This window comes from Centroberyx affinis, unplaced genomic scaffold (genome assembly GCF_046629955.1).
Source record: "Centroberyx affinis isolate AG114_WGS23_722 - 3 ecotype Tasmania unplaced genomic scaffold, CSIRO-AGI_Caff_v1 ptg003521l_1, whole genome shotgun sequence".
Taxonomy (NCBI): Eukaryota; Metazoa; Chordata; class Actinopteri; order Beryciformes; family Berycidae; genus Centroberyx; species Centroberyx affinis.
This window is the reverse complement of record NW_027281466.1, coordinates 174759-316864: the sequence shown is the minus strand read 5'-3', so window position 1 is coordinate 316864 and position 142106 is coordinate 174759. Positions and strand designations below refer to the sequence as shown.

Genomic DNA, 142106 nt, shown 5'->3' with positions numbered 1-142106 from the left:
ATGACAAATCGTTCAAATAAAATAAGGATTTCAACTCATTGGCCCAGGGATGACCATGCGAAATGTCCCAGTTAAATATCTTTTTAGTGAGTCTCTGGTCAGACATCTTCACAAGTGTATTCCAAAGCCGAAGCATTTGACCTATATGTCTGATGTTTGGAGATTCCCATCCCATATCTCCACTAATGGCCAAAACTGAAGTAAATTTATGGACTCCCAAAAAAGATCGAATAGCTCTGTGATGAAAAAACAAGACAATAAACACACAAAAACAAACAAAAAGTAAATTATAAGTGAGTGTGTGTGTGCGTGAGTATGTGTGATTAGGGAACACTTCCTACTCTAAATTCAACTGGACAATCAAAATGTCACTATGGCAACACCCTCATCGTTATTTCCCGCACTGCAAACCAGTGGTGTTTTGGTACAATCAGCCTGTTTGTTAGACATACTGACATTGTAACTCTATTATAACAGGTAACTGTGTTTGTCTAAGCCTCTTTTCTCCTTGAATTTCTGCTTGAAATGAACCGTCATTAATGCTCTGAACCAGTGGTTTCCAAAATGGGATCCGGGGACCTCCAAAGGTCCTTGAGGGGGTTGCAGGGGGTCCCCAGCATATGAAGAAGAGTTCACGATTATTTAACTTACAAGCAGAGGAAGTTCTCCTTGTAAGTTAAATAATCCAGAACTTAAACTCTTCTTCACTCTTAACTCTTAACTTAGACTCTTCTTCTTCCAGTCTTCCTTATACATATACGGAAAACTATTTTGATCATGGGTCTCTCTGCCCCTTCCCCACCTACATTGTAAACAGTTGCAATATTAAATCATAACTAACTACAAAAAAATCTTCTCAGATGGGGTTCCCTGGGATAAAATCTAATGAATTCTAATGAGGATCTATTTGTGAATCCTTGACATGAAGAAGTTTGGGAGCTTCCACTCCAGCCTCACTATGAGTGATCGCCATAATTTCACATTAAACACGTATACATGAGATGTGTTACACAATTAAATGTTGTAGGTAAGGGGGCCCCCTGCTGACTGTAGGCCCCCTGCTGACTGTATTAGCATACTAATGGTATGTGGGCTATTTCTGGCTCTAGTTATGAATACTGTGACCCAGCTCTGAGAACAGGCCTTCATTAGCTGTTCCAGAAGCCTCTATGGACCACAGAGGGCATTTAGGGAATATCAAGAATGCCCGTCGTAGTGAAGCGAGACGTGACTTGTTGACTTGAAGCCAGTCGATGGGTTTCTGTGTGTTTCTTCTAGTTTATAACTTATTCTGTGATGATGGACAGGAACCAGGAAGCTCCCACCACTCTGACACACCAGAGAAGCTGCTGAACGCTTTAAAGACCCTCCAGTCTGTCCCAGTCAGGGACAAGACACACACAGAGTGTTTATATCCTGGCTGAGCGGTATGAGAAGAGTCTTCTGGCTGGATCTGATTGGTCCAGAGAGTCTTATTAGATGAGTCCTCTGGCTGGATCTGATTGGCCCAGAGGGTCTGAAGGACAGAGTCAAATGATGACATGATATCCCAGCACCATCATCACTAATCAATGAGCCAGAAAGCTACTGGGCCTGCAAACATGTGTATGTGTGTGTTCGGTATATGTTAAATATCTAATAAATTAAGCATTAATTAAGAAGAATCTGCTATAGAGGGGAATAGGGGCAGAGGAACGGTGGCTCTCAGTCAGGATCTATAAATGCAGTAAAAGACATGACACAATAAGAGTACAGTAGATGGGCAGAAACAGATCAATCCTGGCTATGTACACACTGCCTCCCCTGTTGCTAATTAGCCACGTCTGGGAGGAACATGGAGCAGATGCTTCAGTGAGCCGAGAAAACAAATACCGTCCCTCTGACATCCCCTCTTCCACTCCTTCATCTCCGTTTCCATCGCTCTCTTATTTTCTCAGATATTTGGAATTCTACTGAGTGAATGATCACACTCTCAGTTCATGATTAAGAAGAAAAACACATTAATTGACGGGGATCCACACACTTACACACACTCAGATGATTAAGATTTAACAAAGCTAGTGTATAGTTTGCAGGCAGAGTGACAGCATAGCCATCTAATATTGCATACACACGTACACACGTACACACATACGTACACACACACACACACACACACATACACACAAATGCACACTAACACAGTGACAAAGGTCACCTAGATGAAAAACACGCAATCGCCAGCGTGTGGCAGGGAAAAACTCCCATCAACCTTCTTCTGTGGGTTGCGATAAACAGTTTGACTTGGCCATATTGCACAGGTGTCTACTGAAACCAATGTGGTGAGCTCAAAATGTTGTCTTAGTTAGTTTTCACTTTAATGGAGCTCTTCACTGAGAGGAGAATTAGACTCCCTGACTATGAAAATAGCCCAGTAAGTACTAATGTTTATTGTCTGTCTTTACCTTTCTTCTTCTCAGCAAAATGAAACTCTTAACATAAAAAATAATGTTTGTAAAAGTACAAAAAATTAAGTTTAGACTCCAGATTCTGGTTAATATGGTCAATGCTGCAGTGCAATGCAATGTACAGTGTGGTATTATTACTTGTTGCAGCAAAAACATGGAACATTAACACTTAATCTAATCTAATCAAAACTAATTTAATCAAATCTCTTTTGCAGGAGTTACAATGTCACAATTTCATTGTAACATGTCTAGGTCTCAAATTGAAAATGTGTTATTATAGTCAGATCACTATACATATCCTAAGCATTGGATTTTGACACAATTAGTAAAGAGCACTTTATGAATAAGAAAGAATTCTGAAGTCTGTGGTTCTCACATTCAACAAATTTATTGAAATAAATAAATGGAAAAGGAAACGCTTGTGTGGTTGAATGACTTAATTTGCTGCATTAAACAATTTCAGGTTTGACTGATATCAAACCTTGAAAAATGTTTTTACTCTAAAGGTAATCAACATATAGAGAACAGAAATTTACCATGTCTTTTCCATACTTATGAAACAGTCAAGTCACAAGGTTAGAAATGTAATCAGCTGTTTGTAACCATTCCTGTCATGAGCTGTGGACCTCCAATATGGCCACCTGAGGGCAGCATCTATCAGCTGAAAGCCCTCAATGGTAACCTGATCCTCACAGAAATGTCTTTCTTAAGAGGGACCCTTCAGCAGGGCAGATGCTTTCTCTCATGGAGGCTTGAACCCGAGTCTTCTGGTGGAAGGATGCTCTCTCTAACCACTGGACCACCTTGCTGCCTCAAATGTGACATTTAGGGTGAAGCTGGGTGACAGTTTGGGTGAAAATGAGTTTTATACTGTGGTTAAAAGAAAATGTATTTTGTGGCAGAAGAATGTTACTGGTAAAAGAATGTTACTCAATTAGGTAACAAAGCATTACCAGTTTACCTGCAGTAAGAGGCGGAGCAACACTGGAGAGACAGGAGTGTTTCAACGTCACATTCTGCTGCAGTCGAGAAAAGTGTGTCTCTTGCACTCGCAAGCAAAATAAAACTAGGTTCATCAGGCCTTTCTCAAAAATACAGCACAGTCTTAGAGTGACAAAGGTGAGTACAGCAGATAATACTTACTGTTTAAACAGAGAGCAGTGACACATAATTGAGCTGTATCCAGATAGGATGTTTCCCTGTTTTCATTTTACACTGATCCTTGTCAAATGAAGTTTTCAATGAACTGCAATTGAACTATATATCTCAAAATGACTTTTTCTAATATTCCAATAATCTAACTTTGATAATCTTTTACACAAATATTCAAGGATTATGTAATTACAATGCTGCCATTTCACACTTTCACTTTTGGTCTCAGTGTCTAGTTATGTCTGCTGCCAGCAGTCTCCTATCTGAAGAGCAGTTTCTGTGCTCCATCTGTCTGGATGTGTTCACTGATCCAGTCTCCACACCATGTGGACACAACTTCTGCAAGAACTGTATCACACAGCACTGGGATATTAGTGTCCAGTGCCAGTGTCCCATGTGTAATAAGCTTTTTGACAGAAGACCTGAGCTGCATGTCAATACTTTCATATCTGAGATGGCTGCTCAGTTCAGAAAGTCAGCTCAGATGAAAGCCAGCAGCTGCCCAGACCAACGATGTGCCAAACCAGGAGAAGTTCCCTGTGACGTCTGCACTGGGACCAAACTGAAGGCCCTGAAGTCCTGCCTGGTGTGTCTGGCCTCCTACTGTGAGACTCACCTGGAGCCTCATCAGAGAATCACAGGCCTGAAAAAACACAAGCTGATCGATCCTGTGGAGAACCTGGAAGGCAGGATGTGTAAGAAGCATGACAGACCGCTGGAGCTGTTCTGCAAGACTGACCAGATGTGTGTGTGTCTGCTCTGCACTGTTTTAGACCACAAGTCACATGATATTGTTCCTCTGAAAGAAGAATGTAAAGGAAAGAAGGCTGAACTGGGGAAGACAGAGGCTGAAATTCAGCAGATGATCCAGGAGAGACAACGGAAGAGTCAGGAGATCAAACACTCAGTAGAGCTCAGCAAGGAAGATGCAGACAGAGAGATAGCAGACAGTGTGCGGGTCTTCACTGCTCTGATGCAGTCTGTGGAGAGAGGCCAGGCTGAGCTCATTGAGACGATCGAAGAGAAGCAGAAAACAACAGAGAAACAGGCTGAAGGCTTCATCACAGAGTTGGAACATGAAATCTCTGAGCTGATGAAGAGAACCACTGAGGTGGAGCAGCTCTCACGCACTGAAGACCACCTCCACCTCCTCCAAAGCTTCCCATCCCTGAACACTCCTCCACACACCAAGGACTGGACAGAGGTCAGTGTCCATCGCTCATCATATGAGGGGACTGTGAGGAGAGCTGTGGCTCAGCTGGAGGAGACACTCAGTAAAGAGATGGAGAAGCTGCTTGAGGCTGAGCTGAAGAGGGTCCAGCAGTATGCAGTGGATGTGACTCTGGATCCTGATACAGCACTTCCCTCTCTCATCCTGTCTGATGATGGGAAACAAGTAAATTATGATAATGTAAAGAAAAATCCCCCAGACAACCCAGAGAGATTTTCTTCTTGTACCTGTGTCTTAGGAAAGCAGAGCTTCTCCTCAGGAAGGTTTTACTATGAGGTTCAGGTTAAAGGGAAGACTGACTGGGATTTAGGAGTGGCCAGAGGGTCGATCAAAAGGAAGGGAAAAATTATAGCCAGTCCCGAGTATGGCATCTGGACTATATGTTTGAGGAATGGAAATGAGTACAAAGCTCTTGCTGGCCCTGGTGTCCTCTCTCTGAAAACGAAGCCTCAGAAGGTGGGGGTGTTTGTGGATTATGAGGAGGGTCTGGTCTCCTTTTATGACGTAGATGCTGCAGCTCTTATCTACTCCGATACTGGCTGCACCTTCACTGAGAAACTCTACCCATTCTTCAGTCCAGATAATAATCATGGTGGTAAAAACTCTGCCCCTCTGATCATCTCTCCTGTCAATCACACAGATTAGACTAATCATTCAATTTTCTCAGAGAGGATTCACTGTCATTTATGATAACAAACACATTCAATGATAATGTATATACTTTACTGTTATTGCCAGATTCTTGTTAATATGGTTAATGATTTATTCTCTATTATATCCCATTTTTCTTTTATGTATCCCATTACTACTTACTGCTGCAACACATCAATGTCTTCATGCTGAATCATTAAAGTTTCATCTAATCTAATAATTCTGCAATACTTGTCTGCAAGGCTGTCAAAACTGCACAAAGTAATATCATATCAGGAAGAAGAAGCATTTACCAAAATCATTGTCTAGGTGACAAATTGAAAAGGTGTTATTGTTATCAGAGCATTGTACATATACTGAGCATTGTATTTGGAAGAATTACTAAAGAGCTGTTTATGAGTAAGTGAGAATTCTGCAATCTCTGTTTCTCACATTAAAATAATTTATTTGAATAAATAAAAGCCAATGGGAAAAGCTTGTGGGGTTATATGACTTAAATTATTTAACATTTTATTGATATCGAAGATGGAATATTGTTTTCTGTTCTATAGGTAATCAACACTCACAGAACAAAAATTAACCATGTCTATTCCACACTGATGAGACGGTCAAGTCCTAAGATTAGAAATGCAATCAGCTGTTCTCAGTCATTGTTGCCATGAGCTGTGGACCTCCAATATGGCCGCCAGAGGGCAGCATCCATCAGCTGAAAGCCCTCTATAGAATATGATAACCTGATCCTCACAGAAATGTCCTCTGTCAGCAGTCTGCTGTTCAGAGAGCAGTTCCTCTGTTCTTTCTGTCTGGATGTGCTCAACAATTCACACAACTTGAGTATAACCTGAATCACACACACTGGGAGAGGAGGATCACACTCTGAATGTACAACAAATCAAAGAAGCAACAACACACGCATTCATGGACACACACACTCTTACACACACTGTAATGATTAAGATTTAATGAAGATAGAGTTGCTGTCTCTTTCTGTTTGCCCAGGTGTGTGTTGCTGTATGAACAGCTGCACAGGAAGAGTGACAACAAAACAGCAGACTGATACTGTGAAGACAACTGGGAAATTGAGGATGAAGTATCGAGTATTTTTCATTACATTTATTGAGGGGTGAAATATAATAACAATATGCTTTTTTTTCCTCACAACACGTTTTTGAATTGTGTGCTCACAGGCGCACACACACTCGGTCTCTCACTCTCTCTGTCTCTCTCTCTCACACACACACACACACACACATACAACTGATTGAAATTGTTTTATCTCACACAATGCTGTTCTGCACTATTTTTACAGTGCAAAAGTGATGTTTAAACACTGTTGAGTTGGAAATGTTTTAAATATAACATTAAAACTCTCTTTGGATCTTATGTGGTCATATTTTCCATTATTCATGAAAAGTACTTGGTATCATAATTGATACCACTGGATCCAACTACAATACTGGATCCAAAAGTACTTGCATTGAATTGAAAATAGCAGTATCTTCCATCCCCAGGCCGGATGCTTGCTGTCATGGAGGCTTGAATCAGAATCCTCTAGTGGAAGGATGCTCTCTCTAAACACTAGACAACCTGCTGCCCCACATGTGACATTTTGAGTGAAACTGGATGACAATTTGGGTGAAAATGACTATTATACTGTCATTAAAAGAAAAAAATATTAATTAAGTTTATCTTGTGGCAAAATATGTTACGATAATCATGTCCAAAACTGACTGAGGAAACAAAACATTAGCAGTTCACCTGCAGTAAGAGGCGGAGCAACACTGGAAAGACAGGATTGTTTCAGCGTCACATTCCTGAAGTCAAACTGAAAGTAACTCAGAGCGACAACACTGCTGCAGTCAAGAAAAGTCTCTAACTTTATCTGGAAAGAAAAATTAACCTAAGTTCATCGGGCCTTTCAACAGCTTAGACGTACACAGGTGAGTACAGCAGATATATTTACAGAGAGTTTAAACAGAGAGCAGTGACACATAATTGAGCTGTATCCAGATGGGATGTTTCCCTGTTTTCATTTTACACTGATACTTGTCAAATGAAGAAATGACTTTTTCTAATATCTCACTTTGATATTTTTTATACAAATATTCAAGAATCATGTAATTACAATGCTGCCATTTCACACTTTCACATTTTGGTCTCAGTGTCTATATGTCTGCTGCCAGCAGTCTCCTATCTGAAGAGCAGTTTCTGTGCTCCATCTGTCTGGATGTGTTCACTGATCCAGTCACCATACCATGTGGACACAACTTCTGCAAGAACTGTATCACACAGCACTGGGATATTAATGCCCCGTGCCAGTGTCCCATGTGTAAAAAGATTTTCTACAGAAGACATAAGCTGCATGTCAATACTTTCATATCTGAGATGGCTGCTCAGTTCAGAAAGTCAGCTCAGATGAAAGCCAGCAGCTGCCCAGACCAACGATGTGCCAAACCAGGAGAAGTTCCCTGTGACGTCTGCACTGGGACCAAACTAAAGGCCCTGAAGTCCTGCCTGGTGTGTCTGGCCTCCTACTGTGAGACTCACCTGGAGCCTCATCAGAGAATCACAGGCCTGAAAACACATACGCTGATCGATCCTGTGGAGAACCTGGAAGGCAGGATGTGTAAGAAGCATGACAGACCGCTGGAGCTGTTCTGCAAGACTGACCAGATGTGTGTGTGTCTGCTCTGCACTGTTTTAGACCACAAGCCACATCAAATTGTCCCTCTGAAAGAAGAATATGAAGGAAAGAAGGCTGAGCTGGGGAAGACAGAGGCTGAAATTCAGCAGAAGATCCAGGAGAGACAACTGAAGATTCAGGAGATCAAACACTCAGTAGAGCTCAGCAAGGAAGATGCAGACAGAGAGATAGCAGACAGTGTGCGGGTCTTCACTGCTCTGATGCAGTCTGTGGAGAGAGGCCAGGCTGAGCTTATTGAGACGATCGAAGAGAAGCAGAAAACAACAGAGAAACAGGCTAAAGGCTTCATCAAAGAGTTGGAACAGGAAATCTCTGAGCTGATGAAGAGAACCACTGAGGTGGAGCAGCTCTCACGCACTGAAGACCACCTCCACCTCCTCCAAAGCTTCCCATCCCTGAACACTCCTCCACACACCAAGAACTGGACAGAGGTCAATGTCCATCGCTCATCATATGAGGGGACTGTGAGGAGAGCTGTGGCTCAGCTGGAGGAGACACTCAGGAAAGAGATGGAGAAGCTGTCTGTTGAGGCTGAGCTGAAGAGGATCCAGCAGTATGCAGTGGATGTGACTCTGGATCCTGATACAGCAAATCCCTATCTCATCCTGTCTGATGATGGGAAACAAGTAAATTATGGTGCTGTAAAGAGAAATCCCCCAGACAACCCAGAGAGATTTTCCTCTTGTACCTGTGTCTTAGGAAAGCAGAGCTTCTCTTCAGGAAGATTTTACTATGAGGTTCAGGTTAAAGGGAAGACTAAGTGGGATTTAGGAGTGGCCAGAGGGTCGATCAACAGGAAGGGAGAAATCACACTGAGCCCAAAGAATGGCTACTGGACTATATGCCTGAGGAATGGAAATGAGTACGAAGCTCTTACTGACCCTGCAGTCCTCCTCTCTCTGAAAACGAAGCCTCAGAAGGTGGGGGTATTTGTGGATTATAAGGAGGGTCTGGTCTCCTTTTATGACGTAGATGCTGCAGCTCTTATCTACTCCTATACTGGCTGCACCTTCACTGAGAAACTCTACCCATTCTTCAGTCCTTGTAATAATAATGGTGGTAAAAACTCCGCCCCTCTGATCATCTCTCCTGTCAGTCACACAGATTAGACTAATCATTAGATTTTCTCAGAGAGAGTTCACTGTCAGTTAAGAAAACAAATTCACATATTCAATGATAATGTATATACTTTAAATTTTTTTTCCCAGATTCTGGTTAATATGGTTAATGATTTATTCTCTATTATCTATTTTTTCTTCGATGTATTATTACCATTACTATTTACTGCTGCAGCACACCAATTTCTTCATGCAGAATCATTAAAGTTTCATCTCATGTAATAATTCTGCAATACCTGCCTGCAAGAGTGTCAAAACTTCACAAAGTAATGTCATATTAGGAAAAAAAGCAGTTACCAAAATCATTGTCTAGGTGACAAGTCAAAAAAGTGTTCCTATTATCAGAGCATTGTACATATACTGAGCAACAGTTTATGAGTATGAAAGAATTTTGCGAACTGTGTTTCTCAAATTTAAAACAATAAATTAATAAATAATAAATAAATTAAATGGGAAAAGCTTGGTAAAGGTAATCAACAGCTAGAGAACACAAATTAACCATGTCTATTCCACACCGATAACACAGCCAAGTCATAAGATTAGAAATACAATCAGCTGTTGTCAGTCATTGTTGCCTTGAGCTGTAGACCTCCAATATGGCCGCCAGAGGGCAGCATCCATCAGCTGAAAGCCCTCTATAGAATATGATAACCTGATCCTCACAGAAATGTCCTCTGTCAGCAGTCTGCTGTTCAGAGAGCAGTTCCTCTGTTCTTTCTGTCTGGATGTGCTCAACAATTCACACAACTTGTGTAAAACCTGAACCACACACACTGGGAGAGGAGGATCACACTCTGAATGTACAACAAATCAAAGAAGCAACAACACATGCATTCATGGACACACACACTCTTACACACACTGTAACAATTAAGATTTGGTGAAGACAGAGTTCCTGTCTCTTTCTGTCTGGCCAGGTGTGTGTTGCTGTATGAACAGCTGCACAGGAAGAGTGACAACAACACAGCAGACTGATACTGTGATGACAACTGGGAAATTGAGGATGAAGTATCAAGTATTTTTCATTACATTTATTGAGGGGTGAAATATAATGACAATGCTTTTTTTTCCTCACAACACGTTTTTTAATTGTGTGCTCACAGCCGCACACACACACACATACTCGGTTGATCCCGCTCACATGCACACGCAAACACACACACACACACACAGACATACATACATAAACAACTGATTGAAATTGTTGGAACTTTTATCTCACACAATGCTATTCTCCATGTTGTTTACAGTACAAAAGTGATGTTTAAACAGTGCTGAGTTGGAAATATTTTAAATAAAACATTTAAACCATGCTGTTTGGTTCTTATGTGCTCATATTTGCTATTATTCCTGAAAAGTACTTGGTATCATAATCAATCCAACTACAATACTTGATCCAAAAGTACTTGGTTTCATATTGAATTGAAAATAGCAGTATCTTCCATCCCTAGGGCGGATGCTTACTGTCATGGAGGCTTGAACCAGAATCCTGGTGGAAGGATGCTCTCTCTAACCACTAGACAACCTGCTGCCCCTCATGTGACATTTTGGGTGAAAATGAGTTTTATACTGTAATTCAAATGAAAGATATTAATTAAATGTCTCTTGTGCCAAAGTTATGTCACTTCAATCATATCTAAAACTGAATTAGATAAGATAGGGTATAGGAGACCTGCAGAAAGTCTGAGGCAAATTCCTTTAATGGTATTTATTTAACCATGCTGGGTGATGCAAAAAAAAAAAGTGCATTAGTGCAAAAATGCAGAGACAAAGGTTTCCATACTAGGTCATCAGTGTCTTCTTTAAAACTGAATTAGGAAACAAAAAAGAATGTGACTTTTTTATATTAAACTGGATGACAATGTGGGTGACAATGAGTTTTAAACTATAATTCAAATTAAATATATCAATTAATTGTATCTCCTGCCAAACGTTTCATACTATAATCATATTTAGAACTGAATCTGGCAACAAAACATCACTAATCTAACTGCAGTAAGAGGCGGAGCAACACTGGAAACAGAGGAGAGTTTCAACGTCACGTTCCGGAATTGAAAGTGAAAGTAACTCAAAGCGTCAACATTGCTGCAGTCGAGAAAAGTCTCTCTGTTTCTCTCCAAAGAAAATAAATCTAGAGGTGAGTACAGCAGATCATGTTTACTGTGTTTAAACAGAGAGCAAGAACACAAACTTGAACTGTAGGCCGATCCAGATAGGATGTTCCCGTTTTCAGTTTGTACTCACAAGATTTCAATGAAGTGCAATACAACTATATCGACATGATTTTCGCTATTAGTAGAAAAAAGAAGTCAAAAAAGAGACTCCACTGGCGTTTCAGGCACTCTTGAAGTGAAAAAGAGGAGAGCTAAGGAGTGTCCAATAATTTCAAAAGCCTTTATCAGCATGGCTAAACTAACAGGAAAGTTAAAAAGCCAACATGTTTCGACCAGCATGGTCTTCATTAGGCCATCAGCTGAACACAGGCGACGCCTTACCTATACAGCCATTGTGACCAATAGGAAAATACAGGGTGGATCATATGGAAGAGAGAAAAAGACAGAAAATGTTTGTCAAAAGGCCAAAAGTACAGCAAAGCACATGATAGAAAACAATAAACATAATGGCACAGAGAAATATAGACATGCACATGAAATATAAAGGAATACAGTAGGCAATGTTAATGCGACAGCATGATTTATTCCTTGTGTTCTTCTACTGTCTTTTCTTGTGAATTAATTTCTAATGTGTACATGTCTGTTTTGCAATAAAAAAATACCCAAAAACAATAGACATACTGTGACCACAACAACCAGAAACGCACAAAGTACTATAGTATCTTCATAATTATCATTACTATCAGCATTAACACCATTATCATTGTAACTATTCATAGTATTCCCATGATGTCATATGCATTTCCGACCAATATGGTGCTTTACCATGTACACAGCTGATTGGCTGTGGCTGTCATTTGATTATAATCACCTGTTCATTTATTACAATCACCTTGTTTTCCTACCAAGATGGCTGTGTGGTGATGTAACAGAATACTATGAATAATAGATACCGATATCAGCACCACATCATTATTACTAATACTTATTGCAACAAAAATTGCATCAAAAACATAATTTTCATTGTAATCAATATTATCTCCATTATCTCCATAAATATGAACATAGTCAACTTGATAACAAAACCACCACACATATCATATAGTCATGATAAAATCCTTGTGGGAAAATTTACCAGAAACATGTAAATCACTTTCAATAAAACACCAGTTAGCACTGATGATATGTTTAATGTGTTCAACCGGAGTACTGTATGTAGTATTGTGAAAACGTATTGCGCTCATGTTTGACCCAGAGGTCAGCAGGAATAAGGGAATTCGCTCTGTAACACGCTCACACAATAACTGCAGGTTTATATTTCTACTCATAAATCTCTTGGTCTCCTTCCCTGTCACATATATGATGGAGCCTCTGAAACTGGCCAAAAGGCAAATTTCTCTTGAGATGAGGAGGATGAAAAGAATCAGCTGAAGGATTTTGCTGCGTGATAATTTCTTCTGAAGAAAGTTTGTGTGTGAGCGACCATTCTCATCTTTAGAGATAGCAAAGTCAAGAAAGTCTGGGAATACTCAGTTGACAATCTAATGTTCTCTTTTATAGAATTTAAATATTTAATACAGTCCAATAATTGAGTTTCATCACCACTGAATATCACAAAAATATCATCAATATACTGATCACAGAAAGTAATACAGTGATAAAAAGGATTAGTAAGAGGATTTAAAACAGATAAGCAGTCATAGTTGAGAGAAAAACATGAGCACATTGGAACACCAGACTTTTGTTAGTAAATATTGTCCCTAAAGATAAAGACATTATTGTGAATGATCCAGTCAGTTAAAGACAGCAAAAAACTAAATTTCCACCCTATCAGACAGGAAGTGTCCCAAAGCAGACATGCCTTCATGATGAGTGATATATTAGTATATAGGCTCTCCATGTCCATGAGAACCAGGAAGTGTGAATGGAGATTGTTGAGGCCAGCGATTTTGTTCAAGATATCAATTGTGTCCTCAATAAAGGAGGGGAGTTTTTGCACATGGTTTACAGTAATAAAGAAGTCAATATATTTAGATGCAGGTTTGGTGAATGTACCATTTCCAGATAAAATAGGGCGACCAGGTGGGTTGTCCCTAGGCTGTTTGTATATTTTAGTAAGTAAGTAGAAAGCGGCGATAGTGGGGTGTTCAACTTGTAAGAAACTGACTTCATTGTCATTAATCCAACAGTGTCTCTAGACATGCTAATGAAGGCTTTTTAAATTATTGAACACTTCTTAACCCTCCTTTTCACTGAAAAACAGTCAGACAGTCAGTCAGTCAAATCAGTTAAAAAGTGCCTAAAACGCCAGTGGAGTCCCTTGTTAGACTTCTTTTTTCTCCTTATACTACTAACTTTTTGCTATTGTTCCAATGATCCAACTTGAATTATTTTTTAAGATATTATTATTCAAGAATTATGTATTACAATGTTAACATTTCACATTTTGGTCTCAGTGTCTAGATATGTCTGCTGCCAGCAGTCTCCTATCTGAAGAGCAGTTTCTGTGCTCCATCTGTCTGGATGTGTTCACTGATCCAGTCGCCACACCATGTGGACACAACTTCTGCAAAAACTGTATCACACGGCACTGGGATATTAGTGTCCAGTGCCAGTGTCCCATGTGTAAAGAGGTTTTCAACACAAGACCTGAGCTGCGGGTGAATACTTTAATATCTGAGATGGCTGCTCAGTTCAGAAAGTCAGCTCAAAAGAAAGCCAGCAGCTGCCCAGACCAACGATGTGCCAAACCAGGAGAAGTTCCCTGTGACGTCTGCACTGGAACCAAACTGAAGGCCCTGAAGTCCTGCCTGGTGTGTCTGGCCTCCTACTGTGAGACTCACCTGGAGCCTCATCAGATAATCAAAAGCATGAAAAGACATAAGCTGATCGATCCTGTGGAGAACCTGGAAGGCAGGATGTGTAAAGAGCATGATGGACCGCTCCAGCTGTTCTGTAAGACTGACCAGATGTGTGTATGTCTGCTCTGCACTGAGTCAGACCACAAGTTACATCACGTTGTCCCTCTGACAGAAGAATATGAAGAAAAGAAGGCTGAGCTGGGGAAGACAGAGGCTGAAATTCAGCATAAGATCCAGGAGAGACAACTGAAGATTCAGGAGATCAAACACTCAGTAGAGCTCAGCAAGGAAGATGCAGACAGAGAGATAGCGGACAGTGTGCGGGTCTTCACTGCTCTGATGCAGTCTGTGGAGAGAGGCCAGGCTGAGCTCATTGAGACGATCGAAGAGAAGCAGAAAACAACAGAGAAACAGGCTGAAGGCTTCATCAAAGAGTTGGAACAGGAAATCTCTGAGCTGATGAAGAGAAGCGCTGAGGTGGAGCAGCTCTCACACACTGAAGACCACCTCCAACTCCTCCAAAGCTTCCCATCCCTGAACACTCCTCCACACACCAAGGACTGGACAGAGGTTAGTGTCCACTCATCATATGAGGGGACTGTGAGGAGAGCTGTGGCTCAGCTGGAGGAGACACTCAGTAAAGAGATGGAGAAGCTCCTAGAGGCTGAGCTGAAGAGGGTCCAGCAGTATGCAGTGGATGTGACTCTGGATCCTGATACAGCACACGCCGAGCTCATCCTGTCTTATGATGGGAAACGAGTAAATTGTGGTGATGTAGAGAAGAATCTTCCAGACAACACAGAGAGATTTTCTCCTTGTATCGGTGTCTTAGGAAAGCAGAGCTTCTCTTCAGGAAGGTTTTACTACGAGGTTCAGGTTAAAGGGAAGACTGCCTGGGATTTAGGAGTGGCCAGAGGGTCGATCAACAGGAAACAAAAAATAACACTCAGTCCCGAGTATGGCATCTGGACTATATGTTTGAGGAATGAAAATGAGTACAAAGCTAATGCTGGCCCTTCTGTCCTCCTCTCTCTGAAATTGCAGGCTCAGAAGGTGGGGGTGTTTGTGGATTATGAGGAGGGTCTGGTCTCCTTTTATGACGTAGATGCTGCAGCTCTTATGTACTCGTATACTGGCTGCACCTTCACTGAGAAACTCTACCCAATCTTTGGTCCCTGTCGTAATCATGGTGGTAAAAACTCTGCCCCTCTGATCATCTCTCCTGTCAATCACACAGATTAGACTAGTCATTAGATATGCTCAGAGACGATTCACTGCCATTTAAGAAAACAAATGTACATATTCAATGATAATGTATATACTATACTGTCACGGCCAGATTCTGGTAAATGTGATAAATAATTTATTCTTCATTATATCTATTTTTCTTTTTCTTCTATTTTCCTATTTTTCTGAGAGGAGAATTAGACTCCCTGACTATGAAAATAGCCCAGTAAGTACTAATGTTTTTTGTCTGTGTTTACCTTTCTTCTTCTTGGCAAAATGAAAGTCTTACCATAAAAAACAATGTTTGTTAAAGTACAAAAAAAAAGTTTAGACTCCAGATTCTGGTTAATATGGTCAATGCTCTATTCTTATTTCTATCCTGTTTTTCTTTTATGTACAGTGTGGTATTATTACTTGTCGCAGCAAACATCTATTCGAAACTAATTTAATCAAATCTCTTTTGCAGGAGTTACAATGTCACAATTTCGTTGTAACGAGTCTAGGTCTCAAATTGAAAATGTGTAATTATAGTCAGTGGTGGAAGAAGTACTCTGATCCTTTACTTAAGTAAAAGTACCAATACAGCAATGTAAAAATACTCCATTACAAGTAAAAGTCCTGCATGAAAAATCCTACTTAAGTAAAAGTACATAAGTATTAGCAGCAAAATGTAGTTAAAGTATTGGTTTGGTCCCTCTGACTGATATTTTATTATATGTGACATCAGTAGATTATTAATACTGAAGCATCAATGTGTAAGCAGCATGTTACTGTTGTAGCTGCTGGAGGTGGAGCTAGTTTGAACTACTTTATATACAGTTAGCTAGTTTAGTCCAGTGGTTCCCAACCTAGGGGTCGGGCCCCTCCAAAGGGTCCCCAGATAAATCTGAGGGGTCGTGAGATGACTAATGGGAGAGGAAAGAAGAAAAAGCAAAGTTCTGATACACAAATCTGTTTTCAGTTTTTGGACTTTTTCTCTAATCTTTGATTTTTGCTGAAATATTGGATCATTTGAACATTTATTGAAATGAAACCATGTGAGGTTTAGAGGGAAAAATCACTATTTGGTGGAGCTGTTAACAACTCATAGACATCTGAAATGTGACCCCGACTACACACTGCTTTTTGTAAGACGTCAAAAGCCAAAAAGGTTGGAAACCACTGGTTCAATCTTTAACAATGTGTTGTATATTAAAAGCTTGTTACATTATCCATTGTGTCAAATGTCCATCTGAAAAGTAACTAAAGCTGTCAAATAAATGTAGTGGAGTAGAAAGTACAATATTTCCCTCTGAAATGTAGTGGAGTGGAAGTATAAAGTAGCATCAAATGGAAATACTCAAGTAAAGTACAAGTATCTCAAAATTGTACTTAAGTACAGTACTTGAGTAAATGTACTTAGTTACTTTCCACAACTGATTATAGTCAGATCACGATACATATTCCTGAGCATTGGATTTTGACACAATTAGTAAAGAGCACTTTATGAATAAGAAAGAATTCTGAAATCTGTGGTTCTCACATTCAGCAAATTTATTAAAATACATAAATGCAAATGGAAATGCTTGTGTGGTTAAATTACTTTTATTTTGCTGCATGAAATTACTTCACGTTTGACTGATAAAAGCTTGAAAAATGATTTGCTCTAAAGGTAATCAACAGTTAGAGCACAGAACTTCACCATGTCTATTCCATACTTATGAAACAGCCAAGTCACAAGGTTAGAAATGCAATCAGCTGTTGTCAACCATTGCTGTCATGAGCTGTGGAACTCCAATATGGCCACCAGAGGGCAGGATACAACAACTCTAAAGAATATGATAACCTGACCAACAGTACTTACTGTAAGAAGGACACTTCAACAGGGCAGATGCTTGCTGTCATGGAGGCTTGAACCAGAATCCTCTGGTGGAAGGATGCTCTTTCTAGACAACCTGCTGCCCCACATGTCACATTTTGGGTGAAACTGGGTGACAGTTTGGGTGAAAATGAGTTTTATACTGTAGTTAAACTGATTAGGCAACAAAGCATTACCAGTTTACCAGTTTATAACTACATTTATTCGAAAAACTTTTCTTATATGTTACTGCGATCAGGCCAAAACTGAAGTATCCAACAGCACATTACCAGTTTACCTGCAGTAAGAGGCGGAGCAACACTGGAAAGACAGGAGTGTTTCAACGTCACATTCCTGAAGTGAAACTTGAAAGTAACTCAGAGCGACAGCACTGCTACAGATGAGAAAAGTCTCTCTCTTTTTCTTGAAAGAAAATATAACTAGGATCATCAGTCCTTTCTCAACAATACATCAGAGTCTTAGACATACGCAGGTGAGTACAGCAGATGATATTTACTGTGTTTAAACAGAGAGCAGTTACACATAATTGAGCTGGATTCAGATATGATGTTTCCCTGTTTTCATTTTGCACTGACACATATCAAATTACATTTTCAGTGAAGTTGAATTTAATTATGTAACTGAAAATTACTTTTGCTAATAGTCTAATAATATTATAGTCTAATTTTGTTTTTTTTATATAAATATTTAAGAATGATTTATTACAATGTTGACATTTCACACTTTCACTTCAGGTCTCAGTGTCTAGATATGTCTGCTGCCAGCTGTCTCCTATCTGAAGAGCAGTTTCTGTGTTCCATCTGTCTGGATGTGTTCACTGATCCAGTCTCCATACCATGTGGACACAACTTCTGCAAGAACTGTATCACACAGCACTGGGATATTAATGTCCAGTGCCAGTGTCCCATGTGTAATAAGCTTTTTGACAGAAGACCTGAGCTGCATGTCAATACTTTCATATCTGAGATGGCTGCTCAGCTCAGAAAGTCAGCTCAGATGAAAGCCAGCAGCTGCCCAGACCAACGATGTGCCAAACCAGTAGAAGTTCCCTGTGACGTCTGCACTGGGACCAAACTGAAGGCCCTGAAGTCATGCCTGGTGTGTCTGGCCTCCTACTGTGAGACTCACCTGGAGCCTCATCAGACCATGACAGGCCTGAAAAGACACAAGCTGATCGATCCTGTGAACCTGGAAGGCAGGATGTGTAAGAAGCATGACAGACCGCTGGAGCTCTTCTGCAAGACTGGCCAGATGTGTGTGTGTCTGCTCTGCACTGTTTTAGACCACAAGTTACACTACATTGTTCCTCTGAAAGAAGAATATGAAGGGAAGAAAGCTGAGCTGTGGAAGACAGAGGCTGAAATTCAGCAGATGATCCAGGAGAGACAAATGAAGATTCAGGAGATCAAACACTCAGTAGAGCTCAGCAAGGAAGATGCAGACAGAGAGATAGCAGACAGTGTGCGGGTCTTCACTGCTCTGATGCAGTCTGTGGAGAGAGGCCAGGCTGAGCTCATTGAGACGATTGAAGAGAAGCAGAAAACAACAGAGAAACAGGCTAAAGGCTTCATCAAAGAGTTGAAACAGGAAATCTCTGAGCTGATGGAGAGATCCACTGAGGTGGAGCAGCTCTCATGCACTGAAGACCACCTCCACCTCCTCCAAAGCTTCCCATCCCTGAACACTCCTCCACACACCAAGGACTGGACAGAGGTCAGTGTCCATCGCTCATCATATGAGGGGACTGTGAGGAGAGCTGTGGCTCAACTGGAGGAGACTCTCAGGAAAGAGATGGAGAAGCTGTGTGCTGATGTTGAGCTGAAGAGGGTCCAGCAGTATGCAGTGGATGTGACTCTGGATCCTGATACAGCACAAGCCTATCTCATCCTGTCTGATGATGGCAAACAAGTAAATCATGGTGATGTCAAGAAGAATCTTCCAGACAACCCAGAGAGATTTTCTTCTTGTCCCTGTGTCTTAGGAAAGCAGAGCTTCTATTCAGGAAGATTTTACTACGAGGTTCAGGTTAAAGGGAAGACTGACTGGGATTTAGGAGTGGCCAGAGGGTCGATCAACAGGAAGGGACTAATTACAGCAAGCCCAAAGAATGGCTACTGGACTATATGTTTGAGGAATGGAAATGAGTACAAAGCTCTTGCTGACCCTCGTGTCCTCCTCTCTCTGAAAACGAAGCCTCAGAAGGTGGGGGTGTTTGTGGATTATGAGGAGGGTCTGGTCTCCTTTTATGACGTAGATGCTGCAGCTCTTATCTACTCCTATACTGGCTGCACCTTCACTGAGAAACTCTACCCATATTTTGGTCCCTATTTTAATCATGCTGATAAAAACTCCACCCCTCTGATCATCTCTCCTGTCAATCACACAGATTAGACTAATTATTAATTTTTCTCAGAGAGGATTCTACAGCAGCGTATTGATGTCACAATGGGAAAAAAATACAGGCTCAATGAACGAGAAACTTTTCTCGTTATAACGAGATATCAACTTGTGTCTTGAGTCAGGATGAGTTGAGTGAGCCTGATTGTTGTTGTTGAGTTGTCTCATTCCATGAGTCTGAGTCCAACTTGATTAAATCGTGTAAACAAGCCATTCTCAATTTCTCCGATGTCCATAGGCTGTTTTCTTAGGCTATAGATCTTTTTCTCATTATAACAACATTTGAAAGTTTATTGCTATCTCGTTATAACGAGATATGTTGGTTTGTCAAATTTACATATTCAAGAGTAATCTATATGCTTTCCTATTTTCTAAATGTAACCATTAGTAATTCTAATGTATATACCGGTACTTCACAATTATTGCCAGATTATGGTTAATATGGTTAATGATTTATTATTTTTTATATCCCATTTTTCTTTGATGTATCCCATTACTACTTACTGCTGCAACACACCACTTTCCTCATAAAGTGTCACCTAATCTAATAATTCTGCAATACTTGTCTGCAAGAGTGTAAAAACTTCACAAAGCAATGTCATATCAGGAAGAAGAAGCATTTACTAAAATCATCAGAGCATTGTACATAATACTGTTGTATTTTGGCAGAATTACTGAAGAGCTGTTTATGAGTAAGTACGAATTTTACAATCTGTGTAGAATTTATTTGAATAAATAAAAGCCAATGGGAAAAGCTTGTGTGGTTATATGACTGTTATTTTTCTGTATGCTTAAATTATTTAACATTTAACTGATATCAAAGATGGAATATTGTTTTCTATTCTAAATGTAATCAACAGTTTGACCACAGAAATTAACCATGTCTATTCCACACTGATTAAACACACAAGTCATAAGATTAGAAATACAATCAGTTGTTCTCAGTCATTGTTGCCATGAGCTGTGGACCTCCAATATGGCCGCCAGAGGGCAGCATCCATCAGCTGAAAGCCCTCTATAGAAGATGATAACCTGATCCTCACAGAAATGTCCTCCGTCAGCAGTCTGCTGTTCAGAGAGCAGTTCCTCTGTTCTTTCTGTCTGGATGTGCTCAACAATTCACACAACTTGAGTATAACCTGAATCACACACACTGGGAGAGGAGGATCACACTCTGAATGTACAACAAATCAAAGAAGCAACAGCACACGCATTCATGGACACACACACTCTTACACATACTGTAATGATTAAGATTTAATTAAGATAGAGTTCCTGTCTCTGTCTGGCCAGGTGTGTGTTACTGTATGAACAGCTGCACAGGAAGAGTGACAACAATACAGCAGACTGATACTGTGATGACAACTGGGAAATTGAAGATGAAGTATTGAGCATTTTTCATTACAGTAATTGAGGGGTGAAATATAATATTAATATACCTTTTTTACTCACAACACATTTTTGCATTGTGTGCTCACAGGCACGCACACACACACACACACTTGGTTGATCCCACTCACATGCACATACACATACATGACTGATTGAAATTGTTGCAACTTTTATCTCACACAATGCTATTCTGCATGTGTTTTACAGTACAAAAGTGATGTTTAAACACTGTTTGACACTGAGTTGAAAATGTTTTAAATAAAACATTTAAACCATGCTCTTTGGTTCTTATGTGGTCATAATTGCCATTATTCATGAAAAGTACTTGGTATCATAATTGATACCACTGGATCCAACTACAATACTGGATTCAAAAGTACTTGCTTTTGTACTGAATTGAAAATAGCAGTATCTCCCATCCCTCGGGCGGATGCTTGTTGTCATGGAGGCTTGAACCAGAATCCTCTGGTGGAAGGATGCTCTCTCTAACCACTAGACAACCTGCTGCCCCTCAAAAAAGAATGTGACCTTTTATGTCAAACTGGGTGACAATGTGGGTGACAGTGAGTTTTAAAATTTAATTCAAATGAAATATATGCATCAAATGTATCTTCTGACAAACGTTTCTTACTATAATCATATTTAGAACTGAATCTGGCAACAAAACATCACTAATCTAACTGCAGTAAGAGGCGGAGCAACACTGGAAACAGGAGAGTTTCAACGTCACGTTCCGGAATTGAAAGTGAAAGTAACTCAAAGCGACAACATTGCTGCAGTCGAGAAAAGTCTCTCTGTTTCTCTCCAAAGAAAATAAAACTACAGGTGAGTACAGCAGATCATATTTACTGTGTTTAAACAGAGAGCTAGAACACAAACTTGAACTGTAGGCCGATCCAGATAGGATGTTCCCGTTTTCAGTTTGTACTGACAAGATTTCAATGAAGTGCAATATGTTAAAATGATTGTCGCTATTAGTAGAAAAAATAAGTCAAAAAAGAGACTCCAATGGCGTTTTAGGCACTGAAAGTGAAAAAGAGGAGAGCTAAGGAGTGTCCAATAATTTAAAAAGCCTTTATCAGCATGGCTAAGCCAACAGAAAAACACAGGTGAGGCCTTAATTATTAGAGCCATTGTGACCAATAGGAAAATACGAGGTGGATCATAGGTGAAGAGAAGACAGAAAATGTTTGTCAAAAAACTAAAAGCACATCAAAGCACATGATAGAAAACAATAAACATAATGGGACAGAGAAATATAGAGAAACACATAAAATGTAAAGAAATACAATAGGTAATGTTAATGAAATAACATGTTTAATTTCTTGTATTCTAGTCTTGAATTACCTTGTTAATTAATTTATAATGTCTATATGTCTGTTTTCCAGTAAAAGAAAAAAGAAAAGAAAAATACAACAGGCAAGGCAAGTTTATTTATATAGCACATTAGTACACAAAGGCAATTCAAAGTGCTTTACACAAGCCATATAGGACGTTAGATAAGAAATACAGGATAAGATAAATAAAACAAACAAATAAAAAGAGATAATAAAGTGTATAAGAAGAGAGAATAAATAAAGAATTAAAATGCATAAAAAGAGAACAAAGATCAAGTTGCATAGGCAGTGCAGAATAAAAAGGTTTTGAGCTTAGTTTTAAAAGTGGCCAAAGTTGGGGCGCTTCTGAGATCTTCTGGAAGTTTGTTCCAGCTCTGTGAAGCATAATAACTAACTAGCCTCACCATGCTTAGTTTCAACTCTGGGAATAGTTTTCAGATCGGTCCCAGATGACCTGAGTGGTCTAGAGGTTTTATATGGTAAGAGCAAGTCTGAGATTTATTTTGGTCCTAAACCATTGAGCAATTTGTAGACGACCAACATTATTTTAAAGTCAATTCTTTGACAAACTGGAAGCCAGTGCAGAGAACTGAGAACTGGTGTAATGTGTTCAGCTTTCTTAGTTTTAGTTAGAACTCCAGCAGCCGCGTTCTGAATCAGCTGTAGCTGTCTGAGAGCTGAAAAAAGACCATTACAGTAGTCTAACCTACTAGAGATAAAGCTGTAGATGAGCTTTTCTAAGTCTTGTTTGGGCATGAATTCTCTAATTCTTGCTATAATAGACTAATTTTGTTATTAATTTGATGTGGCTATTACAATTTAGATCTGAATCCATAATTACACCAAGGTTTCTGGCCTGGTTTTTAGTGCGCAAAGAAAGAGATTCAAGGTGAGTACTAACTTTCAGCCTGTCTTTATGGACTCCAAAGACAATTATCTTAGTTTTGTCTTAATTTAGTTGGAGGAAATTCAGGCACATCCAATCATTCATTTGTTTAATGCACTGAAGCAGCGAATCTATGGGACCATAGTCACTTGGTGAAAGCGCTATGAGTGGTTACAATAGATATATTATGGCCACAACATACTAGTTAGAACCATTATCTTCATAATTATTATTACTATCAGCATTAACACCATTATCATTGTAACTATAACAGATACCAATATCAGCACAATCATTATTATTACTTATAGTTATTGGCATCAAAATCATAATAATTGTCATTGTAATCAATATTATCTACATTATCTCCATAAATATGAATATAGTCAAGATCAAAGTAATCCAGCGCACGTGAAATATTGGGGCGAACCCCAATACGCCCCAATATTTTATATGAATTAAACTAAAAAGTCGATTTGAACACTCCTGGTGTGCGCTGGATTACTTTGATCTTGAATGTTGTATAGTTCCTGCTCTAGCTGCACCCTGGATGAGTAGCACGGCTGTGCACAGGGCACCCATAGATTCTCATACTATGAATATAGTCAACTTGATAACAAAACCACCACACTCATCATTATGGTTGTGATAAAATTTACAAGAAATGTGAAATCAAAGTCATCATTTAGACCAGGAAAACTGAGAGCATCAAAAGAAGGATTCAAAAAGTCTCCCTTTGATAAAGTTTTTGTCACCTATTGCCACCTCTAATAGAGGCTTTTATGTGTTTAATGCCTTCGATTGTCAAAAGTGAGTTGGTAAATTGTGAAGTATGCATGTTTTTTTTGTTGTTTTTTTTAAATGTGTGAAAGTTGTTGTTGTTACAGTTCATACATTTAAATGCCTGTAGGTCTCTTCAGCCAGAAGTCTTTCTTCTCAGCTGGAGAAAACTGTGAACTAGCCTGTTGCTTAGAGTGGGAGAGCATCTGAAAGAAATCAAAGGCACTTCAGGAAAAACTCTGCATAACATGGGGTCACTTTCAATAATACACCAGTTAAAATTGATGATACGTTTAATGTGCTCAGCGTGAGTACTGTATGAGGTGACTAAAAAAGGTTGATATTTTGAAACCGTATTGCGTTCATGTTTAACAAAGTGGTCAGCAGGAATCAGGGAATGTGCTCTGTAGCGTGTTCGCACAATAACTGCAGGTTTACACTTTCTACTCATAAATCTACTCTTGATCTTGTTCACTGTCACATATATGAAATTGGCTAAAAGGGATATTTCTCTTGAGATGAGGAGGATGAAAATAATCAGCCCAAAGGATTGTGCTGCGTGATGATTTCTTCCTAAAAATTTTGACATATCAGCGTCTCATCTTTAGAGCTAGCAAGGTCAAGAAAATCTGGGAATAGTCAATTGACAATCTAATGTTCTCATTTACAGAATTTAAATATTTATGCAAGTCCAATAATTGATTTCTTCCTAAAAAATGTTGACGTGTCAGCAACCATTCTCATCTTTAGAGATAGCAAGGTCAAGAAAATCTGGGAATAGTCAATTGACAATCCAATGTTCTCATTTACAGAATTTAAATATTTATGAAAGTCCAATAATTGAGTTTCATCACCACTGAATATCAAGAAAATATCATCAATGTACCGAACACTGAAAGTAATACAGTGATAAAAAGGATTAGTAAGAGGATTTAAAACAGATAAACAATCATGAGCATGAGCCCATTGGAACACCAGTCTTTTGTTAGTAAATTTTGTCCCTAAAGATAAAGACATTATTGTGAATGATCCAGTCAGTTAAAGACAGCAAAAAACTAAATTTCCACCCTATCAGACAGGAAGTGTCCCAAAGCAGACACGCCTTCATGATGAGTGATATATTAGTATATAGGCTCTCCATGTCCATGGGAACCAGGAAGTGTGAATGGAGATTGTTGAGGCCAGCGATTTTGTTCAAGACATCAGTTGTGTCCTCAATATAGGAGGGGAGTTTTTGCACATATGGTTTAATAAAGAAGTCAATATATTGAGATGCAGGTTTCGTGAGTGTACCATTGTCAGATAAAATAGGGCGACCAGGTGGGTTGTCCCTAGGGTTGCAAAATTCCGGGAATTTTCAAAGTTGGAAACTTTCCATGGGAATTAACGGGAATTTATGGGAATTAACGGGAATTTATGGGAATAAACGGGAATAAACCAGGAATTTACTAAATTGAAGGTATGCTCTTAATAGGGAACTTAAATATAGTTGGGGAAAATATATTTTAGCATAATCCTGACTAAAACAACCAGATATCATGCAAGTACAGTTGAATATCTATGCTATTCCTCAATCACATGCACACATAGCACACTGCTTACTGCAGGGCTATTGAGACCACGCCCCCTACATGCACTGTGCATTCCTCCATCACATGCATAGATGATTTCTAGAATCCTGGACCACACTTTTGAGCCCAGAGCACAAGACTATTGAAGCCACACATTTGAGCCTGTGGACTGCACAAAGTGAAATAAGTTTTGATGAAATTATGTGGTAATATATTTAACAAATGTGATGTATTACTAATGTTTAACTTACAAATATCACATATAAATGTATTCATACAGTAGATAGCTAGCTGATAAATTAGTATTAAATATTTATGCTTGGATATGATACCTTTCCATTAAATTACCCTCAATTCCCAGTTAATTCCCATAAATTCCCATTCATTCCCATAAATTCCCATGGAAAGTTTCCAATTTGGAATATTTCCAAAATTCCCCATCTTAACTTCCCATGGAAATTTACCAGAAACTTTCCAGAAATTTACCGGAAATTTTCCACCCCTTTGCAACCGTAGTTGTCCCTAGGCTCTTATATTCTATTTTAGAAAGTCAGTAGAAAGCAGCGATAATGGGGTGTTCAACTTGGAAGATGCTAAGTTCATTGTCATTAATCCATCCAGTGTCTCTAGACATGCTAATGAAGGTTTTTTAATTTATTGGACACTCCTTAGCCCTGCTAGTTGACACTTTAAAAGTACATAAAACGCCAGTGGAGTCCCTTTTTAATCCAACTTCAATATAATTTTTTAAGGTATTGTCATTCAAGAATTATGTAATTACATTGTTGTTATTTCACACTTTCCATTTAGGTCTCAGTGTCTAGATATGTCTGCTGCCAGCAGTCTCCTATCTGAAGAGCAGTTTCTGTGTCCCATCTGTCTGGATGTGTTCACTGATCCAGTCGCCATACCATGTGGACACAACTTCTGCAAGAACTGTATCACACAGCACTGGGATGTTAGTGGCCAGTGCCAGTGTCCCATGTGTAAAAAGCTTTTCGACAGAAGACCTGAGTTGCATGTCAATACTTTTATATCTGAGATGGCTGCTCAGTTCAGAAAGTCAGCTCAGATGAAAGCCAGCAGCTGCCCAGACCAACGATGTGCCAAACCAGGAGAAGTTCCCTCTGACATCTGCACTGGGACCAAACTGATTGTTCCTCTGAAAGAAGAATATGAAGAAAAGAAGGCTGAGCTGGGGAAGACAGAGTCTGAAATTCAGCACATGATCCAGGAGAGACAACTGAAGATTCAGAAGATCAAACACTCAGTAGAGCTCAGCAAGGGAGATGCAGACAGAGAGATAGCAGACAGTGTGCGGGTCTTCACTGCTCTGATGCAGTCTGTGGAGAGAGGCCAGGCTGAGCTCATTGAGACGATTGAAGAGAAGCAGAAAACAACAGAGAAACAGGCTGAAGGCTTCATCAAAGAGCTGGAACAGGAAATCTCTGAGCTGATGAAGAGAACCGCTGAGGTGGAGCAGCTCTCACGCACTGAAGACCACCTCCAACTCCTCCAAAGGTTCCCATCCCTGAACACTCCTCCACACACCAAGGACTGGACAGAGGTCAGTGTCCATCGCTCATCATATGAGGGGACTGTGAGGAGAGCTGTGGCTCAGCTGGAGGAGACACTCAGGAAAGAGATGGAGAAGCTGCTTGAGGCTGAGCTGAAGAGGGTCCAGCAGTATGCAGTGGATGTGACGCTCGATCCTGATACAGCAAATCTCTATCTCATCGTGTCTGATGATGGGAAACAAGTAAATTGTGGTGATGTAAAGAAGAATCTCCCAGACAACCAAGAGAGAATTTATTGTCCCTGTGTCTTAGGAAAGCAGAGCTTCTCTTCAGGAAGATTTTACTACGAGGTTCAGGTTAAAGGGAAGACTGACTGGGATGTAGGAGTGGCCAGAGGGTCGATCAACAGGAAACAAAAAATAACACTTAACCCCAAGAATGGCTATTGGACTATATGGTTGAGGAATGGAAATGAGTACAAAGCTCTTGCTGGCCCTGGTGTCCTCCTCTCTCTGAAAACGAAGCCTCAGAAGGTGGGGGTGTTTGTGGATTATGAGGAGGGTCTGGTCTCCTTTTATAACGTAGATGCTGCAGCTCTTATCTACTCCTTTACTGGCTGCACCTTCACTGAGAATCTCTACCCATACTTCAGTCCCTGTCTTAATGATGGTGGTAAAAACTCCGCCCCTATGATCATCTCTCCTGTCAATCACACTGATTAAACTAATCATTCGATTTTCTCAGGAAAAGATACCAAATTTACATATTCAAGGGTAGTGTATATATTCTTCTATTTCCTCAAGGTAACTTTTAGTCATTCCAGTGTTGACGAATTGTAATAAAACAACAGAAAAAACACTGGGCTCACTTCATGTACTTATCTTAAAGGACAATTCCATTTTTAATTTTTTTTTTTAAATATGTGCTAATTGTTTACATTACCTCTGTCTTTTACATAATTCTTAGTGGTGTGTGCACACTGTCTTTTGTAATTCTAGATATCAGGCTTCCTACCTTCTCTAGAAGCCATTCACTGCCATTCATTTTTGTCTGGTATGAAAAACATCTTCCAGCCTTGAAAATAGTATAATCCATCACAATACGCATACTGCCTTAATGAATTTGTCAAAACATTTTTTTGTTTTATCATTATGTTGTTGTACTTGAGTGTGACTGAAATGGAAGTGTCCACCAGAACATAGTCCCACTTTTTGTTTTATTTTAAAGATCATTTTATCTTTTATATTAGACATTTTTTATTAGACAGTACAGCTGAGAGAGACAGGAAGAGAGAGAGAGGGGGATGACATGCAACAAAGGTCCCGTGCCCGATTCAAATGGTTTACTATGTTGTGTTGAAGGAAACTGTTACTTTCATAATCAATGCATAATCTATACTTAATCAATACAATCAAGGAGAATATATTAACACATTCCTTTGATCAGACAGCACACATACATGTACACATACATGTACTACACATACATGTTTCTCACAAACAAGCATGACTAATGGGATTGTTATTGCCAGAAAGAGAGGTTGTTATCAAATACCGCATGCCGAGAACACTCGTATCAGGGACAGCATGATACAGGAATTAGGGAGGAAGACTTCTAGTTTCGGCCTTGAGGTACAAAACAACAGGTGCTTTCCTTCAGCAATAGCTGGATTGACGCACTGACCACATTCAGCTAAATCAATCAGAGGGCTATAGTAGGTAAAGAATAGGGAATAGACCATCCTTCTAGGTGGAGCATGGTGTGTGTGTGTGTGGGGGGGGGGGGGGGGTAGAAGGTAGAAAAGAACCTGAAGATGAGAATTTGTGGTCAGACCCTTCATATCAGTTGTATTATGTACTCTGTTATCTGAAGAATAAAGCCAAAAGAAAAAGAGTCAGAGTTTGTCTCATTCATTCTGTGTTCAGCTCCTCGAACCTGAAGTGAAAGTTGAAGAAGGAAGAAAATCCACAATGACAGTCACAATGTCAGTTAAAGTTTGATTCTGGTTAATATGGTTAATGCTCCATACTTATTTCTATCCTTTTTTGTCCCTCTTTTGTATAGTATTAATACTTGTTCCATCAAACACAGGGATCATGAAAACTTCACGGTATCTAATCTAATCACTATTGCAGGAGCAAACTTTACAAAATTACCTTAACTTCACCAGTGTGCCAATATCATTGTAACATGTCCAGATGAGAAATAAAAAGGTGTTATTATTGTCAGATCATTGTACATATACTGAACACTGGATTTAGACACAATTACTGAAGAGCAGTTGATAAAGAAGAAAGAATTCTGCAATCTCTGTGTCTCATTTTAAATGATTTATTAAAATAAAAGCAAATGGAAACAGCTTGTATTGCTACATGTGTGTTATTTTCCTGCATGCTAAAATTATGTAAATTTGACTGATATCAAAGATTGAATTAGGTTTTTACTCGACAGGTGATCAACACATAGAGAACAGAAATTAACCATGTCTATTCCACATTGAGTAAACACTAAAGTCATGAGATTAGAAACGCAATCAGCTCTTCTCAGTCATTGTTTCCATGAGCTGTGGACCTCCAATATGGCCGCCAGAGGGCAGCATCCATCAGCTGAAAGCCCTCTATAGAATATGATAACCTGATCCTCACAGAAATGTCCTCTGTCAGCAGTCTGCTGTTCAGAGAGCAGTTCCTCTGTTCTTTCTGTCTGGATGTGCTTAACAATTCACACAACTTGTGTAAAACCTGAATCACACACACTGGGAGAGGAGGATCACACTCTGACTGTACAACAAATCAAAGAAGCAACAGCACAACACACATAGTCATGGAGACACACACACTCTTACACACATTGTAATGATTAAGATTTCATGGTGATAGACATTTTGTGTGAAGGAAGCTGACAATTTGGGTGAAAATGACGTTTACACTACAACTACATTTATTCGTAAAACTTTTCTTATATGTTACTGTGATCAGGCCAAAACTGAAGTATCCAACAGCACATTACCAGTTTACCTGCAGTAAGAGGCGGAGCAACACTGGAAAGACAGGATTGTTTCAGCGTCACATTCCTGATAGGAATTTGAAAGCAACTCAAAACGACAGCATTGCTGCAGTCGTGAAAAGTCTCTCTCTTTCTCTTGAAAGAAAACTTAAACCAGGTTCGTCAGGCCTTTCTCAACAATACAGCAGAGTCTTAGACGTACACAGGTGAGTACAGCAGATAATATTTACTGTGTTTAAGCAGCGAGCAGTAACACATAATTAAGCTGTATCAGGATAGGATGTTTCCCTGTTTTCATTTTTCACTGACACTTGTCAAATCAATGATTCAATGAAGTGCAGTTTAACTATATAACTCAAAATGACTTTTTCTAATATTCCAATAATCTAACTTTGATATTTTTATACGAATATTCAAGAATTATGTAATTACAATGCTGCCATTTCACACTTTCACTTTAGGTCTCAGTGTCTAGATATGGCTGCTGCCAGCAGTCTCCTATCTGAAGAGCAGTTTCTGTGCTCCATCTGTCTGGATGTGTTCACTGATCCAGTCACCATACCATGTGGACACAACTTCTGCAAAAACTGTATCACACAGCACTGGGATATTAATGCCCCGTGCCAGTGTCCCATGTGTAAAAAGATTTTCTACAGAAGACATAAGCTGCATGTCAATACTTTCATATCTGAGATGGCTGCTCAATTCAGAAAGTCAGCTCAAAAGAAAGCCAGCAGCTGCCAAGACCAACGATGTGCCAAACCAGGAGAAGTTCCCTGTGACGTCTGCACTGGGACCAAACTGAAGGCCCTGAAGTCCTGCCTGGTGTGTCTGGCCTCCTACTGTGTGACTCACCTGGAGCCTCATCAGAGAATCACAGGCCTGAAAACACATAAGCTGATAGATCCTGTGGAGAACCTGGAAGGCAGGATGTGTAAGAAGCATGACAGACCGCTGGAGCTATTCTGCAAGACTGACCAGATGTGTGTATGTCTGATCTGCACTGTTTTAGACCACAAGTCACATCAAATTATTCCTCTGAAAGAAGAATATGAAGGAAAGAAGGCTGAGCTGGGGAAGACAGAGGCTGAAATACAGCAGATGATCCAGGAGAGACAACTGAAGATTCAGGAGATCAAACACTCAATAGAGCTCAGCAAGGAAGATGCAGACAGAGAGATAGCAGACAGTGTGCGGGTCTTCACTGCTCTGATGCAGTCTGTGGAGAGAGGCCAGGCTGAGCTCATTGAGACGATCGAAGAGAAGCAGAAAACAACAGAGAAACAGGCTAAAGGCTTCATCAAAGAGCTGGAACAGGAAATCTCTGAGCTGATGAAGAGAACCGCTGAGGTGGAGCAGCTCTCACACACTGAAGACCACCTCCACCTCCTCCAAAGCTTCCCATCCCTGAACACTCCTCCACACACCAAGGACTGGCCAGAGGTCAGTGTCCATCGCTCATCATATGAGGGGACTGTGAGGAGAGCTGTGGCTCAGCTGGAGGAGACACTCAGGAAAGAGATGGAGAAGCTGCTTGAGGCTGAGCTGAAGAGGATCCAGCAGTATGCAGTGGATGTGACTCTGGATCCTGATACAGCATATCCCTCTCTCATCCTGTCTGATGATGGGAAACAAGTAAATTATGGTGCTGTAAAGAGAAATCCCCCAGACAACCCAGAGAGATTTTCCTCTTGTACCTGTGTCTTAGGAAAGCAGAGCTTCTCTTCAGGAAGATTTTACTATGAGGTTCAGGTTAAAGGGAAGACTGGCTGGGATTTAGGAGTGGTCAGAGGGTCAATCAACAGGAAGGGAGAAATCACAGCAAGCCCAGAGGATGGCTACTGGACTATATGCCTGAGGAATGGAAATGAGTACGAAGCTCTTACTGACATTCCTGTCCTCCTCTCTCTGAAAACGAAGCCTGAGAAGGTGGGGGTGTTTGTGGATTATGAGGAGGGTCTGGTCTCCTTTTACGACGTAGATGCTGCAGCTCTTATCTACTCCTATACTGGCTGCACTTTCACTGAGAAACTCTACCCATTCTTCAGTCCCTGTATTAATCGTGGTGGTAAAAACTCTGCCCCTCTGATCATCTCTCCTGTCAATCACAGACTAATCATTAGATTTTCTCAGAGAGGATTCACTGCCATTTAAGATAACAAATGTACATATTCAATGATAATGTATATACTTTACGGTTCTTGATGTATCCCATTACTGCTGCAGTACAACCATTTCCTCACACTGATCTGTTAAAGTTTCAGCTAATGTAATCTAATAATTCTGCAATGCTTGTCTGCAAGAGTGTCAAAATTTCACAGAGTAATGTTATATCAGGAAGAACAAGCATTTACCAAAATCACTGTAACATGTCTAGGTGACAAACTGAAAAGGTGTTATTGTTATCAGAGCATTGTACATATGCTATGTGTTGTATTTTGTATTTTTCTTTTGACAAATTGCTAAAGAGCAGTTTATGAGTGAGTAAGAATTCAGCAATCTGTGTTTCTCACATTAAAATGATTTAGTTTAATGAATAAAAGCACATGGAAAAGGCTTGGTTCCATGTCTGTTATTTTTCTGCATGCTTAAATTATTTAACTGATTGTTTGACCAATATCAAAGCTTGAAAAATGTTTTTACTCTAAAGGTAATCAACAAAACAGAACAGAAATTAACCATGTCTATTCAAAGTCATAAGATTAGAAATGCAATCAGCTGTTCTCAGTCATTGTTGTCATGAGCTGTGGACCTCCAATATGGCCGCCAGAGGGCAGCATCCATCAGCTGAAAGCCCTCTATAGAATATGATAACCTGATCCTCATAGAAATGTCCTCTGTCAGCAGTCTGCTGTTCAGAGAGCAGTTCCTCTGTTCTTTCTGTCTGGATGTGCTCAACAATTCACACAACTTGTGTAAAACCTGAATCACACACACTGGGAGAGGAGGATCACACTCTGAATGTACAACAAATCAAAGAAGCAACAACACACACATTCATGGACACACACGTACTTGATTAAGATTTAATGAAGATAGAGTTCCTGTCTCTTTCCGGCTGCCCAGGTGTGTGTTGCTGTATGAACAGCTGCACAGGAAGAGTGACAACAGTAGCCTACAGGTTGATCTCTGTCACTGTGCACGTGCACACACACACACACACACATATACTGTATGCACAACTAAGTGAAATTATCTCACAACAATATTCTGCCCTATTTTTACAATACAAAAGTGATGTTTAAACACTGCTGAGTTGGAAAAGTTTTAAATTAATAACATTTAAATTATGTTTGTATGTTTTTGGTCATTATGTGGTCAGAATTGCTATTATTCATGAAAAGTGCTTGGTATCATAATCGATACCACCGGATCCAATGACAATACTGGATCCAAAAGTACTTGGTTTCATACTGAATTGAAAATAGCAGTATCTCCCATCTCTAGGGCGGATGTTTGCTGCCATGGAGGCTTGAACCAGAAACCTCTCGTGGAAGGTTGCTCTCTCTAAGCACTAGACAACCTGCTGCCCCACATGTGACATTTTGGGTGAAACTGGATGACAATTTGGGTGAAAATTACTTTTATAATGTAATTAAAAGAAAAAATATTAATTAAGTTTATCTTGTGGAAAACATATGTTTCGATAATCATGTCCTAAACTGACTGAGAAATGAAACATTACCGGTTTACCTGTAGTAAGAGGCGGACCAACATTGGAAAGAGGAGTGCTTCAACATCACATTCCTTAAGTCAAATTCAGAGCGACAGCACCGCTGCAGTCGAGAAAAGTCTATCTCTTTATCTGGAAAGAAAAATAAACCTAAGTTCATCTGGCCTTTCTCAACAGCTTAGACGTACACAGGTGAGTACAGCAGATAATATTTACTGTGTTTTAGTGAGAGCAGTGACACATAATTGAGTAATACATACTGTTTTTATTTTGCTTGCACTGACCCTTCAAATTAAGTTTTCAATTAACTGCTATTTAACTATATAACTCAAAATGACTTTTTTTTTCAACAATATATTTGAGTTTTCAACATTTTAAAAGTAAAAAAAAAAAAAAAACATAAAAAAATAAAAACATTATGTATGCATACCTACAAATATCAAATATTATAAAAATAAACATATACATGATATATACATAGATACATACATATAAAATTAAATTAAATTAATTAAATTAATTAACTCCCATTACATAATTGGTAAAATAATAATAGTAATGACAATAAAAACACAACGGGGGTACATTACAACAGAAGCACTTACAATACCTAAATATTCATCGCTTATATTGCACTACATTCATCTAAAACAGTTGCTTAAATTACCTCTATTACAGAGACTATAATTACCCTTCCCCAGACTCATCCAACATATGAGATAAATCCTTGTCCCTAATATAATTTATAAATGGGCCCCAGATACCTTTCTTGTTTGTCTTTGAGTGTGTATGTAATTTTTTCCAAAGGTAAACACAGATACATTTTCTTAAGCCATTGCCCAATACTTGGTCTGCCGGTACTTTTCCATGTTAATGCTATAGATCTTTTCAAAAATGACTTTTGCTGATTTTCCAATAATCTAACTTTGATATTTTTTACACAAATACTTAGGAATTATGTATTACAATGTTGACATTTCACACTTTCACTTTTGGTCTCAGTGTCTAGATATGTCTGCTGCCAGCAGTCTCCTATCTGAAGAGCAGTTTCTGTGCTCCGTCTGTCTGGATGTGTTCACTGATCCAGTCACCATACCATGTGGACACAACTTCTGCAAAAACTGTATCACACAGCACTGGGATATTAACGCCCCATGTCAGTGTCCCATGTGTAATAAGCTTTTCTACACAAGACCTGAGTTGCATGTCAATACTTTCATATGTGAGATGGCTGCTCAGTTCAGAAAGTCAGCTCGAAAGAAAGCCAGCAGCTGCCCAGACCAACGATGTGCCAAACCAGGAGAAGTTCCCTGTGACGTCTGCACTGGGACCAAACTGAAGGCTCTGAAGTCCTGCCTGGTGTGTCTGGCCTCCTACTGTGAGACTCACCTGGAGCCTCATCAGAGAATCACGAGCCTGAAAAAACATAAGCTGATTAATCCTGTGGAGAACCTGGAAGGCAGGATGTGTAAGAAGCATGACAGACCGTTGGAGCTGTTCTGTAAGACTGACCAGATGTGCGTATGTCATTTTTGCACTGAGTCAGACCACAAGTTGCATCACTTTGTCCCTCTCAAAGAACAATATAAAGGAAAGAAGGCTGAGCTGGGGAAGACAGAGGCTGAAATTCGGCAGATGATCCAGGAGAGACAACTGAAGATTCAGGAGATCAAACACTCAGTAGAGCTCAGCAAGGAAGATGCAGACAGAGAGATAGCAGACAGTGTGCGGGTCTTCACTGCTCTGATGCAGTCTGTGGAGAGAGGCCAGGCTGAGCTCATTGAGACGATCGAAGAGAAGCAGAAAACAACAGAGAAAGAGGCTGAAGGCTTCATCGAAGAGCTGGAACAGGAAATCTCTGAGCTGATGAAGAGATCCACTGAGGTGGAGCAGCTCTCACACACTGAAGACCACCTCCACCTCCTCCAAAGCTTCCCATCCCTGAACACTCCTCCACACACCAAGGACTGGACAGAGGTCAGTGTCCATCGCTCATCATATGAGGGGACTGTGAGGAGAGCTGTGGCTCAGCTGGAGGAGACACTCAGGAAAGAGATGGAGAAGCTGTGTGATGATGTTGAGCTGAAGAGGGTCCAGCATTATTCAGTGGATGTGACTCTCGATCCTGATACAGCACATCCTTCTCTCATCGTGTCTGATGATGGGAAACAAGTAAATCATGGTGATGTAAAGAAGAAGAATCTCCCAGAAAACCCAGAGAGATTTTCTTCTTGTACCTTTGTCTTCGGAAAGCAGAGCTTCTCTTCAGGAAGATTTTACTACGAGGTTCAGGTTAAAGGGAAGACTGACTGGGATTTAGGAGTGGCCAGAGGGTCGATCAACAGGAAGGGAAAAATCACAGAGAGCCCCAAGAATGGCTTCTGGACTATATGTTTGAGGAATGGAAATGAATACAAAGCTCTTGCTGGCCCTGCTGTCCGTCTCTCTCTGAAAACGAAGCCTCAGAAGGTGGGGGTGTTTGTGGATTATGAGGAGGGTCTGGTCTCCTTTCATGACGTAGATGCTGCAGCTCTTATCTACTCCTTTACTGGCTGCACCTTCACTGAGAAACTCTACCCATTCTTCAGTTCCTGTAATAATCGTGGTGGTAAAAACTCCACCCCTCTGATCATCTCTCCTGTCAATCACACAGATTAGACTAATCATTTGATTTTCTCAGAAAGGATTCACTGTCACTTAAGATAACAAATTTACATATTCAAGGATAGTGTATATATTTTCAGATTTTCTTGACTCTATTTCCGTAACTGTTATTCATGCTAATGTTGAAGAATTGTGAGATACCTGACGGTCACTTGGACCCAAACGTTGTGTCATTTAATAAAAATCTTGTAAGTGAAGAGAGTGTGCGGGAGTCTACAGATTTCTACTTTGCCCTCCACCTCCGATGCACCTGGTGCATACATACGGTTGTGCAAAGATTACTTTTTGTAATTTTGAAGAATTGCAATGAAACAACATAAAAAAAACCCACTTTGGGCTCACTTCACTTCATGTTAGTTAAAGTTAAAGAAACATTAAATTCCAGATTCTGGTTAATATGGTTAATGGTGTATTTTTTATTCATATCCTGGTTTTCTTTAATGTATTGCAGCAAACACAGGGATCACTAAAACTTCAATTAATCCTAACTAATTGTAACTAATCACATTTAATGTAATGTAATCTAATCACTATTGCAGAAGTGTCAAAAGGGTCCTTCTAAACACCGCATAATACTGCATAGTACCCCATACTACCGCATGATACCACAGACAACTGCATACTACTGCATAATACTGCATAATACCGCATACTACCACAAACTACCGCATGATACCGCAGACAACTGCATACTACTGCATAATACTGCATACTACCGCTTAATAGCGCACACTATCACATACTACTGTATACTACCACATACTACCACAAAGTAGCCTGCCGCATACAGTACTACTAGTGGTATGTGGTATTATGCGGTACCATACGATACTATGCGGTATCATGCAGTAGTATGCGGTAGTATGCAGCTGTACAGTTGTATGCAGCATTATGCAGTACTATGCAGTAGTATGCAGTATGCAGTTGTATAGTTGTATGCGGTATTATGCGGTGTTTAGTAGGACCCTCTAAATTTAACAATATTACCTTAAATTTACCAATTTGCAAAAATCATTATAACATCTCTGTGAAAAATTAAAAAGGTTTTATTACTGTCAGAGTATTGCACATATACTAAGCATTGTGTCTGACACAATTACTGTAGAGCAGTTTGTGATTAAGAAATGATTCTGCTATCTATGTTTATCATACAAAAAAAAATGGTTGCAATAAATGAAAGGAAATGGAAAACGTTTGTATGGTTACATGTCTGTTATTTTCCTGCATGTTTAAATTATTTAACCTTTGACTGATATCAAAGCTTCAAAAATGGTATTACTCTAAAGGTAATCAGTAGTTACAGTCATGTGCAAAAATCTCTATTTAAAGGGATAATTAATAATTTGGAGGACAGAGGATAATATAGTCATCAAAATATTCAAGATATCAAGAAAATCGTATTTCAACCCAATTTTAATTACAACTGATAGATATATTTGGAGGGCTGTGATGATTTTAAGTTCATGTGGCTGTAATGGCACACATAAAAATAAAATACTCTAAAATACACATTCACACAAAAACATATATAAATCAATCATAACCATTCCTCTCCATTTCATTGTGACTCTCACAGATTTCACACTCTTGGATTTTCAAAGGTTTCTGTCTGAACAAGGTTAAAAGTATTTTGATATCAGAGAACTCAGAGCCATCAAAATACATTTCTGCAACACGCAGTGATACTTTCATACAGTCACACTGGCTGGCTTTAATACATTGTGCCTTGTCACCATCTTATCATCTTCATCATCTTTCATTACTATTATGATCAGATTTCCCCTCAGCATCATAATCCATAGAATACACAAGCTCAAACACAAACACCAAATCCCACAGGGCCAGTTCTTCCAGGCTATACCATAGATACAGACTGCCACAATAGGAGCTGTGTGTGTGTTTCTCTGCCAATTAGGACTTTATTTAGTAAAACAAGCCAGGCAGGGCCGACAGCACGGCTTTTTACAACATCTATGGAAAGCCAGGGAGGTCAAGCTGAACATGTCCAAAAGATATAATCCTGGGACACCTTAGGTACTACCAGTGTGGTGGGTAAAGTTTCTTTCCTTTGTTACATACATTAATTAATTATGTTATGAAGTTACTTTTCATTAAAAGTAACTTCCCCCAATACTGGTAGGAGAGCACTTTTGCACTACCCATTTTTCAACTAGCAGCATGTTGTCTCCACAAGATGCTGCAGGATGTTCACTATTTTCTAATTTTACACACAAAAAAACGAAAGAAAGAAAAATAAAAGTAACCACATTCTTATTTTCAAAAGTAACAAATAATGGACTGGAATGAAAAACTAATGGGTTAAGTTACCAGTTACCACAAAGATAAGTCTGACATGCAGTCAGTCAGTCACAAGACACAGATAAGCATAGCCTATGTCTGATGATTGACCTCAGTGACATGCAGATCTGCAGGTAATACAGGTTTTTGGTGATCAAGTTCAAGATTGAACTTCAAGATACTGCACTTCTAATGTGGGATCTGTCAACAATCATCAAGGCTGCCAAAACGGAGAACAAGCCAGGAAAAGTGTTCCTACTCAAGAAAGACAACATTTACTGTTGGGATAATGCCAATGAACTGTATCACATCAAAAATAGAAGTGAGCTACAGAATTAAGAATATGATCAATTCCCTTCACGGTAGTTGTACAGTTTTCAAAACAACTTGAAGAAAAGGTTTAAGTTACAAAACTTTCTCAATACTAACCGATACAGGATTTCCACCTTGAACTGCACTACCCATTATGTTTGTAGGACACTGATAAAGTACTACATTAAATAATAGTTAATACACTGCACAGGTATGGTAAATGTGACACTGTACAAGACACCATAATGGAAAGGTTCAAGTCTGATCCTGTAACCCAATTTAAAAGGTGACTTTGAAACTGTAAGGGCCCATAACAAATGGGTTTCCTAACTGCATTTCCTAACTTCCACTGACCTACTTCTAGCTCTTTATATGCAGAAGGAAGCAGAGGAGCCTCAGACTTGTGCTGGGACTCAACAGGTTAGAACTACCTTCAGCCCCTTCGTGCCAGTAAACTGGACAGTTAGGATGTCCTGTGATTTTTGGCAAGTGGTTTTCTCAAGACTGTTGGATAGAATTTTACCCTGGAGATTTTGTTTGAGTATTACTGGATTTGTTGACAGAGGAAGCTGTGGCTTGACTGGGACTGACCTTTTTCGGGTCACAGCTTGGATCACAAACCTGGACATGGCTGCTTGGAGTTAAACCAGCCAAGCTTCACCTCCCTCTCTTTCCTTTAATTTCTCTTCCTCCGCGCAGGCATTTGCCCACAAAGATGCCCTGACCAGGAACCTCACTTTCAGTTACTTCCCCTACTATTTCCACACACAAATAAATAATAGGCCTAGGTCGCTGTCAGGCGAAACTCTCCTCCAAAATTTAAACTTTTCAGGAACTAAGAAAAACAGCCTTGTTTTTAGCTTAAAAAACAAACAACTGACAATTGGTCCAGTGCGCTTCAGCCACTCTTTTGTTGATGATAGGTGCTCACGGACATAGACAATACTTGTAGGTAGGGCTGAACAATTAATCGAAATTTTAACAAAATCGCAATATGGCCTACTGCAATTTTCAAATCGCAGGAGGCACAACATTTGTTAAAGGTGAAATGTGTGTAATTTTAAATTAAATCTTGTCGTGCTGCAGAGATGTCCTGGCCTACACATCATATTCTACAGACTTAAGAAAACATCTTTGTTTGGTACAGATCCCCGCAAAAATCACACCATAATCATTTTAATACGTTTTTCAATTAAAATGAGAATAATGATGTAAAAATTATCATTCCCTCTAATATCACAAATCATATATCGCAATTGCAATATCAGTCAAAATAATCACAATTAGATATTTTTTCAAAATCGTTTTTTACTGGGCACTTTGCCAGGTAACGACTACCCAAAGCAACACATTGGACCACTCAATACATCTAGCACGTTTCCTGGACGCACAGCTGAAACGTCAGTCCAATAAATGTGCCAGAATGTGCTAGCTCCAGTGTGTTGCTTTGGGTAGTCGGTACCTGGCAAGGTGCCCTTAGTAAAATAGACCCATAGAAAACAATGTCATCCTTCAAATGAAGTTATAACATGAGAATCACCACAGTTGGAGTTACAAGGGTTTCACATGACAGCAGCAACAAGTGACTTAGCATGAGGCCATAAAATATCATCTAATTTGCTATTTATACCTCACATCTGGTGGAAAATACAGGCAGCCTGAGCCTTGATTTACCTGATTCAGCAAATAGTAGAGGGACTGGGGCCAGACTGTTGCACCATTATCCTACACCTTACCAAAACATACTGATGAGTGATTATCCAACCGCACACTGTTCGACTTCGTTGTTAACTTCTCTTAACTTCACTTAAGATTAGGCGTGAGAAGCAAACAACGCATTTCACCAGTTTTATATGGACTGTCTCATTCCTGCGACCAACCTGCACCTGATCATAAGTGGCTGTGCACGGGCGTCTTGACGACTAACATTGATGAGTGACTTTGACCCTTGGGGCTTAGCGGATGCATTATTGCAATACCAGAGTCTTTCATTTGGGGTCCACTTACAAGTGACTCATGATTCCCAGGGAGTTTGATTTTGCTAAGTATGCCACTGGCTATCTAGATGATACTGTATTGTAACCCATAGTGCTGACTGGAAGAGCCATCCGACCCGACTGGAGATCATATTGGGAGCTCTAAAGGGAGTGGGTATGGCCAACGCCACCACCAAATGTCACCTTGCCCTGGAGGAGGGCTTCATCATAAGGAGGAATATGAAGCCACAGGTAAGCAGATGCAAGAGGAGATCGCACAAAGATGCACATTGTACAAACATTTATAATTTCCCAGATCCCCCACTGAAAAACAATAAGAAACAAACAATTACAAGAATCTGGAGGGATATAGGATTACATTTAAATACATTTTGTCCCATACTTGCTAGCTACTAGAGCCTAGTGTTAGGCAGTGAAATTCTTTTCCTGGTAAATTTCAATGAAGGCTAACTGTTGGCTATCTAGCATTGTTAAGTTAGCTAACAAGCTATATACAGCTAGCTAGCTAGCTAATTCTTACCTCTAAGTAGACATATTTCTCCTGAAACTCTTTTCACTGAATCCAGTACAGTCCATGGTGATTGAAGTGTTCAGTGCTGGTTGGGTTAAAACATTTTATATCTTTTTGACGCCAGCTTTGATATGCATACGTTGCATTCCACCGAGGAGGCTTAAATTTGACTAGCTAATACCAGCTGAGATTGCTGGTTTTTAAAGCAGGATCGCCTAGCTAGTAGCTTACTAACTATAGTAAGCCAGCTAACTTCCCCACAATCAGTTGTGGTCGCTGTGGTCATTCTACCTGAGATTGCTAGCTAATTTGATTAATTATGGCTACTGTCATGGATCACTATTTTGCTACGCTGCAACAACACTGATTACACATCAAAGCCATGTGCTGCTGTGCGGATTTACACTTAAACTTTGTGCACTTTGTAAATTTGTGCAAACAAACGAAACAATGTGAAAGAAAAATCAAAGTGACAACATTCTAATTTTAAAGAGTAACTAATTACTGGAGTTGAAAAACAACCGCGTTAAGTAACTAGTTACCACAAAAATGTAATCTGGGTGGTCTAACACATTATAAAGTAACACATCATCCCAACACCGGTGACTAGTGTGTATTGCAGAGGAGTGAATAGGGGACATAGCAGCGGTCCATTAGATCACAAAGTGTTTCCAAATTGATAGCTGAACTGAACTGATAAATCTGAGCTGCTCTGATGAACATATGCTAGACTTCCTGGAGCTGAGTTGGGAGGGAAAGTGTGGAAAGCAATTTATCAGGACAAGCACAGCAGCCGTGGAGTGTGAGAAGCGAGAAGTGAATGTGTGGCAGAAGGTGGCATGCATGTAAATATGAGGTGTGACAAGTGTCAAGCCTCAGTATGTGTTTGTGTGTTTGTCTACTCACAGCCTCGGTGTGGATGAGGTGGATGGAGAAGAGGAGCACCGTGATGATGGCCAGACACTAGATAGATAGAGAGAGAGAGAGACAGAGAGAGTCACATAAACCTCAGCCACAAGGAAACAAGAAAGGGTCAACCTTATCTAAAATAATCACTAAACAATACCGCTGTGAATTTACCATGGGAATTCTACATTTTCCTGGATGAAGTGATTGTCACATAAACCTGGACAGAATCTCAATCCATTTACTGCAATGCCTGAATTTCAAATGAAAGAGCCTGACTGACTGCTATGAGAGAGAACATTGGATCCCTGGCATCAAATCACGACGAGATATGCGATTTCACCCAGTTTATCATAATTGGCATAAGATTGTGACAATTCCCTCTCGACCCACACAGAATGTCAATACAACCTGTTCATTCAGCAAACCCAGGAAGAGTGAGCCATTAGTTCAGGTTCCAGTAGTCATTCCCTGTCTTTAGATTTTACCTTTACTTACTAAACAGCTCCACCATCAGCCAGCGATAGCAGATTCAATTACATATTCTCTATGGACATTTCTCTCATTATCAAACCATCTTGGTGTGATTTTTAATATGTAAACCTCTGGAAACCCACATCTTTTAGGATCAAAGGCTTTGCAGACCAGAACAAAACCAAACAGGGAGAGTTCAACATAACATGGCTTTGGATCAGAACTCCATATCTCTGATTATAATTAGTTATAATGGGACGCTTTGTAAGCTATCGTCTAACCCATTTAGTGATGAAGGAGACTCTGTCCTCCAATATCCCTGTTCTATACCTGGCTGCTTGTGAACACTCAGACAAACATTTAGAGAGTTATGTTGTGATGAAGTGTTGTAAATTACTATTTTTGGTGTTCCCATTTCCCCTCAATCTGCCTCATCTACTACTACTTCAGTTAGTGATTTCCAACATTTCCCAGAATGACTTTTGACAAAATACATTTTTTTGTGTGTGCTGTATACGCAGGGGCAGAGCCTTCATTTCAGAAGTGAGGGGGACAAACTTGGTTCACGACTAATTTTTACTAGCTTTGTGGAATGACCCTGTCCAATTAAATTTTAAAAGCACCCTGTAACAGGATTCAAATAATTAATTAGATACTATAGGCCTATTCAGTATTAAGTATAGTATGTATATGATGTAGGAAAATGATGTGTAAGTACAGTATGTATATGACCTTGTATAGGATGTATATGATGTAGTATGATGTGGTGTGGTATATGACATGTATGGTATGCAAAGCCCTCGAGACATGACTGTAATAAAGGGCTATATAAATAAACTAGACTAGACCCAAGAGCAGCATTTTATAACCTGTAGGCCTATACAATAGACTGGTATGGGGGTAACATGAGTACACTGTTTCTTCCCCAAGGGCAGCAATACTCTTCTAGGCCTATTCTAACAGGCTTACTTTCATTTTATGCACCCTTTGAATTGCAAAACATCATTCACTGATGTAGCCTAATTGTTTTTTTTTCTGTCAATAAACTTGTATCCTATTTTATGTGTGTGTTCATGTATTGTTCATCTTCTCAATGAATGCTTCAAGCGCTATACCATACCATAACAATAAAACAATTTATCCATGATGTTATTATCATGCTAGCACTGTTTGCAAGACAATTCTAAAAAATTAAAAGGCATTTGTCAGAATATTTTTTAGGCTAGTGAATATTTGATGAGTCGATAGTGAGTGAGTGATAAATGTGTGTCACATTTATAGAGGTCAACTCAACAGCATTTTAAAGTTATTTTAAAATTCAATGTATCTTATCCTATAGCTATTTGGCCAGCTAGTTACTCCTCACCTGTGCAGAATCAGCTGTTGCTCCTCCCATTAACAGTGCAGGAGAAAAATACTGTAAGGGCAAAGCAACAGTGAAACTTAACTAAACAGAAAGTTGAATATTTCCTTTTCTTCAGCCAAGGAGTTACTCCTCACCTGTGCAGAATCACCTGCCGCTCCCTGCTCTGCTGCTCCCTCTTTCTCCAGAGAAAAATGAAAAGCAATGGTGAAATTTAAAGAAATTGAGAAAAGCAACCCTAAGATTGCAAGTTATGATTGTCAACCAGCTAACTACAAGCTAAATATCAAGCAGAGTATACAGTAAAATCCAATGTCATCTGATCATATAGCTATTTGCCCAGTTAGTTATTCCTTACCTGCAAAATCAGCTGCTCCTCCTATTGGAGGAAGTGGAAAAACAATGGTAAAGCTAAGAGTAGGTAGAAATTGTGTCCCTAAATAGTAATAAATAGCATGATTTCCAACCAGATAACTCTAGTTAACTGTAACTAGCTAACATTAGCTGATACCAGGCCGATTTTTTTGCTATTTCCTTTGGTCATTCCATTCACAGCAACTTACTCTTAACAATATTATATTATACAATTAACAATTATACTATTAACAATTATATATAAACAATGCTGGAATTTGGAGAAGCATTTGAAAAGACTATCCCCCTACATACATGCTATGACTGTTAGCAAGAGAGTAAACTAAAGCTGGTGTGTAGCTAGCTAGCTAGGTGGATGTAGACAAGGCTAATCTATTTTAAAACATGTCTTTGCTGTCAAACGAAATCCAGTAAAAGTTAACTTACATTTCTTGATTTGAGGAAATAATCTCGTGTCCGCTGTCTATTTCACTGGCTTCCTGAACATTTTAACAACCTCTTAATGAAGTTGAGTATCTGGCTTGTGTGGATGTTTTAGCACAGTGTCTGCACAGCCGGGGCTTATTACCGCTAGAGGGAGCCGTTGTTGTTGGACTTACATTAGGAAAAAAAAAAGTGCGGGAGACAGATTTCCATTTTAACAAAGGTGCAGGGGGGTGAATTTACACAATCTAAATGTGTAGGTGGAGAAAGAAATAGCGATAGATTAGAGTGCTGTGACGTTTCTAATGGGCCACGTCTACAAAGTGCGGTACAAGAGCGAAACCCTATTCAATTTCTATGAGTGAAACAATGAATCGCCATTTTCTGTGGTTGCTTTTTTGTGTGTTCTAATAATTTATGTGAAATGTACTGTATATGATGTTGATTGTTAATAGCAAACTTCCATACAAGAGAGTCATGTTAACATTTTGAGACTTCAAGATTTTTTATTTTTTTAAATGATAATACTGTTGTTTGTGAACAGTGAAAAGGTAACGACAAATTAGTTACACCATATAATTTTCTCACAAAATTTTTTGATTTATTATGCCCATAGAAATAGAACAGGGTTTGGCACGTGTTCTGCACTCTGTAGCCTTTTTGCCGCATCATCACTATTCTTATCTATGTCTTTGTGGGTCATGGCCGGTTGTGCAAATTACAAAAAGAGAGTAGAGAGGGTAGAAGAGGGTGTTACTTCTACTGATGATAGATTTTCTGCTGTCAAACTCCATTGTAGCTACATTAAAAATATCTCGACATGACGTCATGTTATCTTCGTTTGGTCATGGTCAGTGTTCCACGGGGGCAAAAATAAATACACCACCAAATAAAAAAGAAATGCAATATAAAGTCACCATTAACTATTTTTGGGTTTTAAGGTTGATTTTTCCCTTAAAGAGCAAAATACAAAAGTGCCTCGCTGACAGCATCTGCACCCCGTCCAAAGAAACCTGGACTCACCAACGATCGCTCAATCTGTTTAGGACAGTGGTTCTCAACATGGGGTCGGGGGACCACCAGGGGTCCTTGAGGGGGTTCCAGGGGGTCCCCAGCAAATTGATGAATTGTTAAACTTCACCCTTATTTCATTTACAAGAAGTTAACACGATTAGAGAATGATTATTTTGATCATAGTTTCACTGTTCTCTACTACAATACAGGTAGTCATGGGATGCTGGACAATATCATATCTAACAATAAAAATATTATCAATTTTGGGTTCAAAAGACAAAATCTCATCAAATGGGGGTCTGTGGCTCTAATGTGGACTAAATTAAGGGTCCTTGATATGAAAAAGTTTTTTTTACCAGCTCCACCCCACCAGCCACTAAATGGATAAATTTAGTGCGGAGTAGGCAGTTTACTGACATCACATTAGGCTACATAATTTCTCGGGTGATGAAATCCAAAAATTCCCTTTTTTCCCCTTTGCGGCCTCTTGGCCCTGCCAAAGTGACTGTCACTGGTCTGTCCCACTTGGAGGACCCGCCCACTTGGAGGCCCCGCCCACTTGGAAGTGATGCCCCGCCCACTTGGAGGTGCTCCAGGCTGTAGCTATACATACCGCACTTGGCCAAAGTGCGAAGTTCCCTGTATTGCAGCTTTAAAATAATAAAGTTACTGTCAAACATTTCTTTGTCACCCGTTTTCCTCACTCATCTCATTTTTGTACTCTTTACCTCTTTTCCCCTGCACTTCTTCCCCCGTTTGTTTTCTTCCCATCTCTCTCTCTCTCTCTCTCTCTCTCTCTCTCTCTCTCTCTCTCTCTCTCTCTCTCTCTCTCTCTCTCGCTCTCTCTGCATCTGCCTCATCATATATCACAATGTCAGTTGTGTTTGTATCGACTGCTGCCACTGTGGACTTTTTGTATACTACTTGTGTGTGTGTGTGTGTGTGTGTGTGTGTGTATGTGTGTGTGTGTGTGTGTGTGTGTGTGTGTGTGTGTGTGTGTGTGTGTGTGGTTTTCATTATTTTTTCCTCTGTCTTTTACAGTCATGCTCCATTAATGCACACATCCATCCAGTCATTTCTCTCTCTGCTGATTTATTTAATTCTATATTTTTCATCTTGTATCCACTCGGTAAGTTTAGTTTGTGCCTTGGCTTCTTGACTTAAAATATTGTATGCATTGTTTGATTTCGTGCTTTGTTAAAATGTTACTGTTATACCATGTTATACCACCAGGAGATAGAAATACCATAAAATAAGATAAGGTCACACATATAAACTCATTATTGAATACGCCAGATACAGTATAAGTCTCGACTGCAATATTATTAAAGTAATAAAATAGTGATACCACAGGAGATAAAAAATATCATTAAGTACAATAAGATCGCTATAAACTGACTGAGTAGCCTAACATAGATACACTACACAGTATAAGTCCCTATAGGAATATTATAGCAATGTTACTGTAGGTGAAAATAAATCTCTAAAATAAGAGACACTATTTAGGTCCCTGTAGGAATATTATAGCAATATTATAGTGATATCATAAGAGGTAAACATATCATAAAGTAAGATAAGCTCGCTGTAAACGTACTATTGAGTACTACAGACACACTTTAGGAATATTATAGTGATTTTCGTTTTGTCCAGTAGAGGGCGACTTTCACTTTAACGCTCTTTGGTCCTGCTCTCGTCGCACGAATCACACGTCACGGTGCGGAAGTGTCAACATGGAGGAGAGTAGAGAAGCTTCCACGAATTCACTTCTGAAAGATGGTAAAAAACACAACATTAGCTTCTACTTTTTGAGCTTTAAGCATGGCAGCAGCAGTTTATACAGTATTTTAACGTGTTCTTCAGTATATATTAAATATGTTGTTATTTTTTGGGCCCGTAGAAACAGCTTGGCCGAGTTTCCTCATCTGTCCCATCCTGCAAAAAGCATTTCACCTAACTATATTTCAAAATATGTTTACAGATATCTTTCAGACTATACCAAAAAGGGCAAAAAATTTAATTGTGCTTGTAAATGACAGTCATTCGAAGCATGTTTGCGACACTGGAAATACATTTTCCTTCTATGCGCTGCTGTTGAAATCATATATCTGCAAGTAAGTTATATATTGGCTACTCAGAAAATTTATATAATATGTATATTTTGGCATGACGTTAAATTAGACCGACTTATCCTCTCACAGTTGAACCGCTCAACAAGATTTGATGTGTGTTTTTCTTTTGTAAAGTTTAACACTATACATATCACTCAATTCAATCGCACTGTCACTTTACTTTTTGCTCAGATCATAACTCTGTGTTACATTACAGCGCTCTGACCTTACCTACCACTTGCTAAGCTTATATATTTTTTAGTTTTTCCGGACTGTACTGATGATTTCGATGCTGTTAGGATTTGAATGGGACTGACAGGAGACAAAGACTGACTGTACCTTTTCAGTGTTTCCTCTACATTTGTTAGTATTGTACTTTAAATGATACACTAAATAATTTAGCTTCATTTCTTTCAGAAAGCACAAACAAGCATTGGCCCAGTATTAGGTGATAGGACTTTGATAAGAATAGTAGTAATGTATCTGCATATTAAGCATAGTTCTATCTATTTGAACTACTACTATTAATATCAATGAATAAGGCAGAGAATAGAACATTTCAAATAGGGAGAAAGACAAGAAAGTTAAAATTAAAAGACCAGGAGGCCAAAAGAGAGTTAGAGATAGAGCTGCAACGATTAATCGATTAGTTGTCAACATATTCAATTAATCGCCAACTATTTTGATAACCGATTAATCGGTTTGAGTAATCGGTTTTTAAGAAAAATAAGTCAAAATTCTCTGATTCCAGCTTCTTAAATGTGAAAATTTTCTGGTTTCTTTACTCCTCTATGACAGTAAACTGAATATCTTTGGGTTGTGGACAAAACAAGACATTTGAGGACGTCATCTTGGGCTTTGGGAAACACTGATCGACATTTTTCACCATTTTCTGACATTTTATAGACCAAACAACTAATCGATTAATCAACAATGAAAATAATCATTAGTTGCAGCCCTAATTAAAAGACCAGGAGGCCAAAAGAGAGTTAGAGATTAAAAGCAGTTTTAAAAAGGTGTGTTTTAGGGGATTTTTTGAATGTGGAGAGGAGTTAAAGCAGCATGTTGGTATTTTTCACACACTGTGTATTGTATAATACAGTGTACAGCACAGTTAGAGGGGATAGTACTTGGTGTCAGGACTGTGAACGCCCTGAACAGTTTCAGGACGCACTACCTGTGTTTGCAGAGTGCTACACCGATTTCCTGACGGAGGAGTTTGATGTGAAGACGTACACCGCTCAGGCGATTCACCATGCCGTCATCGCTGAACAGCTGGCCAAGCTGGCACAGGGCATCAGTCAGCTGGACAAGGAGCTGCACAGCCAGGTAAACCCACATCAAGTGTTTGGATAGCATCGGCCTTTTTGAAACACATTCAGAAGGAGGGAAACCAGCCTGCACCTTGAAATGCTTTTCTAAATGATTGTACTGGTTTGGGAGCTTTTCTCCCTTCATTTGCCTGAAAATGTCTCCCTGCCCTGTCTGATTTTAAGAATGCAGCTTGCAGTTTCCTGGACATTGGCACATAATTATGTAATTAAGCTTACTGTTTGCTGATACAATTCAGTTTGTGAATTGTTAATCGGCCCATTTGAAGCCATCAGATTCAGCCAAATCTTTAGCCCGTTGTCTTTACATTTACATTTTACTCATTTAGGTGGCATTCTTATATAGAGCAGGTTACTGTAGGACATGATGCATGAAATCCACAGATCCACAGATTAAATTAATAGTTAATATCCTATAGTAGCCATAGTTTTACGTTGGCTCTAGTCTACATGCATGGATTATTAGTCTTGATGATTTGAGGAAAAATAATATTTCACTGCACTTTTTGCCTCTTTCTATCAACATTTTGACCATTTTCAACTACAGTGGACATTCTACATGAAATGAAATGTTTCGATATTGTAGATATGCCAATATTTTCCAATTATGAATTGTGGACGCCCAAATTGCGATGTACATTTAAACACAAATAATTGTGCCGCTTGCATACATTATTAAAAAAACTGACTTGTACATGGACAACTCTTTTTTTTTTTTTACGGCTTTCATAACTCTTCTTATCAGGAAGCAGCTAAACTGAGCTTGATCTTCAGATTTTAGAGCCTAACTGATCTTAACCATGTGTTGCAGTATCAGTAGTGGCCGTCCTCCAGTCACATCAGGCTCTTTCTTATACAGCAGTAGCCATTCTAGAAATCCCCCCTCCATATATTTATACTACATTTATCCTGTCAGGTGGTGGCCAGACATGAAGACTTACTGGCTCAGGCAACTGGGATAGAGTCTCTTGAAGGTAAATAATCATATTACATTCACTACTATCATGAATTCAAATGGGATTTTTCGGTGACAGTTTTATTGACAATGGCCCTTTTCCTGTTCATTAAAATAACATAGACTACATATAGTATATATACACTTTTGTTAAGGACTTCACAAGGCCATTGAGAAGTTAAGTTTGAGAAGACAGGAGAAAAATCTGTACTTACTTTACAATGGTCTTATTCCAGTATTAACCTGTGTATTGTTATACGTTTACTGAGTTGTTACACTCTTGAAGTGCATTATGCATTAGATAGATTTTAATAATATGCTTATAGTGTTATTATGCACTTACACTACTTTTCCACAGATCAGTACACAAGTTACTTCACTGGAATAAGAAGTTTTACAGTTTTTCCTTGTTTTCTGAAACAAAAGAGCACGTTTTAGACTATTGCAATGCCCAGATTTTACCACAAGAGGGGGCCAGCATCCTTTAGTTAAACTGGACTACTGACAATCAGGCAGCTCACCATGTCAAAAAAAAGAAAGAAAAAAAAAAGTTTGTGTCTTTAATAACTTAAGAGTTTGTTTGGTTTATTTCAGGGGTCCTTCAGATGATGCAGACCAGGATCAGTGCTCTGCAGGGAGCTGTTGACCGGTAAATATGTATTCCTATGGCATTAGTCACATTATAGATACAGTATTTACAGTGTACCTCCGTTTACATACATAAAGTTGACTGAGGACCTGCTGTTCTTCAGCACCCCCTGCAGGGTTCACTCAGGCCTTGAAAATCCTTGAAGTTTGGTGGATTGGTGCAAATGAATGGATGGTCTTGAAAGTACTTGATTTAAAAAAAAAAAAAGTATATATATATATTATATTATTACTATATTAAAATATAGCACCCACATTTATCAATATTCCTCAGCTCTCTGGACTTCTCTCTAATCAAATTTCCCCAAGCTTTTTTCCCCATGTTGTTTTGTGAGATCAATCCACAGACCTGAGACTGAGGAGAACTGATGTACAGGATGGGATTTAAACTCTACCTGTTATCCTCTGCAAGTTGTTTACCTCGAGTACATGGGGTGCACCACTGTCTTTTTCATAAAGCTTCAACTTCTCGGTCCTTAACAAAACAGTCAAGCCATGCTTTTTTTTTTCCTCATACAGGATAAGGACGAAGATTGTTGACCCGTACAACAAGATTGTGGCCAGGACTACCCAGCTTGCCAGATTGCAGGTAAGACTCCACCGCACCCTTGATGATGATGATGTATTACCGTCGCATGTATCTACCAGTCAAAAGTTTGGACACACCTGATTGAATGTACTATGTTTTTCATTCTCTTAAAGCCATTTTGATCTGAAGGCTTCTGCTTAAATGCTTGAAATTTGTTTCTTAGATAAATATAAATAGTGAAGTTGATGCCTATGTATGTGCCTTTCCATCAAGGCAAAGCTAGGCAAGGCTTTGAACTATCTTATATTGATTTGAACACTTTTTTGGTCACTGCATAATTCCATTTGTGTTATTTCATAGTTTTGATGTCTTTACTATTATTCCAAAATGTGGAAAATAGTAACAGTAAAGAAAAATGCTGTGTGTCCAAACTTTTGACTGGTAGTGTATGTGAATCATGTGGATTTTCATTGTTTTGTAGCACCTAGTTTGCCACACTCAGTGAGTTTATTTCTCAGATTATATAAGAAAAAGCAGAAAGTGTTTGCGTGGAGCGTTATTTTATGTTAAACCCAATGCTTTCCAAAAACCCACAGAGCAATAGACAGTGTGTAGGAGAGAGGTTCAGTATCTGCCTATGTGCAGGCAGGACGTTTGTTGTTTGCGTGGAGCTCCAAGCTGCCGTGCACGACCGCGCACGTGCACGTGCACGTGCACGTGCATGTGCAGCTTAGTGGGAACACTGGTTTGCAATTCCTCTGTTTGTGCAGCCGAGGGGAATAGTCATTAAATATTGATGAAATACAGGCTGTAAAAAGGTCAGTGTGATTCTACGGTCTCTCTCCTGGACTGATCGCTCTGTGTTGCTCAAGTTTGTGTGTGTGTGTGTGTGTGTGATATCCCTCTCAGTCTTGTTTCTGTAGTATGAGCTGGATATGACTCAAACAGCCGCTGATCAGTCACTATGCTCCACACTGCCAGGGGAATCTGAGGTCCGGGTTTGTCATTTTCCCCCCCATCAACAACACAATTACCTCCTCTGTTTCCGCCTTAGATAAAACATGGACACACACACACACATAAAGAAAAGACCCAGGGGAACATGTGAACACAAGCTGGCATGCATGTCTGCACCCACCCACATTATTTTACATTGTTGCATGACAGGGGGCAGGACAGGCCTTCAGCTCTCAGCTGCATCCTCCTCCTCCTCCTCCTCCTCCTCTAGGCCCCTAACATTACACTGACCTCCTTCTATCCTTCAGGCACTGAAACTGCGCTGTGCTGTCTTTCCCTCTCTATCAATTTCTCTCTCTGTCTCTATAAAATTTTATTTTATAAGCGGCCCCGGTTTTAATTTCACCCCAACCTTCTCTTGCTGTCTTTTTCTTCTTGGTTTTAACATTTGAAGTCAGTTGGCTGTGTGTTGTTTTTTATCTCTGTTAACCCTGAAGCCAATCACATTGGGGTTTCACCACCAATGATCGATCTTATAAATCACAAGCTACTTTATTACAGCAATAATAATAAAGAACACCCCTGAGTGGGTGTTCTTTACTGTGTTATGGGTACAACAGTGATGCACTAAAGTTCCCACGATCACAGTCAATGTGTGCTTTGTCTGAATATTTTTCCTCAGAGTACACACATGTAAAACATTAAAAAACAGGAGTAGCTCCATGGTTACCATGTAAGTTGGCATAGCAACCATAAAACACTATAATTCCTGTTGCCGAGCTTGGAAACGAAGGTTGGAAGCATTGGCAAGCAAGCATTATTGACCAGTCAGATCACTTGGCTAAAACTTGCTGTAGAATAATAATTTGAGTACATCCTGTAGCCATTTGTTTAGTGTCTCTGAAACATAATTTCAACTCAGGCTTTCTGTGATATCTTTCATGCATTTGATAGGAAATCAGTTGTCAGTCATGAACTGACTGGCTGAAGTGCTGCTCTTTGATCAACCTCGTTGCCTCATTCAAGTTAATTTAATAATGTGATTCGTTATTGATTCTTGAAGGAAAAATTCTATTTTTCGCTTGCCCCTTACCACAGGGAGGTCAGCGGTCAGGTTCAGCTACAAAACAGCGCCCTTGAAACTAAGGCTGGGTATTGGCAAGGACCTCACGATACGTATCACGATACATGGGTCACGATACGGTACATATTGCGATACATTGCAATACTCTACATAATTTACTGAAAATTTTAAAATAGAGCTGAAAATACAACTTGCTGTGTACCACCTGGGTAGTCTAATATGTACATCACATTATTATATTGATAACTCAGCGGATAAATTGAGTCAAAACTATTTAATTCAAAGGGATTTGAGGGAAATTTAAGGACATTTTAAATCCGTTTAAAACATTAATAATTTTTTCTAATGTATTGATACGAGGGGCTGGAAAAATCGATACAGTATCATGGAAAAAAATATTGCAATACTCAACTGTATCGATTTTTTTGCACAGCCCTACTTGAAACTGGTAGGGATTCAGTGTCTTGCTCAAGGACACTTCAGCAGGGTGTCATGTTCCCTTGAATGATGGCTTGCACCTGGACACTTTAACATATTTGTGTTAAAAATGTTAATTAGTGGGGACTGTGGAATTGTATACGGTGGTTACACAGTGGTCAGGTGAGAGTTCACTCAGTGGTCAAGCGTGTAAAATAGATATATTATGAATCTCTGGGACCAATCGGATCATCCAAGGTGAAAATGGCTCATGTGTTAGTTGACCTAGGTCTCAGGATGTCTAATGTTCCTGCTACAAGGCCATTCATCTCGGCGCATAAATCGCTAGGTCAGCTATCAAGCATGTGGAAATGTGAGAGCCATATGTTGTCATTTGAAGGATGTGTTGTCTGTCGTTTACGTAACTGACCACTATAGAGATCACAGGTCTCTCTCAGTACGGGGAGGGACTGACATCACTGACTCTGTTCATGTTATTTCTCTCCAGTGATGCTGCATCATTAAACGTCTACTAATTGATCAGATCAACTCCTGTCTGTTCCTCTGCTATCAGTATCACCGTACAGCAGGTTGAAGGACAGTCTCCCTATTCAACACACTACCCTGCTTCCTACTTTCCCCCCCAGGTGGCCTGTGACCTGCTGCGGAGGATCATTCGTATCTTGTACCTGAGCAAGAGGCTGCAGGGTCAGCTCCAGGGGGGCAGCAGGGAGATCACCAAGGCCGCTCAGAGCCTCAACGAACTAGGTAAGGAATTGGCTGTTTATTGGTGTCTTTCTCTGGGGGTTTGTAGACTCAGGACAAGGGGATTGACACGTTGTAAACATAGCTGGAACAGTGGCAGGCTACGCTGGAGTCTGCAGGCTCTTAGAAACAGAAGATCAGACAGTAGCTTCTATGACGACTCGACTGTTGACCTTTAAACCAGCAGATGGGGCCAGATGTGTCAGCTTTAGGCTACGTTGCAGGCTGCTAGGGCATGGCAATGAACACTATCCAGAGCTTCAAGAAGCCTTAAAGGATTGTTGATCGAGCATGCTCATAGTAACAAGGGGGTATGCTCATCTGACGACTGGCAGCAAGTGTCAAAATACTGCATTGACTCTTTGCGTTAGTGTCTGTTGTTTGTTGTGCCTGCCAGGTTTATGCTTTATGTAATATTTTTCAAAATACATTCTGCGAAACCAATTGCCCACTGGGACAAATAAAGTTGAAACTTGAATTTGAAGAATACACTAACTTTTTGGCAATTTAATCAACTTTAAAGATTTCTAGTTTCACTGCTGTACACTGCTTCACTGGTTTAGCATCATAAAATTGTTTGCGTGCGCACCATTGCACACTAAATGTTGGAAACAAAGTGGAGAAGCACTGGAGCACAAAGTGTGCCCACGCAGTGTGCAGACCCATGTGTTAACATTTTACTGCAAGGTCAGCGCACTACAGCACAGAAAGTGCACATTTAATTTCCTAATGAAAGGAAGGAGTAATGGAAGACGTAATGGAGGTAAATTCAGTGTTTGGCTCAATTATTCGCCCAAAAACATATCAACAATTAAGATAACGTTCAATCAGAATACTTAAAGGAATAGTTCACCCAAAAGTGAAAATTCTGTCATTACACCACCAAACACACAGCGAGTTAGCCCCAGTAGATCCATCTCAGCCTTCTAACAATGTGTGTAAGGCACAGGCTCTTTTTACAGCTCCAAAAGAAGCATAAAATGTCCATCAAATTTCTCCAACTAGCATGTGCAGCATAATGCCAGTATTTTGTAGCCAAACGATTGCACTGTGGGTCCAGAAGTCCACTATGACAATGCTGTGTTCAACAAAGTTTCCACCAGAGCGCTCTAGGGTGCGTGCACGACTAGAATATTGTCAACGGGGAAAATAGAGCATATAAAGAGGTAAGTAGGACTTTTGGACCCACAGTGCAATCGCTACAAAACACTTGGATTATAGTTCATGAGCTGTTGGGAGAAATTTGAGCTATAAAAATATGGCCCTGTTACCTTCAATAGTTTGGGAAAAGGCTGAGATGGAACTAAGGGGGCTAACTCGCTGAGTGTTTGGTGGTCCTACGAACTTCAGTAGAGTTTTGACTGACATGGAGGTGAGTAGATAATGAGATTAATTTTCACTTTGGGGTGAACTATCCCTTTAATGATGCAGTAAGTATTTACAGGTGTTACAGCCCCACTGTTCATCCAATATGCCTAAAAACACTTCAAGACTGATCCTCGCAGGTTTTGTGGGCTTTGACAGTCAAAGTTGTTATTACATAATGTATATAATGTATATTATAGTAATTCCAGTGTATTGAAAGTATATAATGACTTCCTTATAATATCATGAGGTCGTGACCGTAACCCAGTCCTATTGCAGGTCCCCATCATAAAGCCCATAAAGTTGACACCCATCGCCTCGACCACCCTTCAATCTCCTTCAGTCTCATAAACGCACATAAAATACACCCACTTGTCAGAAGACCCATTTGGTGTGTACAACAATGACTGGATAGTTTTGGAGGACTGTATGACCTTCTGTTGTCAGCACAGGGAGAGTGATATTGATGCATACCGTGCCACCGCCAACAGTTATCTATCTGCCATACTACCCTTGGTTATCACAAGGCATTAAGCGTGACAGAGCGGGTTCGCAAGGACAAGTGTTTTCAGCAGCCTGTGCCCGGTAGTCCGTGACCACTTCTCATAACACACATACGCACACACACACGGCGTAGGGGGTAGTGGAAAGTGTGTGTGTGTTGGTATACAAAGCAACCCCCCTCACCCTAACACACACACACACACACACACATGAACACACAATTCCATTGGCTGCTAAGAGCCTCTGAATGGGGTCAGTGTCCTCAGTGTTCTCCAGCACAGCAACAGCCTCTTATAGGTGATACGATGTCAGCTTCACATCCCTGCTGCGCCAGTAGGTTGCTTTCCAACAATCCCAATAATTTGACCCATGGGTGTTGCTGCCTGGCATTATGAGACCCCATTATGGGACCCCACTGTTGCCAAAGTGGGGTCCTGGGATTCCTTGGCCTCCTTGATAGGGTTTGAAAAAAAAAAGTTAGCATTAAATTATGTCCAAGAACACAAATCCTCTCAGGTGGCAGTCCCTGGGACAATATCTTAGCAAATGGAGTCCATGGCCTATTTTCGGGCACTTGAAATTAAATATTTGTGAATCCTGGTCCCATGAATTAGGCAAGCCAAACAATGCGCCGCATGTATGCAAATACCAGCTGTTTCTATGAAACTCACACCAAATTGTAAGATTAAAAAAAACGAATAACTTAAAGCTGCACTAGGCAAATTTTTATTTAACATTACACCAATCTTATCAGCCTAAATCACAAAGTGGGTCTGCAATAGAGAAGAGCGTCCCATCCCCTCTAATTGAAATGCTGTAGAGTCACCCTGTTTGTCCAAATTAAATTCTGGTGTCTGGTGTGGTCACTAAGTGGGAAATCTTGATGCAGAGCAAGTGACGAGTTAAGAGCAAAATACGAACTGTCTCCTAAACAGCAGTGAGCGCTCCATCCAGAGAAAGCTGGACTCACCAACGTTAGATCTTTTCCTCTCTTGGTATAAAAAGTGTTCACAGACTGGCTGGGTTGATCCATGAACATGAGCATGCTGTTTGCAGTTTAATGATGCCAAATTACAGGAGTTCTGGGTATTGAAGTAACATTTTTCAGTTACCTCTTGCTACCATTTGGAGCCGCCAACGTGTGAAGTTGCCTAGTGCAGCTTTATATAATATAATGTACATTGTTTACCAGTGGAGATGGTAGCCAGTAGTGACTACATGTACATAATGAGTACATGATGACTGCAGTCATTTTGTTCTTCTTTTAATGCATTTAACAGTTTTCTCCTCCTTCCACGTGTGTTGTAGCAGAAGCCATATTGACACAACTCACTCTGCAATGTTTAATAGTCGCCAGTGTTGTTGTCCTGTGTATTTCAATGGGTAGAGCCAGGCACTAACACTGCTAGGGTTAGTGGTTCCAATCCCTGTGTTGCTCAGTGGGTTGAGCATAACCATGAGGCTTAATGATTTCCATAAACCAAGACAAAAATCATTCTAGAGTTACAGAAGTATTGCCAGGACACTACGGCTCTAACCCTCGCAGTTGTCGCTGTTGTTTGCTTGTAATCTTGGTAATCTAGGAATTGTAACGTAAATGTAAAAAAAAAATGTTTTAAAGTGCAAACCACGCTACTCCACAAATTGCAAATTTCACAAGATCTTGCTTCATTTGCTTATCTGCATCACACAATTATAAAACGTCTCAATGCTAAAAACAAATTATTTATTATCTCTGATGTGCGGTGCCCACTTGATTACCCCAGTGACACATGGATGTTGATGCAGACAGGCTGTTGTGGGGATCAAACCTGTGACCCTTTTGTTATGGGTCAGACTGTAACCTCTTGGCCACCCTGCCACTGCTCTCATTCCCCTGTCCTCTAACATACAAGTTAGGTTTCTGCATAGCTGCTCACCTGTAGTTCCTCCCCTTTAAACTTCATGTAATTGTCTAGGGCTGCGACTAATGATTATTTTCATTGTCGATTAATCTGTCGATTATTTTCTAGATTAATCGATTAGTTGTTTGGTCTATAAAATGTCAGAAAATGGTGAAAAATGTGGATCAGTGTTTCCCAAAGCCCAAGATGACGTCCTCAAATGTCTTGTTTTGTCCACAACCCAAAGATATTCAGTTTACTGTCATACAGGAGTAAAGAAACCAGAAAATATTCACATTTAAGAAGGTGGAATCAGAGAATTTTGACTTATTTTTCTTAAAAAAATTACTCAAACCGATTTAATAGTTGACAACTAATCGATTAATCGATTAATCATTGCAGCTCTATAATTGTCTGGCAAACAGATTCTTTTGTCCAGGAAAAAAATAATTGTGAAGACTTTAATTTGCCAACTAGATTTACAAGTGAAGGCTAGATCTTCTGTTCTGTCCTTCATTTCTTAAACTCATGACCTCCTTGTGGAAAGCAAAAGGGAAACTAAATTTCACGTCATTTTTCGGCCTCACTGGACTGATGCGTTCTCTCCCTGTACCCAATTCCACAAGGGGGAGCAGGAAAGCAGAAGGATACTGACACATATTGTGCCTTTAGTTATTTATTACAAAAGGTGACAAACACTATCAAGGTATTCTATGACTGTACAGCATTATAGACATTTGTCTCATATTACGCTAACCAAAGAACGACATGCACTGCAGTTTAGATACAGATTTGTTACTGAATTGTCCTTGACACCACAATATCCACAATAAATAGCAATAAATTATCCCTCTTCATTTGGCTATGACACCTATTTCGAGACTAATTTTTTTTTGTACTGGGGAAATAATTAATGTAGAAGTATGCTCAGTCCATGACTGTAAAAGTGGTTCTTGATCTCCTACACATGTAACTGCTGGTAGTTTCCCTTTTTAGACGTGATGTATGTATCATGAAACCTCCTCATCTTTATCCTTGAACTCCTCTGAGGTGTAAGAAAGGTCTTTTCTGTGACCGTGACTCAGTTTTCATTCAGCAAGCTGCCCCCAGAGTGTCAATATCCATTATGTACTCCATCTGTAAGAGAGCCCACCTCTATTAGAGCCTCTGTTGTTGTAAAATATTTCCCCATCATAGTCTCTTTTATTCCATGTTTTTTCTTTTTCAAATACTTGACAATTCTCTATTTGTAAAATATCCCTTTAAGAAACACCTATGTTGTTTTTTTGTTTTGTTTTACCACCATACTTTGAAGTTCATTCCTCCAACAGACTCTGTAACTCCACTCTTATGTCTGTTACCAATTCTCCAGTTTTATTCTACAAATGTACGTTTCAGTAAATCCTATTATTCCACATCTTGCGAGGACAGACATTTCTGTCTGGCCTCTGTGTCTTCGAAGGTGACCTTCTTGTTTCTCCTGGGGTCAATCCATGAGTTGTGGATGACCACGTTGTTTGGTGTGGGGTCGGCCTCCACCACGGACACCACCCTCTTCTTCATCTTGCTCTTCAAAACCTTTTGGAACTTCTGCCGGGTGAAGGCATACAGGAGCGGGTGAAAGATAGTGGTCCCATAAGCCATCACCAGGAATCCCAAGCGGAGGCGGACAGTAAAATCACTGGGCCCGGTGCTAAGGATGACCGTGTTGAGCACAGTTATGGGTGTCCAGCAAAGTAGAAATGTGGAGATGATAAGAAGAGACATCCTAAAGACTCGTTTCTGCCTCTCCCGTCTCTCCCGATGGCGCTTTACCGCTCTTCTTAGTGCGATGATGACGGACACTGACGCCCGCATGCCCAAAGGTGCGTTCCCACCTCCCCTGACTCCCGTGCTGCTCTGCGAACCATCCGTCGACTCGGCCTGTGTGGCAGCGGTCAAAGAGATGGTCTTTTTACTGCGTTGCTTCTTTTTAGGCAGGTTGTGCTGGAAGCGTGTTCCAATGCGGATGTTAAGTGCCTGAAGGATCTTGTAGTAAGTCACTAGCATTACCACAGCTGTGAAAAAGAATATGGGGATCTGGGCTAGCAGGTGATAGTACAGACCCAGCTCTGTGTAGTACTCATTGGTGTGAGCCACTGTGACCACTGCAGTCTGGTTCGCCAGGTCCGAACCAGGATGGATGAAGAAGCCCACTTCCATAAAGGGGACTAGGAAACTGAGGAAGGATAGAGCCCAGATGGACCCCAGTAGAGCTACAGCACGGCCCATAGTCAGCACGCGGTTGGCTGGCCGCACTGAGATGTCGTAGCGGTCCACAGTGATGGCCAGGACGTTAGCGGCGGTGGCTACGCTAGCAAAGGAGACGCAGGCCTCATGGAAACAGCAGACCATGGCTGTGTCCGCCTCCAGGGGAAGAAGCACCACCACGGCCGTCAGCGGGATGCAGCAGACACACACCTGGAAACAGACCGATAATTTAGGGCACATACCTTCCTAGTACCTGTTTGTTTTCATTTAATCTCCAGATGACTCTTTGGCCAGCAAGGACCAGATGAAACTGGGACATATGTTTTGGTTCTCTGTTTACTGGCAGGCGAACATCAGCTAATTTAGCAACCACTGATACTAAATGAATGGGACTCATCAGGGCAATGATGAGATGTTGAAAAGATTGATCACTATTTCACAGTGCCGTAAAAAGTGATCATTTACTGTGGGCATTATTTGAGGCACTTTGAGGAGGTACTGTGCCTGTTGGCAGCAATAAGGAAACATCACCAATGCTAACAGGTCGTTTTTGGGTAGCTGAAGCCCCAGTATAGAACCTACTCACCCACATACTGACAAAAAATAGAGTCAGGACTCACCAGCACATCGACCACGTGCAGGTTCATGGTGACGATGTTGGAGACGGAGCTGATGAGGTTCTGTTTCATACAGTAGAGGACTAGCACAGTCAGGTTGGAGCTCAGGCCTAAAACTATCTCCAACAGCAGGAAACCTGTCAGGGAAACCTAGAGACGGGAGGAGAGTGGTGGCAGTTATGCTATTTAGTGTCACACTCAATTTTGAGTCGTAATTATTGACGCTAATGTGTGAGAAGATGTGATACTGTGGTGGAGGGAGTGTAGTTGTTTCAGGATATTTTCTTAATATTTTCAATCTGTTTATCCAACTGAACTCGCAATAAATTATTGAAGTATCTGACATTTAACCTTCCCATCCACGAGTGAACTGGACAATGCCCGGTTTCCTATAATCATCTTACTCCTCTGCGTATTGACTTGCAGTTGAGCAAATGTCACATCAGTACTTTGATGCCTTTGAGAAAGGCAGCTGAGCAGTGTGTGCTAGGCCACAGCGGTACCTGGAAGCTGATGGGGTAGACGGTGTCGGAGGAGCTCATGTCGAGGTCGTAGGGTTCAGCGGTGTCGAGGACCGTCATGTTGCTCATGGTGGCTGCTGAGATCAGCACAGGGGCGGTGTGCATTATCCTGATGGGGGGAAGAGGCCTGGAGAGCCGTGTGCACAAAAGAAATGCGAAAGAATTTGTTAAAAGTGAGCCTTCACATTTTTTATTCTAGCAGGTTATTTTTCTTTATCAAGATACTTGGTAAATTGTCACCCTTTTGGTTTCAATGAAGAATGCTAGCGGTAACAGGCCATCTTTAGGCAAACTGCAGGACTGCAGGTGTTGAAAGTTTGTCTCCACTAAAATTCAAAATGTCATGGTACGCCTTTATTATGTTTTAGTCACGTCAAACTTTTTCTGTTCAGGTGTTCCAAGAGCTGTTACATGCTTTAGGACATAAAATGAGAAAGTATTATATGTACTGTATATATCTCAAAAAAGTTTTTAAGTATGCATATGAGGCTTGGTGACTAGTCTTACTCTTTTAACTTTTAAGTGTACTTTTGTTAAATGAGGAAGACAGAGATGGAAATTGCACACCGTAATGTCCCTCCGATCTGATTAGAATTATTTTAAACAGTGGTGATGATTAAAATTTGTCATCTTGTATTTATTATTTGCTGTAAAGACTGAAATGCGAAGCTGATATTGCTTTTGACTTAAATCAGCAATAGTGTCACAGTGCCTTGCCTAATTGCATTATTAAGTTTTTGACTACTGCTATGTTTATGTCTTCAGTGGGATTTAGTAATTATAAATTGTATTTATTAAGAGATAATGGATGATAATTGATATCATGGTTATAAAAAGCATTCACCTCCCTTGAATGCACATTTCCTTGTGGTACCGAATTATTTAAAATTGGGTAATTTCTACACTAAGTGCACTGTTTACCAAAATGGAAAAGAAATTAAAGAAATTAAAGGTGAAGGTATAAAACTATAATAACAGCAAAATGCAGTTTGTGAAGGTCATCCACTTGCTTTATTTATGGTAAATCACCTCATTGGCAGAAATTGTCCAACGTTTTATATCATACAGTGTTTTTGTCATTTTTAGCTTGGTTTGTAGTTGTTTGTAGTTGAGAGGCTGAAATATATTTTCCTATTTCTACCTCCCACTACAAAATCTCTTATTAGGTCTATCATTACATGTCAGCGAGTCGATTCCCTGAGGTTTCAAAGGAAAAGTTCGTTTTTGTACTACCATTGCTACATATGCAAACATTAAGGGTGCTTTTTCAGGACACTTACTAAGTTCAAGTGTTAAAGGAGTCATTGGAATATAGGAGCCTAACTGTGTAACAAGCCTTGTGACAGAAGAGGTTATTCCTCGTTACAATAAGTCAACAACCTACCTGATAGATTTCATACTGTAGCTTAGAAAGTAGGGCATGGTGACGAAAATTATAAATAAGATTAGGGTTTCTGTAATGGCTGGGGCCACACTACATCAACTGTACACACGCATAGTACTCTAAGTTTCTTTAGAGAAATAACAGCAAGGGATGCAGCAACACCGCTTTTTCACTACAGATTCTGAATATTAAATTTCCATTATGAACTGATCCAGAGTACTGATCCAATCCATTATCTTCAGACAGTTTGGGGTTATTGGACAAAAATGATTGAGGTATAATTCATTGTTCTATGTGTGAAAAGGGCAAAAAATCAAGTGGCTTCACTTAGATTTTTTGACATGATAAAGTGACATTTGATACTCTGATATTAACAGCTGTGTTCAAATATTGGGCAGACATCTGATACCAGTATAGGTCTTGGTACATTCCAAGTGTTTGTGATGCCTGAAAATGTGAGTCTCAGTCCTCTTCCAAGACAATTGGTGTGGTTTGTAAGGAGTGAAAATGTAATCTGAACCAACTACAGGGAACGACCCCAAAATGCAAGGGTTTATGGGTATAATGAGACGGATGTTGACATCTAATAGCCAGCAGTTACTCGTGACTAGCATAACAAAATGAACCGAGGCCAAACTGCAATCTCAGCTGATGCTCATACCCAGCTATGTCTTCATGTGTTCTTAACTGGTATGAAGACCAGAGAAGGTAAATAACGGCAAAAGACAAGCCCGTCATGCTTAGCTGAAGTTAAAGGGACTGGAATCTGATTTGTTTTGGCGCCTTACCGCCCCCAAAAATCAAACCTCGTAGGATGACAGGTTACAAAACTCTGTCCAATAAACAAGCTACTTCTGAGTCCTGATTTTCTTGTAATTGGGCAGATTGAGCCTAAATGAACCAAATACAAAAACGCAGCATAGTGAAGTTTTCCACTATGGTTCGGACCAAAAGAAAACAAACTGTAGGTGTGATCTCAATCTTAAACTCACCCCTCCCTCCCAGTAGTGTCCTCTCCAGCTCAGCAGCAGTTGAAGTGGCCACAAGGAACTTGCTGGAGCACATCAAACCATCCCACCATAGCTGAACTGTTGATATTTCTCACGATCTTCAGTTAATCCGCTCGATTTGGAGTCTTTTGGCAGATGTATAGATGTTCGATGGGCATGGACAAGTCATCGGTGGCTTTATAATAGGATACTGGGCTGTTTGTTGATCAGTAAACACAGAAACCAACACACTCCCGCCCCTCTTTGGGGGGGCATGTGCTTCGCAACATCAGCGCGGTGCAATAAGATCAATGCTTTCTTTCATTCACTGTTCTGTCTCGTTGTTCTCTCCGTTGTGCTTGGACTGTTGCCTCCGTTGTCATCTTCCCCCTGAAAACGGTACCAGGGCCAGAACAATCCTCCTCTCTCCACTCCTCTCCCCTCCTCCTGGTGTATTGTATCTCTTTCAGATTTGTCTCCTTTTCTCTCCGGAGATGGTGAAGGTCCAGTTGTGATCCATGGCACCTTATGTCAGGCCGCCTCAGGTGTGTGCTTGTGTATTTCAGAGAAAGAGAAGGGAGAGAGTGGGGGATTGGGGGGGGTTCAGAGAGAGAGACAGATAGAGAGAGAGAAAACAAGGGTGTATGGGTGTTCCTCTGTACTCCACCCAGTTAACCCCTGGCTTCACACACCTCCGACCCAAGGTGGAATTGAACCAAAGGTTGCCGCAGGTCACGCAGAGCCCTTTGAAGAGCGCAGACAGCGACTGATCCCTTGACTTTTTGACATTCGCAAACCTTCTTATTCCCACTTTATCCTTAGCGAGGGGGGAATTGATTTAGACGGAGAATGACGTTATCGCGGTCGTCTTCATCCCTCGCTTTCTCCCTCCATCAGTTTCCACCTCTCGTCCTGCAGAAGGAAAAGGATAGAGAAAGAGATTTTAATGAAATTGGGTGGAAAAAAAAGGAAGTGTGTCACATTAAAATCAGACCATTTCCCACCGGTCAGGCTGTCGCATTAAATGTTCGTCGCCTACTTTAAACTCATTTATCATCCCCTGACAGATCACTTCTTCTTTCTGTGCTAATTGGATGCCTGTGTCTCTGTGTGTGTGTGTGCGGAGTGTGTGTTTAATCAGTTTTTTATGCCTTGCTTGTCTTTGATGGTTCCCGTCATGTGTTTGTTTGGCAAATGAGTGCTGAAAGCTGTGAACTGGTTCTTTGCGAACCACCTTGGCGTATGAAATCATGTGATGATTGACGCAGCAGTGGGTCACACACTTCCAGCACATCATGAAACACATGTGACTCCTCTGTACAGTCCTCATGTGTGTTTGCGTGTTGAATTAGAGAAATAAATCTCTGCAACAGGGCTGGGATCAATTCATTCAATTTAGTATGCTGATTGTCCTCAAAATTTAAATTTGGAAAGACTTTGGGTGTAAGTGTGTTGTCATATCCAGCTTCTATTTACAATACATTATTTTAATTGAAAAGAAATTCACTCTAGCCCTGGTGCGCACATTCATATATACAGTTAAAGAACAATTTGTGTATTGTTGTGTATTTTTCTTCTTTGTGGTATTGCTGACTGCTATCTGAATTGAACACTATGACAAGCCACTCGTTGAATCCAGGAAGAATATTGACCTAGCAAAAGAAGCTCAAGCCCTCTGAGCTGTGAGTAGAGCTGGGCAATTCATTTTGTATAACCATATAGCGTGATTTTTTTTTTTTTTTTTTTTTTTTTACAGCAGAATAATGTTGCCATATGGAAACATTTCACCTCGTTTAGATACACCAGCTGCAGCTGAAAATGGTCAAGATGCTGAAATGAGTTGCAGTGAAGTGCAATATAATAATTTTGTTCCCCAAATTAGCCGTACATGTGCAGCTGAAGGCTCTGCTGTGTGTTTCAGAAAGGGATGCCCGAAGTGTCAAGTCGGAGAGGGAAGCCTATCACTGTGGATTAAAGTGTGTAGTATCAGTCTGGTTAAAGGGACATTACACCCGTGTGCATTTTATCTCTTCTTTTGTCCTCAGCGTTCAGGGTAATTTATTGACATTGAGATATGTTTAGTTGTAATTCTCTGTTGAGATTTGAATTCCTATGAAACTCCTGTTACCTGAAGTATATGAAAATGCTGCTATATAAAAACTTTATTTTCCCAACACTATTCTTTCTGTGAGGCTTAAGTGCCGTGCTCTCTTTTTTTTTTTTTTTCATGTTCACCATTTCCTTGAGCTGTATTTTCCACTACACGGAATAACTGTCCTCTGGATGACCTCAGTCTGAGGACAAATTCGAACCGATTCTCTCTCAATAACTCTCAAACCTAAACCAAAGAAACCCATGCCTGCCTGTTCAGTTTTGTGATACGTGTGAGATTAAACACATTCTGATTAATGAACTTCATTTTTTAGTGAAGTGCTCTGGATATTAATGTGTATGCACGGTTAGCAAAAGCTACATGAAGGGAGATGATACTGTTCTGTGTTACTAGTCGGTGTATATGGGAATTACAATAGGAGAGCGTGTCTATAGGAGGCCTGTTATGTTAGTAGCCAGTGTATACAGTATGTGAAGTACAATAGGAGAGCTAGTCCTGTTGGGAGTCAGTGAACTGGGCTGCATTTTATCCTGTGAAGACCAGTGTTGCTTGCTGTTTGACAGGCACTCATTATGCCTAATTATTCACTACTCGAAATAATCACTGCTTGAAAAATCGTGACTCATTGGCTCAACAGTGTGTCAGTGTGCCGCCGCGGGTGTGTAGGGTACGTCTCTATCTAGAACTCAGTGTGTTGATTTTACAGTGCGGTGCCTTGTTGCAGTCAGTCTACAAACAGATTCATATTGCCTTGCTATCAGCACGCTGATAACGGTATTAGTGTACTATTGTTCGGTGCGTTAGTTTACCTTCTAGACAGAGACCGATCCTCAGCGATCCAGCAGTCTGTCTGAGTGCTCTCCTGTAGCGCCTAGTAATCCCGACCGCCAAAAGGTAGCGTAGTGTCGCGCGTCCCCACAGGTGAAAAGCCAGAGTGACTGAGAGAGCTGCCGGGCTTTTTAGCTTCTTTCCATAAAGACCAACTAGTCCATCGCTCAAGGATCCGTCTTACTGTCAAGCGTCCCCCAGGATACAGATGGAAAAACGACTGGTAGAAGCCATCCAGCCACATAGCCTGGAGGGAGAGAGATACTGGCACTGCTGCTCTGCCTCTCTCTCTCTCTCTCTCTCTCTCTCTCCACTGTGCTGTGTGCTACTCTCTCTCTCTCTCTCTCTCTCTCTCTCTCTCTCTCTCCGCTGTGCTGTGTGCTGCTCTCTCTCTCTCTCTCTCTCTCTCTCTCTCTCCCTCTCTCTCCCTCTGTCCTGTTTCCTGCCTCTCTCTGTATCTGCCTCCACTAGCCCTTCCTACTCATCCATCGCTCCCTCCCCCTCCCCCTCCTCCTCCTCCTCCTCCTCCTCCCCTCTCTGAAACTGTCTTCTCTCCTTCTTCTCTCTCTCTTTTTTTTCTTTCTTTTACACCTCTGCGCTTGACTAATTGGATTCACAAAGCAGATTTAACACTCTCTCCTCTTCATTTTTTCACTCCCTTCACTCTCGCCTCTTATCTGTCTCTTTCTTTCCTTTGAGGGTTTTCTTTCTCTTTTGTGTTGCCCGGTGTTAAGCGGGGAACGCTCAGTCGTCGTCACGCAGGTGTGACACTGATCAGGATTTAACCTGCGGGTTTCTTTTTCATCTCTTTCTCCCTGTTTCCCCCCTCTCTCTCTTCCACGTTTCCCTAAGTGTGTTTGCCCTCATTAGACAGCCCAGTTCGGTAACCGTGGCAGTGACGATGCTAATGCCAGCGTCTTTCCTCCCAGGACTTTGGCCACTCCTCTGCTGTTTGTGTTTGCATAGCACCTGCCTGATGGTACATGCTTAATTGTCCCAATCTGGCTACTGTCAGAGCAGTTGCTGTATTGCCCTTATTGCCTGGTGAGCATATCTGCCAGGTAGCGAGCGAGCCGACTCTTTAGGGCTGCTTGGCATTGGCATGGCAACAACAGCACCACCGGCTGAGACGAACGCAGAATGATAGATCAGAATCCAAGTCGGAGCCCGCCCGTCGTTCTCGGGGAGACGGTCTTTCTTGATTAATTAAACGAGAATTCCTGCCGTCTGATTTGTCAGGCACAGTCCTGTCTGCCGTTGTTAGTTTTCACCTTCTCCCCTGATCTGGTCATTGTAGTCTGGATCTTCATTTCTCAATCTGCATCTGTTTATTCAAAAGGAGTGTAAGCAGAGATGACAGTTTCCAGTCCGACTGTTTTGCTGACATGCGCAACTCAGCAGGAGGCATGTTTTCCCTCAGATACAAATCGTTACAGAGAGAGAGAGATAGGAACAGAGATGGAGACAGCAGGACGGAGAGGGAAAAAAAAAAGACAATTGCACACTTTTTTTTCCCCCAGTAAAGGTGACCATGATGTGTGAGAGAGGTAGAGGCTCTAGTTTCACACCTAAGATTGCTGTAAGCACAAGAGAGAGCGAAAGAAAATGCCCATAAATGTTTAATGATTGCATTAATATTGCAACCCGATATCCAGGCTGTCTGCTGGCTGGCCTATAGGCCGCTGGCTGTTGTCTATTCCTCTGCTATTCCCATTCCAAAGAGAGGCAGAAAGGTCTATATGTGTGAAAATGTGTGTGTGTGTGTGTGTGTGTGTGTGTGTGTGTGTGTGTGTGTGTGTGTGTGTGTGTGTGTGTGTGTGTGTGTGTGTGTGTGTGTGTGTGTGTGTGTGTGTGTGTGTGTGTGTGTGTGTGTTGTGTGTGTTTGGATATATGGAAGTGTGCTTGTGGATTTTGTGCTTAGGGGATAAATGCCAGACCCAGTCACTGCTGATGTCTTCATGCTGCTCCGGCGGCATAGACGACTGTGAACTGAAGGCCAAGAGCTCTGCGTTTGCTGACTGTATCTTAATTTCATCTTCAGCGCTAATAACACATAAAACAACGGGGGAAAATTTTGAACTTTTAGGAAAAGCTCTACATTCGCAGAAGAACAATCTAAGTCTGTGAAACTCCAAATCCTTTCGTCTTTTGGCTAGAATATGGAGGAACCTTCTACAAAAAAAAACCTTAAAAACCTCTCATGCGCCATGGACAGGAATACATGACTCAGCAGTTGTGAGGCTGAGGCAAAGCATGAGTCATCAAAAAAGGAAGAAAGCCACAAGGAGAATCTGAGCACAGCCTCCGCCCCCAGAGCACGGGGGCAATACACTCGCTGTCATGAAACGAGGACGTTCAACTTGGAGGGAAGGCTGCTGCACTCCCCCAAAGCAAGACGATTATTTATGTTGTACAGCAGGAAAACTGCCATGAAATGAAACTATTTTTCGCCAACATCGTCACTATCAACCAACGTTAAACATTTCATTATGAAGATGGTTATCAAAAGTAAATTTCTTTACATATTGTCATAAAACCAGCACTAGAATTTACCTCCTTCCTATAACAGGCTATGTTGATTGTCCAAAATTGGGGCGTATCTGTCATCTGTTAGCCAGGTTCCTCCACTGCATTGAATGGCTTCTGGTCTCCATCAACTCAATGATGTGTAAATGTGAACAAGGCATTCATTTTGTAGTGGGCGATTACCCAGGAGGACATCAAGTAAGAGCTCTTGACCGTGCTCAAGACGGATTGTTGTCACTAACAATTGTGAGATAAGTGCAATCTGATAAATACTGACATGTAAGTGGGCTTCACTAAAAGGCTGGTGAAGTGAAGAGGAAAAAAGCTCAGTAACGTCAGCGTGATCCTTTGAAGTTACAACAAAATGAAAAATTACCTTTTCAACTTGTTAGCTAATTTTCCATGTCATAATATTAAATATCTACCTATTTAACAATAAATTCCAAAAAATTACACATAACATTTTCTTGTTTTTTTATATAATTTCTTTTACTCCCTGGAAATCGGATCTTTAGTTGTTACTTCATGACGTACCAGTAGGCGTAAATGAAATGAAACCATCACAGATTTTAGAACAGTCCCGCCACCTCCCATCAATAAAATCAATAAAACCGCCTTTCTCTCCCTAACCGATCCCATTGGTTTACACTTTTGAATGATCACTCCCTGCGTTATGTCCCGCCCCAACATCCTGTTTCAACCAGAAATACATAAAATTACAGAAGAATAATGCCATTTCATTGTGACTTTAAGCGCACACACACACACGCACACACACACACACACATGCACACACGCACACACACAGCGCAAAGTCACATCTTGGTTTACACTAGTTGTGACACATTGCAGTTTGGCAGTTGTATAGCCTCTGTTCTTCTTTGCACATGTTATGATTAGGAAACTATTTCAGGCATTCTTCTTCTTGAAAGCTTAAAAAAACCCTGTTCTTTTTCTCTGGAGCGCTAGCTGCACCGTCTGCTGTGTGTCACTTCCTGTTCTGCCCCTTTGTAGTCAACTCACTAAGCTGACTAAATAGTCAACAGCTGATACAGTATGTGCCGTTTCCAATATTAGGCCCAAAACACTTACTCATGCAAAAAATCTGATGTTACTACTGGGGATAAATGATAGTTCCATTGTCTTTTACTCTATTGGTTTTTTTTGCTGTGTAAAACACTTCATCCAAAAACATATAGACTATAACTACAAAATAGTTATAGCCTATATGTTTTTGAATGAAGTGCGACTCTGCATAGACTCGGACACCAAGTTGAGATTCTTGGACAGGTACGCAACACCTATGCGGACACCCTTTTCAACCCCAAATATGTGTGAAATAGCATCAGCTTATGTGAAATTGCAGACAAACTATATAGTATTGATTCATCATTTTCAACCCAGGGAAACTGTTGCTTCAATGGTGAAAGAAACAGTGTTTTACTTTGAGCTTTGTAGTCCAAAGTAGCTGCCGCCACAAAACTCTCTGAGTTGCCGGATCGCTGATCAACTCTGAGGTGGCGTCCCATGTGATTGGTCAGAAAAAGCGCAGAGATTGGGTCAATGGCTGGGCAGAGAGGCAAGAAAACAGGCTTATTGGGTGAGACACAGTAAGACCAGAAACTCTTACCTTTTTTTTTGGACATTATCCCAATTGGGCCGCTGACGACCAGTCATCTGGCCCAAGGGCGATCCTTGTTAAAAAGCAAACAACTATTGTACCGGACCATCTCAATCTCTGTCTCCATCTACATAGACTATCTCTGATGGGACTGTACTGTAAATTGCCAGCCTATGTCTGCTTGCATTCCCCAGTCCCTAGCCTCAGCTACACATCAGCTGTCCTAATTTCTGTCGCCTCAATTATAATTCTTTCCTGACTATTAAATCTGCCCTGATGAGCGGGAGATGAATCCCTTCCTGCTGCCTTTCCCCACCCACAACCCACTTTGATGATTACCTCCATCGCCAAGGTGAATCCTGAAGGGGAGACTGTGCTCTCTGCCATGTTAACAGTTTCCAGTCGCTGCCTGTAAATTCCAGTGCTCTGAAGCATATTTGTTTATATTTGTTTATATTGTTTATATTGGCAACATTGATATTGGTGGTATCGGTCCTGTCGTTCCACTGAAGAGAAGTGAATGAGCTGAATGAGATCCTTCAATGAAGCATTCTGGACACATCTGTGCCAGAACACAACTTACCCTTGGGATACAACACATAATAGCCAATGGTCCATGGTGTGTGTGTGTGTGTGTGTGTGTGTGTGTGTGTGTGTGTGTGTGTGTGTATAGATACATGACTTCAAGGGTGGCATATCAGACAGACCTCTAAGCATATTATAATAGAAGTCAGGAAGCGCAACCTCTCTTTTTGTCTTTTTCTTTCTCTCTCTTTCTCCCCCTTTCTCACACACACATACACACACACACACACATATAAACAAGCAAAGAGATGGGGCTCAGCTGTTGGATTGTGGTCCCAGGCAGGCTTTGTACTTCAGTTGAGGCTGCGAGCGGATTGCTTTTGAATTGGATGTGGCTCCTGTCCAATTCCCCGGTCCTCCGTGCCTCAGCCCGCCACCTGCCTGATAATACTCTCTCTCTCTCTGGGAAGAAGAGCAAACAATCTGCAGCCCTAGACAAATGGCACATCTGAAATGGTTTGATATCAGCCCCCGCCCCCCCCGCCCCTCTTCACCTCTCTGCTCATAGACAATGCCTGATTTCCCGCTACCTTTTTTTGTCCCTGGTTTATCAGAACATATGGCCGGCGGAAAGCTTGTAATACTGCACAAAATTAAAATCAAGTCTGCCTAATCAAAAGAGAGTTAATAAGATGGCATGAGAATGCTGGAGCCCACCTTGTCCTCTCTGACGAAGCGGTAGAACGGGATGATGGAAGCGTTCGCGTGTTTTAATTCGTTGAAACGCCCACATCCCAAATCATCCGCAAACGAACTGCAGCAGATATTGCTTTTCTTAAGGAGAGCTAATTGTATTGGTGTGAACTGATAATTATTATATATTCTTTTTTATATCCTCGGAATTCATGACACCAAGTGGGAGATATCGGAGCCTACAAAAAAGTCCCACATAGCCCACTTGTAACTACCACCTGAAGGCGGACGTGAGCGGTTCTTCCCATTTAGCAAGCCGTATTCACAGTAGATCCAACATGATCTGAATGTGGCATCTACTTCACAAAATTCACCCTCTTCCACTTCTACACGTTTCAAGTTCGAATCCCTGTACAAAGTTGTCCCGACTGGAGTGGGAACTGCAGAGTCACTCCCTGTCTCTCTGCGTAATTAAAAAGCCATTTCTTCAAAAACACTTCATGTTCCACTCTCCTCTACCTTCTTCCTCTACTTGCACCTGATCTTGTTCCTGCTTTGTAAGAAACGCATTATCCATAGATATTCTAGGAAACAAGAATATTTGTTCTAACTATTGCCTGCTCTGAGAACTAAGTGTCTAAAATGTAAACGTCTCAGAATGAAAGCAACAGAGAGAGAGAGAGAGAGAGCATGGCTGCACTGTCAATATCGCTGCATTACAATGTGAAGTCTTTGCACATAGCACTCATGATTATGTTGGGCGAAATGCCACATATTGACAGTGGCGGTACATCAATTTCAATTTAATATCGGTCCAAAACATGATTCTGTTGCAAGACTAAGTCAATATTTCCTGCTGTAGTGCATTTTCAGGCTTTCTAAGGCTGGTGGGTGGACAAACAATGCGATGGCAAAACCGGAATGGAAATGCTTAAAACACAGAGTCATAAGCGCTGTGTGTTTATTTGAAACAACAGTCCTGCTGACAAATCCGACAAGCTGACAAGTCCCGCTGTCATCTTTTTTGTCAACAGGATGCAAAATGAATAATTGAAATGTGATAGAGGAAAATTCGACGACTGGGGAAATGTGTTGGTGAAATTTCAGTGACTGGACTAATGTGGTGTTGGAGAAAATTGATTGTTAAATGTGATTTTTCAGTCTACCCAAAGCCATCAAGCCCAGTGGTGTCCCTTGTAAGAAAAATGCATGGGAGCAATACAAACGCTGGATGGAATATCAAATATCAGAGTGCTGTTCTTGTAAATTTCTCTTAATCATCTGCTACAGGGTTAAAGTTTAGGGCAAACAAATTGCTGCATCCAGAAATTGGTGAATGCACTCAGCGGTGATATGCTTCGGAATTTGATGTGAAATGAGATGAGAAGGGATTTAGGGAGTTAATGGAATTGATCAGAGCAGAGGGGCACTTGAACTTTTCCAGTTTAGGACCCAAATGACAAATTTAATTTAATTTCCCTCTGTGACTCAGGCTGATGAAAGCACATTGTTGTGTTTTTCTTCGTAACAGAACCTATTCTGGGTTCAGACGATATTTTAAAGCCCCAGTCTGTGATTGCTGTGCAGCACCTTCTGGCGACACACTGCCACCCCACCCGGCTTTGTTTACTGCACATAGTGATTTGTTGGAATGAACTGATGATTTGCTTTTGATGTTGAATGAATTTCATCATCTGAATATTTCATACAATGACTGACAGCATATGAAAACTTAACATGAGTTGTACACATATCTTGAGGCTGTACGACCTTTGTTTACTTCACAATGACCTATATTTCACTTGTGACAAGATAAGAAACTTCCAAAAAACGTATAAAAAGCTTTCCATCAACAAGTCAAAACTCTTCAGTAACAACATGTCTTTTTTATTTATTTATTTTTTTCCTTTTCTTTTTTTTGTGAGGGTATATTGTCATGTCATCATATTGTCGTGTGTTATGTGTATTATTTGCCTGTAATAAAAAAAAACAACAAAAAAAACAACAACAACATACACCCAAAATGAACATAACCAAAACTGAGATGGTGCAATAAATTGATGAGTCCATCTTTAAGAAACTCTCACAGCCTATCTGAGTCTTTTTGAAGGTGGATTAAAAATGGGGAAGATGGTGGAAAAATGGAAAATGTGAAAGAACCATGTGGTAATTTCTCTGATTTCTTGTTATTGTTCTGTGTGTGTGCGTGTGTGTGTGTGTGTGTGTGTGCAGACTACCTGTCCCAAGGTGTGGATCTGAGTGGCATCGAGGTGATCGAGAACGACTTGTTGCTGATCAGCAGAGCCAGGCTGGAGGTTGAGAACCAGGCCAAGAGACTGCTGGAGCAGGGCATGGAGATCCAGGTACACACACACACACACACACACACACGTACACACTGAAAACACACCGCTCTCTGTATCTGATCCCAGTGTTGCTGCCTGTTTGTGGTTAGAGAGACCCAGGTTCAAGCCCCTGTGTCAGCAAGCATTCATTCTGTTTTTTTTTGAGCAAGACACTGAATCCCTACCAGCTCCATTGTTCTGCTACCTGAGCCTGACCTCTGACCTCGAGGGCAAGTGAAAAGACATTTTCCCTTCATGGATCAGTAAAGTATCACAGTATTTATTATTCTCATTATTATAGTAAATAAATAAGAAAGTCTATATGCTGGGTAAGAAAATGGACATAAAATAAGGCTTCTCTGGTGCATCGATTTCAAATTCAAGAACCAAAAAAAGGGAAATCCACAATCTCAAAAAGATATCTTGTATCTTGTATACAGCTTGGCAAACTGAACAGTGTGAAAAGTCTAAAAAGTCTTTTCAGTTTGCCAGGCTGTATACTGCTGTATACTTTCAGGTTATTTTCAGGATTGCTGAATATCAGTAAGAATGAAAGCTCTCCTGTAAATTAACTAGTCAAGCAAATCCCGCCAGCAGCCCTCTACTCGGCCTCTACTGATTTCTGTTACTGCACATGACTATTTTCTCTCCAAGAGAATAAATGGGTCAAAGAAATTAAAGCAGACCTGCATTCTCGGGATACCCCACCCTCTGTCTCATTCATGGGCAGAATCACTTCTATAGAAATGAATGTTTTGTGAATTTTTAGTGTCTCCCATTGCTTGTTTTTCCAGACTGCAGTAAGCATCAATATGTCACCATTGCCATTGCCTATGCCTTCTTTGTCTTGTTTTTATTTCCTTCAGAAATATTTTTTTTTTAATTGGAAGGAAGAGGAAGTTTGAGGGTTGCGTTGTTTGATTTGTTTGGTTGTCTGTTTTTTGAGTGAAAAAGAAAAACAATAATGGAACGGAGATCGTTACCCTGTATAGTTTTTTCATTTGAATTTTTTTCTTGCAAAAATCGTTTTTTTCCAGACTGTGGTAAACATCAGTGTCGTCTTTGTCATCACCAAAGACCTCTGTGTCTTGTTTTCATTTCCTCCTGGGTGATTTTGTTTTTGTTGTTTTTTAAGTTGGAAGGAAATTTGACAATTGTGTTGTTTGATTTGTTTGGCTGTCTGTTGTTTTGAGTAAAAAAGAAATACAAAAATGGAATGGATATCTGTACCATGTATATATGCTGTAGTTTTTTGCATTTGTATTTCCAGTTAAAATACATGTGAGATGTGAGAGAGAGAGAGCAAGAGAGAGAGAGCACATGTGAGCTCTGCTAGCTTTCATCTGCCCCAGAAAACCTTGTTCTCAAGGGGGACAGTGTCCTGTTTCAGAAATCTTGTGTGTGTGTGTGTGTGTGTGACAGTCTGCTCAGTGTCCATGATGACATGTTGCCAGAGCCCAGAAGAGAACAGTGTTTCTGCTTGTGTGTGTTCTCAGCTGTAGCCACGCTCTTCTTTGCTCCTCCTCCTCCTGCTGATATGGACAGATGATGAAGTGATGATCACGGCAGCATGCGACGCTCTATCCATCTCTCTCACTCTCTCTCTCTCTCTCTCAACATGGGTGTGTGTGAGAGAGATAAAGACCCTCGTGCTTTATGATGATTATGACAACTTCACCTCATTTGTCAATAAAACATTATCTTGAGCGTGGCAGGGAAAGAGAGATAGTGAGAGATCTGTGTTTGAGCTGTATTGATTGAGACCGGAGAACAGGGTATTATGGTAGACAAGACAAAAAGACAGACGTCTCGCAGTATTGGTAAAAGACGGATCAGGAGACTGAAAAATCAAGATGAAAGATCAATTATCTTGCAGTTTTCCTAAGTTGGTAAAAACAAGAGTAAGTTTTCTAGAGGTGTGTTCAGAGTCAATATCAAGGATCTCAGTCTTGTTTGTAACTGATGGAAATGTTGGGACCTGGGCCTTTACATTAATTAGCCAGTCATAATCCCAGATGCCAATAATACTGCAGACTTCCTGGGTTTATTAGGTTTAACTAAGAGATACCGCTCAGTGTCGTTGGCATAGCAGTCAAAAGAGATGCTGTATTGGAAAAAAAATACCAAGCCAAGCTATAGCCATATATCATATATGATGAAAACAATATTGGACCAAGAATTGAGCCCTGAGGCACACCACACATAATCACTGAAGCAGAAGAAACATATTGACCAAAACATTACATATCTGAGGCACCATTCCTCTTCTAGGTTTATATGTTTTGGCATCTAAAATGATCTGTTGCTGTTTCTTAGAGCTAAGATCTGGCCTAAATGATGATTTGTCTTTTTGCTTATGCCAAACAGAAGGCATGCAGGGTGTCAGTGATTGCTGCTGCCATGTTGCTACCAGTCCTGGCTTTCACAAAGAGAGGATACAGAGCATGATTCCTCTCTAGGGGCAAGACTAAATGAATCCCTGAGGGCAAGAGGGGAAGAGAGAGGAGGCAGAAATGGAGGCAGAGAGTGAGAAGGGGGAGTAAGACATCGAGAGAAAGAAGGAAGGAGAAAAAAATGATAGACTCAGACAGAGAGATGAAAGGGGAAAGATGAGATGTTTTCGGAAGTTATTTTTTCTTGACTGAATTATTCATTTGACTTTCATAGAGAGACAGATTATAGCTGGGTTCCCATCCAAGTATTTTTTTTGTGAATTATTATGTATCAAATTAGAAAAGCCTAATGGAAAATTTGCTAAAATTTTCTCAATATTGCAAAAAGGGTTTTACACTCTCGTGAAGCAGAATGTTTTTTTCCTCAGTAAACAAATTCCGTAATAAATAGCGATGGAAATGCCGTTGCAGAATAAATAATGGTGTAGGCTTGGCATGATCAGCTCAAAGAGGGGATCAGTTTCATTGCACAACAATTCAAAAGGGTCTTTGCACTTTCTGAAATGTAAAATATCTTTCCAACACGACCACTCAGAAATGTCATATGCTGTTGATACCATATATTTAGTTGGTGCTGTAGAATATTGCCAAGTGCATTTCTTTGTCTTCGTCTTTTGATTTCCATGTCTCTTGTGGATGTGTTTTTCTTGGCAGTTAGGAAGGCAGTTTATTCCCTTAAGCCAGCTGATAGAAACGCACCTAATTCACATTTTATGTTTTCGTGACATTTCAAAAGTTACAAATGCATCAGAGATACAAAAACATCACTTAAGCGAGAGTGGCAGATGCCACAATGTTGTAGGGTGTGTGTGTGTGTGTGTGTGTGTGTGTGTGAGTCAGAAGTATATGGTCTATGACAAAGTGTCATCCATCACTGAATAGACAAGTGTTTTAGACTGTGAGAAAAACTGTTAGTGTAGTGTATGAAGTTTGAGGTGGATGGAGGCAGCAAAAACAACTTGCAGACGAACACTGACTGCTGGAGAGGCCTAATTATTTATAATTATTTAAAAAAAAGAAAATTAATATATCATCACTTACTTAATAATACCAGAATTAGACCTACTTTCTCTTTAAGTTTCAGTTTTCTTACTCTCAACCACCATGAATAAATAACATCAGTCAGCCATGCTTATACTAACATTATAAAGTTTGTTTTCTTCTTTTTTTGCAATATTGAGGAATAAAAAGCACATTTGGCTCCATACGGCAGGATATATACATCCTCTTATCGACTGTGGGTTTGTTTGACAAATGCGGCTATACACCTGCAGCGGATTTGCGTGTGTGTGTGTGTGTGCATGTGTGAAGGCAAACAGAGGCTAAAAAGGTGTGTAAGGTGCTGTTATTCAGTGGAGTGTGAAACAGCCGGATAGTGGAGTCAACAGGTTGTATTGCCTCCATTCTCTCAAACAAGCTCCCTATATAGTGTCTTTGCGATTGTTTTTTGCTCCTATTTCTAGACAATAAGCTTCTTTCTCCAAATTAGTCTCTCTCTCTCTCTCCCCCCCCCCTCTCTCACACACACACACACACAAACACACATATACACAAACACCCATTGCAACACCTTTCTCCCCTGTGTATTCCACCCTCGGTAGAAGTATTTATATCCTGACTGTTGCTGGAATAAGCCTCGGCTAACAACTTCTGTCACTGCTGCATGTGTGTGTGTGAACATATGGGCCTCTATCCATTTTCACACACACCCATATATATATATTTATATACTGTATACACACACACACACACACAGGCAGCTTCTTATATCAGCCTAGTGAGTGAGTTTATTGTGAATATTATGTAAGTAGTTGGACATGGTGACTGGGCTGTGTGGGAGCTAGTTTCACCTCAGCGCTCTGATTGTGCCAGCAGAGACCCCGTAGCCCATCTGTTGAGTGGGAGCTCAACTGACCTACGTACAGAAACACACATTCATGTGGCTCACTCTAAACATCTTCTCTCCTCTCCTCTCCTCTCCTCGCCAGTTCAAGTTGCTTTCTCTGCCGCACAGCGTGGCCGGGGGAATTCATCTCGGTGCAGATGATAAATTGGTCTGATAATTACAACGCATAACAAGGCAGCAGTAACCGTGTCGTCCCCCACAAGTGTTGCAGTCCCCCCTCTGGGCCAATCAGTAACAAATAATTTCTTCACCTTGTTTCAACCTGTAATTGTAGTGCCCCCCCTCAATCAGAACGAACAAACAAACTAATGATGTAGCAACTTCCACCCCCACCCCGCCTTTGGGCCAATGAGTGAAGTTTTGAAAGTGCTGGAACACAGTGGTGAGATGCATCATTCTTCCAAGTTTGATCAAAATCCAATAAGGAAGGAAGGAAGGAAGGAAGGAAGGAAGGAACCAAGACTGATAGTCCACACTCCTCACCCCCAATTTCATTGTGGGGAACCACAAACTTACGTCCAACAATGCTGATAAACATAACAGATGTTTGCAATGCAAAGTGCAACAGTGGTGTACATATGTATGTTAAACTCCTCCCCTCCTCTACTCTACTCTGCTCTACTCTACTCTACTCCTCTGATACATTGCCATCTTATAGCCCAGACTCATCGACTGTATGCTGTCATTAAGACCCTGATAGCTTTTCTTAGCTGTGCGCCGCCACATCTTCACCACTCTCATTAAATCAGCGTGAGAAGTATTTTTAGCTGCTGCTCTCACCTCCACACTTAGAGGCAAAGTGTGTGTGTGTGTGTGTGTGTGTGTGTGTGTGTGTGTGTGTGTGTGTGTGTGTGTGTGTATGCGTGTGTAAATGCGTGTGTGTGCGCCCACAATTACCAAACCCATTAACCTGATTTCAGCCTGCAAAAAAATAATGCCATGGATGACTGCCAACCTGTTTTACACTCACACTCACACTCTCTCTCTCTCTCTCTCTCTCTCTCTCTCTCTCTCTCTCTCTCTCTCTCTCTCTCTCTCTCTCTCTCTCTCTCTCTCTCTCTCTCTCTCTCTCTCTCCCTCTCTCTCCTCTCACCCCACAGAATCCGACCCAGGTAGGTACGGCCCTGCAGGTCTTCTATAACCTGGGCAGTCTGAGAGAGACCATCAGCGCCGTGGTGGGGGGTTACCGGACCACCATACAGGACAACGTAACCAGCGCTCTGGACATCAAGGGCCTGACGCAGCCAGCTAACACTAGAGGTAAAGGTGGTGTGACGCTCCGGGTCGAGTGTGTGATTATGTGTTTCCCCTACATTGATTCAGCATTGGTGCATACACACACACACACACACACACACACACACAGATATATTGTCCTCATTGTTAGAAGATTATAAAGACAATGACATTTCATAATTTGACCTAGTTTGTTATTTAGCTTCAGCCAAAATAGACACATAGAGGGCAGTCACCGTGCCTGCTTCTATGTGTGTTCCATTTATGAGTAGCTCAGTGGGTAGAGCACTTCCAATGTTAGGGGTTCAATTTTCAATTCCCACTTGGGCCACCCATGCAAAGAATATATGCACTCATGGTAGTGTCAGGCACTGTGGATGAAAGTCCACCAAATATAACAGTATACAGCCAAACAAAAGGCACTCGAGCTGATACTGCGAGTGAAGTTATACAGATGTAGGCGTTATAGAAGTCCCACTTTTTTTTTTTTTTGCTGTGTGCTTGCTGAACTATTCCTCTGCTCTGGAAAATCAACATTTTGGTCTCATTTTACCTGTTACAAGGACATTAGAGTTTTGTCTTGCAATATGATTATTGGATTTGACTGTATAACATTCATAAAAGAATTGTCTGCATGATATATACATCGTACTACTGCAGGATAGATGCAGGATGAAAACATGAAGTGGACTTTTCTACAAAAGCCCCCAAAATGTTGCAAACTCTAATGTGTTTGTGTATGTCTGTGCCCCCTGTTTTTCCAGGTGCCCCGGGCAGAGCGGTGCTGCCAACTCCAGGGAACACAGCAGCTTTCCGCGCTGCTCTGTGGACCAACCTCGAAAAACTCATGGACCAGATATGCGCTGCGTGTAGACAGGTACGCCGCTAGTGGTTCGACATGAGATTTGGATCGACTGCGTGACTTGTGCGCGTGTTGAATCAAAAAAACTAAACAAAAACAGGATAGTGAATGAGGTCTAAAGTTAGATAATCATTTTCTTTGCTGTGTGTTTCACAGGTGCAGCATCTCCAGAAGGTCCTGACTAAGAAGAGAGACCCGGTCACTCACGTCTGTTTCATCGATGAGATCATCAAGGTGAGACGGCACCGACGGGGATGAATTTTTCAGCTGCCCTGTGCTCTGTGTAATTGTTATTATTTGTTGTTGTTGTAGTTGTAGTAGTAGTAGTAGTAGTATCAATAGTAATCATGACCGTCATTGCCACATCATCATTACCATCGTCAGCGTCTCAATCTCTACCTCCACGGAAACCTAGTTGCACAAACCAGAGAGGGAGACTGTTACTATGGAAACAAAGCTCTCACCAATTACCCAGAGATAGAGGTGTGAGTTGGAGACCTAATGACATGTCTAAATGCAAGGCTCCTCAGCTCTGCAGATCCACAGGCGTACAGCTGGACTATTCCTCTTTCAGTCTCATAGCTGTGATCGCCATTTACCCGTGGCTTCAGAGCACACAGGGAAAAAAACAAATGCTTTTGTTGGAAATAGCTTTAGTGTAAGGAGACATTTTTAGGGTTGGCACGTAAAAGTTCCACTGAAAACATAACAATTCAGCTTGGTGTGACAGGAGTGAATTAACATATATTGCATAGTATTACCAGTGAAATGAAGTGCAAGTATTTCACACTGAATGTCCAAAATAATAGGGACACTTGCTCTTTTTCATTCAAGTACACTGATGAGGTGAATCTAGGTAAAAGCCATTTTATCCCTTCTTGATTTCCCTTATTAAATCTATATAAATCACAAAGGAGGAGATGTAAATAGAGAGAAGCAGACGAGTTACAGAAGGATTTTGAAGCTTTGACACAACTGAGATGTAGATTGTGCAAAAGTGGCTGCAACTTCATATAAGGAAGATTACATCGATTCAGATGTACATTCATATATACTTAGTTTGGACAAGGCAACTAAACCGATAACATGAACGATAACATGTTCTATTCTATTCTATTGCGTGCTGTTGTATTGCATGCTATTCTGTGTTATTCTGTTCTATTCTAATTGGTTATACTTCTGTGTTTTCTGTTTTATTATGTTGTATTCTATATGGTGCTATAGTACTACATTTTCCTATTCTATGCTATATTATACTGTTCTATTCTCTACTATTCTGTGTTTTTCTGTTATTCTATTCTGTTCTATTCTGTGTTTTTCTGTTTTCTTTGTTAAGGTTAGGGTTAATTTAGGCTATTTTATTCAGTTCTATTTTATTCTGTTCTACACACCTGTGGAAGGTCCATCCAGAGAGAGAAATAATTGATGATGAATTGATGAATTGATATTGGACCCATGCCTGCTACAGTTGAAATATGTGTATGTGCATGTAAAGGGAAATTGCAGAGATTGGAGTAAGTGAGGAAATAGTAAACGTCAGGAGAGAGGTAAGTCGGCTGAGCCAGAGACCTGCAGCAGGGTTTTCTAATTGAAGATCAGGGGAGAAAACGCAGACACACATGTCCACGTCCATTAAATAATTAAAGCACTGTGTGAGGCTCCGTGTGTTTAAGTGGATGTGTGTGTGTGTGGTGTGTGTGTGTGTGTGTCTGCCCACGCGTTGCTTTCTGTGCCTGCCTGATAGTACAGATGCAGTCAGTCCCACTTTTTGCTGAACTGTTGCGGCACTTTTGCTGCCCCATTAGAAATTACACAGAGCGGTTTGGCACCCGTGGGCTGGGAAAGTTTTGCGTTGTACTAATTTGGTCCCACTCTGATACGGTCAAGAAATATTTGTAATAGGATAGATGCGGCCCTTTAACCCATGTCCTCTCTATCTGTCTGTCTGTTTACCTGATGACAGGATGGTCAGCCTGATATCCTCTCCACCTTCTGGACTGATGTCACCAACACACTGTCTGAAGAATTTCACAAAGCTACTGAAGGTAAGACCCTTCCCCTTCCTCTTCCCATCCCTTCCCTCTTTCCCTTCCCTTCCCTCCTTCCCTTCCGCTCCTCTCCAACCATCTATAAAAAACCTCCAGATAGATGGTTGGAGACCATCTATCTATCTAAGGTTTCACTCAAAAGTGTACCACCACAGCCAGCTAGTCCAGCTTCATGAAAAGAGGAAAAAAAACACTCTGAGTGGCTTCATTTAGTGAACCAGGGTAAACATCAGGGTGAAACAAAGGCTCAGTTAACACAAGGATATCAATGGGGCTGCAAGTAATAAACGACTTGTTTAGGGAGCTACAGTAACACTCAGCAACCTACAGTAACATTCTATCTTAAGAGACAATGGAAAAAATCTATAATTGGAGCATCTTTATTTTGAGATGGGATAGAGTGAACGGTGATGGATGCAAAGATGGATGGACAAAATTGTGTGTATACATCTTTTCATAGATTCACCTCCATGCATATTTTTGGCAGCAGCCTGCCATGACCATTTGGTGTTTTCACATCCCACAAGTTTAAATTCCTGGATGACCTACATTACTCACAGCCAGTAGTAGAGTGCAAGGTTCAAAGTGCTCTGATAATAAAATAATATTAATGTAATGATAATAATAAAACACTCATTCTCACGTCGAGTTTGCTTTTTATGAATGCCATATTTTGCATTGAAAGGTGTATAATATGAATAGGGGAGGGACCCAGGAGGGAGGGAGTGTGTAAAAGAGGGGCAGCAGGATGTCTTAAACCGTCTTTTACACTGCTGACCAGGCTAAAGCTGCTGTAGCAGAGCCAGGATAGAATTAATCATGATCAGTTTCCACCAGCGTCCTTTATTCACCTTTTAACCGGTATTATCATCTTTACACTGCGGGAGGCGGATCCGCGAGGACCAGTGTATCTCGGACAACAATAAGTCTCGTGGATGATTGTTGTGTGATATTGTTTTAAAACTAGACCATGTATACGTCCTGTAGATAGAAGATGTTTCTGTTAATATTTCTGCTTTTGCTGCTTGAATCAAAACCAAAAGCTTTAAAGTTTTCAACTTTAACATTTTCAAATTCAGTTTTTAAGGCATTTAGTCTCTCACAGTCCCCTCGACTTGTTTTTTAATTTCCCCTTTTCTTTTCTAGTAACAATAACTCCCTCATCTCATTGTCACTCCAGCTGTTGCCCCTCTTGCTGCTGCTGGCCTTCATAGTCTCTGTAAAGCTAGCTTTGATTTTTTGCGGTTCTCTCTCTCACCTCGAGTCGACGGTAATTGACTGTTAGCCCAACTTACACACAGGTGATGGAACGCTTGTTGTGGTGAGAGATGGTTACCATGGTTACCATGGCATTTGCACAGGCATTTCTCTTTACACAGAATCAGGTCTGGCTTTTCTCCTGCTTTTCTCATCGGTCCTGAGGCGGATCAGAGCCAGGTTACTTTAATCCCCCTTTTCCGGTTTGATGTCTTTACACACAAATCAAACCCGGCTCAGATCTACCAATAACCCGGTATAAAAGATCTGTGTAAAGACGACTTTAACGGTTACAAAGACCAACCTGTAATGGGAATGTCCCAGGTTCGATTCCCCATGACCCCAAGTGTCTGCCGTGAGGAAGATGGTTAAGTTAGTTAAGGAACGTTCTGAGTTTGAGTCCAGCCTGGGACCTTTGTCTCTGTACTGTAAAACTGTTAAATAAAGCAAAAAAAAGGCCAAAATGTGTTAATCCTTTTAATTGGTGGGAGACAAGAAAGACTTAATTGTGCGAACAATATCCTCTCTCTCTCTCTCTCTCTCTCTCTCTCTCTCTCTCTCTCTCTCTCTCTCTCTCTCTCTCTCTCTCTCTTTCTCCCCCTCTCTCTCTCACTCACTCTCACTCACTCTCTCTCACACACGCACACACACACACAGATCACATGGAGGCGTTTCAGGCCCAGTTATGCAGGAGGGAGTTCTATGATTAGAGGGAATAACAAAGTGAGAACAGGAGAGGCGGATTTGGCCGCTTGCTAACGTACTTGGCTTCATGCTACCACTAGCACTATACTGAACAACCTGTAGTTTCTCTCTATCATGCTGTGTGTGTGTGTGTGTGTGTGTGTGTGTGTGTGTGTGTGTGCTCACAAACTATGACAAATATAAGTGAAGAAGGGTGGTGTGCGTGGGAGAGGAGAGTTTGTCAACATGGAAGCATTTCAGACAGCATATATAGCTCCATATTACTTTCTCTTCTCTATTCTCTATTTCTTCTCTCTCTCTCTCTCTCTCTCTCTCTCTCTCTCTCTCTCTCTCTCTCATAATTGACAAAAACTGGGCGGAAATGGTTTAGATTAGGCAGAGATTTTACCCTCCAGTGACACAGAAACATCACTATTTCCCCTCAATTTCCTGACTATAGCTCCTCTTTTTTTTTTTTTTCTCTTTTCCTCGCCCTTCCATCTCTCCAAGGCAGTCGGATGTAATGAAGCGCGTTCTGAAATTAAATGTGTTTGCTCTCTCTTCTCTTTCTTCTCCCATTGCCCCCATTCTGTTGTTAAAGCTTTACGTTTAATCTTCTTCCTTTTTCTCTTTACTCATCCTTTCCTCGCTCCAAAGTTGTCATATGTAATGAATTTTGTCCTCCCCCTCTCTCTCTCTCTCTCTCTCTCTCTCTCTCTCTCTCTCTCTCTAGCCTCCACCTTCTTGAAGCAGGCGGTGGAAGGAGAGTATCCTAAGCTGTTGCGGCTGTACAACGAGCTGTGGCGCCGCCTGCAGCAGTACAGCGCCAGCCTGCAGGGGGCGCTAACAAGTGGCGGAGGGATGGACGCCGCTCTGGACGTCTCTGCCACAGAGCTGGACGGCCAGGACCTTTTCACCCACGCCAAGCAGGATTACAAGTGAGCAGATGCAAACACAGAATCACAATCGGAGTCACTTTCAGGGTGCGATCACACCTACAGTTTTTGTTTTGTTTGGTGCGAACCATAGTAGAAAAGCTTACTTTGTAGAATTTTTTGAATTTCGGTTCACACTTGCATTTCGGTTCACACGTGCAATTACAAGTGAACCAGGGCTTGTAAACAAAAGACACATGGACTCACAAGTAGCTCGTTTTTTGGACAGTTTTGGTCACCTGACATCCTTCCAGGTCAGAGATTTTTGCAGCAAGAGAGTCAAAACAAATCTGATTCCTGTCCCTGAAAATTTAGCGAATATATTTTAACTGATGGCGTAATAATGAGTTATTAGATTTTTATTATTCTTACGCGTTATAACATTATTAGTGAGTTTTATTATTACATTGTCAGTTAAAATTGTGTTACACCCCTTATGAAGTAATAATTGCAGGTTAATATGATAGAATACTATCCATATTACAGTAATACAGTAACAGGTTTTATTACATTTTCAACCCATTTAGAGGAACATGTTATTACATTGTAACAACTTATTATATTAAGCAGCGGTCATTATGTTATCAGTTGCTACAGGACAGGAAAGAAACTTTTTTGTCTACAGGCCCAGTGGCTGGTAAATCCCAAAATTCACTTGCCACTTTTGTTGTTTTACAACTAGGGCTGTCCCGAATACCATTTTTTGGGCTTCGGAGCCTCGGTAGTAATCAACAGCGAATATTCAAAGCTTCGGCCGCGGGGGGAGGTTGTTAAGAGTCACGCACCTTCAAACTGCTTGGCTTTCCATACATGGGTAACAGTTCACCCGACAAAGTTCACACATAGTCACAGTTCCTCCTCACAAAAACACAGCGCTGAAAACATACTTAACATACATATAACTTCAATTAATAGCCCGAGAGAGAGAGAGAGAGAGAGAGAGAGATGGTCGAGCGAGCTAGAAAGTGAATGAAGAGAGGGAGCGGTAGTAGCGAGAAAGCTGGTGAATCAGAGAAATAAAACGTTATTTTCTGATTGTTTCACAGATTGTTTTACAACCCAAATATTATTTTTAGAATAGAAGAAAAAAGTCTTAGGCTTCCTGCCAAAGTGGCTGGTACAGTGGGTTAGACTAACTTATCAGCCACAGCCACAATAGACATTAGAATAAACAAGCTTGTGACCAGAAGGTTGTCATTTCAAATCCCTGGACCGGCTGGGAAAATCTGGGCTGGGGAAAGTAAATGAGACATGCTCTCCTCTCCCTTCACAACTATTTATTGTCGCTGTGCCTTTGAGCAAGGTACTTGTTTAACCTTTATTTATCCAAGGAAAGTTGCATGCTCTTTGTCAGCACCACTCTGCCTCACATCCATACAGCTACACTTTCACACCCAATACAGCCACAGTCTTGTTGGCCACTGAGCAGCTCAGCTGGAACAGTGGGAACTGCTAAGTGCTTGAAAGCACTTCGACAGGAGGAGGGTGTTGAGCGAGGCGAGAGTGTTCCTCATTCACTTTCCCCACACAGTTTTTTTCCTCCAGTCTGGTGGATTTGAGCCAGTGACCTTTTGCTCACAAGCCAGCAACTCAAACCTCAAGGCAGACCGCCGCCTCTCAACTGTCCAAACTGCTGCTTTCCCTGCCACTGTGTGTGCATTTGCATTTGTGTTTCGGCCCGTGAAGAAGAACTAGATTAGGATAACAGAGAGAAAGAAGAGGTGTGAGGAAGGCGAGATCTAGCTGATGAACAAGAGGGCAGAGGAGGAAGCTACCAACCTGCAGTGAAACACCAGGGATAGAGAGGTAGAAGACAGACTGAGGTAAAGGAAGGAGGGAAAACAGTGAAAGGAGGGAGTGTAGGAGCCGAAATAGAGGGAGGAGTGATTGGCAGATGGAGGAATGATACAGGTGGAGAGAGAGGGATTGAAGAAATGATAGAAAGGAGGGAACAGTAGCTAGAAAGGACAAAAGAAGATTGTGAATGCAAAGTTACAAAATTATCAGTCTTTGCACGTGCGTTAATGACAGGAGCATGTGTGCAGATGCTTGTGCATATGTCTACCACTTTGGTATTCGGCATACACACACACACACACACATACACACACACACACACACACACACACACACACACACACACACAGCATATGTTAGACAGACAGCAGGCATCCAAGGCTTCAAGAGTCACTATACACATCCATCAACATACCGGATAACGATGATAAATAGTTATGAGATAATGATGATGGCAACACACACACACACACACACACCTCTAGTATCATTCCTGCACTGAATAGGAATAGGATAAGGCACAGTGGCATTTCGCCTCAAGTTATGTAAATCAGTCGATTAATAAATGTCAATACAGATATTTTAAGCAATTTGTGGATATTATGTGTACTAAAGTAAGACAATAGAAACACGGTTGGTTTGGTTTGTGCTGTTTTCCTTTATTTGTGCATATTTCTGAACAAATGTCTTATTACATGTGCTTGTGTGTACCTCTGTCTTTCTTACTTCCTTTGTGTGTATGTGCGTGAGTCTTTGTCTTCCGCTTTGTATGTGCTTTCCTGCCTCTTTTTGACTCTGTGTGTGTGTGTGTGTGTGTGTGTGTGTGTGTGTGTGTGTGTGCAGCCCAGAGAAGGCTCTGAAGGACTCCCTGCAGCCGTACGAGGCAGCCTACCTCTCCAAGTCCCTGTCTCGCCTGTTTGATCCCATCAACCTCGTGTTCCCCATGGGAGGGCGAAACCCCCCTTCCAACGACGAGCTGGACAGCATCATCAAGACCATCAGCAGGTTCGTACTTGCCAACTCTCCGCCGGTTTTCATGGTTTGTACGTCCACAGATCCACACCGAAGACAGTTCAAAGACTGTTTTCTCAAGCATAGACTTGAATGAACTTGTTTGGTCAAGCCAGTGTGCTCTAGTGCAGTGATTCTCAACCTTTTTCATATCAAGGACCCCTGATTTAGTCCACATTAGGGCCACGGACCCCCATTTGATGAGATTTCATCTCTTGGACCCAAATCTGAGAATATTTTTATTGTTAGATATGATTTTGTCCAGAATTCCATGACTATCTGTATTGTAGGTAGAGAGATAACAGAGAAACTATGATCAAAACAGTCATTCTTCTACATTCTCTAATTGTGTTAACTTCTTGTAAATGAAATAATGGAGTGAAGTTTAACAATTCAACAATTTGCTGGGGACCCCCTGGAACCCCCTCAAGGACCCCTGGTGGTCCCCGGACCCCACGTTGAGAACCACTGCTCTAGTGTATGGATGAAAAGGCCTGTAAAGCCACTGAGTGCTCTGTAGTACCAATAATCACTGTAAAGAGCATCTTGGGTATTCAGGCTGCCAACGTCTGTACTGTCTGAAACGTATTCTTCAAAGTTGTACACATACTTAACTGCTTATTTGCATTTGGCTTATGAGAACAAATTATCCTATTAAGAGCAGATTTGTTAAGTAGCCACCAGGCTGTCGTTTTAGTGGACTGAACAATCCTGTTTACTTCTTTTCTTGCAGTGAGCTGAATGTGGCGTCGGTAGATCCCAACCTCACACTGGCTGTGGCCAAGAATGCTGCCAAGACCGTCCAGCTCTTCTGTGTGAAGTCTGAACAGCTGGTGTGTAGTGTGTGTGTGTGTGTGTGTGTGTGTGTGTAGTGTGTAGTGTGTGTTTTGACAGAATGCAAAAATGTTGACCCAAAGGCGAGGTGTCTTTAGAAATGGATAATTCAGTGTTTTTCATGTTTTACACTCTTGGATCGTCCTTGATAACAGTAAGAAAGTGAAAATTGCACCATTTGTTGTTTTTCCAAAGTTGCATTAAAAAAAAAAAAAAAACGATGCATCTGAAAGGGGCCAATCACAACACGATTAGGTTGACTTTACCGGAGCTGACCAATCATCTTATGTTTGGGGCAGGGGGCCAATCAGAGCTGTGGCTTTTTCTGGCTGCTAGAAATGCCCAAAACAGCCTGTAGCTCTCATTTCACAGGTAGGTTTCATAGACTCAAGGTAATAATATAAAACTGTAGGAAAAGTGAAAAACACCCTCACTGTGAGTGTGTCAGCCTATCTTTCTAACCCAATATTTGCCAATGTTTGTACAGAGACTTCCCTATACCACACTCTTTCTCTGTTTCTCTCCCTGTCTCCTTCTCTGTCTGCCTGTATCTATGTATCAATCAATCAGTCACCCTTCTCTCTCTCTCTCTCTCTCTCTCTCTCTCTCTCCCTCCCTGTAGTTGTGTACTCAGGGCGATGCCAGTCAGGTGATTGGTCCGTTAACAGAGGGCCAGAGGAGGAACGTCGCTGTGGTGAACTCCCTCTACCGCCTGCAGCAGGCCGTCTCCAAGGTGAACTACTGCACTAACTACTGTCTGTCCGTCTGTCTGTCTGTCAGCCCTTGTTTTGAATAGATAAACAAAATTGCAAGTCAAATGAAGAAACCAATAGCTTCTAAAAGATTGTCTGAGCAAGTCATACTGCCTGTAAAGTTACTTAGAGTTACTATAGCGACAGCTGTAACATGACAGACAGAACAGCACATGTAGCTGGGAGTATTACATTATTAACACATAGGAGTCACATGAACACACAAAAAGCACTCGCTCTATCTCTTATACACACACACACACACTCACACACATTAACTCTACAAATAACGCTGCCACCTCATCACCCAAAGTAAATGCTCCGCAGGGAGAGCTCGAGGGAGGAAGTGTGTGTGTGTGTGTGTGTGTGTGTGTGTGTGTGTGTGTGTGTGTGTGTGTGTGTGTGTGTGTTTGCAGAGGAGAGAGGGAGAGATGCGGTGATGATAATGGTGTGAAATTGTTGTTGTTAGCAGTTTCTTTTAAATCAAAATTTCACAGAGGTTCACCCTGGGTCAGGCGCTCACACACACACACACACACACACACACACACACACACACACACACACATACACATAAAAGGAAAAAAAAGGAAGTTAAATGGGGATAAAGGGAGAACTAGGGAGAAGGGTAAAGTGTGTTCTCTCAGCCCCCCTCCATTAAAGATGCATGGTGTGTCCCGGCGCGGCAGCCGGGCTGATTAATAGCATAAAAAAAGCAGATTATTCCACCATTAAATATTTAACCACAAGGCTATCAAAATTTTACTGTTTCAAAACAGAGTGAGAATTTATTTCAGGCAGATAGATGGAGGGAGGGAGGGCTGGAAAAAGAAAGGGATGGCGGACAAACAAAAGGAAAAAAAACTCATGGATACACATGGCACGAGGGGTTATTATATCCTGTTTGCGCTCTAGTTAACCTTTGACCTCTTGTGTTTGTGTTTGCAGGTTATTTCGGGGCTGGGGTCGTGTCCGCCGGCTGCTGAACAGGCCCTCTCTTCTTCTCTGGAGGTATCACAACCACCGGCAACACACACGTCTTCTTCATCTTTATATTTGGCCGTTCATATTTTCACACTAGCTCAGCTTCTGCTGTGTAAACTACTTAACTAGGTAGAGATCTTTGTTGTTTTTTTCCTGTTTTTTGTACTTATTCATGAATTCTACTTTGAGATGGTACACACGTTTTGGTAGCTGTCATATAAAAGCCGCAGTATCCTATAAGAGGTTGTTTGATGTGATAATGGGAACTTGAGCGCTGCAGATGGCACTCGGCTGTCGTTTACCTACTGCCTCACTGTAACATAATCACAGTGAAGAACGCCCTCTTGGGTATTTTACTACAATGGAGCTTTTTGTCTTGCAAAAGGCCTGAAGCTCATACTTTTGCATGTCCTTTCATCTCAAACACACACACACACACATGCACACGCACACGCACACACACACACTTTCATTGACTACATTCATTCCTTAACCTTAACCCAAGTGTAACAACGCATTATGTAATAACTCGACAAAATGTAATAAATTTTCACTTCATTATGTAATAACACCCGCATTTTGTAATAATATGCCGCATTTTGTAATATACAGCCTGTAATAAATTTGATGGTCATTTTGGGGAGCTTTGTCAAAAGACCATTGCAGTAGTCTGATAGAAATAAAAACGTTGGTTTTTCCAGGGACATGAAGTCCCTGAGTTTGGCTGTATTTGTAAGATGATAAAAAGCTGATCCTGTTACTGCTTTTATGTGGCTATTTAGACTAAGATCAGAGTCAACTATAACGCCGGTCTAATTTAATATTTGGGAAGTTTAATTTAGCTTAATTGTTAAAAATATATCATGTGTACAGATGAAGACATCCATTTTGGTTGGTTATTACATAATGCACTGTATTATTACATTTTCATCATAAAAAAAGTACAACTCTCGCATTTTGTAATAACCACCGCAATATGTAATAATTTATTACAAAATGCGGGGAAATTATTACATATTGCGTTCAAGCTGTGTATTACAAAATGCGGTAGATTATTACAAAATGCGGGTGTTATTACATAATGAAGTGAAAATGTATTACATTTTGTCGAGTTATTACATAATGCGGTGTTATTACATAATGCGTTGTTACACAAAGTCCTAACCCTAAACTAGCCTGAACCAGCCTAAAATGGCAAAATGTCCTCACTTTGGAGGATTTTCCTGATCTTTCTATCCTTGTGGGGACATTTGGTCAAGAAAACGCACACACAGTCACACACACTCACACATACACATACACATACACATACACATACACATACACACACACATACACACACACTCTCAGATGCATCACATCATCTTCCTATACCTGTGGCACGTTGAAGTCAGCCTGCAGATGGGATTTTTTTTTTCTTTATCGTGAAAAAGCTTAGAGAGGAGATTGGAACGAAGATCAGGTTATCTGGCTGGCCTGCAAGGGTTTAAATGCCCGTCACACACACAGACACAGGTGCACATACACACACACACACACACACACACACACAATCTGGCGGACCATCATATTGATTTTCATTTGATCTTGCAAGAGATGGGACAGACAAAAGATCAGAGTGGCGATGCTGCTTCATGGTTACATGGCGCGCTTACAAATGTCCCCACACACACACACCCATAAACACACACACACACACACACACACACACACACACACAGCTGATGCATGTCTATACCTCAAATGTCAATCAATTAGCCAATCACCTTCTACCTCCTCAAATAGCAACTGTTCGCCTGACTACACGGGTTGCTATGGCAATCAGGATCCCCCTAAGACACAATTGTTGAGCAACTTACTTAATTTGATTTGGTTTAATTGTGTGGATGCACTGAAGCTGTCCTGGTTTACATTGTACAGTGTCGTTACAGAGGTTTGTATGATATAACTCAATTGTGTTTTTTCACTTTTTTCACTTCAGGGAGTGCAGGCCCTGATGAGCAGCGCAGTGCAGCCTCTTCTGCAGTCGGTCAGCGACTCCATAGAAGCCATCATCATCACATTACACCAGGAAGACTTTTCGGGGTCAGTCCTTTCCCTCATGCTCACATTTATTACCGTGAATTCCTCCTGTGAATTCATTCAAAAGCATCAGTTCAGGTCAAAATTATATCAGTGACAGAAATGTTAACTAGTGTCTCTCAGGCCTTTTAAAATGGTAATTATTTAGTGAGGCAGTGAACAGTTTTGGTGTGAATATCTTTGATTTGCGATACATGCAGACGCAGATGGCTCTGAGTTTGTTAAACAGCGTCTAAAATGTTAACAAATGCATGTGGAAGAGAAAATGAGAACCAAATGCCTCATATTTGGTTGGTTTGAAGCAGTTGAAATATTTTCTCTGACATGTAACTTTAATTTGTCGGCCATAAATTCTGCAAAGCACCTCAGAAATAACTGCATCCTAATTGCAGGAGTCAACATTGAATTTTTCATATATTCTTTATTTAATAATTTTACAGCCTTTAACTGAGCCGCCTCAAAAGGAGACAGGAGAATCTTTTGAACAGAGCCGAACCACAGTTAAAGCTTCCAGTCATGAAAAACATGTGGAAATGCAACATAATGAATTAATAAAAAGATTAGGAGGAAAATCTGTCATCTTCTCTGCAATGGCCTGATTTGTTTACAATGCTCATCCCAGACTATCACAGCTTGACAGTGATTTATTGACATGATAATCCTACTACCTGCAGCTAAACCTTAGAACCGGTATCAACAGTAAATATGTGGTTATCGGTGCGTCCCTGCTGTCTCACACTGAGCTTGTGTGTGTGTGTGTGTGTGTGTGTGTGTCACAGGCCTCTGTCCAGCCCCGATAAGCCCGACGTTCCCTGCTCCCTCTACATGAAGGAGCTGCAGGGCTTCATCGCCAGAGTGATGGCCGACTACTTCCGCCACTTCCAGTGCGTGGACTTCATCTACGAGAGCACCGAGTCCATCGCCCAGAGGGCCATCGAGCTGTTCGTGCGCCACGCCAGCCTGCTGCGCCCGCTGGGGGAGGGGGGCAAGATGAGGCTGGCCGCTGACTTCGCCCAGGTGAGGGGTAACCTGTCAGAGATCGGTGTTATGGAGTCATTTGCGTGTTCCACGGTCCCGCTGAGCACTCTGGGTTTTATTTCATCAGTCTATGTTGGGTGGCTGTGAAAAAATCTCTGGAAAGACACACGGGAAAACTCACACAAAGATTACAACAATTTTCCTTGTATGCAGAACATAAACAGACTTAAATTTAGATGATCATGCCTATGTTTGTATGTAGGGCTGCAACTAACGATTATTTTCATTGTCGATTAATCTGTCGATTATTTTCTCGATTAATCGATCAGTTGTTTGATCTATAAAATGTCAGAAAATGGTGAAAAATGTGGATCAGTGTTTCCCAAAGCCCAAGATCACGTCCTCAAATGTCTTGTTTTGTCCACAACCCAAAGATATTCAGTTTACTGTCATAGAGGAGTAAAGAAACCAGAAAATACTCACATTTAAGAAGCTGGAATCAGATAATTTTGACTTGTTTTTCTTTTTTTTTACTCAAACAGATTAATCGATTATCAAAATAGTTGGCGATGAATTTAATAGTTGACAACTAATCGATTAATCGATTAATCGTTACAGCTCTATTTGTATGCTCACCCTTGTGTGTGTGTGTGTGTGTGTGTGTGTGTCAGATGGAGATGGCAGTGGCTCCTCTGTGCAGGCGAGTGTCTGATTTGGGGAAACCTTACCGTATGCTGCGCTCCTTCAGGTACGTGTGAGGTCATCCTCATTATTCTTATGAACACAGAGAGTCATAGTGGAGACAAATTGGTGTTTTTACTGCAGCAGTAGCAAGAGAGAGATTCATGACTGAAGAAATCTGCACTTTTTAATATCAATTTAATATCAATATGTAGATAAGTGGTATTATTGAAAGGCAGATGGCAAATCACTTCCAACATGTTTATCTGCAACAGGGATTATGGAAAATGTGGTGTTAATTTTTGAAACACTAGCACTAACAATACCACTGGTGTGAGATAGAGACTGCCAATTGTCTCCACCATGCTCTCATTTGTTTACAGTAATCATACCAAGGTAATTAAATTGACAGTGATATACTGATGTTTAAAATGCAGTGTACATGTAGTTCTGTGTTTGTGCTGCAGGCCCCTGCTGTTCCAGACCAGCGAGCTGGTAGCCAGTAGTCCAGCTGTGGGCGACCTGATCCCCTACAGCACCCTGCTGCACTTCTTCTTCACCAGAGCTCCCTCCGAGCTCAAGTCACCTCACCAGGCACGCTCACACACACACACACACACTCACACTCACACTCACACTCACACTCACACTCACACTCACACTCACACACTAACTACACCTCATGGACCTACTAACTCTACCCAGTTTTCACAGCTATAAGTGAAGGATATATAGCAGGTATGGATAGAAACAGACTACCAAAAAATCCATGAACAAAACACCAAGATGCTCATGCTCTCACGAAGGTTTGCGCTAAATTGTGTTTGACAAAAATGTGTTATAATCAAGGTCAAGTCTTGCCTTGTGTTTCTGTGTTTTGGACTGCTGCCACTCTCCTGTTTTTGAAGGATTTTTTGGAAATCTGTTCATACCCATGCTCTTGTTCCACCTTACTCGCCCACCATTACTCCATTGTAATTGGCAGGCAGTAACTGGCAGTGAAGGACTTTATGGTGTTGAACAGCTAAAAGATAGAGACCAGATAGACTGTTCTTTGTCACCCACAGAGAGCAGAGTGGTCCATCGCCCGGTACTCCCAGTGGCTGGACGACCATCCCTCCGAGAGAGACCGGCTCACCCTCATCAGGTACCCGGTCAATCCTTCATTCATTCGTTTTCTTTACCCACTTATTCTTTCTTAGGGAGACCGGAATCTCCAGTCCGCCTGGTTTGCATGTAGGAAACTCATGCGAACATGGGGAGAACATGGAAACTCTGCACAGAAACGGTCGGGAATCAAACCAAAAAAAAATCAAAAAAAAAGAAGAAAACACAAAGAGTCAGGCAAAAATACTAATTTGTGATATGGTTCATGCAGTAAATCTGCCTAAAATCACAAGGAAACTGCATTTTGATGTTGTTTTCAATATATTATCAGGGAGGGACCTTCCAAAAGCACAAGAAAAATACAAGAAAATAAACTCAAGAATTAGCAAACTTGGTGAAAGACGCATTTTTCATGTCATTGTGACTTTAGTTGTGGTGACTGATTGGCCTCTAGTGGTGAAATGTGTAAGTGCAGATAAGATATCTCTCTCTCTCTCCCTCCCTCTGTCTTTGTCTCTCTCTTTCTCCCTGTCTGTTTCTGTCTCTCTCTCTCCCTCCCTCTGTCTTTGTCTCTCTCTCCTCCTCCCTGTCTGTTTCTGTCTTTCTCTCTTTCCCTCCCTCTTTCTTTGTCTCTCTCTCTCTCCTCCTCCCTGTCTGTTTCTGTCTCTCTCTCTCTCTATCTCTCCCTCTCCTCCTCCCTGTCTTTGTCTCTCTCTCCCTCTGTCTTTCTCTCCTCCTCCCTGTCTGTTTCTGTCTCTCTTTCTCTCTCTTTCCCTCCCTCTTTCTGTCTCTCTCTCTCTCTTCCTCCCTGTCTGTTTCTCTCTCTCTCTCTCTCTCTCCCTCCCTGTCTTTGTCTCTCTCTCCTCCTCCCTCTCTGTTTCTGTCCCTCTCTCTCGCTCTCTCTCTCCTCCCTCCCTCCCTCTAAGGGGCGCTCTGGAGGCCTATGTCCAGTCGGTGAGGGCTCGGCAGGGGAAGGAGTTTGCGCCCATCTATCCCATCATGCTCCAGCTGCTACAGAGAGCCACCAGTGGTTCACAGGAGACCAGAGCCTGAAGAGACAGTGGGATGAGGACGACACGGCTTTAGGTGTTAACGCCCAGGCAGAGCTGCATGGAACAGCATTCGCCCCGTTGTAGGCTGCAGCGTAGGTAGTTCAAACCGCTCAGTGGGGTTTTACGGCGGCTCTATTTCCTTGTTTTAGCAGCCGAATGCCTCAGCTTTGTGTCTGAAGCTACTGTGGGCTACTGTTGATCAGACAACACGTCCATATTGATGTTATGGGAGAGGGTATCTTAAGGGAGAGGGCGTCACGTGTCGGGATCAGGTTTAGGTCAAGCATATCCACACTACAAAAAGCCTCCTCTGGACGGCATTATCTATGACTGTATGACTTTTATCCCAGCCAGTGTGCCACGGAGGTCTGAGGGTCTGCAGGTTTTCGTTCCAACCGAAGACTACAGCAGGTGATTTCACTGGTTAGTTCCTCCTCTCTGGTTGAAGCTGTGCTAATCAGTGAAATCACCTGCTGTAGTCTTTGGTTGGAACGAACACCTGCACACACTCAGGTCTGAAGGGCACACAGTTGAAATCCCAGTCAAAATGACCTGTTTTATTTTGACTGAAATAATGAAGTGATGTTTTGTGGCATCGACAGCAACGAAGACGGTCTTTGTTGAGTGAAGAATTTGCTTACACCACTTTCCCTGAATTTATGTTGTGTGACCGAATCTGTTGGACAATATCAGTAAATAAAATATACTTGTCCGTTGTTGTGTGCAGAATTGCTTATCGTGAATTATTAAGAATAAGGCGTAAGAAGTACTGATGATTCATGAATAAAATGGTAAAGCACTAAGCCAGCCACAGCTTTCTCTCTCATAACCTTACAGATGAAAAAGGCTGGCTGTTCCAGAAGTTTAGGGGGCTTTTTTTAAAAACTAATCAGCAAACAGACAAAATGACTTCAAGGAAATTACAACCATGGAAGCAGAAACCAAAATGAGTGAATGAAGTACGTCTGCTTTGACTGTTTTCTAAATGAAGTCAGCTTAAAAACGGCACTATGCGTAAAATGTGAAACTGTTATCCAACCATTTGAAAAACAAAAGTGACGTGACTAGCAAAATGACTACTGACATGAAAGTAAAACACATTGTGGGTTTCTATTCAAATTATGAATCATCCCAAGACCTTGTCTTACAAAATAGATACTCTTGAGGTTAGAATCATCTGTGTTTTTGAAATATGAATGAATTCACAGATAGTGACGTTTTTCCATAATGAATACAGAGGAACGAAACCGTTGAAGCATAATTAACTGAAATCTCATTCTTTATATTTTTTTCCCCTAATTAAGATTCGAATATTAACTTCCATTCTTCCTGTGATGCATTAACCACTTTACCAAGGATAACACTGCAAAATATAAATAAGAATAATTCTCAGTTAATGCCCCATTTACTCAATTTAATTTTGTACACTCAGTATCAACGACTCATTTACAACCATTAAAACATATTCATTTGTTCATTCATCCACACCCAGTCAATTAGTCCTTTAGGAATCCAACAGGAAAATGGTTCGGTTCCAGGATTAATTTCAAATTAAATCAGATTTTGGAACCAAACTTGTCTTGCAGGGCTTGATTGAAATACACATCTGAGTCCAATTATTGGATCCTACAGGTTTGGTTCAAATATACAACTGATTCTAACAGGATCCAAATAGATTCTTACTAACAGATCAATTATAGTGGATTATAGTAGTCTGTAACAGTATGTCTTTTTTTAGGCTTCTTTTTTTTCATAAATAATCAGTCAGTGACTCTTGAGAAATAAATAGGGAATTTATATCCCCAGGGCTTTTATTTGTACATTACTTCACTGGAAGCAGAGCATGGATCACACACACACATCAACACAGACAATATGACAGTAGTGATATACAGAGGTGTATTCAGATGGGCCATTTCCACTGGTTGGGAGGAGGTTCCTCTATCAGCGGCTCCCATGCTTTCCACTCTGCCATCTTCCTGGACAGAGCCAGCTCACACTCCGCCTGCAGAGACACACAGGGAGCGGAGGAGGGATTTCACACAACGTTTTGGTGTGCCACAGATTTCATCACATTTTACTGCAAGCTTGTAAGGAAAATTCATATTAAATTTCCTTTTATGTCATTATCAGGTGTGAAGAATGGACTGGTGAGTACAGTTTTGTTAGAATACAGTTTACTGTACAATATGCCTGTTCAGGTCTATCTACAACGTGGGAAATAATGGGCTGCAGTGGCTGTTGTACTAGTGGAGGATTGTGGCAGGACAGAGACAGGAAGGGGGACTTTATAGAATAGAACAGAATAGAATCACTAACAGGCCAGGTGGAAACACACATTCGATCAGATTTCTTATGAACCAACCAACGCACTTTTTACTAACTTTCATGCATTAAAATTTTGTGATCTAGTTGATCTTAAAACTGCACAGATAATGTACAAAGCACAAAATAATTTACTTCTTAACTGTATTCAGAGGTTGTTTGAAACTAGAGAGAGCCAGTATGAACTTAGGGGAAGAAGTATGTTTAAAAAGAACTAGAGTAAGGACAAATATAAAAAAAAATAGATGTATATCTGTCAAAAGGGTAAACTTGTGGAATAAATGTGACAACGAATTAAAAATGTGTAGTTCAAATTTAAAAAAATGTTTAAAATTAAGGTGGTAAATAAATATAAAACTGAGGTATGATCATTATTGTGTATGAAATGTTTGGAACTTTTTGTTTTTGTTTATGTTTTTGCTTCTGTGTTGTTTTGTCTTAGAATGTCATGTAAAAAGCGTAGGCATAATAAGCTAAAGCTTCAGCCTACATCAATTTTTTTTTTTTTTTCCATTTCATTTAATGCCTTATTGTTATTTATTTATTTCTATGTACATACATTTTGGAAAATTGTTAAAAAGGACCGAAATAAATTACTACTACTACTACTACTACATGAACACAGACAAGACATAACTGGAGAACAGAGTATACTGTATGAACCCTCTAATAAGAAGCCTAAATCCAGCATGAAGGGTTTGATCTTAGCAATAACACATCAACGTCTGACATTCTCCTTCCAATGCTTGCATAATATTCTTCCTGTCAAACCAATGGAGCCATTTTGTGCACAAGTTTAAAGAAATGTCAAACGTGTGATTCTATAATGAAACTGTCACATCAGACTCATTAGTGTGACTCATTAGTGAGTCACACTGGATGTGAGCAACAGTAGAATAAGATTAATTTCCTAAATCACCAACATGACAAACAGCCAATAGTGAGGAGTGCAAAGATCAGAGCCATAGTGCGAGCTGGTAAAAGAAAGATAAATTAGAACTACAAGGAGCTGAATGGAGTGGACAGAGGATTGACCTTCATTCTGATCTATGTTTGCATATTGATACATTCCACTTTTTAGGAGAAAGAGATATGGGTTTCAACATTAGATTGGGGCGTTCAGAGTCCAGAAAAGACGGGAGCTCATTACATCATTACTGACTGATGTCCTACCTGGAAGATGACTTCCTCAATCTGCCCAGAGTTTATCTTCTTCTCCAGCTTCTCGACATCTGGCTCCTTTTGAAGTGAAACATAAATTCATTACATCAAACACACCGGCATCTCTAACCGTCACAATTTACCCAGTGTGACCCGCTCTTTCTCCATACAGAGAGTATTTCTTCACACACACACACACACACACACACACACAGCCACCTCATCCACTTTAAACTCACCGTTTTGACCAGGGTGAAGCGGTCGTTGATCAGCTGTTCCGTGTACTTCCTGTAGGCGGCGTCCTGCGGCATGACCTGCAGCGACGCCAGGATCTTGGAGTACAAGGCCCTCAGGCGCTGCGGGGAAGACGCACACAGACCGTGTCAGTGGAACAAAATCCCCTGGAGTGTCAACAGTGGGAACGGGGGGGGGGGGATTTTGATGAGCCAAATCACTGCATACGATTTTGCGGTTCAAATATGCGTTAACTTTCCTTGCAGCCAAGTTTCTCCCTAATGCGTTTGAAGCGTGACGACACGTTTCTCTGCTCCGCTGAGGATTTTGAAACAGCCAAAGCGGGGGGAGGAGACGGGATGGATTAGGATTTGGGTGTGGGAGTTTGCTTTCTGAACAGATTACGCTTACTGTCTCCACCTTAGTCTCTGAACTGCATGGTAATATAAAATATGATAAAACTAGACAAATAATATTCCCATATTTGTTTCGAATCTAATTTTGCGAGAGATTTTAATTAGCATTTGCTTTTTATCATTAATTTAGACAACAAAATGTGTATCACAACTCCATTTGATTATTTCATCATAATGCGTTTCTATTGAAAGACTATAAATGATCATATTGAATTATTGCCCAGTGCTAGTCTTAATCAACTGCTAGGTTGTATACAGTATATTGCTGTTTGGTGTTGATTGAGCATTCACGACAGAAACGGATCTCTTGTCCATGGACACTGATTAAAGGCAGATGAATGAAGGTTTTGTGTACCATGAAATTGAATAAAACATGAACATGTTTTTTTTGTTGCGTGCGATCCCATTCCTCGAGGTTCGAGTCCCGAACCGGGTCCAACATTAACACCCACCATGTGCCAGTAAACGTGTGTTGGTGGATAATTAAGCAAGCAAATAGTAAACATGTTGTCCCCCACCAGTGATGTAGTTCCACCCTTGGGTCAGTCAGTGATTGCTGAGTGTAATTGAAATATGAGTGAAATTGTATAAGCATTTTCCTATGGGACAATGAAAGGACAGATTGACCATATATTTCTGTTGCCTACTCTCCTCAGAATTAGGCTTACAAGTTATATCTTGAAATGTAGTAACTGTAATTGTCCTGTTTTACTCAATACAGTACAAAATATAAGAACTACAATACGCAATAAATACAATCTGTACATTACACAATGTACACTACAATACATTTTATAATACAATATAACATACAACACCAGGAACGTGAGAGTTATGAATAATATGCTAAATGATGTGATAAGTGATATATGGTATTGCACAGTAGGTAAGTGGTAATATGATATAAGTAGTCAACACTGACGGCACAGTGGTAGTGCAGTGATGATGCAGTCCCAGTCTGATGTAGGGCCGGGCAATATATCGATATTATATCGATATCGTGATATGAGACTAGATATCGTCTTAGATTTTGGATATCGTAATATCGTGATATGGCATAAGTGTTGTCTTTTCCTGGTTTTAAAGGCTGCATTACAGTAAAGTGATGTCATTTTCTGAACTTACCAGACTGTTCTAGCTGTTCTATTATTTGCCTTTACCCACTTAGTCATTATATCCACATTACTGATGATTATTTATCAAAAATCTCATTGTGTAAATATTTTGTGAAAGCACCAACAGTCATCCCTACAATATTGTTGCGATATCGAGGTATTTGGTTAAAAATATTGTGATATTTGATTTTGTCCATATCGTCCAGCCCTACTTACAACTGAACATTTAGCCCACTTAGTAGAAAATACAGAGATATATATTGTGTATCGCCATTCAGCCTAAAAATACAGAGATATGATTTTTGGTCCATATCGCCCAGCCCTAGTCTGATGTCTCCAAGTGTGTAGCGTGTGTAGACTATTATGTTACCTTTGATAATTTTAACTGTATTGCTTTACCACCGAGTCCCCATTCATTGTCCCCCACATTGTATGATAACTTTAACTGTATTGCTTTACCCCTGAGTCCCCATTCATTGTCAATGCCGGCCCTAGTGGCACAAAGTCAACGTTACAGTGTGACTAACTAACGAACTAACTAACTAACGGACGGAGACCGATCCATAGTCCCCTCTTTGGTGGGGGACAATGAGGGTCACCGAGCACACTGGCCTATAAGCATTTGATAATAACATTTGAATGCCTCAGTTATACACAGTATTCACAAAATAGCACAGAAAATTGGTAAAGTGACATGTTTCCAAGAAAAATGCATATTATGTTTACCTCATGAGGATTGTGGGACACGGCCAGGCCCACCAGGCCGGTCGTCTGGAGGGAAGCAGAGGACAGAAGAGTTCAGTCTGATCATTAGTTTAGCTTCTAGTCACATCTCGACTTCAACAAGTTCAAGGGTTTCCCTGCCTAAGATCATGTAGTTTTCTTGACAACCTAAATAGAAGAAGTGCTGCACAATTGTGGCTGAAATTACAATCCTTATCATTTTTCTTCTATCTCTCTTCCTGGGAGTTTAGTAGTTGCTCTGGAGTCTATCAGTGTTTGGGCCAAATCTGGCTCCATATTTATCACTCTAGATTAATGACATTCACGAAATGAAGTATCTGATGTAGGCTATCTGGTAAGACTTTACACCAACTCATCCTGCCTGTAACACATTCCCAGCACCTTTGAGACAAAGTAGTGGAACAGTGAGTCAAGTTGTTGGGTGAATATTTCAAAATTAAAGACCACAAGGCAACTTTTGACTGGAAAATGCCTTCGAGTTTGTCATAATTTAGATTATAAAGCCGTTTATCAGACATTGTATGTAGTCAGTTATGTACACCACCCAAATTAATAGCCACCTCTCCACACACTTCTCATCTTATTCTCTGCACTTTTTCTTCCCTCAGTTCACTTAAGCATACAGGCTTATATAATAACCAAATAACAAAAACATTTTAAGTAAATTCAAGGTATTATGCGTATCAATTGAGATAATTTTCACAACTATAAATGTTTGTCACATACATTTGTAGAGATGTGTGTAAGCAAGTGATATTTGTCATTTATGTTGACAAACTGATAATGAGATTACATTCAAGTTTATCTGAGTTACAGCTGTTGTTTATTTCGTAAACACACAACTGTTTCCCTGCTAGAGCTAGCAACACCATGTTAGCTAACACACATTAGCAGACGGGTTAAAACGGCCTGCATCAGACTATTCCTGTACAACTCGGATAGATAAATACCAAAACACACAATAACAATATAGCACCCATGAAATTCATTTAGTTGGCGTTGCGTTGTGGCAATTTCTACCGCTAAAACAACAACATGACCTCCACTCGTACCTTTTTCAGCAGCCCAGCCATCCTTTCCTACAAGGATTCCCGTTTGCGATTTCCGTCCACTAAATATGACGTCAGCGCCCTTCCACGGACGATAGCCAGCATGGCGCCCTCTGCTGTTCACTGTTCGCCGCTCAGAGAAAAAGACGAGTCCTCCACACAAGCTTTACTTATCCTCTTTTAAAAATCATTTAAAAACCATCCTTTTCTCCAAAGCCATTGGTTAGTATTAGTATGTATTTTGTGTTATTGTTACAGCTGCTACATCCATGTTATGTTATTGTTTTTATTCTTATTTCATTGCTCTTATTGCTGTATTGTTCTTCTTATTGCACTATTGAGCTGCTGTGTATGAAATGTGCTATATAAATAAAGTTTGACTTGGCTAGTGTGTAAATCTAAGCTAACCCATGTGGCAAGTCTTAACAGTAGTTTTAAGCCATCTGGTTATCATAAACATCTTTCTTGTCTGGAGTGCATTAAGACCCATCAGACACTCTGAATTAGGGCTCGGTGATAATTTAATATTATCGAATATCGAGATGACATGGTGATTTTGGGATATTGAAATTGATGAACCAAAGTTTATTTCAAAACTCAGACAAAGTGAGGTATGCTAGGAATATTATTTGAAAATAGTGATTTGAAAACGGGATTTTGCATACGTGAGTCATATTATGAGAAAAAATTTGAAAAATGTGATATTGATTGCAACCATATCGCCAAGCCCTACTCTGAATACATGAAAAGTCATTTTGACAGAAAAATGGAGAAATGGTTCAGTTTGCTGTTCCTATCTGACGCTGAAAGATTCGACACAAAGTGGAAGCTGGGAAAAGTTTAATGACATCAAACCAGAGCATTGTCAACTATATGCACATGGAGCAATATTATCAGTTTTTAAAACATCTATTTAAAAAAAAAAACGTTTGGCAGAAAAAGAACAATCTATCTACAGTACAGTAAAATTTCAAAGTATAAAAATATATTACAAATCTTCAGAAGTATTTACAAAGACAGGTATTTCTCTACAAATGTGTCTAGCTCTCTACAGTTCTGTCAGTTTACCTTGCCTTGCCTCGGTTAGCTTTCAGTCTAGCTGCGTTACCTAAAAACAGAGAAGCAACATCATCTTCCCCCCTCTACACATCCTCAATGAGCTCAGCACCTAATGTGGAAAACACTGGAGACACTTCAGAGAGCCATGAAGACGAGATTCACTAAACTCACAGCATCGTTCTGGGTAGGGGAGGGGGAGGGGAGGGGGAGAAAAGGAACGTAGAGATCGAGGAGGAGGAGAGACTGTCTCCTCATTGGTCATTGGATAGCAGGATGTGACAGGGGGATTTCCTCTGAAGATCATTAGAAGAACATCCTGCGGAAAGAGAAATGTAGATGTAATTGTATGTAAATGTAAATGTAGATAAAATTGATAAAAGTCTCCAACAGTGTCCTTCCCTAATCTTTCAGCACCAGGAAATTAGTTCAACCTGTGATCTTTCCGTTATGGGACAGTCACTCTGAGCACTATAGGCCATCCTGCTACCTTTACACACACACACACACACACACACACACACACACCTGTAGATGTTGGGGTCGAGGAGCACGGCTGTGTCTGTGGGCAGCTTGGATAGATGCACCACCTTGGTCTTCTGCTGCAACCTGTCGCTCTCATTCACCCACACATCTGGTAATCTGTGAGAGAGAGAGAGAGAGAGAGAGAGAGAGAGAGAGAGAGAGAGAGAGAGAGAGAGAGAGAGAGAGAGAGAGAGAGAGAGAGAGAGAGAGAGAGAGAGAGAGAGAGAGAGAGAGAGAGAGAGAGAGAGAAACAGACAGAGAAACAGACAGGGAGGAGGAGTGAGAGACAAAGACAGAGGGAGAGAGAGAAGTTGACTCATACTGTATGTGTGCTTTTTTTGAACACTGATGGTTTCTGATCAGCTGAACAGCCCGAATCTGTATGGAGTCGCATTTTTTAGATTCTGATCTCGACCACAGGGATATGAGCTACAAAATCAGATGCCAAGACATGCGAACGACATGCAACTTGTATATGAACTCTCAAATCAGAATTTGTCAATGCTGACATGACAATAAATACATCTCGCGTCGTTTTCCTGAGACAATATTGTCGTCATTTTGGTGTTGACAGCAGCTTGGCAGAGTCAGTGTTTGGGCCGATTTTGAAAAAATATCTAATTGCGATTGTTTTGACTGATATTGCAATTGCGATATGATTTGCGATATTAGAGGGAATGATAATTTTTACATAATTATTCTCATTTTCATTGAAAAACATATTAAAATGATTATGGTTTGATTTTTGCGGGGATCTGTACCAAACAAAGATGTTTTCTTAAGACTGTAGAAGATGATGTGTAGGCCAGGACATCTCTGCAGCACAACAATATTTAATATATATTAATATTTAAAATGGTATTTTGACACATTTCGCCTTTAACAAATATTGCACCTCCTGCGATTTGAAAATTGCAGTAGGCCATATTGCGATTTCGATAAAATTTCGATTAATTGTTCAGCCCTAATCAGTGTCAACATGGAGAACAACAACGAGACAACAACAGAAAGAAAGCAAACTAGTCGACTTGGTTGGTATTTGGGGAGACGCCTCGATTCAGTCAAAATTCAAAGGCTCCTACTGTAACCGAAACACGTTTGAAACAAGCAGAAGTGTCGGTACAGAAAGACGTGTGATGTCTTTTGTCACTGCTATCCTGCACATGCATGTTTTTAGTTTCAGATATGGGTTATGTCCCAGAATAGATCCATAATTTGGAGTTGAGCATGAAGGCCTGTGGTGTGAACGTAGCCTTATATTCATTTTACTATTTAGTTAGTATACTGCAAAAGGAGGCCGACGGAAATGGAGCCAAAGAAGAAAAAAAAAAAGGGGGGGGGAGGAAAAAAGCAGGGCACACAAGGGTGGGAGGAGACAGAAAGAGGAGGAAGGAGGGAGCGAGAAAGAGAGATGAGAGGAGAGACAGAAGGACAGAAGGAGAGAGGAAGGAGTGCAGGACTCACATGTCTTCAGGCGTCCAGTGCAAGAGGACCTTGACTTTTCCAGAGTCCTCTTTCCTCCTCGCTATTACCTGAATGGACGAGTAGACAGACAGGAATGTAACCAAAAGCAGAGCATTAGCACGACCTGAGGTAGAGAGAAGCAAGATGTGTGTGTGTATCTTGCAGGAAAAACAAATCTGCGTGTGTGTGTGTGTTCTTGAACAGGTGGTGCTGTTCGGCTATTTGTTCAAACAACATAAATTTCCTATTTTATGACGTTTTATTGCCATTGCTATGCTCTACCACTTTACAATGAAGATTTCAGAAAATAAACAAATCTAGTCAAAAGTCTTAATTCTCTCGTTTCCAGCTTTTGGAGTAAGTTGTTATTGGAATTAGACTAAGGAATAACCAAATTATATGTCAAACCAATTATACCAGTTGGAATTTTATTGAAATGAGTGCTGCTTGGTGGGTTGTATGTACGCTGAATTTAGCAGTGGACTGCACTGGACTATTATTTGCATTTTTTTTTTGCATTTATGTGCACTGTCACTGTCACCATTGTTGTATATTATGTACATTGCCTTTTTTTTTTATCTTAGTAGCTAATTCTTCTATTACCTTCCTGTACTTGAATTATGCTTGACTTCCTTGGCATTGTCCGCCAATTGCTGCTGTGGCACCTGAATTTCCTCAAGGGGATCAATAAAGTGCATCTTATCTTACCTTATCTTATCTTACCTTATCTTATTTTATCTTACCTTATCTTATCTTATTCGATGAGCCAGGCATCATTAAACTGCCAGAACAGGCAACTGAGTTTCCCATCATGTTCTCTCCCATAAAGAGAAACATTCTGGGGCAATCCTACACAGAATAACATGTATGTTATTCTGTGTGTTTACATGTTCCACATATAAATCCCTGGTTAATACACTACAAAAAAGATGGCCGGCTCCCTCTGCTGATGTGAAAGTGCAAAGCCTTTAAACGCCACAGATCATTCATCTATCAAGCATTTATGTTGCTGCAAACTAAGAAGAGTTGAAGGCAAGGATCCCATGGCTCAAATGTATTGAGATTAAACTGATCAAGCGTGATTATTGATTACAGTGTTAAATTCAAAATTTTCATTGCAACTTTGATTTACTGATGAAATGTGTGAAATGTGTGTGTCTGGCCATAACATGTTTGTATTTGTTTGTGTGTGTGTGTGTGTGTGTGCCCACCGTGCTATGGAAGACGACGCTGTGTCCGTTGCCCAGGCTCTCGATGTGTGTTGCCAGGTTGAGGCAGATGGCTCGATGGCGGATGGCATCCATGGTCTGGGCGTCGAAGAAGTCATGGGGTCGGGCTGGAAAATTAAAAACAATAAAAGTTACACAGACTGGAGTGAGGCCGGAGGGGTTAGGGGAATGAACCAGAGGGCAAAGGTCAGAGCACAAAGGGCATTTTCACGAATTTAGGAGCTGATCAGAAATAAGGCTGGAAATATTGTCTGTGAAATGATCTTAAAGTGTGTGCATTTTAAAGGTGTGTGTGTGTGTGTGTGTGTGTGTGTGGTCTACTTACGGAGGGAGCGTTTGCGTTTGTTCTTGAGTTTCCTCCTCTTGTTGAGGCCGGCCTTGGAGGGAGACTCCTCCTTCACTTTGCCCTGGCTGGCCAGTTTGGACGAACTCTGTGAGCTGAAGTGAGTGGGCACGTGGCGCGCCAGCCCCCCCTGGGAGGCAAACGTGGCGTTGCAGCCTCCCACCACACACTGCAGGAGGACAGAGATGACTTATAGCACCCAGCGTTTTGCACAAATGAACCGAGACTGACTACAGGCTGATAATAAAACTTTTACTTCATGCCATTTAGTCTTTCTCGGGGGCAAGCAATTTGCAATGTGGTGGTAAATTAGAAGCCTCACATCCCCCCCACCCTCATACTTTATCACTTCATGACTTTTATTGCTTCTATTATTATACATTTAGCACTGTGCAAATAAACACAACTATGCTAATCAATCACCCTGAAGGATCCTAATGGAGAGTGAAGTTCTCACCTTGAATGGTTTGTCTCCACTGTGGGTCAGCATGTGTCTCTGCAGCCAGCTCTGACTGGTGGAGGGTGTGTTATACACCTTACAGCCCTTCCAGAGACACACAAACACCTGCAGGGCAGACACACACACACACACACACACATATGTACACAAACATACACAAATTAGCAAGTTAGCAAACATTACACGTCACTTTCCCTTGAAACTCTAGCAGGGGTGGAAATCAAATGATGGAACATGGAAAGTTAAATCTTTCTTTTATCTGTCCAGTGTAACTCTATCATGATATATGTGCAGCCCACCCAGGTAAATCAACAACCTCCCAAGTAATTTTTTTGATTTATTTCTGTTGCTGTGATGCATGAAGCTGACAACAAAACTGGCATCTCTTGTCATCACAACAAATCTGGTTACAGTCCCTTTACCTTTAGTTGAGCAGCTTGTCTACGCCCTTTGCCATAATTTACCTTCTCTGGTGTTCATACCAGTTAAGAACACACAAAGAAATAAGCTTTTCAAGCATGAGTCATTGCTGGCTATCAGATGTCAGTCTCCTTATACTCATAAAGTCATGCGTTTTTGGGTTCCTGTACTTGGTTTGGATTACATTCCCACTCCTAACGAACCGCACCACAGTTCTCTTGGAAGAAGACCGAAACTCACATTTTCATTGTTATTTAATGCTGCCAGAGTTAGAATGGCATTGTTCCCACCTGCCCAAACAAACCAAGCTAAAGGAGTAAACACTCCAGAGCTTGAATAAACAGCTCCAAACATGCTTGGTGTGAACACAGAACATAAAACCGGACAGAGAGACACGCACCCCTCCTCTCTGGCTGTCTACATGCATGGTCCGGATGTGCTCGGCCAGGTCGGGGCTGCTGGGGAACAGGAGCTGGCAGTGGTCCCAGCAGCAGGTGTAGCCCAGAGACTTCCCCCCCGCCGCCGAGCCGCCGCCCGCCACCACCCCGCCGTGACCGTTCATCATGGCTGGGGTGGAGCGGCCGCTGGACGCCGTGCTCTCCACGTCCATCAGGGTGCTGCCAATACTGGAGAGTACACACACACACACACAATGAAGAGATAAGATTGATGGGCAGATAATTGGATAGACAAAAATACAGATACAAAACAGAAAGAAAGGAACCTGTAAGGCAGAAAAAACATGTATTGTATTATGTCTCCATAATACATAACCGATGCAGTTTAGACACAGTTAAATACTAAATGTGTACTTAGTTATTTCAGCTCATTGCCAGATAAGCCTTTTTCTGTCTCAGTAGGACTGTTAGGCCTAGCGTCTTTTATAGCAGTGGTGGTTAGAAGTCATTTGGGGGGTATTTTGATTCCAAATGTTGAAATCCATCTCTTTGCTGGTCCCAATTTTGGTTCTAATGCAGGTTCCAGCACTACAATTTGTATGTATTCATAACTGGATATTTATGGGAAAAGCGTGGATAATAAAGATTGATACGTTATTGATGCACCTAGGCAAATACTTTTAACTTGGCCCCATCCACAGGGAGGTCAGCTACAGGCCAGCACCCCTGGAGCTGGTAGGGATTCAGTGTCAAGGACACTTCAGCTTGCCGACACAGAGGCTTGAACACAACTTTTCCAATTTAAGGACTGTCTCCCTAGTTAGCCTACTGCATCAAAAAGTGCCAAAAAAGTGCCATTTCTAAACATTTGGACTATTCTCACTTGTGTTTGTAGGAGAGATTGGGCTTAGTTTGAACCACAATTTACACTGAATGTTCAAAATATTAGCCTACACTTTTCATGAAGTACACTGATGAGGTGAATCCCTGTAAAAGCCATGAACCCTTATTAAATCTATACCAATCACAAAGGAGGAGATGTAGCTAGATAAAGAGAAGCAGACGAGTTACAGAAGGATTTTTAAGCTTTGAGACAACACAGATGGCGATTGTGCCATTGTTTTTTCCATCAGTGGTGGCTATGCTCTTGCTATGATTGCTCACCACACCTGAATGAATATAGGGGAAAACACAAGAAACAAGGAGCAGTCTACCGAATCACTGATTTAGAATCAGCACACACACATGCAGAATACACAGTTAATAACTATGGGTTGTTTGGATGTAGATAAAAAGTCAATACTGTCAGAGCAGTGGTGATTTAAGTAAGTTAACAGCAAGAGCTGAGGCTGAAGATTAATTGAGACAATACTAGTCTCACTTAGCCAGACCGTTCTCCACACTTCTACTACAGAAACCCTGATTCTTGAAATTTCCAAGGGAGGACAAAAACATTTTTAAAATTGCTATAACTCCACAGTATTTGGTTTTCATACTTTGCAGATGCTACTTTCAACTGGCATGGATGTGATGCGTAGGAGTTACAGTAGAGTCTAAATAACATGTTTCTGACTTTAAGAGCTGCTGTCACTGAAATAGACTATCGCCCTTGTATTAAAATCTCTTTTTCAATGAATACCTTGATAGAGATGTTAAAAACTGTGAATCAGGAGCTTCAAGTCCATTATGGCTCCTGACTGGCCAAGACTGTATATGGTGGGCAGCAGAATAGCCTAGCAGCTTTCACAGCTAGCACCCAGTCTGTGTGGGCAGAGCTAGACGACCATCTGGTCAGATCACTCTCCATACTGGCTCTCTGTGGGGGCATGGTTACAGATCCTTATATACACCCCTACATGAGGACTGATGTCTCACACACACACACACACACACACACACACGCAAACACAACTGCTGTACATCACACACACACACTCTCCACAAGCCTCCAGCTGCTACACCGCTCTGTGCCAGAGGTGGGAACAAAAGTTACATTGAAGTCCTACAGCTGCCTCAAAAGCAGGATTATCAAAAGTGGAAAACCAGCCAAGGGGGGCATTAAAAGCAGGGAGGGGATTATATTTTCTATTTTGATTGTGGCTGGTAAGTTTATCTCCTCTACTAGCCATTTTCACAGTTAACAAACCATTGTTCAGAGATCCTATCCCAGACTAAAATGATATTCGGCTGATAAAATAGCAAAAGTGGCCAGTGAATTTTGGAATCCACCAAGAACAGAGGACGAAAAACTTAATTTGATGAGAATGAGGACAAGTAGCAATAACCATCCCTTCTTCTACTCCCCCTCATTCAGTATATTGTCATGTTATGTGTGAACAGCATGCTGAATGTGTATTGAACGGCATACTGAATGTCTAGTGAATCTATCTCGTTTTATTGTCCCCATGAGGCAGAGAAGTGTGCTTTATAGCAAGATGACTTCCATTTCTGCCAACTTCTCTCAGCTGGATGATTATGAAAGACTTGAGATATGCTTCAGTGAAGGTGGATTCTACGTGGCAATCTTTATCTGTAAAGCCTGGGGGAAGAAAAGCAATATACTTTCTATGATATCCGAGTTTGTTTAGGATTGTGTTTGTTATACACACACTGCAACGTGATGTGGATGTGCCTTGTAAGCTTATGTGGGCTGGGCAGCTGTGAGTGAGTGCGTGAGGCTGAACCAAGAGAAAACAAACAAAGCAAAATCAATCAATCAGTCATATACTAAACTGTTGACATGCCATAGATGTGGTTGTGCCCAGCATGTAAACTGTGTGAGGGCGGTTTTCAGTGTCAGTTTATGGCCACGCATTCCCGACTCCTCTCACAGTACATGCTGTTCCCCGGCCATATGAGACTGCAAAGTATGCTCTCTTGTGTTTCCCCTATATTCTTCAAGCGGAGGTGGCCACCACAGCAAGAAAACTGTCATCACTGCTAAAGAAAATGCAGAATTAAACTGACACAATTGTGTAGGCAACACACGCGGGTCCCAAAGGGCGGGAGGTGACTAAGAGGTTTGTCATCGAGGTTGCCTGCTTCAATGCTTTGGTTTATTTTGCGAACAAGTTCAGATTTAGGTCTGTGTGTGCTTCTTAGTCATAGGGCAATCTTGCTTTATTGTATTCTTCAAAAAAAAAAAAGGTTGTACTCGACTTGGTAGCAGGCGGCATCTGGGTGGAGCAGCAACCTGTAGGCCTAGAGAAGGCCGTGGCAGCACAGTGACTCAACAACTCATTTGAAACCTAGGCTATTTGATTCAAGGTTCAACTTTCAAGCTTGGGTTAAGCTGCGGAATTTCCAAAGACTGTGGAGGGGGAAGATGATCCTCTTCAAACCTACTTTTTAAATTTCCCTCTAGACCCATCTCTGCAAATTCACTCAACAGCAACTGTGCAACTGCCCCCGATGTTTCACAATTAGACAGTACAAAGTCATAGCCTGATCGTAATGTTTGCTCCAAACCGACAACTAAACAATTAATCCATAATCAAAGCTGGTGGGAAATTGCCAGCAGACAATTTTGAGTAAAATTTTCTTGTGGCTGGATAGTTTGTCTACTTTACAGTCACTTGACCGACGAGATGACCAACCAACACTTAAGAGGTTTCATCCCATTCTTAAAATCTATTTGGCTGGTGAACTTGAGGTCCTGCTGTCTATTGACTGAAAAGTTAAATTTCCTGCCTTGGCTATGCAAATTGAAATAAAAGCCGTTTTTAATCAAACGGATACTGGGAATAACAAGCGGTGGACCACGCTACCACTGCCTCCTTCTCATCAGCGGAAACACTGTACTGTCACTGATCACAAATGTGCAAGCAGCGTAGGTGTAGTACAAGTTTCACAACACAGCCTGTTGGTTCAGCTAGTCATTTCCAACCTTCTTGGCATGATTGCTGTTGATATGCTGAGCATGGTGAAGTCTGAGCATGGTGAAGTCTGGCAAAGGTTAAGGTCTGAACACCGCAGAATACAAATCTACTGTGTACGATTCAGATGTCCAGGGTAGTTTCAACTCACTCACAGGCAGGGGAGGTCAGTTTCTAAATGGGTCAAAATAGACTGAAAATTATATGGATTTCATAAATTTCATAATGAGCATAATAAGTGGCAGAGCTGCACTAAACCAAAAGTGTGTGTGAGTTTATAAGGGATGCTGAGCCTTCAACATGGGGCTGGGCGATATGGTTAAAATCAATATCATGATAATCATAAGGATTTTTCTCGATATCAGTATATATCACAATATGGTTCATGTATGCAAAATCACGTTAAATAATCAAATTAATGTTCATCTCATTGAACCGAATGGTAATGTTAGGTGTGATGTCAAACAAAACTGAAATATTCAAATAATATTCCTACCATACCTCATTTTATCAGTTTTTAAGTAAAATTTGCTTGTCATCATCAATTCAGACAGCAGATATGTGTGTCACGATATCAAAATATCTTCCACTGAAAGACGATAAACGATAATATTGAATTATCGCCCAGTCCTACTTCATCACCCAACCAGAACTTGAGACAGAGACTCATGACAGAGACATTTACTCTGTTTCAACATTAGAAATTTGGAAATCTAACTCAAAACTAATTTTCGATATTAATTATGTCGATTACCCCACGTTCACACTGCAAGCGGCACAATCAACAAGCCAATGGAAATCTTTTCATTTTTCGTACAGCTGAGCCACCGAGGAAACTTGGTTGAAAAGTTGGCTACGGCTGAATTTCTCCTTCATCAGATTGGCTGTCGACAGCCAATCCGATTTGCGTGATTTCTTGTTTCCCTACCGATGTTGTTTCGTTTCGTGAACAACAGTTCCGCCTGGCAGTTGCAAAATGGATGAGAAGTTGATTACAGCCATTCGAAGCTCCCCGGTTCTCTACAGCTTTTATTCGTAAGACCGCTGGAATTTAAACGTCTCAAAAATGATGCTTAGAGAACGACTGCATCTGTCATGTTGGGGTTGATGGTTGCTTGGTAGCTAGCTACGTTAACTCGTCAAATTGATGTAACATTATCAAAGGCCAATAACAAAGAGCAACTCATCAACCAAGCTGCTCGGAGTGTGAATGCGGGGTCGCTGACAGACCTACTCATGACCTGAAAAGCTCTCTGCCCATAAAGCCAACAATTTTCTCACACTAAGCCATCATAACTCACGAAATGTAATCCCTCTGTACCAGACAACAAATTATGAATCTAGGTCTAGCCCTACTAAGTAGACTTTAGGAGGCTTTTAGAGACTGGGCTACTCTTATCCAGCCATGCTCATGGACATTTACTTGTGTCCTGTGTGTGTGTGTGTCATGGCAATAAATCTCTCTCCCCAATCTTTACAGTTACAAAGTGATAGTGACATAAGTATAAGGCTAAATAAGACTTTATACCATCCGTGTGCAAAGGGCAGGAGGGTGACGTTGAGGATCTGGGTTCAAACCTTCATGTTGGCAATCATCTGCCTTGTTGAAGTGTCCTTGAGCAAGGCACTGAATCCTTACCACCTCCAACTCTGCTCTGTAGTTCACCATGCGCTCAGACCTTTCCCTGTTCCCCATTTCATATTGTTGCCGGTGTCTGTATTGTATCCAGGGTATGGGTAAGTTTTAACGACAATGGTAACACATGTGAGGTGATGATTCCTAAAATGGGCTCTGGGGACCACTGGGGGTTCTTGACAGGGTTCCAGGGAGTCCTCAGCAAAATGGGGAATTGTTTAATTTCAGAGTTATTTAATTTACTTTAAGTTAGCACAATTAAAGAAAGGGTAATGATGACTGTCATAATGTTCCCTGCCCTATCCCCTCCTACTGTACAGACAGGTGTGCAATTATGAACTAAATCATCATGAACAATACAAATCTTAGCTCAGATGGGGTTCCTTGGGGGTTAAAAAAAAACTTGTCAAATCACGGTTGGTGGTCTAATGCGGTTCTTTTGGGGGTTCCTGGCCTTAAAAGGTGTACGAACCCCTTATAGAAAGTACTCCCAGGACAATTTACAGCATGTTATTTAGCGTGGCTTTGCGTTACAGTCAATGCTCGATGTTTAATTGATTACCAAATCCATGTTATAAAAGTAATAGTTCTGTTCCTCGGTTCTGATTGGCTGAGGTACGTTCTTAGCCGTTGTAAAATACCCGATAATCGTACACCTGTGACCGCATCACAGTTAATTTAAATATTAATGCGCTAACCGAAAATCACCACTCATGCCAGTACTTATGTGTCGCTTAGCAACCACCTAGTGTAGCCACTGTTAAAGAACTATATTGCCTGGCGGAAGACTAACATTTAGTTTGTTCTTGATTAACAATTCTCGATTAATAACAAAATGTATAATGAACTCCGCTTCGTGTCGTGCCTAACAACGCCTCTTGGTTGTTATAAAAAAACAAAAATCACTGTAAAGCACGGCCTGTCGTTGCTTACTACTCAACAGACCTGTCTTCTGAATCCATACGGCTGAGTGGTTCTCCATCCGAGGAAGATATCTCCACACTGGCCCGTCTTTTGGTGCCATGCTCGGTTTTCTCCGCGGTCTTTGTGCGGTCGGTAGGCGGTGAGGACACGCTCTCCTCCTCTCTTTGTTCTTGTTTCAGCACCCGGGAGCTCTCTGGTACGGACTCGGTGCTACTCGCCAAACTCCCCCGTACGGGACTTTTCCCCGGTTCAGAGAGTTTATCGCCCGTTTCCCCTTCGTCGTTGCTTCTGCTTTCGGTCGGTGAAACAGTTTCTTTGACGGCGTCGGGAACGGGAGACGAGTTGTCTTCCTGCTCCTCCGTCGCACCGTGTCCGCCGTTCACGTCCATTCCTACTACTCCGTTCTCGTTGTCGCCCGGTTCCTGTTTGGGGTCCGGCAGGGCCTGTTCCTCCTTGCCGGTTTCTCCCGTTTCGCCGGTACCGTTTTGATCCGTCGTCGTTTGAGAATCCTGTTCGGGTCCTTCGGTCGTCACTTCAGCCATTTTTGGACCTCACGGAAAGCCTTTTTGTGTTGTTCCACTCGAAAAGTTGCCCTTAAGCTGTCCTTCTTCCTCCACTCACTCTCTCCGCTTCAAGCGTAACACAGCAGGGGGTTTGCTCAGGGACCCGACGGGAGGAGAAACGTGACGTTGAGCTCCGCATTTTGGCCAAAGCTTGTCTATTTGGAACGAAGTCTCACTCTATACTTAATAACGGCCCCGCTTTCTGGTCTGCAGAAGTTGGCATTAACCATTATGCATGCACCCTCGCCCTGCTATTTTGCCCCCAACAGAGACGGCATACACGTGGTCTTTATCAGTGTATGCTATTTAAAAATGTTGTATCCCATAATTTGGCGTAATATCTAACAGCCAAAAAAATGATTCAAAAACAAAAGTACACCAAAGCAGATGTTAACCTGCATTGGATGATGACTTTCTGGGGCACATATGTATCTTCCATTACAACCATTTAAAAGTCTGACCAAATTATACACAAACCTAAAGTATTTCTGTGTTTTTGTGATAGCAGTTTTTGAGCAAAACAACTTTGTTTCAGCTCTGTATCCAATAGGTTTGATGGTAACAACGTTCTGCATGGACATGCTCATGCTGTCTGCCTGAGACAAAATTGCAGGAGAGCACATGCGTCAGGGATAATACCCATTTTTGCAGACCGGAAGGCCGGGCAGTTTTTTGTTTTGTTTTTTGTTTTAAATATGGAGTGATTCATCTTCTTAAATATAAACGATCTTTGGCATTGTGGCCTCTCAGCTCCACGTGTTCCCACACCGACAAACAGAAAAATGATCCAACTCAAAAAGTGCTGAAAAGGCACGTTTTTACCTGTACTACAATGCTTGTTGCTTGAAGGCACCGCCACTGTTTTTAATGTGTTTTAGAGTCATTCACGTGCGGAAGCCTCTCCATCTTCTCCTACAGCTCGATTCAGCCTGTGATCCTCTGAACCGTGGGGGCCATATGGTCTAGTGGCCGACTTGTTGCATTGAAATGTGGGCCTGTTACTGTTTCTGTGTTTCAAAAAGATAAAAAAAAATACCCTTCTTAATCATTCTATAATTTTTCCAGTTTTATCTTAATCGGGCGCACATTAATACTCACCCACACGTCTATTTTGATGTAGACTAGGAGGAAGTAAAACGTCACAGAAGCCTACTTTGAATGACAGTGTTTGGCATAAAAAGTAGGCCAAGTTTTGCAAATATGCATAGTTATTTCCCAGCTTACATTGTGCTTCAATTAGACTTGGTCTGTTGGGTGTATTAATTAACACAATGGTATAACAACAACAACAGCAATAATAATAAACTTTTGTATCTGCAACCCACTATTCACAAGCAGTGTGGTAAAGCATGATTTAAATATTAAGGCCTTCTGTAACTGCTGCCAATGTTATTGGTTCCATACAGTTCCTTCAAGGTGCTGGATGAGAAGTTATTTGTTTGTATTCCTGATTGCTTTTTGTTTGTTTATTTACAAAAATAGGCTTTTGCATATTTTGATAAATGTAGGCTAATATGATGAGAGGAAGGTGCAGGCTGCAGGATGGCAGATGTTGTGGTTTCACCCAGTGGCTTGGCTCAGTTCTGTAGCCTTTGTTGTTTAGTCAATATAATCAAATCCATCATTTTTTTCTAAATGGAACATTTTCCTCTGTTTACTTTTCAAAAATGAACAAAATATTATCTGTGCATCAGCCACATTAATAAAGTTTTTTTTTTTAATTTTTTGTACATAAGGGGTGTGCCTTGGAATTCTTTCTTTCTAGATAATAAAAATAAAATAAATAAATAAAATACTATTTTGGAGAAAAAAACAACAACAACTGGCTAATACGCTCCAATTCATCTTTATTCTGCTGGCTTAATCTTCTAGAAAAGAGGAAAGAACTAGTGGTGAGAGCGACTGTCCCGAATATGAAAGGTCACAGGTTTGATCCCTGCTACAGTGTGATCAGCCTTGTATCCTGTACTGGAGATTTTAAACCTTTACCTGCTCACTCGGTGCAAGTTGCTCTTCATAAGCGTGTCAGCGAAATGGACAAAATGTGAAATGAAAGAAACAAAATCCAGCTGATGTCAGGACAAGAAAAATTCAACCATAATCAGACCAGGTTTTAAGAACATCAACATTTATTTCACATGATATAAAACAGATGGGATATGAACTTTTTGCATATTGACTCTAATAATAATATTAATAACCTCTTATAGTTATAATATCCGCTCTGCTTCTTTTAATCGTGTACATAAATTACACAATATATTTTTTTTTACATTTTATACATAATTTGTTTTTTATTTTCATTTAAGTCCTGGAGTTCCAAAGTCCTACTTATTGCTTTGTACATGTGCTATTCTCTGATTCTTCTCCATCTAGGACAGATGCCAACGCAAAACTCCTAATCTGTAGAACTTTTCATCTCTCTACTGTATATCTTCTATGTATTGTAAACCAAAGGAAGAAAAAAACAAAAACAAAGACACAACTTAAAAAGCAGACTCAAAATCCAAAACATTCATATACTGTATTGTATCGTCAACCAGGCTTCAGGAGATTCAGACCATCCTCACAATATAAATAATCACAACTTCAGTAAAATACTCAACTCTGTCCAAAAAACAGCAGCATGAAGTGGCACCTTGTTGAAGTAGAAATCTGCTCTATGTTCATATATAACTGTTTATATATTTATATATGTATATCCGACGATGAACAATCTGTGATGTTGCGGTGCAAAAAAGACGTGAAAGTATAGGGATAAGGGAGCCTCCGGTCACGTCTCAAAAATAAAAAGGAATAAAAGTCAGTACAGGTAAAATCGAAGAGCGTTGGCGGTCACTTTGGGGTAAAAGTAAAGCACTGCATGTGTGTAGAGATTTGGTGCTTAGCCCATCTGCGGTGAGACTTCTCAAGTGCTCCTATATACAGCTGTACAGTCGCCTCCAGCAGGGTTCGCAACTCAAAAACAGCTAATATTTCCCCCTACACATCGGTAGAATACTCTAATTATAAAGATAAGATGACTTTAATACTCAGAATAAGTTATCAATAGTTCTTTATATCGATGTCTGGTGCGTGTGTATGTGTTTTCTGTGGTAGGGGTGGCAACACAACTCGTGTTTAGCTAGAGGATGTAGGAAGGGACAGATCTAATAGGTGCTAAAGATACAGTACTCTCTTTCTGTCTGGGTGCGATGGCTGACAGGTCTGTGTGTTTGTCAGCCCGTCGTCTCGGTCTCCTCCCTGTGGGCGCGGGACAGTAGTTTTTGAGTAGTTTTGTAAACGCAGGAAGCCGTGGAGCATGCTCGGTGCAGGCTGGCTACATTTGGGCTCTACGGGACGCCGTCGTGGACGTCGGGGCCGGCGGCGCTCACGTGTCGCTGCTCACCAAGGTGAACGTCTGAGCTGCAGGCAGGAGAGAGGGGGAGGGGAGGGGAGGAGAGGAGAGGAGAGGAGAGGAGAGGAGAGGAGAGGAGAGGAGAGGAGAGATGGAAATGAGTGTTATTGTTGTTGCCTGTTCTCTCTGCTTTTGCCCTTTACTCAACCATTCCTGGTTAACACTGAAAGGCAGTTGGAAAGTGCAAACCTTCTCCAACTTGCTGTTACACCCAAACACATCATTCCTATCACTTACATTTACTTACATAAATTGATTTCTTGACCCGGCAAACACACCCTTAGGATTTGGAATTAAGTCTCCGTCCCTTGAACCAAGCCCTATTTATGCATCAAATGTAATGGAAACCCTTTTCAGTTTCTGAGATATCCTGCTGACAGACAAATTAAATAATAGGGGAGAAAACATAACCTCCTTGGCAGAGGAGATGGCTTATCAACTAGTGACTGGCATCTTGTGGCCCAGAATAGACTAGAGTAGAAACTTTATTGTCCACACATGGAATTATGCCCATGGCTTCACTGTGCCACATTTGTCCCATTTCATGTCCCATTAGGTTTGGCCCTTCCCTGCACTTTTCTGGAACAGTGAAGTTCTGGTTTTGCTGCTGAACGTTTACAAATGTGTGTACTTTTATTCACCACTAGAGTGCGCTGCCAGCTTGGCTTGCAAGTCACATGTGGACTCGCTCCATCAAGTTGTTCCAAACAAGAGTTGGACAGATGTTGAGCGCTCTGTATCTCTGCCAAGACTTGATGCTTTAACAAGCAGCTTCAGTCTGCACAGTCGGAGCTAAAACTCTCTTCAACAATGAAGAGCGACGGCCATTTACTGCTGTTTTCAGGTGGTCATGTGAGGAACCATGACCCTTAACTTGGACTTAGAGAAAATGAAGAGAGGATTTTCCATGTTAACATAAAATGAACACCATAAAGTACTGGAATGTCTGGGATATTCAAACTCAAAAACATTGCTCATTATTGTCTCTCTAATAAATGTACAGGGTTTCCAGTGTCTTAACCATCAATCATATTCTAATTTAGAATCATGCTTGTCTGATATTAGTGCTTACAGCCAAAACAAGGAAGAAAAGGAAGAAAAGCTACAAAAAATGCACAAAAAGTTTCTCGCGAGAGTCTGATTTGTCTTAAGTAAACTTCACAAGCCTTCCCAGTGTTCCTAAATCAAGCCTCAGGCACAACCGCTGTGTGGGAGAGCGGGACGGATGAGAGAGAGGAGGCAAATCCCCTGCAGACGAAGAACTGGGATTTACCTTTTATTAACATTCTGACACTTCAGTGAAGGAGCTTTTCTTATTTTGACAATGTGTAACAGATGGTATAAATGAAAGGCATCTTAACTGCACATGCACATGCACACACACACACACACACACACCTGGGAGCTGCTCGGTATAATTCATACTATTTGATACTGAGAAGCTCCACAATTAGGAAGCAGTTAAGGGTTAAGCGTCTTGTTTAAAGGTGCTCCATGTACAATTTTAACATCAATGAACCATTACCACATTCATTTTGAGACATTAGGATAATTACCATAAACAAAAGAGACCATCACCGAGAAGATCTGCAGCCTCTTCACTGCATTTTACATCGTTAAATCTGGTATATTGCTTTACGGCACAAAAAGGAAACGTTTTTTTTGCATAATTTTAGCTTCACATCATCTTACCTCATTGGAATACATATTCACTGTTATCAGTGGTGGTTATTGGATCTTAATTCCTTCTTCTTGCTCTTCAAAACAAACGCATGTGGAGTAACGTGTGCATTTGGCGACGTGGAAGCAATGGGGTTTATGTGAAATGTTGGTCTTCATTTTGAGAAACACAGATGCTACAACTTGGCACCTTTAAGGACTTGTCTACATTAGTAATGGAGCAAGGGAAGAGAGAAGAGCACGCCTCCATTCACTTACCAGCTAACATGTTGTTGTTGTTGTTGTGTTTCTTGTCATCTGCAGCTAGCTGGTTGTAGGAATCGAGGCTCTTCTCCAGCCGCTCCTCTCTGGTGGTTTGTTGCATATCCTGCCGGTCTGTGTGCGTCAGGCCCGGCTCCTCCTCCTTCGGCTCTGGGCTCGGAGTCTCAGGCTCAGCGGCTTGGAAGCTACAATAAAGAGCAGTAGACACGCTCTGACTTTGATGCAATGTTTTTCAACGGGCTGTGAAGGAAATGCTTTTCAGGGAAGGCAAAATGGCCACACAGGGCACCAGTGACGAGTGAAATCAGGCTGCTAATGATATGAAAAATAAAGAGAGGGGTGCCGCTTTTAATGCAAAAGGAATGCTACTGATTTAATGAAGGGATCCTTACACATGTGCATGCACACACACACACACACACACACACATGCATGCACACACACCTGTTTTCAGTGGTCGTGTTTGTAGGTGAGCTGGTTAGATCTTGGTCTCTGCTTTCATCCTCGTCGAAGGATTGTAGGTTCACAATCTCCACACGCTGGGGCTCCGTGCACAGGTCCAAAATCACCACCCTCTGGCTTTCACACAGCTGCAACACACACACACACACACACATACATAAACACACATTCATGCTTTGGTTTTTGTTTAGCACTGAGGAATGAGGATGATGTGTCTACAGTCCGTGGCTCAGCTCTCCAGCTCCATGGAGCTTAGAGGTGCTGTCCCACTGGAGTGTAGCCCAGCCACAGCTACCGATCCCGGGGTGAACCCATGAGATAAGCCCCTTAAAGCCGGACTGGGTTCCTTCACATTTTCACAAATCCTCTGTTATTGTCCCAGATTAGATTAGAAGACATTAAAGCCACAATCGCCGATTAGCTTTGTGTGGCAGACAGGGCTGGGATTACAGACGGTGCCTTTATCAGTTGAAGCTGGGTGCAGTGAGGGCATCTCTTTCCAGCTTCATGACTACTTGGATTCTGCTGGATATTTTGCTGCTGCATGTTCCAGCATAAACTACAGCAAAATATCTGTTACTAGCTGACAGATACACAACCACATGGACAGATACTATGTATTTCAGTCAGACGTTTAAAAAGAAATGACTGATAGGCCTTTAGATTGTTTGAAGTGAAAGTTGTTCATAAGCCTGTTGGGTATTTTCATTAACTCGTTAATAATTTGGTTTTTTTTAATCATTGTATTTTATCATGTTTTTTTAGCAGTTCCATGACATTTCCATTTTTTATCACTGTGCAAATAAAACTAAACTTAAGCAACCGTGCCAGAGTGACGATAAATTATTGTCAGGCAATAAAATAACAACCCGACATTCATCAAGTCTCCGAGTCAAACTCATCCTTCACATCACTTGAGGTGCACTTGCACTCAGGATCCCATAATGACGCTAATAGATGCAAATATATAAATTCTGAGTTACCACAGTGATGATACTATGTGCAAATCTTTCAATTGAACAGTATCCTTGAAAATGAGAGTCGGGCCTCCAAAGTGGGGAGGGGCAAAAGTCCCTCGGCAGCGACTAAGCTTCTGTCATACCTCAGTGTCTATGCTGTTCATGTCAGCCTGCTCCTCCAGCTCGCTCTGTAAGGTCCTGTCCCGGCCCGGCTCCCCTCCTTCAGGCTTGTCGTCCTCCACCTCCTCAGCTCTCTCCACCTCCTGGATTTGAAATTGAAACATATTCACGAGTTGTTTGCATACTCACCAAAAAGAAAACAAAGCAACTGTAAACTACTTTAACACTCTTCATTCAACAGCGGCATAATGTACCATGTTTTTTAGGGATGATACATTAATAAACCAACTGACTGACTGACTTATTTCCCCTTTAATTAGTCAGTTAGGTTTTAGCACAAAATTACCATCATTTATCTGTAGGGGGTTAACAGGGTTGTTGATCAATACCAATGACTCAATGATTATTTCATCAGGTGTTTCAAAACTCACTTTCCAACCCAAACTCTATTTTGGAATTTCAAGACTCCAAATCCCCACCTACCTATTTTCAACTGTGCAACTATGAGTGAGCTACAAGCGAGCGATTGACGTTGCAAACATTTCATTATTAGCCATGAAGGTTAATAAGTCTTGTTCTTGTTCAAAGCAGTATTATATTACAGTATTCATCATGGTGCTATATTACCTCTTCACTAGACGTTTCTGTTGATCTCTGCTCTAATTATTCTCTATTGTGGAAATGTGGCTTTATTGTTTGTGTCAATAACAGGCCGACTTAATTCAAAAGCTTCTGTCAATGTTGTTGCAATTCCTGCTGGTTGCCGACAGAGGTTGAAGGCCATGGATTACTTGGTCCCTTTTTAACTGTGATAACATGCAAAAAAAATCCCATGAACCTTTGCTCCAGTTTGCGGCCTCTCTCCTGCCCCGTCTGTCTGACTGCTGGCAGCCTCAGCAGCGGTCCTGGTCCGCTCTGTTTGGGCCAGTTTTCAGCTGCTGCAGAGCGGCTTCCAGCTCCACAGGGTCTGCAGAGGACTCCTCTCCGTGGGGTCGGCTCTGGACACACACACACACACACACACACACACAAACACACGTACGTATTGATTGATTGAATTAAGACAGAAGATATGCATGAATTAAAAGAAAATAGAGCAATACAGCTTAAGCTGGTCCTTTGTATTCATATATGATACATACATTTATATTCATAAATGTACATATACCCAGATGAAGGCACATACACCTGCATGTAACAATATTCACCATGACAAATAAAGATCATGACAATAAAGAGTGTGAAGAAATAAAGAGTGAAAATAAACGTCATGCCCACTCTTACTCAGTACTTTATAAGGGATAAGAGTTAACTTAAGTCCTTGGATGACAAAATGAATGACATTTTGACAGACCTTGACGGATCCTCTATATTTTAACAATGCTGAATGATGAACTTCACTCTCTTTCTTTTTCTGGATGTGGATATATAGCATTTTGTAAGGAGGACAGTATGGGCACGATCAGCTGCCTGTAATAAACTGAAAGTCAAAACTAAAGATGCCTGTATTGTAACGAAGGCTTGTGTGTGTGTTACCTGTAATACAACAAAGGGGTTGTCTTTGCTGAAGGAGGGCGAGCGAGACGGAGTTTCCCTCTTCTTCTCCCTGAGCGAGGCCTGCTGGTTTCTCCTCATCCTCTCCAGCTGCTCTTCTACGCTCATCCTCGCTCTGCCAACCTCTCGCTCTCCGACTCCCATCTGGTCCACTGCGCTTCGCGGCCGATCCTGCACAGGATATGACTAAAAATTAATCACTCATTCTGTTTTTAAATTTTTACCTGTGGGTCATATTTTTTTTAGTCTTTGGGTGAGATATTGTGGACTGGTTGTATGCCTCAGCGTAGGCACTATCCAGTGCAGTGTAGGTGTATTGTGGGTGAGTGTAGGTCTAATATCCTAGTTTCTATGTGGGTGCTCACCCTAAATAGCATGAGGGGTAGTTACATCAGATCCTGTATATTGGTAAATATCTGATCTGTCCATGCTTTATCTGGAGATTCAGCATATCTGTATTTTTAACCTTGATGTAACAGAATCAGTCCAACGCAGATCTCTTTTTGTAAGCAACACCTACCTAAAACCTCAGGAACACATAAACCTGTGGGTATTACAACCATACAAGATAACAACCGGCAAACAGCAAGATATTATATAATATGTCTAAAAAATAAATCTTAATTTCCGATGTTTCGATTTTAGTTGCGGAAAACGTGTCGAGGGTTACAGAAATATTTGTACCATCTGCTGTCAGCAGTGACCAAAACAAGAGAGGACAACAACAACAATGGCTGCAGTGAAAGAACGACAGAAGTGGCTGAGGGAATATGAGGATTTAGAGGCAGTTTTATTATTTTAGTGCTGAAAAAAAGGAGATGGTATGTTTGTCCGCTAAATCACACCAGGAGACAAGACGGAGAGTTTAACACGAGCAGGGAGACGTAAACAAAGGCAATGAACCGGAAGAGGAAAGGAGAAGCTTTTCCACATGGGAACACAAGTAAAAAGCTGAAATGTCCTTTTGTCTGTAAGAACCTGGCGAAAATTCATTTCTGTAGCAAGTACATAAATATACGCTGTGGATGAGAGCGTCAGATAAATGGGCAAAATGGACAGATTCTTCTAAAATTAGCTTGAAAAAGCATCTAAAAGGAGTGTGCACCCATACAAAAACCACACAAATTTAAATGTAGTCAACAAAAACAATTATCCTTCAGGATGTTTGTGCCACATTTGCTGAACTGGAATCAGTTAGTTTCTCTCCAACCGCTTTTGTCGCTCTCGGTGCTAAAGGCGAACTTACTGATCTGGATTCAGGTTTCTTGGTCTTCCTCAGGGTGACGTAGGAGGCGATGGTGCAGGACTCAGGAGGGCTCATGGGAGATTTGGTCCTGGGAGGAACGATGCCCACCGGGTAGGAGGGCACCGCTGGAGAGACAGCAGGGAACACCGTCAGTCACACAACTGTGAACAATCAGAGCAGTTAGGCTAATTGCTCACATCCTTGCAGAACATTTAGCGACGCTCCATTTCACAGCAGCAAAACAATGTAAGAAGAATGTGAATAAAAAAGCAGGAGACGTTAGCATAACAGTTGGAGACATCCTCAATATTACATCAGCGAGTTTATTTAAGTTTCTCTTGTGGAATAATAAAGCATTTGATTAGTGCTCCTATGCAATTACAGCGGCATAAATGACGCTCTTTCCATTGTCTTTGTCTTTTACAAATTAGACAATGTGAAGAATGCAATTTCGACTGACAGAAAGCTCAAATGCCATGTGTGTCTCCGCTGATAAGTTAAGAAACAATATTCTTTTTTGTTGGGAATTTAAATTTCATGTCTTTGATGCTTTGTCTATCTTAACATGTTTTCTACAACAAAAGCCAGTTGAGGGATAGAGAGGCTGGAGCATAGGCAAGATAGATGTGGGGGACGATAGGCAAGAATTTCTCCCTCAGTATTAGAATACGGTTGATTGTCATCCCCAATTATTTCAACATCAAACACATATACTGTATTTATACTTCAGTTTTACCAAAAGCACATTTTGTGATTAGCCTTTGTCACAAGAGAAAACACACTTTCCCCTTTAAAAAAAAATGGAGCCCTTCTCCTAGCTGTTTGAAACTACTTTCTTTCTTCTTTCTTTCTTTTTTTTTTTTATTTTACTGATGAAGTGAGGGGAAAACGGAGTTGCATTTAGGCTGCTAATGTGCTCATACTGTCATTGTGATGTAAGAAATAAAATTAATACTTTGTTTTTTTAATGAATAACATACTCTGTCCTTTGTTTCCTTTGTCCTGCAGAGTAGAGTGTTTTTTCTTCTCTACATATCATAATGACGTAATTACATTGCATGTACGTGTGCATGTCCACTATATATGGTTATGTGTGGTTTTGAGTGTTCTTATAGGTGGACAATAGTATATGCTATTCATACGTGTGTTTCCGTGTGTCCCATATTAGGTGAGGTTTTTGGCTTTAAGTCAAGAAACCCGAACTGTGGGTTTGTCTTTGAGCCAAGAAATCTGAACTGTGGGTTTGTCTTTGAGCCAAGAAATCTGAACTGTGGGTTTGGCTCTGTGCCGAGATTTACAATTTTGTTTACTCTAATCTATATAAGTGAATCCTCTCTACTCCTTTCTTTGTCACTTCTTTGTTGCTTGTTTGTAACACTGAACTGAACCATGCATGTCTGAATAAAGAATCCACGGAAGACTCTTGAACCTCTGCTTATTCATTTTGACTCACAAAAGGTGAAGTTTATTTTTCCCTTACAGTGATTAGCTGCCCAGGGTTTGTTTTGAGTGTGTCCCCCCCCCAAAGATTAAATGTACAGAAGAGGATTAGGGCCACATGTGAAAAATATATCAAAATTCTGAGAATAAAATAAGAATTCTGAGTTTAAAGCCAGAATTCTGAGAATAATCTAAGAACTCAAATACATTTTTCACATGTGGCCCTAATCCTCTTCTGTAGATACGAAACCTAAGGCCCTGGGTAAGCGTGAACGTCTTGTAACTGAAAGGTCACAGGTTGGATCCCAGCAACAGCGAAGGTCCTGTTGCACCTGCTCAGTCGCTGACTCAGTCTAAGCGTGTCAGCTAAATGACGTGAATGTCACCAGAGTCCAGAAGCACCTTTGGAGGCTGCGGTCTCTTTGTTCTCAGCGGACGTCTCCGTCTTGTCCTTGTCCTCTCCGTTGGCCTCGTCCACTTCCTCCTTCACAGTGGTCAGCTCCGGCTCGCTCTTGTACAGCCGGTAGTCTGGAGCTTGCTGCGGAGGGGGAGGGGAGGGGAGGGGAGGGGAGAGAAGGCTGGAGGTCAGGATACACATGGGACACACACACACAGGCTGCACACACACATGCATGACCGCAATTACACACAAGTGCAGGTACACCCGGGAACAATGGACTGTAATGACTCAATATATGGAACCATCATGACTAAAATAACCCTCTGATTTGTTAAAATAACAAAATGGAAAATCAGAATAAAGAATGCAAAATGTTTTTTTAACAAGTTCTTTTAATACTGTTGATTTGAAACATTTTATGTTCTTAAATGGTTCTTTACAACACCAAACAGATCCTCTGTAGAGCCATTTGAGCATGGTACCATAAAGCAGTGGTTCTCAACGTGGGGTCCAGGGACCACCAGGGGTCCTTGAGTGGGTTCCAGGGGGTCCCCAGCAAATTGATGAATTGTTAAACTTCAGCATTATTTAATTTACAAGAAGTTAACACAATCAGAGAATGTAGAAGAATGACTTTTTTTGATCATAGTATCTCTCTACCTACAATACAGATAGTCATGGAATTCTGGACAAAATCATATCTGACAATACAAATATTCTCAGATTTGGATCCAAGAGACAAAATCTCATCAAATGGGGGTCCGTGGCCCTAATGTGGACTAAATAAGGGGTCCTTGATATGAAAAAGGTTGAGAATCACTGCCATAAAGAACCTTTCTAAAAGATTTCTTTATAGCATCAAAATGGGCTCCGTTATGGTACAAGCCTAAATAATTATTTGCTTTTGGTACTATACATTTTTTGTTAAGAGTGTACACACAAACTAGAGGACTACACACACACAAGGCACACATGCGTAAACACTCACTTGAGATACACCCACGCACAAACCACAGCATGTCGTGCCATGCCACGCACAGGCACTCCTGCTACACACACACACACACACACACACACACAAAAACAGCACACTCATGCCAAAGAAATCCCACTGACAAATCCACATGTACAGACCAGAATGGGTCTGAACAAAGCACTGTAGGTGTGTGACAGCTGGATGGAGCATGGATGGAGGGGTTTAAAAAAAGACGCTGCTGGATGAATTACATACACCCAGAATGACATTGTATGAGGAATGGTTCACACACACACACACACACTCAGTAGGGAGCGGGATTGAGAGCAACGGAGGTAAAATTGTACGATGAAGTCGAGCGCATGTAAAAATGATGGAAATGAACGTAAAAATGGCCGTGAACGCACAAAAACCTTTGAAAGAAAGGGCTAAGATGGAATGGTTCAGTGTGGTAATCGATGGCGGTCACAGCAACAACCAAAACCAAAGTGCTGGACCAATGGAGCAGGAACACGGGAGGGAGGGAGGGAGGAGGGAGGGGGTGGGGTGGGGGGGGGTGAACGGTCAGCGGTCCTTACGCTGTGCGCTCCGTTCCTGGAGCCGGGCTTGCGGTCCTCGGGACGGTGCGTGTGGGGGGGCAGGCGGCCGCCGGGGTGCGAGGGGTGGGGGGGCACGTGAGGGGGGCGCTCGGACGAGTCGTAGTACTGGGGGAGGGGCGGGCGGGGGGGCACGCTGTCGCCCTCCTTGAGGGGATTGAGTGACAGCAACGTCACGGCCTGTTAACAGTTATAACATCAAGTCAAACAGCTGGTCTCACCCTCAGGAAATGATATCTACCTCCTGTCATAAAGGAATAAAGGGTGAAGAGTTTTAACACCAGTGTCACAGAAGAACACCAAGTTTTTGGGAGACTGACCCCATTAGTCAACTTACCTATTAAGTGATGAGAACATAGACACCAAAATCATCCACGTGTCCCCGGTAGATCATTTACTCTGGTGCTCCATGCTAACACTTTAGCAAACACTATGCTGAGTGATAGCAGGTGACTAGCATCATCTCAAAAGTGAAAAAATGAGAACTTGTATCTACTCTAAAACTTAAATGGTAAGTAAACTTAAATGATATGCAGCCATGTATGGCAGTTTTGTGAAGAGATTGGCAAAATTTACACAAAATATGATATAAAAACATACTATTTTGAACTACCAGGGACTACTGTTAGAAGTGAAGGTGGTAGACGATGGGACTGAATACATGGCTGCTCAACTAAAATAGTTCCAAAAATAAATCTGGCTACATCAGCTATATTGAGTTAGTGATGTTTATTTTAAAATGTTATGAATCTACAAACCACACAGTAAAAAACACGAACAACTTTTTATGACTAAAAGGTCAGTCTTCTTCCTTTGGAAAATGCTAGTCACCAGCTATCACTGCTAAAGCACGGAGCACCGAAGTGAATGATATACCGGGGACACATGGATGATTTTGGTGTCTATATTTTCATGACTTAACGGGTAAGTTGACCAAAAATTTCCCAAAATCCTGGAGTATTCCTTTAACTATTGATAGCTCAATCGCTAATTTAAGACTATTTTCCAGTAGTTTGTTGTCAGTTGAACTAAATTTCAACCTTAGCATTGTTTTTCAGTAATCAGTTGTCCTATAGTTTAGGAAACTAGCTACATTTTCCTTAATATTTCACCACTACGCTAGCATTTTCCTTCCCTGACCACTAAATCACAGATCCACACTGTACTTAATTATTGATTCAGTTAATCCATATACTATATAAGAAATTCCAGACTCAGATTTGGCAATATTTGACAATGGAAGTGGATGGATATAGTTGAATCTATTTGACCTATCATCAAAGTATTGTTAGTCAAACACTTAAACACAAACTACATTTGTGTTTAAGACATAAATTAACTTGTTTCATTATGAAGTAGTAAGAGGTTTGGTAAACTATCTTTTCAGAGTAGTTTCCCAGACACCACAATAAAATCACAAAATCATTCTCTCTTCCAAAAAAACGGGAGACATGTCCAGGTTTTTCAGACTCATATAATTGTAGCCAGAGGCCAAACCCAACCAAGACCAGACCAGATTTTAAACTGCTGAGAGTGGGAATAATTTGAGCTGGATGTTAAAATGTGCTGTGCGGGTTCAGGCTCTACCGTACCTCATTCTTCTGTAGGCTGGAGAGCGGTTTGGATCCAGGGAAGCCTGTTGAACAAAGGGAATACAGAAATGAAATTCAGTTGAGCATGGGGGCTGAAGCATTTTTTCATAACCAAGACACCTGCAAAAACATTTCTTGTCATGTACAGCCTTTAATTTATTTATAGAGTGTACTCAAGCTGCAGCTACTCAAATAACTCTCAACAAAACATCTGTGAAACCTCGATGACACTCTCAACCTCTTTCCTATAACATCCAAGATGGGTTTCTACATCCAAAATGGCATAAGGGATAGTTACTTCAGATCCTATATATGAGTAAATTTGCAATAATTCAAATGCTTTCAAGCCATTCTACTTTCCTAAAATGGTAAAACTTTGATTTTTCTGTCTAAAATTCGGGGGGAAGACATCATGACGAAGACACGGAGAGGATCATACATCATGTAGAAAAATGTGTGGCCTTGGTTTGATTCTCGCCACAGCCGGCGTGTGTCCATCAACAGACGTGTGTCCTGTCAAACTCCCCCTCGCTTGCTGTGAATCAGTCTGGGTGAAGGTGAAATATAACTAAGTGGTGTTTTCAAGTGTTATTGAGACCCTCACTGCTGTCTGTGCTCCTCTGCGGTTTATTTTTGGTCAGAGCTTCCATCACATCCTGGATCCTCCACAGCTCCTTCTGGATCTGGACGTGCCGCTGGCTCGGAGGCTCCGTCTGAGGACACACACACACACACACACACACACACAAACACGGGTGCATTTAGACACACAAAAGCATGCATGATAATAGATATACACACAAAAAATGCACACACACAGTCGTGTAAGCCAACAACATATAAGCATCCCCTGCAAATTCTTAAAGCACCGGTTTGTTAACCCCTGGAAGAGTGTGTGCGTGTGTGTGTGTGTGTGTGTGTGTTACCTGTGGGCTGCCCAGAGCCTCCAGCTGCTCCAGTAGGTTGGATTTGGCCAGAGTGACATCTGCCTCCAACCTGTCATACTCCCTCCAGGAGCGCTCCAGCTCCTGAAACCAGGACAGCAACCAACAATGGGGTCATGAGAGTGAGTCTGTGTGTGTGTAGGTGTGTGTGTGTGTGTGTGTGTGTGTGTGTGTGTGTATGTGTACATGTGTGCATGTGTCCTTGACATGTTCCGTCCCCAACTTCTGCTTCCAAAAAGAAATCCTTTCTACCTTTTTCTTTGGTTCCTATCTCTATTATGCTTTCATTTCTAAGTTGTATTTTGCTATCTGTTAATATTTTGTTAGATCTGCTGCACTAATTTTAAGTTGGATAAGAGCGTCAGCCAAGTGCCTGTGCCAAATGTGAATCTCTATACCTTGGTTGTGCCCATACCCGAAACCAGAATTTCATTTGGCCAAATTGAGTGAATCTACTGCATCTCAATATGATTTAGGCTGGTTTCTACATAAAAATCCTGCATATAGAATTTTTCATAAATAATGTCTGTATACCTGTCCCTCAGTGATGTGTGTGTGTGTGTGTGTGTGTGTGTGTGTGTGTGTGTGTGCGTGTGTCGTCTCACAGTGTTGACTCTGGACAGCTCTCGGCAGGTACTGAGCAGGCCGTTCTGCAGCACGTCTCTCTGCTGGACGAGGCTCTGTGCCGCTGTGGGGTTGGAGCTGCTCTGTTCACTCAGCTCCTGGCTGGCAGACAGCAGGGCCGTCTCCAGGGTGTGCTGGGGAGCGAACACACAGACACACACACACACACACACACACACATATATATAAATGCCTGTACTTGCAAAATACACAGAAACAAACGCATATGCACGTAAGTGAGTATGTACACTACCAGCCAAAAGTTTGGACACACGCATTTTTCTTTATTTTTACTATTTTCCACATTTTAGAATAATAGTCAAGACCTCAGAACTATGAAATAACAAATGAAATTATGCTGTGACCAAAAAAGTGTTAAACAAATCAAAACTATCTTATATTTTAGATTCTTTAAAGTAGTCGTCCTTTGCCTTGATGGAAAGGCAAAGGCTTTGGAAAGAAATTCATACATAGGCATCAACTTCACTATTTATATTTGTCTAAGAAACAAACTTCAAGCATTTAAGCAGAAGCCTTTAGATCAAAATGGCTTTAAGAGAATGAAAAACATAGTACATTCAATCAGGTGTGTCCAAACTTTTGACTGGTAATGTATGCATACGCGCACAAACGTACACAGAGACACAAGAATGCGTGCAGAAACACACACACACACACACACACACACACACACACACACAGCTGTACCTTCTCTCTGTGTAGCTGCTGTAGTTTGTCTTCCTGCATCCTCACCACCTTGTCCTGCTCACACAGTCTGCTCAGCTTCGTCTGAATCACACACACACACACACACACACAAGCCAAATTTAGTCAGAAACTTCCACTGTGTATTAAACATGCAGAAAGAGAACGTTCATTCATTATGGGTGACGCTGCAGTGCGTGTCTTCTCGTCTTACGTCTATGTCGACCTCCTCTGTGCGCGGGACGTAGGAGCCGTCTCTGAAGTCGTCTGGGCTGACCTGAAACAAGAAGCCATGGTCAGAGACGGACAGCAGGGGGCGACAACAACACATCTGACAGCAACTGCACCAGCCAGAATGGATATGAAGAGTTCGATTCCAAAATGCTATTTGCTCGTTTTGGGAACGAATAATTCCCTGAAGTCTGTTTAAGTGTTAGTATTTTGTCATCCAAGGACCTAAGTGACGTGCTATCTTTTAAATAAATACCAGAATTTATTGTACCTTTGTGATATAAATCACTTTTTTTATATCCCACTTTTTCCCCAAATAGTAGAGATCTCATTTTGGAAGGAAACTCTTCATACGGCTCCCACAGTTCACTCCAGAGCGAGAGAGAGAGAGCGAGGGGATGAAGGGATGAGCTCTCCATGCATTCTCTCTAATCCCGTTTTATTTCCCCTAAAACTATCTTCTACCCAGGTGTTACGGGGCTTACGGTGTGTGAAGACTATAACGCTGAAATGGGCCGAGTGAAGGGAGAAAAAGCAACACAAAATTCCACTTTCACCTCACCGCTGAATACTTATGGCATCGGTGCTCTTTAATATTAAGAAAAATATTTATATATTTCTTTATATTTTGTGTATGTGTGTGTGTGTGTGTGTGTCCACTATTTCAGAGTAAGTGTTCCCATTGATTGCTACTGCTTTTCACGCTTCACGCCAAGAGATAAGTAATCCGAATTACATTCTTATTCTCTTCTGTGCTTGTTTCCTCTCCTCCTGCTTCTCCATGGTTCTCTCTCTCTCTCTCTCTCTCTTTCCCTTACCCTCTCTCTCTCTCTCTCTCTCTCTCCCTCTCTCTCTCAGCCTATGGCGAACCTCATGACAGTCTGCTGCTCTTCTCTGGCAGACCTTGAGATAAACCTCAATGAGACCCAGGCTAAAACCGGAACCTTAAGCACACACACACACACACACACACACACACACACACACACACACACACATACACACACACACACACACACACACACACACACACTCCTTCACTACACTGGGGCGACTGACTCTCACTTCTGACATCTTCACTTAAAGAGAGCGCTGGTGGCCCCAGCTGGAGGTGGAAGATGAGGGCAGACAGAAGGAGATTTTTAGCGGTCTGGCGTAAAGTGATAAAGTCCTCGGACAATTCCCCCGACTGGAATTTTCCAACGAACATTATTACGTTCTGTTCCAGGAAATGCAGTTAAGAGACGGTTAAGAGACGGTACACGCCCACACAGAGGGATTCGCAGAACCTGCACTGAAGTGGGACCTTTAAAGACTCACACTGTGAAAGAAAAACTGGGCAATATCATTATCTCGAAGCAGTGGAAGCTTTTCTAGTAATTCACCAATAAATCCATTCATTGTCCACTTAACTCTTTTTATATTCATATATTATCCAAGAGGATTCATGTGGAAATTGAAAGCTATTGCGTTTTCAAAAATCCATCTTTTTTTAAAGGCAGTTTCAGACTAACGCATCACAGCTGGACTTGGTCCTGATTGGCTCTCCTGACTAAACAGTTTGCAGCATTCGAAGTGGAAAGCCTCCACTCAGCAGGTTTATCTCATTTTAATTGAAGGAGCTACTGCTATTGGCCAATCAGGGTCCAGTATTGTGAGGACTTAGTCTTCAAATCCATTCAATAAACACCCTTTTAACTAAACTACATGTATTGGGGAGCATTATTCTTATTCTTAGTATATATGAAAACAAAATCAGGAAAACTGAATCATATGGGACCTTTAGGACAAACATCAAAAGGGAAAAAGGAAGTACTGGTTTGCCATTTCCAAAGTGATAGCCGACAATGGACAGTGCTGTTATGAAGACTGACAATGAGAGGAGATCTCCATGGCTATGAAGCGTTACACCATGAGCCATGCGCTCGCTTCAGGTCACTTCCAACAGAATCAAACAGAAAGCAATGACATGAGATGTGCTGGAAGCAGAACAAGTTGATATACAGTTTAAATAATGCGGTGATGACGTCGGGGTAGAGCTGCCGAGGAACAACTGGCGGACGGACGGACGGACTGCATCCAAAGTGGAAAAACAAGAGGTTGATGGTGAAGGGGAGGAGGGGGGGAGGTGTGGATACACAGCCACTGGGCTACCAGGACAAAGGTTTGGCTCCAGTTAGCTCCAGTTCAGTCACTTTAGCACTGAAGAGTTCATTTATGAAACAGCATACACTACCAGTCAAAAGTCTGGACACACCTGACTGAATGTTCTATGTTTTTCATTATCTTAAAGCCATTTTGATCTAAAGGCTTATGCTTAAATGCTTGAAATTTGTTTCTTAGACAAATATAAATAGTGAAGTTGATGCCTATGTATGAATTTCTTTCCAAAGCCTTTGCCTTTCCATCAAGGCAAAGGGCGGCTACTTCAAAGAATCTAAAACATAAGATAGTTTTGATTTGTTTAACACTTTTTTTGGTCACTGAATAATTCCATTTGTGTTATTTCATAGTTTTGATGTCTTTAGAATTATTCTAAAATGTGGAAAATAGTAAAAATAAAGAAAAATGCGTGTGTCCAAACTTCTGACTGGTAGTGTATATATCCCATTTTGTAAATGTAGGTGTCACTTTTTTTTCCAAATGTTGGCTATCTCATTTTGAGATTGAACTCTTCAGTTTAAGTATGCTGAAACTACAATTTTACTGATTGGGAAATCAATTAATAACACACCGTTGTTGTCAAGTGACAACCTTGCAATTCCAGTTTTGGTTATTTTCATGTTTTAACTTAAATTGAAGGATTACATGATCCTCTGTGGGCTGAGAATGTTCCACGACCCTGGGGCTTATGAAAACCTTTAAAAACCCACCCGGATAAACTCGTCGAGAGGTTTTCACCTGACAACAGCGATATGTCAAAAAGACTGAAGTTGTACAAAGCTGTGTTTGTGTATTCCACTGCCTGATGCTGACTGGAGCCAGAACCCGCCCAGGACCTTACTTGCTGGTAGAGTTGCGGCCTCGGTGCCGAGTTCTCGATCATAGTGTGAATCATGAAGATTAGAGGCTCGTTCTCCTTCGTCTAGCGGAGCGCCAAGGAGAAAGAGGATACAGTGGTATGATAACACAGCAGTACGTGTTGTCTGAAGGATCAACCATTGCTTAATGGCTGATGTCCAGGAGCTGGAATGGGACTCGCCCTCTTTCTCTCTTTGTATGGGAGAGAAAATCAGGTTAAACTGTGTGAAATCTGACAGTTTAATGTTGTCTTGTTTATTGGCAAATATACAAAACTTCTAGAACATGACCTTTTCTGAAACAATTAGGGTCAAATGATACAGTTGGCAGACATATGATCCACCAAGCAAATTTCAGCTTTTCTCACAAGTTTTCTTTCACTAAAATCCACTGTGCTGGCCAGGAGCAAGCGGTGTGAATCAGTTTGGAAAGTTTACATTTTATTGAAATACCCAAAACCGATAACTGATTGAGGATAAAAATCTAGACTGAGCCTTTAGAGAAACATCTTTCAAGAACAGCTCCTACAAAAAAAAAAGACCTTTCCTAACAATTCAATAATCACACTATTTTGTATTTTGTCGATACGGCTCCAACCTCCAAGCCACTCCCTCCCTCTCCCTCTGCCTCTCTCTCCCACACAGCATCTCCAAGGCTAGTCTCTCCCTGCAGCACATGACCTTTTCAGAGCCAAACAGTCATATTCAATAATGCAGGAACCGTGGGAAGGCAAGTTCTAACCTAGAGGCAAAAAATAAACAGCACATTTAGATGCCGGCCATGATCAGGGTCTGCCTCTGTGAACTGTCGACAGGTTGTGTTTTCTTGCAATTACCTCAGCAGTCTCAGCCTGTTGTAATATAATCTTAATGAGATTCCAGTGGAAAGATGCACATGTTATTGTTAACGTTAATGCCAGGGCAAGTTGGGGCGGATAGCAAACGCTTGCTGATGATTTAAAGCCACGATTTCATTACCTGTCCAACCAGTGGGTGTACATTACAGTTTACTATAAAATAAAAAACTATACTATACTTTTTTACTATAAAAAAAAAACAACTAGAAAAGCTAAGGAGGGCAGAGTGAGATTTTGCTCAAATACAAAGAAAATCAATGTCAAACAAATGCATTACATTTACTTCATTAACTTTTTCTTTTTAGAATCTTTGTTTCCTACAATCAAACATATGCCTCTATGCAAATGCAGTTTTGACATTTGCAATTCCTCCCAGCACGTCCCTGTTTGCCGTGCTGCTTGTGTCTGTCTTGATTGTACAAGGCTGACATTTTCAAGCAATCAGAAAGGTTGAGTGTCGCTGCAGTAGGGTACATATAAATAACACTGCAAGTGATGTTTAATACAGCTTCTAGTATTATGTGTACATTTATGACAGCATTACTGTGCTAGCTATCTGTCTGTTTATCTATCTGTCCTTAATTTAACCAGGCAGGTCAATTATGGCGGACCTTCAGAAAGCACTTCACTCCCTGAACTGGGTGGCAGAGAAATGAGAAATGCTTTAGGACGCCTGTCAGTTTTGGTATAAAAAAGGAACCATCTTCTATAAGGATCTGTGAGAGTCTCAGAAGACATTTCTCCCCGTTTCTCCCCCTCACTTTAAATCAAACTGAGTAATACCGGTTTACATTCAACAGATGAACAGAATCATGTCTATGCAAATGAGCTGGTACTGGCTGCATTTCACCCCTGTGGGCTAAACCAGTTTGCCTCAGCCAAATGCAGGTTTTCATTCCAACCAAACACTCAAGCAGCTGAATCCACTAATTAGCTCCTCCTGTCTGGCTGAAGGTGTGTAAATTGGTGCAATCAGCTGCTGTAGTGTTGAGTTGGGATCTAAACCTGCAGACTCTTGGGTGTTGGGGGCACAAGGTTGAGAACTGCTAAGCTAAACCCAGTTTTGACCATGTTTCACTTGTGGTAAACCAAAGATCTGTGCACTGCAAAAACTATCCAAACTTATCAAGCTTATTTTACTATTTTATTGACTTTTTTTCAGGATAATCTGTAACTTGTTTCAGGACATTTACTTGGTAAAAGTGAAATTGTCTTGGGGAAAGTTTCTTGTTTAAAGATTATCTTCATTGTTTTATGATGATTTCTTGGAAGAAGTCATTTTGGCATGTATCAAGTGAGATTTATTGAAAACAGCAAGATTATCTGCCAGTGCAGTGAGATAATTTGACTGAAAATATCATTAAATCAGCTTGATAGGTCTGGAAACGAGATAAAATCACTTGAAACTTGACATTTTTTGCAGTGTGGATAGTTAGGTACAGATGGCGCTCAGACTAGAGGGACTTGTGTGAGGAGACAAAGAGGTGTACAAACACCAGCAGTGGTGTATAAGCCAGAGTAAAAGAGTAAGAAGAGAAATAGTGGCAGAAATAGACGTAGATAGAAACAGAGACATGTAGCTAAAAAATGGCTGCTGGCTTGCACATGCATGTATTTGTTGTCTACATGTTAGCTTCCAAAAAGTGAAGAAGGTTTAAAAAGTTCCAGTGGTTTACAATTACTTTTTTTGTTTGTTTCAGCTACTTTTATATTTTGGTTTTGGAAGCAGCTGGGAGCGGAGACAGAGAGGAGCAGAGTCAGAAGTCCTCACCTGGCTGTCCAGGTAAATAAGGTTCCTCTGGAGGTGATGGGAAAGAACCTCAGTCTAAGGTAGCCGCAGAAGAAGGAGAGAAGAAGTCAGAGAGGTGAAGCGGTGTTTGGTAAAGATGGACAGAAGCAGAAGGGAGAAATGGAAGAGAGAGGAGTTGGAGGAGAAAGGGGAGCCGAGACAGGAAAAGACAACAACAGGAAGGAAGGGATAATGAAAGAGATAGAGCAGTTGATGTAAGGATAGGAGATAATTTGAATAGCAAGGCTGGAAAATTTATAATGTATAATCGTATATTGTGATGTCAGTTTCCATTATTCATAGTTGTAGACTTTTGCAGTACTGATACACTTCATTTGATTCAATTTAATTCCATTTAGAATGCCTCATATAGTAGAAAATAGTCAAGATAATGCAAAAAGTGCAAAATTGTCAAGACTAGTAATTGTGATTGGCAATCATGACCTCAATAGCAAAATAATCAGAATTTATCATTTTACCTACAATCATGCAGCACACACAGGCGCATAGTTAGTGCTTGAGCAGAGCAGAGAAATCGGCTCCACTGAGTCGCTACTGAAATATTTCATTCATAACCAAAAGTACAGTACATGACTCCTCATGCAAAATATTAAGTTGCCATTGGTAATCATACATGTCCTGCAAAGTGAATCAAACAACCTCATATAGTCAACTCAAAACACAGAACATGCTGCACTGGAATCCTGCAGAGCAATCTTGGAAATTGGAATACCAGACATACTGCACATTTACATGCATTACTTTCCCAAATAGTGCTGGACTGACCAATAAGCTATTTTAGCACTGATCAGCTTCATACAAAAAGAAACGCAAACAAAACGCAGCACACTAAAAAGGGGGTTGAAACCAAACCAGCGCTCAGGATGCAGAACGCTGGAGCACAGAAGCAGAAACAGACAACCAATAATGTTAACGCTGTTCGATGCATCTGCTGGGATGCATGCTCTCCTGGCCCACAACCGCAATGCAACCTCAAGCCGTCATGCACCGACAGGAGCGGGGCGACCATGCAAGCACACACACACACACACACACACACGGAAGAAAGCCCACTCAATCCCCAACACCCAGACTTACGCAACCCACACATACAGCAACACAAGGAAACTCCCTTGCACACGCACAAATCCACACATATGGGATGCTGACCTTGGGAAAGCATAAATGCGTGCATGCACACACACACACACACATACATACGTATACGCACAGTGCTGACCTTGGCGTTGGGCCCCTCCATGCCCAGGGTCATTAGCTGAGCTACAGTGTGCTCCCGCAGGCTGTTGAGCTCCGCCTGCTGCCGACGGAGCTTGATCAGCAGCAGGGTCAGCTCCTCCGGCTGCACACAGCAACACACAGAGGAGAGAAGAAGAGCTGCCACACTCTCGACATCAAAAACAAGCGTCCACTGACCTTCAC

The 142106-nt window shown here is 41.1% G+C and overlaps 12 protein-coding genes across 19 annotated transcripts in view; 8 read left to right on the top strand and 4 right to left on the bottom strand.

Annotated features, from left to right (window-relative positions):
• Positions 1 to 3837: 3837 nt before the first annotated feature.
• LOC139661352 (E3 ubiquitin-protein ligase TRIM39-like) lies at positions 3838 to 5724 on the top strand. Of its 2 annotated transcripts, XM_071539802.1 has the most exons (2): positions 3838 to 4064; positions 4098 to 5724. In XM_071539802.1, exons 1-2 carry the CDS (start codon positions 3838 to 3840, stop codon positions 5473 to 5475), a joined length of 1605 nt encoding a protein of 534 aa, XP_071395903.1. In that variant the 3' UTR covers positions 5476 to 5724. The 2 variants fall into 2 exon arrangements, with proteins under 2 accessions (XP_071395903.1, XP_071395902.1); XM_071539801.1 differs by having other exon boundaries at positions 3838 to 5724.
• A 1615-nt stretch (positions 5725 to 7339) lies between these two features.
• Positions 7340 to 10579, top strand: LOC139661349 (E3 ubiquitin-protein ligase TRIM39-like). Its single transcript, XM_071539797.1, has 2 exons — positions 7340 to 7421; positions 7644 to 10579. Exon 2 carries the CDS (start codon positions 7651 to 7653, stop codon positions 9292 to 9294), a length of 1644 nt encoding a protein of 547 aa, XP_071395898.1. The 5' UTR covers positions 7340 to 7421; positions 7644 to 7650; the 3' UTR covers positions 9295 to 10579.
• A 791-nt stretch (positions 10580 to 11370) lies between these two features.
• Positions 11371 to 17029, top strand: LOC139661350 (E3 ubiquitin-protein ligase TRIM21-like). Its single transcript, XM_071539798.1, has 2 exons — positions 11371 to 11440; positions 13874 to 17029. The coding sequence occupies exon 2, from the start codon at positions 13883 to 13885 to the stop codon at positions 15518 to 15520; it is 1638 nt and encodes a 545-aa protein (XP_071395899.1). The 5' UTR covers positions 11371 to 11440; positions 13874 to 13882; the 3' UTR covers positions 15521 to 17029.
• A 722-nt stretch (positions 17030 to 17751) lies between these two features.
• LOC139661358 (E3 ubiquitin-protein ligase TRIM21-like) lies at positions 17752 to 20454 on the top strand. The gene is made up of 2 exons (XM_071539813.1): positions 17752 to 17835; positions 18098 to 20454. The coding sequence occupies exon 2, from the start codon at positions 18114 to 18116 to the stop codon at positions 19752 to 19754; it is 1641 nt and encodes a 546-aa protein (XP_071395914.1). The 5' UTR covers positions 17752 to 17835; positions 18098 to 18113; the 3' UTR covers positions 19755 to 20454.
• Positions 20455 to 21909: 1455 nt separating this feature from the next.
• On the top strand, positions 21910 to 32765 carry LOC139661345 (E3 ubiquitin-protein ligase TRIM39-like). Of its 3 annotated transcripts, none has more exons than XM_071539793.1 (2): positions 21910 to 21977; positions 30718 to 32765. In XM_071539793.1, exon 2 carries the CDS (start codon positions 30727 to 30729, stop codon positions 32401 to 32403), a length of 1677 nt encoding a protein of 558 aa, XP_071395894.1. In that variant the 5' UTR covers positions 21910 to 21977; positions 30718 to 30726; the 3' UTR covers positions 32404 to 32765. The 3 variants fall into 3 exon arrangements, with proteins under 3 accessions (XP_071395894.1, XP_071395892.1, XP_071395893.1); XM_071539791.1 differs by lacking the exon at positions 21910 to 21977 and adding an exon at positions 30101 to 30455 and having other exon boundaries at positions 30711 to 32765; XM_071539792.1 differs by lacking the exon at positions 21910 to 21977 and adding an exon at positions 30372 to 30455.
• On the top strand, positions 21933 to 29330 carry LOC139661348 (E3 ubiquitin-protein ligase TRIM21-like). Its single transcript, XM_071539795.1, has 2 exons — positions 21933 to 21977; positions 26537 to 29330. The coding sequence occupies exon 2, from the start codon at positions 26553 to 26555 to the stop codon at positions 27963 to 27965; it is 1413 nt and encodes a 470-aa protein (XP_071395896.1). The 5' UTR covers positions 21933 to 21977; positions 26537 to 26552; the 3' UTR covers positions 27966 to 29330.
• A 1246-nt stretch (positions 32766 to 34011) lies between the features above and the next one.
• On the top strand, positions 34012 to 37750 carry LOC139661347 (E3 ubiquitin-protein ligase TRIM21-like). The gene is made up of 2 exons (XM_071539794.1): positions 34012 to 34114; positions 34925 to 37750. The coding sequence occupies exon 2, from the start codon at positions 34934 to 34936 to the stop codon at positions 36578 to 36580; it is 1647 nt and encodes a 548-aa protein (XP_071395895.1). The 5' UTR covers positions 34012 to 34114; positions 34925 to 34933; the 3' UTR covers positions 36581 to 37750.
• A 10233-nt stretch (positions 37751 to 47983) lies between these two features.
• cog5 (component of oligomeric golgi complex 5) lies at positions 47984 to 98644 on the top strand. 2 transcript variants are annotated; one of them, XM_071539799.1, is made up of 22 exons: positions 47984 to 48035; positions 49557 to 49696; positions 50615 to 50672; positions 51248 to 51302; positions 51821 to 51890; positions 54936 to 55056; positions 75105 to 75235; positions 80677 to 80836; positions 81577 to 81689; positions 81831 to 81908; positions 83638 to 83719; positions 86397 to 86601; positions 89239 to 89400; positions 90140 to 90239; positions 90863 to 90973; positions 91941 to 92003; positions 93958 to 94061; positions 94838 to 95075; positions 95708 to 95784; positions 96185 to 96311; positions 96785 to 96864; positions 97751 to 98644. In XM_071539799.1, the coding sequence occupies exons 1-22, from the start codon at positions 47990 to 47992 to the stop codon at positions 97875 to 97877; spliced, it is 2448 nt and encodes an 815-aa protein (XP_071395900.1). In that variant the 5' UTR covers positions 47984 to 47989; the 3' UTR covers positions 97878 to 98644. The 2 variants fall into 2 exon arrangements, with proteins under 2 accessions (XP_071395900.1, XP_071395901.1); XM_071539800.1 differs by having other exon boundaries at positions 80677 to 80842.
• On the bottom strand, positions 59553 to 65024 carry LOC139661357 (G-protein coupled receptor 22-like). Of its 2 annotated transcripts, none has more exons than XM_071539811.1 (4): positions 64570 to 65024; positions 62176 to 62320; positions 61676 to 61822; positions 59553 to 61265 (listed from the first exon to the last, which is right to left on the bottom strand). In XM_071539811.1, exons 2-4 carry the CDS (start codon positions 62296 to 62298, stop codon positions 60213 to 60215), a joined length of 1323 nt encoding a protein of 440 aa, XP_071395912.1. In that variant the 5' UTR covers positions 62299 to 62320; positions 64570 to 65024; the 3' UTR covers positions 59553 to 60212. The 2 variants fall into 2 exon arrangements, with proteins under 2 accessions (XP_071395912.1, XP_071395913.1); XM_071539812.1 differs by lacking the exon at positions 64570 to 65024 and adding an exon at positions 63037 to 63058 and having other exon boundaries at positions 62176 to 62303.
• An 846-nt stretch (positions 98645 to 99490) lies between the features above and the next one.
• On the bottom strand, positions 99491 to 104980 carry ndufa5 (NADH:ubiquinone oxidoreductase subunit A5). Of its 3 annotated transcripts, XM_071539804.1 has the most exons (5): positions 104924 to 104980; positions 103854 to 103898; positions 101602 to 101718; positions 101375 to 101440; positions 99656 to 99881 (listed from the first exon to the last, which is right to left on the bottom strand). In XM_071539804.1, the coding sequence occupies exons 1-5, from the start codon at positions 104942 to 104944 to the stop codon at positions 99780 to 99782; spliced, it is 351 nt and encodes a 116-aa protein (XP_071395905.1). In that variant the 5' UTR covers positions 104945 to 104980; the 3' UTR covers positions 99656 to 99779. The 3 variants fall into 3 exon arrangements, with proteins under 3 accessions (XP_071395907.1, XP_071395906.1, XP_071395905.1); XM_071539806.1 differs by lacking the exon at positions 101602 to 101718 and having other exon boundaries at positions 99491 to 99881; positions 104924 to 104944; XM_071539805.1 differs by lacking the exon at positions 103854 to 103898 and having other exon boundaries at positions 99491 to 99881; positions 104924 to 104944.
• A 774-nt stretch (positions 104981 to 105754) lies between these two features.
• aebp2 (AE binding protein 2) lies at positions 105755 to 117882 on the bottom strand. Its single transcript, XM_071539803.1, has 8 exons — positions 117272 to 117882; positions 110818 to 111043; positions 109995 to 110102; positions 109520 to 109706; positions 109177 to 109301; positions 107966 to 108033; positions 106505 to 106618; positions 105755 to 106295 (listed from the first exon to the last, which is right to left on the bottom strand). Exons 1-8 carry the CDS (start codon positions 117790 to 117792, stop codon positions 106283 to 106285), a joined length of 1362 nt encoding a protein of 453 aa, XP_071395904.1. The 5' UTR covers positions 117793 to 117882; the 3' UTR covers positions 105755 to 106282.
• A 6837-nt stretch (positions 117883 to 124719) lies between these two features.
• plekha5 (pleckstrin homology domain containing, family A member 5) overlaps positions 124720 to 142106 on the bottom strand; it is a 164259-nt gene continuing 146872 nt past the window's right edge. Inside the window, exons 15-29 of the mRNA XM_071539810.1 lie at positions 141907 to 142026; positions 140649 to 140702; positions 138005 to 138085; positions 134984 to 135046; positions 134773 to 134853; positions 134046 to 134198; positions 133423 to 133524; positions 133101 to 133209; positions 132497 to 132540; positions 130887 to 131084; positions 129335 to 129470; positions 127493 to 127617; positions 126229 to 126417; positions 125531 to 125690; positions 124720 to 124835 (exon numbers count right to left, since the gene is read on the bottom strand). Coding sequence (XP_071395911.1) covers positions 125586 to 125690; positions 126229 to 126417; positions 127493 to 127617; positions 129335 to 129470; positions 130887 to 131084; positions 132497 to 132540; positions 133101 to 133209; positions 133423 to 133524; positions 134046 to 134198; positions 134773 to 134853; positions 134984 to 135046; positions 138005 to 138085; positions 140649 to 140702; positions 141907 to 142026 — 1560 coding nt within the window. The 3' untranslated portion in view covers positions 124720 to 124835; positions 125531 to 125585. The remainder of the gene's footprint in view (positions 124836 to 125530; positions 125691 to 126228; positions 126418 to 127492; positions 127618 to 129334; positions 129471 to 130886; positions 131085 to 132496; positions 132541 to 133100; positions 133210 to 133422; positions 133525 to 134045; positions 134199 to 134772; positions 134854 to 134983; positions 135047 to 138004; positions 138086 to 140648; positions 140703 to 141906; positions 142027 to 142106) is intronic.

What these genes read in the sequence shown, in the direction of transcription:
- LOC139661352 (XM_071539801.1), top strand. Translation starts at nt 3,838, where the DNA reads ATGTCTGCTGCCAGCAGTCTCCTATCTGAAGAGCAGTTTCTGTGCTCC.
- LOC139661349 (XM_071539797.1), top strand. Translation starts at nt 7,651, where the DNA reads ATGTCTGCTGCCAGCAGTCTCCTATCTGAAGAGCAGTTTCTGTGCTCC.
- LOC139661350 (XM_071539798.1), top strand. Translation starts at nt 13,883, where the DNA reads ATGTCTGCTGCCAGCAGTCTCCTATCTGAAGAGCAGTTTCTGTGCTCC.
- LOC139661358 (XM_071539813.1), top strand. Translation starts at nt 18,114, where the DNA reads ATGTCTGCTGCCAGCTGTCTCCTATCTGAAGAGCAGTTTCTGTGTTCC.
- LOC139661348 (XM_071539795.1), top strand. Translation starts at nt 26,553, where the DNA reads ATGTCTGCTGCCAGCAGTCTCCTATCTGAAGAGCAGTTTCTGTGTCCC.
- LOC139661345 (XM_071539791.1), top strand. Translation starts at nt 30,160, where the DNA reads ATGACGTTTACACTACAACTACATTTATTCGTAAAACTTTTCTTATAT. An exon ending in AGAGTCTTAGACGTACACAG is followed by an intron (nt 30,456 to 30,710) that starts GTGAGTACAGCA and finishes CTTTCACTTTAG; the next exon opens with GTCTCAGTGTCTAGATATGG.
- LOC139661347 (XM_071539794.1), top strand. Translation starts at nt 34,934, where the DNA reads ATGTCTGCTGCCAGCAGTCTCCTATCTGAAGAGCAGTTTCTGTGCTCC.
- cog5 (XM_071539800.1), top strand. Translation starts at nt 47,990, where the DNA reads ATGGAGGAGAGTAGAGAAGCTTCCACGAATTCACTTCTGAAAGATG. An exon ending in ACAAGGAGCTGCACAGCCAG is followed by an intron (nt 49,697 to 50,614) that starts GTAAACCCACAT and finishes TTATCCTGTCAG; the next exon opens with GTGGTGGCCAGACATGAAGA. An exon ending in TCAGAGCCTCAACGAACTAG is followed by an intron (nt 55,057 to 75,104) that starts GTAAGGAATTGG and finishes GTGTGTGTGCAG; the next exon opens with ACTACCTGTCCCAAGGTGTG.
- LOC139661357 (XM_071539811.1), bottom strand. Translation starts at nt 62,298, where the DNA reads ATGCACACCGCCCCTGTGCTGATCTCAGCAGCCACCATGAGCAACATG. An exon ending in TCTACCCCATCAGCTTCCAG is followed by an intron (nt 61,823 to 62,175) that starts GTACCGCTGTGG and finishes TCCCGTCTCTAG; the next exon opens with GTTTCCCTGACAGGTTTCCT. An exon ending in TGCACGTGGTCGATGTGCTG is followed by an intron (nt 61,266 to 61,675) that starts GTGAGTCCTGAC and finishes GTCTGTTTCCAG; the next exon opens with GTGTGTGTCTGCTGCATCCC.
- ndufa5 (XM_071539804.1), bottom strand. Translation starts at nt 104,944, where the DNA reads ATGGCTGGGCTGCTGAAAAAG. An exon ending in TGGCTGGGCTGCTGAAAAAG is followed by an intron (nt 103,899 to 104,923) that starts GTACGAGTGGAG and finishes GCTTCCCTCCAG; the next exon opens with ACGACCGGCCTGGTGGGCCT. An exon ending in GCTTCACCCTGGTCAAAACG is followed by an intron (nt 101,441 to 101,601) that starts GTGAGTTTAAAG and finishes TCACTTCAAAAG; the next exon opens with GAGCCAGATGTCGAGAAGCT.
- aebp2 (XM_071539803.1), bottom strand. Translation starts at nt 117,792, where the DNA reads ATGGCTGAAGTGACGACCGAAGGACCCGAACAGGATTCTCAAACGACG. An exon ending in CAAACGCAAACGCTCCCTCC is followed by an intron (nt 109,302 to 109,519) that starts GTAAGTAGACCA and finishes TTAATTTTCCAG; the next exon opens with CCCGACCCCATGACTTCTTC. An exon ending in CACTGGACGCCTGAAGACAT is followed by an intron (nt 106,619 to 107,965) that starts GTGAGTCCTGCA and finishes TCTCTCTCACAG; the next exon opens with ATTACCAGATGTGTGGGTGA.